General features: G+C 38.0%; 3 protein-coding genes and 1 long non-coding RNA gene across 21 annotated transcripts in view; 2 read left to right on the top strand and 2 right to left on the bottom strand.

The window, feature by feature from the left end:
• The first annotated feature begins 1,113 nt into the window (after window positions 1-1,113).
• LOC111247338 (histone acetyltransferase KAT6B-like) lies at window positions 1,114-12,840 on the top strand. 7 transcript variants are annotated; one of them, XM_086983753.1, is made up of 6 exons: window positions 1,114-1,206; window positions 3,142-3,348; window positions 4,053-4,232; window positions 5,433-5,979; window positions 6,304-6,710; window positions 7,767-12,840. In XM_086983753.1, exons 2-6 carry the CDS (start codon window positions 3,250-3,252, stop codon window positions 8,724-8,726), a joined length of 2,193 nt encoding a protein of 730 aa, XP_086839879.1. In that variant the 5' UTR covers window positions 1,114-1,206; window positions 3,142-3,249; the 3' UTR covers window positions 8,727-12,840. The 7 variants fall into 7 exon arrangements, with proteins under 7 accessions (XP_086839879.1, XP_022653871.1, XP_022653872.1 ...); XM_022798136.2 differs by having other exon boundaries at window positions 3,142-3,365; XM_022798137.2 differs by having other exon boundaries at window positions 1,159-1,315.
• A 10,716-nt stretch (window positions 12,841-23,556) lies between these two features.
• On the top strand, window positions 23,557-56,537 carry LOC111247495 (uncharacterized). 4 transcript variants are annotated; one of them, XM_086982980.1, is made up of 12 exons: window positions 23,557-23,938; window positions 29,430-30,579; window positions 38,616-38,798; window positions 43,446-43,613; window positions 45,636-45,767; window positions 46,278-46,328; window positions 47,596-47,968; window positions 48,180-48,349; window positions 49,130-49,420; window positions 49,895-50,030; window positions 51,014-51,273; window positions 51,608-56,537. In XM_086982980.1, exons 3-12 carry the CDS (start codon window positions 38,625-38,627, stop codon window positions 52,073-52,075), a joined length of 2,223 nt encoding a protein of 740 aa, XP_086839106.1. In that variant the 5' UTR covers window positions 23,557-23,938; window positions 29,430-30,579; window positions 38,616-38,624; the 3' UTR covers window positions 52,076-56,537. The 4 variants fall into 4 exon arrangements, with proteins under 4 accessions (XP_086839106.1, XP_022654197.1, XP_086839108.1 ...); XM_022798462.2 differs by lacking the exon at window positions 29,430-30,579 and having other exon boundaries at window positions 51,608-54,748; XM_086982981.1 differs by lacking the exons at window positions 23,557-23,938; window positions 29,430-30,579 and adding an exon at window positions 30,631-32,639.
• A 1,997-nt stretch (window positions 56,538-58,534) lies between these two features.
• On the bottom strand, window positions 58,535-93,551 carry LOC111247722 (uncharacterized). Of its 2 annotated transcripts, none has more exons than XR_015323310.1 (8): window positions 90,688-93,551; window positions 75,449-75,688; window positions 74,713-74,940; window positions 74,132-74,263; window positions 64,136-64,276; window positions 63,750-63,854; window positions 62,911-63,159; window positions 58,535-61,395 (listed from the first exon to the last, which is right to left on the bottom strand). It is a non-coding gene; the product is annotated as an uncharacterized LOC111247722 (long non-coding RNA). The 2 variants fall into 2 exon arrangements; XR_015323311.1 differs by having other exon boundaries at window positions 64,136-64,273.
• A 23,335-nt stretch (window positions 93,552-116,886) lies between these two features.
• Window positions 116,887-144,179, bottom strand: part of LOC111248321 (cytokine-inducible SH2-containing protein-like) — an 87,980-nt gene continuing 60,687 nt past the window's right edge. For 3 of the 8 annotated variants that reach the window (XR_015325352.1, XR_015325344.1, XR_015325356.1), the window contains one exon: window positions 139,548-142,979. The gene's annotated coding sequence lies outside the window, so the exon portion shown is untranslated. Of the gene's footprint in view, window positions 117,639-121,661; window positions 121,958-139,547; window positions 142,980-144,179 lie in introns of those variants that run through there. The other 5 variants (XR_015325354.1, XR_015325360.1, XR_015325347.1 and 2 more) reach the window with 4 other exon arrangements.

The following is a 144,179-nucleotide window of genomic DNA, read 5'->3' as shown; positions in this document are numbered from 1 at the left end:
TCATTTTTTAATGCACCCTTAATTGTATTAACTTAAATTAACAACCAAAAAAAGCCTCTTCTATTTATTATTTGATCATATTCAACAATTAGCTTTTGTAGCATTCTGTTGCAATGTATGGGTCCTAGGTAATCAAACGAACACACGCCTATTTTAACTGAACATGTCCCCTTTATAAAACTAGCATTAAGTACTTTAAGCAAGTATGGCTATACAATCCCAAAACTTGGCGCCTCTGTGAATATTACCGTATTAGATAAATAGGTTGGTTAAAAGACGTGTACCATCAGACGGCATATAATATACGGTACTAGTGAAACTGGCTTTTTTTTTAAGAAACAACGACCTTACAACCCTGAGGCCTCGAGTTCATTTGCACCTGTACTAAATAATATTATTCTTTCATATTCACTACTAAGCGCAATATCCAAAGCATTTCAACAAGCCTTCTTTTATAAGAGATAAAACTTTCTAGCTGATTTTGACCAAGTCTTTTTATATATCATTCACTAATGCGTGAGTTTCTACTTTTCAGGGTCATTTCAGCGATTTTTTTCAGTTTCCTAATTTGTTTTATTTTAGTTATTCTAATGTGGTTCATTCAAATAAATGCGGTCTTGTAAATTCATTAAAAATAAAATTATTTTTATTTTACACATATACACATTTTGCTTTCGATTAAATACTCATGGAAGCAATTAGACAGTAACTTTAATTAAAATAGCGTGTATTAAATCATACGACCTTCTTTGCTATTAAAATGGTTTAATATTGAGGATAATAGAATTATTATTTCTTTTTTCAATCTACTTTTATTAATAATTTTATTAATTATGTATCGGATAATATCCAATAAATTGTGAGATGCCTTAACTCTTCTAAACCCATCTATCTAAAGCAATAATTGCTCTGTATTTAGATTAAGTAGATTCACATATGAGTCTATCTAAAAAATGCATATTCACGATATAGTTTGAAATAATTGAACTCTTTGACTATCCATGATAAAAAATGTTACAAATTAATAGCTGTATACAGTCACGAATAATCCAATGTATTCAAATCTTGGCGGGCGGAATTTTGGCGCCAAATATTCAAAACCCCACAAGAGTGGCGCGCGCGAGATCAGTCTAACGAAGAATAGCGAATGTTGTTGTTGTGATGTGTTAAAGTTGTTATGAAAATGGCGGCGTTGTGATCAAGCAAGTAAATATCTGTTTTTGTGAACCTCAGAGTGGTTCCCTTGTCTTCTTAGACCATCTATTGGTTAATGCAGCACTAATACAATAGAATGATGAATGCAGACTAGCATTTGGTAAGCGCTAACGAGAAAATTTGTTCAGGGGTCAATGCGATGGCCTGGTCCGTGCTCTTGAGAAGAGCACTATTAAATATATTTGTTTTATACCTAAATTTACCAAATCATACATGCGAACAAATTCGATACATCAGAGAAATTATTTGGTCCCACCCTACTCAGAAGCAACAAGGGTAGTGAGCTATTCTTATCTTAATTCGAAAAATACAGAGTACTTTACTAATATTTGAGTAGTTGAACCGGCCAGATATGTTACTTTCTCTTGCGTTATTCGTTTCGACTTTGTCTTATTATTTTACTTACTTTTATGATATTTGTTTCGCATTCTTTCCTATGCTAACAAATTCGTTTGGGGTTATTTCGGGGTTCTCTATAAGTGCTACGGGTATGGAAAGTAGACAGCTGTCTCATAAAACTGACACCGTGTTCCAGGATGTAGTACAGTACATATACAGAATGTACATATATTCAATGCTGTAGATTACAGCAAATGTACGAAACGCAAATGAACTAATTTATTATATAATGTTTACTATAATATCCACAGAGTGAACGTAAAGAATCAGTTGATCTTTGCACTCAATTTTACATATGCCTGTTCATCTATGTCCACCACTGATTTGTTTTATTGAATTCTTTGAAGTCTTTGCCATGTGCGATGGTGTATCAAAGGAGTAGACTTTTTTTAGTATCCGAGTGTGAGCCAACTAAGCTGTACGTTGTGCAGTGGCACCGGGATTTATAGAAACAATTTTAGTTTGCCCTTTGATTGAAAGCTACAGATGTTCTCAACAACAGCTTTTATTTATACAGAACGCATCCTCGAAAGTTGCGCGCAGCGTCCGTTATATCGTTATTCGTTATCCCTCTATCCCAACCGTCCGCTTGTAACGAAACTTTTTCACAATTTTCAAATCAAAATGTTTCACGTAAGCTTGATCGTTCTTTAACATATCAAAAAAGCTTTCTTCTGTTTGATTTACTTAAGGAAAGTACACATTAGTGTCCGTCAAGTTTATTTCACGCAAATGAAATAAACTTGAGCAATTTATCTTTCAAGTCTCTCCATTTGTATCGCGTCCAAGCAGTGTGGCAGCAATAATCTGGACTTCTTTACGCTCTACTATATTTTACATTCGATTTATATTTAATTTTCTATCGTATAATTCTGAATACATGGCTGTAGGTCATCAGTTTTATATTTGAATGAAACGTGCTTGAGGTCATAGTAATGATAGGTTTCATTCACAATTCTGCGTTACTGTGTGATCAATGTAATAATAACTTTTCCTGTCGTCCTTTAGTTAATTTTAATCTTCTCATTTATAGCTATCTTATGTACTGGCTTGAAAACGCAGGACACGCAGTTCTGCACTAACATTCAGGTACTTTAAAAGCGTGAAAACTAGGAGATGACAACTCTTGAGTATTGGGAAAATCGTCTGCATGTCAAGAATACGTGTGTGGAGATCAATAAGATACATTTTTAAAACCCGAAACTTAAAAACTATTACAAATTTAATTTAAAACGCCTGTTCATCCTATAATTTTGCAACATTTTTTTCTATGTCTAAAACATCTGCAGAATGTGTTTGTTGCGATGTTATTTAAACTTTTTTTTATATATGTATATTTTTTTATAGCTTCTTGGCATTTTCAATTAGATACACGCGTGGTTTACATTAGTTTAATATTTACACTTATGTGTATGTTTCTATTAACTTTCATAAAAATTATTTCATTATTGTTGTTTTAGGGTCCATAGAAGCGTAATTTAGAGATATACAAGTGATTTTAGAATAACTGTCACTTTAAAACTTCAGGTTTGTGGCTACATTGAGTCGATGCAAACGCTAGTGTAAAGATGGTCACGCGGCGATCGCAGTGCCCTCTCGGACCGACGGAGGCTATTCAAACCACTCATCTATTGAATGGACATCATTACCGAAGGACCACAAGGGCATCCTTACCAAAGAAAAATATTTCATTACTTATTAATCATCCCACTCCGCAGCATCACATCCAAAATAGTATGAACAATAACAAGGTAACCTAATCTCTTTTAACAGCGTATGTTTTAATTCCATTTGAATCAAACTTTATTAAAGAACAGATATAAATCTCCAATAAATATGATTTATAAAAATCCGACATAGTGGGAAGCACTAACGGGTAGTCGAAGCTTTAAAAGCCCGTATTTGTTTAACATAATGAAGCCTTCATGATTAAAAAATCCTGTGTTCCCAATCTTCCTCAAATAAAGGTTTATTTTTGGCATTTTCAGCAGTGCCAGATCGCCTTAGGATAAAAAAATAACAGATAAAGTGAACAAAAAATAAAAATGCACAAAATAACGTTTCATTGCTGGAAAAAACGTGCAATCATAACTGATTTGAGTAATATGCAACACTCCTAAGAGTCTTATGTGGACGCTGTCTAATAATATTGGTGGTGTTTGTAAACATGTTGAATTTAAGTTACCTGAGAAAGAAGACTCCCTTGGCCCAACTTTTGGATCATTCAGTTCCCCAGATAGGAGCAACCTGCCGTAATTTAAGGCAATACGCGGTCTTGAACCCAGTTTGCCAGAGTGGTAAGCGGCCAAGTTACGACTACTCTATCTACGAGGAAGTTTGTGATCGCTAGCTGCGGGCTGTCAAAACTTAGATTGTAAATAATCATTGAAGCTTTCTAATATTTATTACGCAAAAACTGTTCTGCTTTTGCGGAGAAGGTAGGCGAAGACGTAGCAAAATTGAATCAGGCCGAGTTACACGGAAATGTCAGTGTCAAATCGATGCATGGACGAAAAAGGCGCGACCGTATCGAAAAGACTGAGAATAAAGTCAAGTATGAACAGTCGTTGCAATATCACGGAAAACATCAGCACCAACTCAAGCAAGAACGTCAAGAGGTGAGATTCAAGAAAAGTTGACCTTTGAATCTATTTTCTAATACCTTTGCACTTTTTTATCCGCTCGAAGGCAGTGTTTTAGTCTCTTTAAATAAACAAGTTTAATCCAAATAACCTAATGATAATTATTTTATTATCGAAAATTCCCGAAATAACCGCCGCACAAAACACTTTTTTTAATATAAGCTGACTTTCTCTTTGTAGGTATTACACTTGTAGAAAATCAGTTATGTTAATCATCATGTCTGTTAGCCAAAAAGTTTCCAAGAGAGACTGCATCTTATATGTTTGCCTACTGAGTATATTAAGCAGTGTTTATTAATTGCGTTTTCTCTAGAATTGTCTAGTGCTGGAAACACGTTTCGGAGGCGGCTAAGGGTTTTTTATTGTTGAGACAAAGTAGTTTTTTTAGTTGTTTGGATTTTAGGCTACAAAGTAATTCGAAAATCTACATAGGAATTATTGAAGTGCCATTATAGTTTAAGTATGTTAATTTTATTGCGGGATCATAGAAATTTACGCCTCAGGTTACAAGGCACTGCATTTCAATACCGTCTTCATTTCGGTATTTATAGATGTCAAAAAGAAACTACCGCAACAGCCGAAAATATATATACTGTGAGCAAAGAGGATTGCTCGAGTATGGCTTAGTAAGTTCAAAGATATCAGTACGGGCCTAGAGAACACACCTCGATTCTGTCGATGTTGTGAAGAAATCTAATTGCTAAACAATATGAGAACAATTTGACAATTTGAGAATGTGATATGTATCTACACGGCGAAACGTCGGTCGTAAAAAGGTGGTGCAGGTCAAACTCGTGTATCCCACAAGAGTGGAGTGTATGTTACCAAAACCAACATTCCTCTTAGCTTCAAAATCCCTGTCATTGACAGTGCTCGTGTCCCGATTTGTTGCAGCAGTCTTTATAAATTTAGGATAAACGTCGAAAATACGTTTTATGAAATGTACCAAAAATGGTCATATTTTTTCGTTCACAAAATTCTCTTTTCTGCGAAATTTTGAATTCACCGCGACAAATTTGCAAAGGGTGTTTTATTATTGTAATTTTTAGCCAGTAGACAATCCTGATTTAAAAATAAAAGCAGCTAAATAAAACTACTTGTTATAACTTAATTATAGTGTTTTTAATACAAGTAGTTTACATAAAACATTATAAATTAAATTTTTTTGAATTTTAGTCGATCGAATCGAAGGACGTTATTTTAATGTCGACAATCCCGACAGAGCCACCGCGAAAAGGACGCCCATCGCGCCACACTGATGAAGTGCAACAAGCTCCTGCTACACCAGTGACGCCTGTGAAACGCCGTGCTGTTGTTAGCGAGTCGGCTGCTGTCGGGGCCGGAAACTGTCCGGGGGCAGATACTCCCAAACGGCGAAAAACATCTGATGAGTTCCCTCTTCTGCCAGTATGTGCTATTTGTGCGCAACCCGATTCCAGACGCAGTCCGCGTCCTCCTGAGCTTGTTTTTTGCGCTGAATGTGAAACACGTTGTGCGCATCCTTTTTGCTTAGGCGCCGCCCTTAACGACGATAGTGAAAGTTCTACTGCAGGAGGAGGAAAAGGAGCTAGTAGAAGCACTCGATACCAATGGCGCTGTCCCCAGTGTCGCTTATGTGTTGTTTGCAACCAACCCGAAGGTCCACATATTTTTTATGCTTGTTCAGCGTGTTCCAATGGGGTGCATAAACAATGCATTACAGGGCAAACTTCACCAGCAAAAGGTGCGTGTCAGTTGTTAGCGACAACTTCTAAAATTATTAAGTTGTGTAATTTAAGTTCATGGCATGCATCCACTTATAAGTCTAGCCACCACTTCAGTCTTTGTCGTGTAAAGTACACCAACCTACCTTAATAAAGGTAAAACATGTTCATATCTATTGATGGGGGCAGCTTGGTATAATTGCTGAATAATATATTATAGTCTTCTTAGGTAAAGTCGATTTCCAATATCGCTCATACCAACGCTTATCAGTTAAGAAAAAAGCTGAGCTTCCATATATGAATAGCTACGAAGCTTGACATCCCTTTCCTGTACTTTTTAATAGGAATGCGGTGCGCTCGATGCATTAAGGGCTGTGAGAGTCGTGTAAAAACTCCCAGTATCAGTGTTAATGCATCGAGGCGTCGTGCGCCTGGAGGCCGAGGAGGTGAATGTGCAATGGAGTTAAAGGCCAGACGGAGGCGTGGTCGACTAAATCAAGACCGTCGCTGCTTCAATAACAACCCAACTGAGGAAGAACTGAGTCAATGTTTGCCCGATTCAGATTCAAGTAGTCGAAATTTAAACGGATCTACTGGCGTGGAATTGAGGTTAGGAGAAGAAGAAAGTCCGATGAAAAGGGCTCAACGGCAGAAGGAGCGACTTAAGGCACTACAGCTATGTCGTATGGAAAGGGGTGATGGACACGTGCCTCAGGTGGATTTGGATATGTTTCATCAGGCGCAGGCTAAGGCATGTACATGGAACAATCGTCGCATTTCGTAACTAGCGTTTGCCTTCGAGCTAACACTTTGCTCGTAGATGTTCTCAGAAAGAAAAGCCTGATTATAATCGATACCTTTTTATCCTTTCCCGTTTATAACATAAAAGTATTAAATTTTCTTTCCTATGATGCTAAAGAGGATTTTAAAGAAGAAGAGAAAACTAGGAAAGTAACTATATTGCTTACTAACAAATGTTTGCAGTGAACTAGATAATGCGAAAACCACAAACTGAAATCTGTTACATGTCTGTTCGTAGAATCTTCGGAACGGTAGAAGGCGTTCCACCAATTAATTGAAATATTTTCACCATAATAAACGTTGTCGTAAATTATCATGGCGATATTTCCTTGCAGTTAGAAAACCAATAACCATATATATATATATATATCCAAGAAAGTCTTAGGTGCTTCTTCATCATAATCATAAAGGATACTTTCCTTTCCCAAACTTCCTTTGACGAGGATATTACTTCTTCTAAAAAGGAAAACGTATCAACAAAGAAGTTTAATTACATATTCTATGAATAGGTGTAGGACCATGGATATCCAAAGTGCCTAAAAGAAGGTCTTGCGTATTCCAGCAAAATGGCACACGTGTGGTTGGTTGCTTGAGAATATGAGCATGCTCTGAAATGACTTTATATGGCCGCAGTACAACCTAGATTACAATCAGCTGAAGTACTATGTATGAAGCTCTGTCAAACAAGAGTCTAACAAGTCTCAGTGTGACAACATCAGTTCATTTACCCGTGCCGTCAAGAACAGGTTTGCAGAATCGCAAAGAAAACGTTTGAAACGACCTTCTGAGCGGTTTAGTTCTCAAATCACAGTTGTAGTCGCGGTGAATGGTCATTAAGAATGATGCTCTTAGATCATGCAAAAATTTCGCCAAAATCTATGTTCTTGCTTAGAAACAGTTTTAAAATCGGGATTTAGTATACATCCTTAAAAGAGTTTAGGTTTGATAAGTTGAGCGATATTAAAATATGATATCTGTTTGGTTGTTCGTTTCATTGTGATTTCAGGTGAAGTGTAAAAGCGTCGATGCTTCTAGAATTCAGTCGATACAATTAGGAAAGTTTCTTATTCGAACTTGGTATAACTCTCCGTATCCTCAGGAGTATCAACAGCTTGAAACGCTTTATCTTTGTGAGTTCTGTCTCAAGTATATGAGTTCTGATGTCATTTTGCGCCGACACCTTTCCAAATGCCCATGGAGACATCCACCAGGTGACGAAATCTACCGCCAAGGACGCCTATCATTTTTTGAGGTTGACGGTGAAAGTCAGAAGGCGTATTGTCAAAACCTATGCTTACTAGCTAAATTATTTCTGGATCACAAGACACTTTACTTTGATGTGGAACCTTTCTTGTTTTACTGTTTAACAATGTATGACAGCACGGGATGCCACCTAGTTGGATACTTTTCCAAAGAGAAAAACTCATTTCTTAATTACAATGTCAGTTGTATTCTCACCATTCCCGCCTACCAGCGTCAGGGATTTGGCCGCTTTCTCATCGATTTCAGCTACCTTCTCACGAGGAGTGAGGGCAAGGTCGGCTCACCTGAAAAACCACTCAGCGATCTTGGTCTTATAAGCTATCGGGCATATTGGAGATCGGTGATACTTGGTGTGCTTGAGAACTACCAAGGCTCCTGCATATCGATCAGGGAAATCTCGCAGGTTACCGCCATACAGCCATATGACATTGTGAGCACCTTGCAGCTGTTAGGCGTTATAAAGTATTGGAAGGGTCAACATGTCATTATGAAGTCGACGATTCAGCAAAAGAGTGCCTCAGCGGATGTGGAAGTCACACATGCGTCGCCAACTAAGAAAAAAATCACCGCCACCAGCCGACGTAAAAAAAACATAGCGATTACGGATTCCACAAGTACTCGCGTAGCACCTTTAAAATCAGATGAGAGCTGCTTGGTGTGGATTCCGTATGGCAAACGAGAGAAAAGACTCGACGTTGCGTGAATTCGAAGTAAACCCTTTGCAAAGAGTAAAATCATTTGACAGAGCTGTTTAGATTGGTCCGGTGAATGTAGGTAATATTCTAGAAACTAGAAAACAAGCAAAATTACAAGTCCCTCTTAGGGTGTCTCACCCATTTGATTCGTTCTCTGTCTATAGAACTTTACACTTAGCATATGTGTACGTGTGTTCATGTAAGAATCAATGAAATGCAAACAAATTATATAAATACGGAATGACTGACCTTTGAGGTTTGGTTTGTATATTAGTATTTAGTACTATTAGTTGTCAGTCATTCAAAATGGATCTACAGACAGTAATTAATTAGATTGTAGTACTGTTCAAGTTACTCTTCATGAAAACCAATTACGAAAATAACACCCAGACAAACTGTTTCAATAGTAAAGTGTTGGAGTGTTACTAGAAAACCACTTTTATATGTACTCACTTTTGGAGTTCGTAGATATGCGAAGTCTCAAATGGATAAAGGTTGATCTATGTAATTGTAGTCAGCGGTTGTATCATATTACGCGGCAGAATGTCTCTTTAGGTCACAACCAGATCATCTATGGATCTCTCAGGCCTTCTGTTTTGCAGCAGTTTTTTTGTTCTCGGTAACATGAAAAGAACGAGGTACCTAATCATAATTGTAGATACGAATTCTAGTTAGAGTACCTTATATTAAATGAGTAAAAGAAGCTCATTTATTGGTTTTTCTATGATTCTAATATAAAAGACTAAAGAACGTTTACACAATTTTCTTTTTGGAAACATTTGAGATTGGCTATGGCGAAATGAAAATCTGTCCGTTTACCATTACGTCGTACCAGGTTATATCTCATGTATTGCCAACAAGAAAAACGTTTGAAACTGAATTCCTCATGCTCAAGTATTTCACATAACCATAGTAAAAACACGAAATGCCAACGAAAACTTCTTTTATAAAAGAATTTACTTTGACATTCTAATAATATATAGATAATCCTGTTTTGAAAGTCCAAATGGGTTACGTTTCAAATTCTTCAATAAAACATTTTAATGGAACTCAGTCCAACGAAAAGTAATGTTAGCGATGCTCATTAAGATTTACGGCAAAAGTTCAATTCAATATTGTAGCGTTTGCTCTGGTTATTATTAAAATATCACAAAAGGCTATTTCTATTTCGTGGCTTATCTTGAGTTAATATCACAAATATGACAGTAATGATCAAAGAGTGTCCCTTAAATTAGTTGACTGGTATCAGTCAAGCCAGTAGAATAAGTTATAATGTATGTAAATGTGGATACTTTTATCTACAATTTAATTCTTAACCTAAACCTAATAAAAGTTGAGTTGTTTGTTCCATAAAGTTTAGCATACGGTACCTCTTCAACGCTCGTATATTATAGCTTATTAATACTACATTTCTGGTGAAGCTATGCGGTATATACTCATCTAAAGAATGCCTCCGGTGCGCTCGTTATGGTTGCAGAAGTATATTAGGGCCCATAGATGAATTGAACGAACACACATTTTCTTGCTTTTGTGGACACATTTTTATACTGTTCAAATGAAACAAAAACAGGAGTAAGAGAAGGATATTGATATAATACTAATTATAATTTTAAACTAAGTGTGCAATATCTAAAATACACGGCATAATTTTTATCGTTTAATAGTATAGTGCCCTGTATATATAAATAGAACGAAAAATGAACCACCTCAAAACAAAATAAAAAGCCTTTACAAAAGAAATTAACTATCACTACTTAAAACTAGTGGATGTGAGCAACCGTGGTGTACGCCTCGGCGACATGCAAACATGTTTCGTCCTTTTTGTATGAAAATGTAACCGTGCTAACTAAACTATACGCAGATGAGGTAAAAATGATGGAAAAAATGGATATAGGTTCATAACTTCAGTAGAGAGTATTGCTTGTAAGTAAAATAGAATTCGACAGGAATCGGCAGAGAGGCACATGTTATTACTTCAGTTGGAACTTTATTATGTTACCGTGCCAGAATTGATTGCTTTAAGGACCAACGAAAATGGATTATGATGACTAAGGAAGATCGGCATACGTATACTATACAGCCATTTCCGTATTCACACTTTTCCTATAGGTTTGGAATTGAAACACCTAGGAAGTGGAGAAATAACATTGGCCAATGTCTTCCCATAGCTTAGTCGCAAAGTTTTCGTCGAAGCAGTGCGCTAAACTAAGTGTATGAGTCGACAAGTTGCTCTAATAGTTATAATAGATGTGCGCATTGAAGTTTCGCGAGATGCTAAAAATAGGCGATTTTGACTCTTTACTTACTTTTTTATGTATCGGTTTTGCACTTGCCTATTATATTAAGCATATATCCATTCTCATGTATTTAATCATTATCTACACAGGTTTTTCTACATACAATCATCTGTATAATTTCTCTAACTGTAGGCCTACTTCTTCTGAGACCGTAAGCCTATTTTTGTATTACACACTCCTGCATTTGTATACAAAATTTCATAAAAGAAATAGTCGACATTTAAACAAATCAGAAACTACAAATATTTCGAAATGGTCTTATGACCCTGTTATTTATTTAAGCCATTCTAGGGCCGATTAAGCTAACAGCAACGACGCTTAAAGTTTTTGCTATGACACTTCATAGATGAGTAGGTATAGGGTTTTAATTGCTATCTCTGATTAACCTCGAATGTTCAAAACGTATCTTATTGAAGGGAATGGTCAGCGATGAAAAACCTCGGGACATTATTGCGACTATTGAATAATAATTCAGTGGAAAAAGAGGCCAAAAATTTGAGACTTATTTTACAAATAAGCATTTTTCGTTTACGATGACCTAAGTTTGGACAGACTTTTAAGATGGAATACACACTTTATTGAGTTCAAGGTATAGGATCCTTGGAGTCTGAAGAAAATCTTTGAAGGATAGCAAAAAAATAACAAAATCCACCATCTATTGCGTAAACATATAATGATACACACATCATCTGCTTGTGTGCGGCCGAGGGTGAGTGAATGCGTATGCTTTGTCGATTTTAAATCATACCAAACGGCGGCAATTCATAAGTTAAGCTATTAGATATTTATTTGTATCTTGGTGATATATTGATTATTTAATATAAAACAATAGAATGTATATACATGCAAATAAATATTATACGGAAAAAAAAATATATATATATACACATAATGCAATGTTTTTGTTTCATCTATGATTTATCTCATCACCTAAGAATAGGCAACCGAAGCTTATTAAAAAGCGTTGATAAATGACAAGGAAATATCAGTGTAACTCCGAAAATATTATGAATTCTGAAGCACGTGACTACGGATATATGGACAGTTCTATGTACATATGACATATACTAAAACATATACCTACGGCATATAAGTTAACTATTTTTAACATGTTGTAGATTTTTAACCTAAAATGAAAGTTCACGGCCTAGCGTTCGGAAGCTCAGAATCATAGCTTCTTAACGTTATCCCGATGGCATGAAGCAGCAACTTCGTGAAATGATCTTTTTGGCCTAAACTGAAGCGCACTTTTCAAACATTACAAAAATTGGAGTACTTACGTATATATACTAGGTTTCCCTGACGTATCATTCTCTTTGGTATTCCAACAAAAAAAAGCGTTTTGTTTTGTCAATCTGCAATGAGCAAGCCCATATTACATTGCTATAACCACAAGACTACGTTATTATAACAACTGCAATATGCAAAAAATATGCAAGTGCATTTGTTTCAATAACTTAATGTTAATTTATTTGTCCTGATATAAGGTGCCAATGTATACATCTAAATATGTAATTATTCACCATTATACAGGCCTGTAGAACATGTCTGCTTTTAATTTATTTGGTGTTGGCTAGAGTTCTTAAGAATTTTATGAGTTAACTGTAGTATTTTGAACAGAGTTAAGTTCGCACAAAGTTATGGAGTGTGCTGTTATATTGTTTTACAATTGTAGTAACGTGTACACCGAACCAAGCAACCGTCTGCATCTATGGATGTAAATAAATCGTAACAGAATTAGAAAACATAGGTTATACAATATAATTATACCAGCTGTCACTATATCGACGAGACGTTCTAATAAATTTAATCAAAAAAGGATGAAGTAGATTGTTTTTATTACGGAAAATTTATTTAATATATACACCTATTAAAGCATTTGCTAAAGAATGGTTCCGATTCGGGGCCTAAAGCGTTCTCAAATTAGCACTAAAACTTCGTTCTCTGAAATTGGAAATAACCTTTTAGTTTAGGCCTAAAGTGCGTCTACACTCACTGAAGCGTCTCCTAAACATGCCACACTTAAAAACCCAATGGACCTAAGTTTTCAGCTGACAGTAGGTAAGCAATTCGAAAAAGGCCCTAGATAACCAAAGGACGAAAAAAGTTCAGAAAGGACAAATCATTGGAAGTAAGGCCTTTTTATGGGCTCCCAGGCAGTCGCATTTTTATGCATTATAATTCCACTATAAAATGACACTTTGTTCCTCTATGACGGATTTTTTAGCTATATCTAGTTAATCCTTCTACTGTACATACTATTTTGTAACTGAAATGTCGATGAGGACTCATCCAGCGCGAAGACATTAGACAAGAGCTAATATTTTCTCGTATTCCGAAATAAATCTCTTGCGTGGGCCATGAGTTCGTGTCTGTTTTAGTTGGGAAAGAAAAGAAGCGCACTTCTAAGCAGTGAATGACGGGTAAATACAGGGCTGCCAAGACAAACATTCTAATATGTGTTCAAATCTAAAATTTCTGCTATATATAATAGTCTAATAAATATATCACAAAGAAGTTATTGGGAAATAAATTTGTTCGAATTTGTACAACGTATCTGTTAGGTTATTAGAGGCTAATACGGCGGACTTTGAAATTCAATAAGTTTTGATTTACGCGCGTTTAGCAGAAGCAATGTTGCTTAGTAAATGTGCTAGTCTAGAAATGTACGAGTAAAGATCAATTGAGTTTACTCCAAAAGTAATAAGTTCAGGAGGAAAAGTATCTCTTACTCTTAATAATGGTCATGTTTTTGTCTTTGGAAGACCACAGCGCTGTATAAATTTTTCGAGGATTGAATAAAACTAAATAAAAATAAAAATGATAGTTCAGGAGTCTTTAGACGAAGAAACATATAAAAATACGTGAATAGTGCGACTATTTCAAAAACGAAGGTTGAAATGCTGAAAACAGAGCCAGGAACTAGCGTTATTCGAAGGCTCGGGGCAACACTCATGTGACTATAATTGCAGTACCATCTAATCCACGACACTTGATATTCGGGATGAAGAAGCTCTTTCAGAGCTTATGAGTGGTCAGCTATCTAGTTATATGTCCCGATATGGTGAACTCTGTAGTAATTTAGACGAATCTAAATGAATACACGTTTGACTCAAAGGACAAGAACTAATTGTTTCAATCGAACCTTTTGTTGAAAGCAGAGCTTGGAGTCTAAGAGTTGTGACAGCAAAGACTGCAACATGTCATGGAATTATAATCCAAATACTGAAAATGCGGAAACTGAGTAAAAAAGGATTCCTCATGAAGTGAGTTGGAAATAAACGTGATGCGTTACAGGTTCAATTTGCGAAACTTTAATTAACAAAAAAAACACAGCTCAATCTCTGCCGCCAGCCGAGGAGGGATGAAGCGAGAGAATGGCATTGCCCTGAAAAAAATCAGGTTCAATGGCAATGTTGAGCAAGTTTGGACGTAAGATGATGATAAAACTTTCAATGCGCATCACAATCGTCTGCTTCTATAAGATACTTGTCAAAAATTACATAATGAATACAGCCTACTATCTCAAGTCCCTCCAAAGATCTATGGACCACTGACACGGCAATCGAAAGCACACGGTCTGCACAAAACGCTACAGCTCATTGCTGTGGCCAAATTAGTTGGATTGAGAAAAGAACATTTAACCGTAGCTTAGACCTGCTTATTTTTTCGGTGTATATCACTGTAATTGCGCAGCTTTCCATGCCATAAAAAAGGCAACTGGTGGACATCCTACTATTGATATATTTCAAGAAATCATAGATAGAGAAATCACATATGGGAACGCTAATTGTATATACATGAATGTTCAAAAACTGCTAAAACGCTCAAATAAGTGTGTAAAAAATAAATAAGGCTACCTCTAACACACTATAAGAAACATTCTAGCTTACAAACGTTCAAAAGTGATTCAGTTTCAAAATTCGCTGGATTTACTTGTAACAGTAATAATATCGTAGTACTTTTTATAAAAGGTATGAACTAATGTATTCGCTCATGGCTGAAATTTTCGGAGTTATTCTCCCAGTAGTTCACGATAAGAGCCCAATCGTAAGACTCAGTAAGGGATCCTCTCGGGAACGCTGAAAGCTTACACGCTGCTTACCGCTAAACTTCTGTGCACAAAATTACGACACTTTGCTGTAACTTTTTGCGATATCGTTTGCCGCATTACTTCTGAGGTTACTTTAAGGGGCCAGGAAACTAGCTAACAATTTGTTTCCTCCCTATTCGTCTAGATTTCAGCTAGTCTTCTACCTTTTTTCTCCAATTCTTGTATCCCAGTATCCTAGAACCTAGGCAACTACTATTGACAGAAAAAAAAAAAGATTTTATTGATGAAGGTGCATTTGTCGTTGATGAGTCAAATTTTGAAGTCAAATATTATATAGCGCAGTTTGGGTAAACCTTCTAGAAAGGCTAGCACACGTGTTGCTAAGATTTCATCAGCCAGCATAGCTCGGTCTACTATTACATTAATATAGTTTTAATGGCCATTCTAGCCACCGAGAGATCACCAAAGTGAGGATTTTGAGTGAGGTAGATCAATTCCTAATCGATGGCAATAATAATCGACGTAAGGGCTAAACCATGAAAAATGCTCTTGCAGTTGCTCTTACCGAACGCTTTAGCGTCTTTGCTTACGTAGTGGCCTGATTAATGAAATACATGATAACGTTGCAAGTCAGTACCGGTAAACACGTTTTCTGCTACATAATTTTAGCGCTGCAACAAGGTATAGTTCTATACATTTCATTGGCTTTTCGCGTTTCGATTTTAGCTTCATTCATCCTTACATCGACCCAGCTGCTTGGTCTCGATGGCATTTGCTTGATACGTTTAAGCATAGTAAATAGTTGTCACACGTGTAAACGCCATTTTTTTAAAGAAGACGCGCTTTATATCACGGTTGCGCTCGAAAGACTAGAGAATTAATATGTTCCTCGCATATACAGAATGCATGTATTCTTACTGTAGTTTGAAAAACAGCTATTTGTTTGCTTCTTTCACGAATACTTATTGACGCCTATGCAAATAAAAAATCACAATTTTTTTGCCAATGTCAAATATTTTCTTGGTCTCAATAAAATGAGACAAACACTGCAATATAGGTTTTCCTTACGCATTTGACTTTATAAATAATAATGGGCGTTATGATTAGGTGCTATAGGTTTCTGTACGGGTCTGCTGATAAGCTTCTGGCAACTAAACTCTGTTCGAATCGCTTATAGATAACCGTGGGGAGTGAGATGGGTTTAAGGCTTATTTATTCATGCAGTTTTTACAGGAATCATCATTTCACCCGGCAGGATACTATACATGCGTCTGTAGAGATAACGAAAGGAAACGATTTCTATTGGAGCGAGTTAAACTGCTGCTTGAGATTAAGACGGTGCTACAAGACGTCACCAGGTCATGCCAGCGTGACGGCCTTGTGGGGTACCTTTCCTCAATTTTATCGTCGAACTTGATGTCCCCTGGGAATCTTGTGCTTACCAGGTGCACCGATGCAATGATGAAGCCGTACTGTCAGCAAAGCCAAAGAGTATGGATCAATAACCTCTAGCCACTGTGACTCGCGGAGTCGTTTCGAAGCCAGGCATGTCAGCACTAAAGTCAGCTAGATTATGCACTAATGCAGTGCTAAACAAAGGACTCATTCCGAATATTAAGTTCCTCATGGTGCTTGCCATGAAATCTAAAAGCCTCAGAGTGTCTGATATTAGAAGAACGCAGCGGGCAAATTTTCATTTGTATTGGGTCATTGTTGGACTTAACGTAGGATTGTGTTTCAGGGTATGTACCTATAAACAGCGCACTATTTAGCTAAGACTGAAGTTGCGATCAGTTCGCGATCGACGGATAACCGGGCATTTGGAGAACTATGCAACGGCTAGTAAAGCGCTTCCATGTGGGTTTCGGGATATATACGTGAGCGACATGGCATATATCCCGAACGATTTGATGCGAAAGTTCCCGACATTTGAAGCCTAGGGGCTTGGTTTTGTATTCTCTTTGCGGAAATCTGTTCTTAGAAAGAGGATTGGTTTTAGGAGATGCTGAAGTACGCACGTGTGAACATTAACAGAGATTCGCTTGACAGCCGAAGGAAAAAGTCCGGGTTTAAGCAAGCAAAGCAAAGCTGCGGGATTGTTTGGAATAATCGTACAACCTCGTTACAGCAAATTCTAAGCGCCTGCCAACGGGCTGTCATTTCATGCCTAAAGTATAAGTACGTTTTACTGCCAGAAAATTGGCCTAGAACGTAGGCAATTTTGAATCGTGTTGAATACATACGTGGGTATCACGTCTTTCTTTCACGAGTATTTCTTTTAGCTATTACTATATATACAACGCTCCGTTTAAATCCAGATTCCCCATCAGGTTTTTTTTTTAAACAGAGGTTGAACATAAATATTAAATTTAAGATTTAAACAACTCATAATCATTTTAAAAATATTCTTTATTCATTCCGCAAATAATTTTGAATAGTAACTGTAAGTCAAAGTTAAATAAGTTTCAGAAAAAAAAGTCCAGCGTAGCAAAGCTTTGGGTTGATGGCAAGCCTAAAACTCTCAGAAATGCAAAAAATACATCGGCCAAAAGTGTGAAAATCTTAAAAAAGCTAATCGTTGGGGCCTATTTGGATGCCCGATTAGTAATTGATAGTCTCCTATTTGAAAAGATCGCTACTTTCTGAATCAAACATTTAGGCGAATTTAAAATGGCTTTCTGAGACATACCGATGAATTTTTAAGCCATTTGAACCTAAATTCTATTGAAGATGTTTTTGTTTGCATTAAGAGAATCCCTCTCGGGTTTCGGTAACTCTCCGCATAAAAATTTACTTTAATATACATATACTGTCTATAATATATACGTATATACTGTCGATTTCGGGCAAAAAACAAGAAATTTCAATCCCTTAGACACTTAGCCCAGTACGAAGAGATTTGATAATAGCTGATTGTCACTCAAATTGCAAGACCACGCTGTTTCTCGCCATGACGAGTTTGCTGTTTTGTTCTAAAAAGCACTGGCTTTCAAAAATAGCGGATAAACGCTGCATCAAGTCCCCCAGCAAAGTCTAAATTCCGATGCAGCATTCTATAGTATACAAGTATAAGCAAGATCTAGATTGAAATGGTAGCAGTGAGTCGTTGCTATATTCAATTAAAGTTACTTAGTTGTACTAAAATTTTATCTCTGAATCCATTTACCTTTACTGGACTGTTCGCCGTAGCATGGGCTTATCTGTAATTTTCCAGTACTCTGCAGCAGTATCTGCTAAAGCCAGTTCATGCTGTAGCGGAAAACAATCTGTTTAAGCAAATATCAGCTGTTATCCAATTTCTTCATAGCAAGCTAAGGGTCGATAAGAGTAAAACATTTTCTGAAATTGGAAGCGTTACTTTATGGTGAGTATATATATATATATACCAGCAGCTTCTTTTACTTTACGTTTTTGTTTAGTCTACCCAACCTGAATTTTTGAGAAAGAAACAAAAAACAAAGTTTTGGAATACTGATATTGCGTTTGTGTGATGAAGATTAATTACTGAACCAAGTATTCGGCAACCATTCTCGGCAGTATCATTTGGCAATCACCGATTTAGGACAACCTTGATTAATCACCTGGGAAATAAATCAGAGTATCGGTCGTGAAAGATATTAAAAATAGCAAAAAGTGCTCTAAGGATTGCTAAATGATTAGCAAGATAATAATGATTATTACGCAAAATGATCAGATTAGGGCAAGCTGTCACGATCAGCTTGCTCGTTTAAAAAATTGATGTACGTAACCGAAAGGAGCTAGTGCTCTCCTTGAACTTTGTATAATATACACGCCGATCATTGAAAATTCATTCTGTGTTTAATTTAATGTAGGTCGCCGACGTTACGACCAGAGAAAGCCGACGGTTGAGAGCACCTTGCTGCCTTGGCAACGAAAGATCCTTAATAGGCGAATCTGATAAGGTGAGCAGGAATCCTCAGGCGGAGGCTGGAAAAATCGCTAGATATCACCGTTAAAGAGCTCACGGCCCTCAAGAATACTGCCAATCTCGCCGCATCGACTACGCCTCATCAGCCGTCGGAGACTGTCAATAGGACCTAATAATTCACTTGTCTGAAGCTGTTTTTAGAGGATTAAAATTAAGCGTTAAAAGCTCGAACGAAAAGAGTACATACGACGGTATGGAGTTTGCTATTGCAAGGAAAATAGGGCATAAATTATACAATGCGATCGTGTCTCCGACAACTTACTGTTCCAAACTATGTCCAGGCGTAAGCGAGTTCGACAAATTGTGGAGTTGCTACGAGTCGGAAGGACTTATCCTCCGTTGTCTGAGCTTGCAAAAAAACACGAAGTTTCACCGATCGCACAGGAAGCACGGAGAAGCGTTGCCCTGAAGGTAAAGTCGGTGTGTTATGGATTCTTTAAAGAGCTCTGTTATGACCTAAATAACCAAAGGATATTCGGGATGCGAAATGAGGTCGTCCCATCTGTTTTATGAAGTCTTAATGAAAAAAATTATTTAATGTTGGCAATAAATACACATAAATCGCTTTAAAAAAGCTGTAGAGAGTGGTTAGAGGGCGCTTATTCCTACTTGCTAACGCTATTACCGAGTCAATTTGCCTTAACATATGTATGCAGCAGCAGGTTTTTGCTTCTTTAAGTTTCCGTCACTGGCAAGATTTTAGGGAAAGTGCTAACGATTGCTGTGGTTGCATCTTGTTTGAACAAAAATTGCACTAAAAGCGATTCAATCTGTAAACATTGAAAGTAGGTTTATCTCCTCGGCAATTTCGTCTGCTTTTTTTCGTCAAGTTACTTACGGTGTACATCACCGAGATCAACTTTACAGCGAGGACCTCATCCCTATAGTTGATACCCGTACCTGAAGTTGCCAAACATGAGAGAAAGCAAACACAAATACTAAATGTTTACTGATCAAGGGAGAACATTTACTTTTTCTAAGAAGACCAATTTTGTGTACACGATTATCAATCAATTTACCTTATTTTCATAATCGTGTACTTCAGTAGTTGAATACCTGATAACTATAAACTGTGTCTTGCAGTATTTTACAGGGACACTACGTATTTGTGCGTATGACATTATAGCCAATATAAGACTGGTTAGTTATATTCAAAGTTATGTATTGATTTAAGAGAACTGGAGCTGCTCGTTGGCGTAGTGATCGTTAAATGCAATTATTATCTCGAATCGTGTTGCAAAAGTTGCCTATAGCAGTATGGATATAAAAGAAACTTAATATTGTGCGAGTGCATTTTTTGCTCGAACTAAATCGGGTCAAATTATATCAGTTTAGTCCAAAAAATTCTACTTCACATGCAGATAATAAATGCGTTCCCTTAATTATACTCTTCTTGAAGAAGCCGTAGCCTATGATGCGGTGTGCAAGCGCTGCCTGTTTTATAAATTGCTTTAGGTATCAGCAGTAAACTACCATCTGCCGAACTATCGCTTAGCAACATTTACAAAGCTCTCTGCATCTAATAAAGGGGATGGAGCTACATGCTTTTGGTACGCAATCATATTACGACTTGTAAAATCAATATCACTAGCACAATAATTGGAGTAGTTACTACCGATACCGCTTTTGGCACGATTAAACATTCCAAATCAATCTATCTCTAAAGCTAAAAGTTTCGAGTTTTACATCCGATGTCACAGTCAGGCATTTCATCAGACAGCTGGTTCCCAGCACGACACAAACTGTGCCCACACTTGGATTCAAGCCCAGACTTAGCAGGCAAACATGCTATCCGTTACGCCATAACTGGGAGAAGACACCCTGTACCTGTTTTTCACCTACCGGCACAGTTGCCAATACTGCCTATCGTTGCTTGTCTTTCTAAAACTATATACGATTTTGACTACGCAGCGGGCTGCAATCACGGAAATCTCTAGGTGGACCGTGTGAATCACAGACCGCTCTGACTCTAAGCCGCAATTTTCACCTGTCGGGCACTGAATAAAAACTGCCAACATCGTCCATACCAGCTCCTTTGGGAAGAGTATTTTTCTAAATTTTTGCTTACTAAGTTATTTCATTAATCTTTCACAAGGACCAACAAATCCAAAAGTTGCCCTATCCTTGATCTAGTACTCATAAATAAAGCGAATTGACCGCGGCTTCGTTAATCAATTCGCCTTTGACTTTTTAACCTTTGAAATCGTTAACCTAAATTTTGACTTCAATCGACTGCCGCAACCCAACTAGTACAAAACTGGCTTTGATAGTATAGAGAAGACTCTAACTAGCACAAGCGGGTATCTCGTCTTCGACTCAATAGCAGAAGCAGAGGATCAGTGCCGAAAGCTTCTTAACTTTTAAAACATCTTGTCTTCCGCACGCCAGAATGATCCATATCGAGTTATATATATCGAGTTAGTTCTCTATTAATTATTTATTTTCCTCAGACTTTTCCTATGCCACTTGTTTAGACAAGTTCAGCGTACAGCATGCCTTTCGCGAGGCCTCACGAGGTCATAGCTCTGCATAACATATTCTAAGATTTCTTCCTATATGCGAATAAATAGCTCGGCATATGTAGTGGAACTGCATTTCTGGCAACCGGTGATTAACGGACGACTAACGATATGGAAAAAGCGACGATACTTCTCAACTATCTCAAATCACAATAAGTTGTTCCTGAAACAACTCATGCATAGAGGTACTGCTCACCAAGTTTATAGGCCTCAGCGTCATCGTCTTTGCTCCTAAACGAGTGTTCAAAGAACTTAACAGTCTTGATTAAAGATTGAGCCTCACTTCTGACAACCTTTTTTTTTTTAACAAGGTTGATTGTGGAAACGCTAACGAAGAGCAGATAGTATGTGACGTCTTTTATCACTAAATACGCGTATAGCTCAACCTCTTAGTCAGAGAATAGATCCCTGATTCTGTTTTCACACTGCTCTATGGCTTTGATCCTTTCTTAAAGTTATCCATCACAGGGGTCTCGTAGCGCAGCCATGAATATCTTTAAGGCCACTGCTTAGCACTCCTTAAAGCCTGCCTTCAGTCATCCGGGGGGAATTGGCCGACGTAGATACCTAGTCTTTGCTTTTATGTTTACAAAATATTTTGAGGAAGGGGAGGTATCTTCAGTTTTTTAAAACATATGGTCATTTGAAGAAAAAGACTGCCCGCTCGATTGTCGACAACTCTCATCCTTTTGCTCAAGAGTTCATATTACTATAGAAGGCATATTGATAGATCATGTTGTCTCGAACCCAGCTGTGGGGCGGGGGGGGGGGGGGCAGTATTTAATCCCATATTTGAGAAATTTCCCAAAAAGGGGTTTCCTGTAAAGCAAGTAGTTTGATTCTGTTTCGTCGCTGCATTGTTCAACGCTTTCGACTTTCGTTTTCTATTTTCCTGATGACAGATGTTCTTTATACCTCACCTTTGCGGTTACACTGTCAACTGCACCTAATATTCCAATCTTGAATAGTTTCTCTCCACAATCGGTTTACCTGTATCAGTCTGGCTATTAGAATCCGCTGCCTTTCCGAGAGATCGTTTCGTAATATCATTATGAATTCATTTATAGATACAAAAGCACAAAAATTACATCTCGAATAATTTACGTTTCGAATGCACGAAGACGAAGTCAGGTGCTTGAATTATGTGCGGTGATCATACATGTGCCAATGTCTTCACATGTGTGAACACTAGAAGACAAAAAAAAAGAAAGTTTTACTCCTTTCTTTGAGATCTTTGGCTCGGGTGCGGAGCTACCCTGAGGCGCTTGATCATGCGTAAAATTTTTGGGTGGCCTTATTCGATTGGTCAATGACTACAGTTGCATCGTCGGAAAAAAAGCACAATGACCTATTATTTTACACCAAACAGCGCTAATCTGGATGACACTGTACACAAAGAAGTGCGTCTATACTTGGATTCAAATCTAGACCACCACGTGTCGCTAAGTTTAACGAGCAAATATGTTACCTACTACGCAATTACAGAGACAAACTTTACTTAAATTAATAAAAATAATCTGCACAATGGTATGTCCATTAGTGCTGCGAAGCAATAGTACTATTGACCATTTGCCTATGGTGGGTAACACATTAGAGTTCGCCTTTTGCCATTGTATTGTAACCACTCTGTAATTTTTTGTATAGAGAAGACTATATTGTATTACATTATACGAAATAAATGTAGGTCCTAATAACTTAATAATAACAGGTGTAAATAGATCTTAATAACGCTCAAAACAAAATTATTAAAAAGGGCATCCTTTTTTTTCAATTTTTTCTTTATTGACATTGTTTTGGTTTAAAACATTAGTTGAAAATTCTTTGAGACATCTACAACTTCCGTAACTCATCGTTTTGAGCATGATTTACACCTTCTAATCAATCGTTTTTTTTGCTTGTAATTACTTGTTGTGAGCGTTTCACCTCTACTTGCAAGAATTCACATGGCGCTGTTGAATTTGGATCTCCCGCGTTCCGGCAAGTAAAACGTACGCTTTCCGTCGAATAAATGAGCAGAAACAATAAATAAACCAGTTTCGGCTTGTTGTTATGTTTTGTGGTGTTACCAATGCAGTTGTTAGCGCTGCTGTCATAAGGTCCTAAACTATTATCAACTCATTATTCGATAGCTTATAGTCCTTACCCGCGCACCCCAATAGTATATTTGTATTTGGTGCTTGCTAGCGCATACGTATATGAACTTGTCTGTGGGTGCGGAGTGTGACGTTTGCCATTGGTTTGTCGCTTGAATTCATCTGGAAGGACAGTGGTGGGCAATAAAAAAACGGACGACCAAATCGACGCGATGGCATCCTCAAATCACGAATTGATCTTGGTGGGGCCGCAGCCTCACGATACGGAGGCAAACATTCATGATCCGAACACCAACGAATCTAGCGATGTAAGTATCAGATCGCGTCTCGCCAAGGCGCGGCCGCCGTAACCCCTGACGGTCTCAAACTATTGGGCGCTTGAAGCGTATGCAATGGACAAAATTGCGGAGTACAGATACATGGCGAATCAGCGTGATTAGTTCATGGTGATGTTACGAATATCACCTGCAGAAGCGATTCAAAATGAAACCAGTACTTCCAGTGGTTTAGAGATACCAATGTACTTGCTTTGAGCTGAAATTATTGTATTTGTGTAGATGCAAATTCTAATATTTAAAAACAAGCTTTTTAAAAAATGTTTTGTATTTAGATTAAATGAATGTATCATTTGTATTAATGATAAAAATCTGATGGTTAAATCTAATTGTTTTCAGGTGTAGTCTAAGTACATAGCTATGCTGGTATTGTATGTTAAATACATTGTTCATTGTTGTTTCATATCATTAACTCGTGTGTTCATAAATATACCTTAAAATACAATATTTTTAAAGCTTTTAGAATTTTGCGTAGAACGTATGGAGTTAGGTGTGTGCCTTGTATATACACTAAATGAATGAGTAATTCACAGCTAGATGAAATATGTCTTGATTCAATTTGCCGCGTCTAATAACTGTACTTATGCTGATAGTCTGTTGTGAGAAAGCGCAGCAGGTAATATTAGAAGGTATGTGGATTTATTTCAAATCTATAAGCGCAAGCTCGATTTTTGCCTATGATATTATTATAGTTTTCTCGTCAAGCTAAGCTACCACACAAATAACTACAAAAATTATTAGAGCCGTTATATGTGAGATGTACAAATTTCTCAGAATCAGGCATGAATAAAAATTATCTATTTGTAACTGAAGATTTTAAAGAAATAATGACACGGAGGCATTTATTGGTATTTCAGAAACGCTTAAGCGACAGTCACACGCTGTACGTTTGAGGAACGCTGAAAATTTTATTTTATGTGTTATTGTATATATACATGTGCAAGGCTTAAGCCGGGACTGTTTTCGACTGGTTGCGCGCAGTTACATAAACGCGTTTATTGAAAACCAGTTCTATTGGAAGAAAGCTCGTTTCAAGAAGGATGTAAACAACGTTGCAGCCATATTAGAAAAGATACGTTGTTTTTGCAGTTTGAACGAAGATGAAGTATTATTGAATTCCTTTTATGTTCACGTGAGACGAACCTCCGCCAAAATTATAAACATCAATGGCTACTCCGGATCAACAATGCACCCCATCGCAAATGGTTTGCAACTGTCGAAAGCAAGTCCGCGTAGCACAACTAGAAATTCATGACGGGCTAGAAATGGTCTGAAGTTAAACCATGCCGTCTCAAAAAGGATTTCTGCTGATCCTTTTCTTCCGATCAGATCGTCAACGAAGAAATTCCATGTCCATTTATCTACCATGTTACTGATTTTCCCCGAAAACCTCAGGTACACGACGTGCGTCATAAAAGTTAGACAAGTACTCTCTGGGGCCAATTAGATATCGTTGGCCTCATTTCTCGCTAATTCTCTTAAAAGTGAAGCAGCAAGTTGCACTTTTTCTCTGACAAAAAAAAATGTTTATCATCGATGAAAAATCAAGCGCACAAAAAATCGTTGGCTTGCTGATGCTCCAGCGGATGTGCTTACTGTGGGTAAACCCATATTCCCGTCAAAGTTCGTACTCATGTTTTGAGTATGGTGTCCTATGAAGGAAACGTTATGCAACCATATTTTTTCCAGAAAGGCGAAACCACTGCCAAAGAAGTTCACCTGCATGTTTTACAAATTGTTGTATGACTGTGAATAACTATAATGTGTCGGGTTATCTGCTTGAGAATTTAAACATGTTTTGGAATTGGCATACATAGCAGCCGTATAGCCGTTATTTGAACCCGTTGGATTACTATATAGAGAGTATAACTGAACGAGAATCAAACAAATCTTGACAAGACAGCGTCGACTTAGTGACTTGTGCTTTCAAAAAAGCGTTCGCATAACCCAAAGGGAATATTTGAACATAAATCTATGAGCAATTCAGGCCTTGAATTAATTCTGTGATCCAAGCGAAGGGAAATTTACTTGAATAAACATGACCGTCAGAAATTATTCTTTGTACGTACAAAAGATTTTGCTAAAACTGTTTGTTTTTGTTTAGATATAATCTTCGCAATGGCTAATTAGAAAATCTCCCAATTTAAACTAATTATCCTGTATATATATACAGGAAGAACTGGCAACGAAATGCTCAATGACCACTTTACAACACTTTCGTTGAGAAAAGGATGCTGACGAACGGCGTTAACTTAACAAAAAGGTTTTCTAGAAGAGGAGAACGCGCTTGCTTAATTACAAAAGGATGCCCTATATGCATTTAGGCCCATTAGGGTAATCCAAGTGTTGTGGCAACAAGCTAATACGTATCCTCTTGGATCATAAAGAACAATATGGCTTAAAAATAGCGTAGTGCTGAAGAATATCATACATACCACTTGGAGGTATTTTTTCATTTAATATAGATTTCTGTAATATAAGTGGAATGGAAATGACCAACAGATATATTGTTTGATTACAAATCTAATAATCGGTTACTTGACATAGCTTTGATGATACCAAAGAATGTATCCCGCGTGTAGCAGGAAGCAAGGTAGTTAAACTGGATCAGAGGAAAGATTATAACTGAATACTATTTTTATACGATGGTAGTATTTGGTTGCCTTATCCGCCACAGGTCTTTGAAACAAATAATTGTGGTAAGCCATAGTTTCATTAATACTTAGTAAATACAGATTAAAAGAATGTTTTAAAACTGGTTACTTTCTCACCCTCAATCAAAGTTTTACCTCAATGTACTCGTTAAACATGGTAGCAACACTCATTTGGAATCATGAAGGAAAACGCATCTAATGCTCCTCTATCTATAGTGAAAGCAAATAGTGTTATAAGGAGCTTCTTACGAATCACAGCTTGACAAAACCTCATTTTTTTTCTCTTGTATCAAAGGGTTCCGTGAATGATATCCGAAAGATGCTGTTTTTCTTAGATTTAATATGGATAATTGCAAGCACGCCTAAAATGTCATAATTTTTATAAAAGTAACTAATAATAATTGATTGTATTATTGGCATGGTCTCGTGTCGAGAATTACTAGCAAGACAAAGCTGAAGTGCATGAGGGCAGAGCTAGCTGATAGTCGAGGATGTTTACAATGAACCCTTCATTTCTTAGGAGAATATCCGATTACCTATACTGTTTCTGCACTTATGTTAATGTGAGGTTTAGCAAGTATGTATAAGGCTTCTAAAAGCGAATAAGATGATTTTGAAATTGAATAATTCTTGAACTACGCGCCATTAGTAGATGAAATTCGGTTGACAATTATTCCAATCTCCTAAAAACGTGTGAGTGGAGATCGGCTGAATTTACTCTAAAAAAAATGAGTTCAGAGGGGAAAAGGTTTGTTGTCGTGAAAACAAGGCTGAACAATCAAGTTTTTGTTTTGCGAAGGCCACAATACTGCGGAAATTTGATATCTGAGGCTTAAAGTTATTATTTCAACGGAACTTAATAACTGAAATTTATTGTAACAGTACTTAATGCTGGTAAAAGGTTGTTATATTTCTAAATGTAATAACTTGCAAGTGGACCAAAACGCGGTGATAGACTATGATAATATTTATAATAGAAAACGAGCTAAAAGATGTTTATGGTATGCTAAATGCTTTGTGTGAAGCACGCCTTAGCTTATCATTAATATGAAACTAGACTGAGCGTGGAGCTCAAGCAAGCTCCTGCAATTAGTGTAATGATACTGGTGACAGATTAAGGTGTACCTAGCCTACTGAATTTATATAAAGAAACTATTTTAAAGTCACAGTTGTGAGCTGTGCGCGTGTACTGCGCACGTTCTTTTATATGTACGTTATACAGGCCAGATGGAGAGGGATCAAATTTAAGGTAATATTAAGCTTATTGGTAAGGTGAGAGAATAAGCAAATAGACAAAAAAAATAACATAACAAAACAAATAAGAGACGGTCTAGGATGAATGAGGAAACTTACGTGGTACGTAAACGTATATATACACCATATGGACGATAAAACAGGTAAAAATTTCGGAATATTGTGTCATTGTGTTTAAGACTATCAAATGCAGTAATAATGAAAAATCTATAGTCAGTGCTCCTCGAGATCATAATGGTCACAGATGGACCTGTATAAAGAAAAAAGCTGATAAAAATCAGAAGATATAGTTTTTAAAAAAAAAGTATGAGCGTTCTTTGCTCAAAACTAGGTGCTATATTTCGCATGATTATTCTATACGTCAGAAGCTCGACTTCGTAAGCGGAAACCATGGCAAACAATGGTATTGTTGTGCATTATTTGCAACGGGAAACAAGGAAGAGGATATGTCGCATTTAGAGATATGCGGAAATTTGATTAAACTTGACTAAAGTCAAAGCAGCAAGAACTCTCAAAACGGCGTTTCGTCAAGTGAGTGTGTCACTACGCAGCACGATGAGTTACACAATGTATTACTATTTTGGGTGCGCGATTTGGCCATATCTACATTAGTTTTCAAAAACGTCATTTAAGTTTCCATCAGTATAGTCATGCAACTGCCCATTGGCGAAAAACAGACTTGAGTCACTTTTTTTTTGGATAATTCTAAAGCACATATGAAACAGTTGATGGAGTGCTTACGGTAGGTACATTACTATTTACCGTGACAGGTATTTAAAATAAAGAAGAGAAATATTCGAATAGAACCAAATGAATAGCTTAGAGCTATGCAATGAGGTCCCGTGAAACAATTAACGAAATGGCTGATGCAGATGAGTGAATTAATATTAGCCGTTATGAATGCTTAGAATTAATAACAAAATTCCCGAAATCGGTAGAGATTTGTATATAAAAATATACAAGAAGTTCTGAGAAACTGGGTCCGAATTGCCGGTAATCAAAACAGGCACCTGCGTATTGTGTAGGGCTTTTTTTTACTCCGACAACGCCTAGTCTGCATTAAAGAGACTGCTAAACGTCGTTGTTGTTAATTCGGAATCACGCACTTGTTAATCCAGCGTCGAATAATGTTAGGTTTATTCTATGTTAATACTTGAAATCAAGCAAAGAGAGCCTGCAAGATGAACAAGGTAATAGCGAATAACTATGTAGGAAGTTACATATGTTAAAAAAAAGAGCTGCCAAATGGTCTTGAACGGAGGCTATGTGACGAGTCTAGCGATAATAGTGGTCGTGCTTATCGTGCGTTATCTCAACAGAATGCTGTTAAGTCAAGACAAGCATTAACACAATTATTGCAACGACATGCAGCAAAAATGGAAAGAATGTGAGAATAAGTAATAATCGGTAATGTTAATTTAAATCAGATAAGAAAACCATATAGTATAAACATGATACGGTCTAATAAATCCGCGGCTGGAATGCGATGGAATAATTCTATGAAAAAGAGGAGAGTGAGTGGAAGATTACTTCTTATCGACTTTCTCTCTTTCCAGGCGCGTCTGCTATTCACCAACATTAAGGTTATTCGTCTTTGCTAAGACGTGATCGACGGTTCAAAGACTGGTCTAAAAAACAACAGGGGACACATACGGGAGTTATAAAACGTTTTAGAATAAGCTGCATATAATAAAAAATCTGCACGAACAATTATTGGCTGGGGTAACATGTTTCTTGTTGAAAGTAAATCAAGTCTGTGAAAATGCCAGCCAGAACGTGTCAGTCAAATAGTCAAATAATTGCGAAGTAGGACATGCGTGGATCTAGATAAATCTTAAAATGCGAATGATCCGCAGGAAAACACAGAATACATTACCGATAGTGTATAGATACGGTTTTAAAAATAAACTGGACGGCTTTAACGATTTCACATTTATATTATTGAACGAAGTACATCGGTTGACCCATCCAGCAGCCATAATTCTTTGGCAATGATTATCTGCGCGTCTTGTGGAAATTAATATACATATGTGTAATGACATACAAAGCCAATTTTCCTGTAGAGGTTGATCCAAAATTACGTAAATCTTGGGATACGATAGGATCAAATGCGAATAATGATTTTCCCCACACAATAAAGTCAGTCATTTAACCTAGTCAATTAATCTCCGTTTATAGAATAGCACAGCAAGTTTAGTAAATCGAGCTGAATTTTCTTCATATTCATAAAATGCCAATCTTATTTCAATATAATTTCATTATTTGATCAACTTCAAGCGTGCACGGATAGTTTTAATATTTCAGAATTCTTAAAAAATTTCATTAAATATCCAGCTTAAGTAAACCTTGTTTTAATGGTGATTGAATGGTGGTGGAAATGGTAATAGTAAAGAACTTTCGAGCTAGCACTGCGCCGTGAAAAAAGGCATCTGTGTAAGGGCCTGATTAACAAGCATCGTCGATTGAAGTTCTTAAATAATAAATTGTATCTAAATTGAGGCCGCCTGAATGTTAAGCTACATGTAAATCAAAAAAGATGTTTGGAAGAGATTTCACAGAAAACCTCATCGAGACTAACAATAGCGTAAACTGGCAATTTAAAACGAGCAAAAATTTTATACTCGTGGCGATTCTTCGTCCTGCGCTGGACAAGAGGCGATGTTTGCTCGCATTAGAAACTTGAGCCTTCCACTTCCGCCACGATAAGTGAGTATAAAGTTATGATCTTTCTTCTCAAATGCTCCTTTTTTCTTTTATTTCTGTATACCACTTAAAGTGATCCCTCTTTTTTAAACCTGTTGTTCCCTCATTATGTAGTGAACGGAATTGTATTCGCGTGCGGGCTCGAAAGAGGGATGTTACTTCTTTTAAAAAAAAAACATGCACTTTCGACACCCTTCTGTGTTTAGATTTTTACCGGCTACTTGTGCCCCTGTACACCAAGGACTTTATAGCTAAGCACATCGCTTCAAGGGGTTAGGCCAAGCATGGAATCTTGGGCGTAGAGGACTTACACCAGCTCGTTTGGCTATCCGGGTCGGTGAAAACCTATAATGACAAACAGCCTAATCAGAATCGGCCGAACGGTGGATAGGCGGCTTTTCTGCCGCTAAGTCAAGTGCGGTTGAATTTTGTTTGACGGAGAAATGTCTTTTATTAGAACAAAAATCTTACGACATTCCAATGAGGCCGCAGGGACGTACATTTGAAGAATGGGTAACTATGGGATTGAGTATGCGCATTTTTTGCGGCTTCCTTCATAATGCGCAAAAAGATTCCAGAGTCCTAAGCTATAAGGTATTCCAGGGGTTCACCAAAAGCTAAGACTCTCGTGTCCCTAAGTTTAATACGTAAACACGTTCCCTCGCGCCACCGCAGGGTCGTCTCGACGTCGTTACCGGTGCGAACATACGCAACGAGGGTAGTCTTCGTCGGTCGATGGTCTGGCCACGGAGTGAAGAGACTAATCGCTAGTCATATGCAGCTAAGCAGAGATCAGACTAAGGCATAGTTAACCGTTCGATCGACCTTTCATAAACCCGAACTGGTTTTCTGTAAACGCTCTTTTGTTCGTTATTTCTTTAGTCAGCCTTTCTAGACTAAGCGCTTCATAGGCTTTATTTATTATGCTGACGGGACAGAACAACCTGTGTCAACTAAGTTGTCCGACAGGCTTACCAGGCATTGGCTTGGTTACTAGGCGGGCTTATTTCCACCTTTTTTGGAAACTGGCCCTCTCGCAGGTGGCCCTGTTTTCGGATAATTTTCAGGTAATCGGCTAGAAAGTGTTTCAATCCTTTCAGTTATATCTCGTTTAGCCCCGTTCTTTCCCTTATTATTACTTTCTTATTCCAGACTCTATTACCTGCCCTGTGCTCAAGTCAGTACTGTAGTGAATTATCCCATTCGCTTCGTCCTTGGTACCTGGCAAGCAGATTTTCAATTCTTTCTGTTCAGTTGACTTTTAATCTTGAACTACTTTCTTGCTCTTTTCCCATAGATCAACTCTTAAGTTCTTGTCTATCAAGTTCTTGTCAACTTTTACAAGCTCTTTCATTGCTCTACAATCGTTGTGTTCGGGTCTCAAAACTCAAGACTTCAAGAAATGAGTATGTTGAATGGAAGCAAGCAGTATTTTTGTCAGTGAATGTCTCTAAATGAAGTAAAAACAACTGAAACAATCCAGGACAGATGTGGGCTCCATGAGAAAGTGCATATATTCTCCTTCGTGATGCGTGAATATCTATCTTTCACGGCTTTCAAATGACGCCGCCCTGGTGCGACTCATACTACCACGTAGCTTAGCCGCTTAGCTAGATGGCTTTAAAGTCACGTATCTCAAATTATACGGGTCGCTTCGGGCCGGCGTTAGTGTCATTTGAGAATCGTGAGAGATATACAGACGCGTGTACGACCAGAATGTCGTACCTGGAAGTACTACCCAAAAGTGGCCAAAAGTTTAAAAATGGCATTTACGACTTAAAAATCGTACTCATTTAAATTTTTCGAGTTTAACTGAAATCCCTTTAAGCTACCAATGAGAAAGAATAATTGTTAAATACACGTATGTTGCGCTGTGACAAAGGTATTAATTGTTTTTCTAGCTAAATAGCTTTAAAGCCACATATCTCATATAATGTAAATCGCGTCGAGTCGACGTTGGTGTCATTTTGAAGCTGATGTGTAGTTTAGAATAGCAATAGGAGATGTGTTAAAATCGCTGGATTTCCTCTATGCAGACTTACAATACAGCGCCTCGAAAATGAGTGAGCTTCGTGGAAACATTTGCTTTATTTTGCCATTTTATTATAATGAAGACAAAAATGTTGCCCAGGGTAATAAAAAAGTGTGTGCTATTCATGGTCAAGATGTTGTCCAAAGATGGTTTTGGCTCTTTCGTTATACACATTTCAGTGTAAAAAGTGTAAAAAACGGTGCTTGTAGTGGCCAATTACTTACGAAAAAAGTTGACGAAATCATTGTGAAAGTTGAACAACACCAACACGTAAGTAGCCATGATATCTCTAATAAATTAAACAACTGCCATCAAACAGTTTTAAACCAGTTGAAGAAAGGCTACAAAAAAGCTCGATCCTTACGTGCTACACGAATCGATGCAAAAGAATTTACACGAATATACTTCCATCTGTGAAACTGAATGAAAGATGCAATGAAATCGAGCCATTTTGACCACAAACGGTTAACCTCGGGCGGTGAAAAGTGGACTACATACAGCAATGCATAAAGAAAAAATAAAAATCATGTGCTTTACAATATACGGAAAAACTAAACTGGCCTTGGAGAAGATGGTGGGGCGTATTTGTTGGGATCGGAAAGGAATTATGCATTATCAATTGCTGCCGCGTGGTAAAATTATTAATTAGAACCCCCTACTGTCAACAAGTAATAAAGATACAACAAGCCATTGAAAAAAATTGACTAAATCTAGTGAACAGGAAAGGCGTCGTTTTTCAACATAACAATTCTAGGCCATACACATTTTTAGCTACCCGACAAAAATTCAGAGAACTTGGATGGAAAATTCAGTGCATCCGTCGTATAGCCTGGATCTTTCAGCATCACCTTATCTTCTGTTTTAGTTGTCGCATCCTCCCTTAATGGCGTTAATCTAGTTTCAACTGAAAAGTGCAATAATTATTCGCCACAAATTTTTGCTCAGAAACCACGGAAATTTTGCGATGATGGGTTTGTGCACCGTGAAAATTGCAGAAGCTTATCAATTAAAACGGTGCATATTTAGTTTAGTAATACTGTTTTGAAACATAAAAAAATATTTGATTTAATGATGATATAAAAACGGTGCGTAATTTTTTGATACCCCAATATACCGTAGCTATTAAGTACATATAACAGAATGTTCTGGGTTGTTTTTGTCGCTTTAATTTACTTTTGTTCCGCAGCTTTAATTCACTGACTTATTCGTATTTGAAGTCCGGACTCAAGCTTAAAACTTTATTGTCCGAACAAGACCATGATAACAACGTCGTAAGTTGCTAAGCCAGGAACTGCTATTACTTACGTAGTAACCTAATATAAGAGTTGCTTTGGTTCAATGGTGAAGGTAACAAATGCCTTTCTGCAGCAGAAGGCGTCAATGGAGTAACTCTGGGTATCCTAATAGGGTATCTTTGGTGTTTGACAAATATAAAACTACTAAAAGTTGAAGAATTACAGTGAAAAATAAAAGGAAAAACTAATGAATCAATTAATTTCTAGATACGTGGATGTATAGACCTTTGTCAGTAGGTAGGCATGAAATATCTACGCAATCGGATCAAAAGACTCCCTGATAAATGCATATCAATGAGAAAAAATTGATTCATAAGTCATGTTTAACGTAAAACATGACGTGTGAATAGTGGATATATTCAAATTTTTAAAGTTCCCGTTTGAAAATTTCTTTCCCGCTTATTCTCATTTATTGTGTACTCCTGATATATTGTTTAAAAGCGTTATTGCATCCCTGTTATCACCTTACAATGGTGCCGTGTTGTGACTGAAATTTTGACTCAAAGGAACTTTTTAATAATTGATGTTCCTGGTAGACACAGGTGCAATTTCGACACCTTCTGTATGCATTTCATCGAGGCCAACACGTTGCCGAAACAGCCATAAACGCTGTCACTAAAAAAAATACTCAAGAGTAATTTACCATGTGGGAAAACGGTATCCAAGACTTAGAGGATGATCGTACCGTGCCATATCGTCTGAGTTTGATGATGGCCATCTGAAAGCACTTTTAAAGAAATACTGTTATTATCCACCACATTTTTTGGGTTTACACAGAAAACTTAAAGTATGGGTACCTCATAAACTCTGAGTCCAACAAACACTCACGGCTTAACACTGCTTCTCACCATCTAGCCCGATATCGAGTGCTACAAGGCCACAGCGACCAACTTTTGCACGTAATTGTCAACGGTGACGAGACGTCGGAATAGGTGGTTGCAAGAGAGAAGCCAAAGCTAAGAGTCCGACCACATCCTTACCCAAAAAGGGCTACCTTTGCGTTTAATGGGACCGTGAGAGCCTCATTTAGCTGAAATTCCTCGAGCCGGCCAGTTGATCACTACGTTCATCCAACCCAGCTGCATCGAGTTAATCAAACTATTTGAAAAAAGGCCTAACAAACAAACTGAGGTTACTATGCTCCATAAAAACGAAAAACCAAGCGCGGCAAACCCTGTCAAAACTGCCCCCCTAGACTCCGATGAGAGGTTTTGTTGCACCCTCCATATTCTTCAAAGCTTGCGCTGACTGATTTTCACGTTTTCACTTCGCTGGCAAATACAATTAGGAATCGAATATTTTACGGCAGAGGTAGCCTCACAGCCTGGCTGGGTTACGCGAACACCAAACTGAACAATTTCTACTGGAAAGGAATAAGTTAGTTGAAAGATTGGAGGAGTTCATGAACAATGACATGGGATACATAACGATCATAGCTAATATATACAATTTAGTGTTTCCATGCGGTTAAAAGGCACAGGATTTTTTTCTGACTTAATGCATACATACATTTATTTACTTGCCACGAAAATAGTAACCGTTCTTTGACGGACTTTCCTTCACAATGCCTTCCTTGTTGATAGTGAACTGTCATATGTCATTGAAAAGCTTTTTACAATTTCAGTGTTCGTAGTTTCTTTCGGATTGCAACGTTTTAAGTTTGGACTCTGAGAAAGATTACACCTTGTAACAAAAACAGTATTTTGGAAATTTCTGTTCTCCTTTTCCAAGTTGGATATGATCCGTAAACTTTGTTTCGCCCTACAGAATGTATATTTGGATAACAGAGCTTTACGTTATTTGGGCGTCATATGTCGGCCTGGGAGATGGCAAAAGTTTAGCGTTTCCGCAAGTTGCATATGCTTTACCGAGGTCAAAAGGGTGCTGAAAAATCGATATAAGGTTAGATGTAGCGGATACGACAGGGGCCTCAAAACTAGAAATATCAGCTAAGTGGCTTTCTAGGTCCGAAAATAACATCTGCAATCAAAAAACATATTCAACTCGAAATTTTGGAACGTTTTGTACTATGTCCAAAAAAGTGCAACTATTAAATAAACCACATCTTTTACCTATAAAATTACACCGTGCAGTACACTACATGCTCCTGGTTGTTTTCGCAGTTTTTTTCTTTTGTACATTGAAGAATTAACATAAGTAGATGTTGAAAATGCTGTTCTTCTAAAGTGAGATATTTATTCTTAGAACCCGAGCTCAAAATAATTCTTTATCCGAACAAAACGATTATAACACTTAGGTAAAACTCACACACGCAAACCTTTTCAACGGTGTATAACAGATGGTGGCATTAACGATTAGCAAACATTAACTATGAGAAAGGAACATGCAGTCGGCAATCCATAATGCAGTTCAAATAAATTCGATAAAATGGTTTCAGTTTTAAACACTCACTGTAGTGCAGCACGAAAACAAAGTGTAAAGCGAAGAAAGTGGCGATATTCTACTTTCCACTGGTATTCTACGTGTCGATAATGATATCAGAAAACATTTTCATTAAATGCTGATATGTTAAACTGATATAACGTGTTTCAGTGTTTACAGGCGTGATAGCTACCTGCAATCAGATTTTAACAAGTCCAGTGTATACACTTCATGCGAATATCTCGTACCATGTTCAGACTACGCATCCTATTTCACCATTTAACTGCTACCATGAATAATTAAGTGGTAGTCTTTTAGTGCGCTTAATTAATTTGAGTGTTTCCCGATAATTTTGCGTGTTCCCGTACGTGAAGTGTCGAAATGAAAAGATCTCACTGATGACTAGAAAACAGTGATTAGTAGATTGCTTTGTGAAAATAAATATATATGATGCGAAAAGGCTATCATGCCTCCCAGCATGCAGTTTCCAACGTTGTTAGAAAGCTACCAGCAAACTTTCCGTTGTCGTTTCGGAAAATTGGTATTAAGAATTCAAAAGGGTATACTACACAGCGAGAGGATTGTGATGTACAAGGTCTAAAAAGATACGTTTGTTCCAAACAATGTCTTCTAAAGCAAATTAAAAGACCGTTGACTGGCTTTGCCAAAAATTACCTTTCATCGCCGACCCAAGAACCCGGGTTCGAAAGCAGTAGACCTACCAATAAACCTAGGTTAAAAGCTCGAACGAAACGAGCCCGTTTTTATTGAGCAAATAAAGTAAAAAGTTTAATCATTAAGAACTAGGGAAAAGTCTGTTTCTTAGACGAATCGTATTTTGCAATGCTCGGAAGAAACGCCATCGTGTCTTTAAACGTGCTGGCGGACAATCTTTCAAAAACTTGGTTAAACATCCATTAAAGGTTTTGATGTCTATGATTACTGCCAAAGGCACTGGGATTATACATTTGGCACAGGAAATACTAGAACAGCAAGAATATGCTGAAATTATCAAAAGCATTATGCCGCCTCAGACACAAGCATTGTTTTCGGGCGGTAACTACGCTTTCATCAACGTTGGGCCGACTTCATACAGGACTGGTATTTCTAGGCTACTCGCTGCCAATGACATTCAGGTGCGGCCAGGGCCTGATAATTCGGCAGAACTTAATTTCTAGAAAAAGTCTGGAAAATAGTACAATATCGATTTCGGTAAGAACAGGGAATAACAAATATTACAGATCTCGGCGGAAAATCATTAATGTATGGCAACAGCATCCACTCAAAACTGAGACAGCGAAAAATAGCACCAGACGCATGCCCCGTGAGTCGCAAGAGTTATCGCTGCAAGAGGCGGTGCTACAAAATAGCGATGCATGCAACTATATATCACATGCTGTTTAACAGCTTTCGAAAATGTTTGCCCATTCATTGTCGAAATGTGGGTTACCAGTCATGTAATAGTAAGTAAAATAATGCCACCTTCATAAGTAAAAAATAGTTTGAAAATATCTCGCTATTTAGTGCTGCGCATCTTGCTCCGAAATTTGAAATTTTTTGATGGGGTTTGAATCTATTTAATTGGACACCTACGTCTACTTTTATTCATTGCTTCACTTTTTGGTAATGGTGAAGTGCTATACAGCTTAGCGTCTTTGACATTACACCGGTTGACGGCCCAGAACTTAGCTAAGCACGAAGCGCATTAAGTACAAATAAAGCAATAGTATTCTAGAATTCTATCATTGTTTAAAGTTTTGGATAAACGCATTACATTGGGTGTGAGTTTATCGGTTAGGTGAAATTAAGGAATAAGGATGATGAAAAGATAAGGACAGATATAGTATCCATATGATGTTATTGTTATCAGAAAATGGCAACAGAAAATGACGTAGGTGTTCTGGGCTTGGATTATCCAGGTCAATATATTCGAGTCCTCCAAGGCAAAGAGCCTTTCTCAGGTTTGTCCACTGTAATCTGGGGAGAAACCTCGATCAGCATTATCACGTCTGTGTATTCAGTGTGTGTTCAAAGGATAACAAAAGCCTATCAAAAATCGCCTGTCGGATGTAATTTAGGTTTTCACGGATTCAAATTGTCTGCTAGTTTCTAATTTTATGCAACTGGAGCGTTACCGTACTCTGCGAGTCTCTCAAGGCGCCCGCCTGAAAGTCCGATCCAATAAATTTAGGTGCACACCACCCCAACTGAAACGTGTTTATTGAATAGTTAAAAAAGCTAAGAGTAGACTGCGAAAAATTTGAAAAAAGGACTGCATAGTATTAGATATTTGAGATTATCAAAATGGCGGCATGTGTTGTCATTTTCAGCCAGATCCAATGGGAATTGTTTCCATGGGCATGGGTACATCGACAGGCCGCTCAACTACAAGTGCGGGACAGGGGACGCGAAGCTCTAGTCCTCCACCCACTGTTTACAAACTTCTACCACCCGTCATCGTTTCACCAAATGGAGTACTCCTCGCACCCCTTAGGGATCGATTGTCATCCAAGGTAAAGTTTTAGCTTAATTCTTATTGAATTTCAATTCGCTAGAGAACTCGCTACAATAGCTTCAATTAAATGAATATCTATTTTTTAATTCAAGAATCCACCTGCACTAGGTAAAGTTGTTCCTAGCGGGTTATCAGACGATTCTCATTACCTAGCATGTAGAGACCTTCTGTATATCACCACAGAGTTTTTCGTCAGCAAAGTCTTGCGTTGTCGTAAAGGTTTTGCCCGTTTTTCCACGTAGATGGCTTTAAAAGCCATGTATCTCAGGTAAAAGGAATCACGCTAAGTCAATTTTATTGTCATTCGAAAACTGAGATTCAGCAGTATATGCTAAAGTCATTGGTATGTTTCTATCCAGACTCATAATGCCTTGAAGATGACTGGAATTTCTGAAAAAATCGCTATATTTTTTGCAATTTTATTACTGCCCAAACCAAATGTATGCGGTTTATGGTTAAGATGCGTTATCAGAAAAAGGCTCAAGCGTAGTTCTGTAGATTTCGTCCTAGAAATTTCGATGTATGGAAGATGCTTCTCGTGGTGGTTGATCTATTTCGGAAATATATGATAAAACTGTTAGAAGAGTTCAACCAGACCAAGAGGCGAGTAGCCATGATATTGTCAAAGAACTAAACATTCACCGCCAAGCAATTTTAAACCATCGGCAGACAGCTGGTTACGAAATAAACCTTCATGTTTCGGTGCGAGGCAAAATAACGCGAAAAAACATATTCCCAGATGCAAAGTCTAGAAAAATAACGAAATCGAGCCATACTTAAAACAGTTGATCACAGATTATAATAATAGTAACTAAATCGCATACGATAATAATGTGCAAATGAAAAATATGCTTTATAGCCTGAGGCAAATGCCGGGCTGAGGCCAAAGAAGGTATGCCTTTTATGGGACTGTAGAGAAATCGAATACGATTGATCTGGAATTGTACCGCTAGTAACTAACAACATTACAACAAGCCGTGGAAAAAAATCGACTGGAATTATTGAAAAGAAAAAATGTCGTCTTCTACCATGATAACGACATACCACATATCCGTAACTGCCTGGCAAAAATAGGATAAGAAATTTCAATGTATTCGCCGTGTGGCCTAAGTCTTACACTATCAGACTATCATCGTTGTAGAATTTACAATGAAGAGATACAAGAGTTACTTGTCATAATTTTTTGCCTAGAACCCACAGGAATTATGGTCTTACCAAAACAGTGGCAGAAAGTAATCGATCAAAATACTTTTTATGGCTACTCAGTCTAATATTTGAAACGGACTGATTCCCACACTTGAGTAAGAGATGGTTCCTGGATATTTGGGGCGTAGAGTGGAACTAGACAGGGCCGGTCTTGCTCGACCAAAAAAGAAAATACAATCGACGCATTAAAATTTAGTAGTAACATTGTGGAGTATACAGAATGATATGCGACTTCCCAAAATGCATCTAATATGGAACGAACGAAGTAAGTAGCCTCAGATTTTAAAAACAGCGTACCCAAAAAAATGCGATGGAATGGCCTCAGGGTTGAATAATGTGAAGGGACTAAGTACATGACAGGCACTGCGCTGCTATGATATGATCGTAAAGTAGTAGAGACTGATACGTGGCAAGAATTCAAAGACGTGCCTATGGGCCGCTTTCCGGAGGAAGACTTTTTTGACCTCTCTAAGACTCAGAGAGAAACATTTGTGGACTTCACGTAGAGTAAGCGTGCATCGGTCAAAAAAGCAAACAAAAAAATAATTTTTTCCAGTGTTCTTCTAGAAAACATCTAACGAACGGGTAAGTCTCGTCCGTTTGCTGATCACAACAACACGGGTTTATCCATGTGTGAAATTAGTCTATGTGGTCCGGTACCACTGCCTGAGAAACTTGACACGTTAAATAATACTAATTCTAAATTAAAACGTGGTGCGGGTATCTGAGATCGGTTACTAACATCTTAACACAGTGCCTTCAAAAACTTCCTCTATGCCGTGTCACCGCCAATTAGCGTTTAAAGGTCGAGCCTCGCGTTCTTTTGGCACCGTACGCTAAACGGGGAACCTTTATAAGGACGGTACTTTCACTTTTGCGTTAACAGCACATCGAAGGCTGAGTTCTTGCTAGTCATGGCAAGTTGAAAAGTTAACTGGTTTATGCTTGTGAAAGGCACGTTTTACTACTTTGGAGCGCAGGGGATGCGTCCTACGTCTTCGTGTTTGAAGTGCAAAAATCTGTCTAAAAGTTAGAAGGCTTGCGGCACTTTCCCTAAGGAATCCTATGAAACAATGTCGCCCGCAACAGCTGGGACCGTTCATCTGACTTAGCCCGAAGTACCATTCAGGACTAGTAATCGAACAAATTGCAATAGAACCGAAACAGCAGTGCGGTACGGCAGAAACTCGAGATATGAGGGCAGTAGTGGCGGGATCTTCTTTGCGAGAGATTTGTTCGATTGTTGTCGAGATTCTCGGTTGTTGCGATTAACGACGCGGTGATTTTAGCTTTGTCTTTAATTGAGTAACGCTGACCCTATGGAACTTTTCGCTACATTCTAAATGCTCAAAAACTATTCAAAAACAGAAATGTACCCTAACTTTGTTTTTTACGAATCGTTGCTGAATAAAAACAGGTATTTTAACGAAATTTTTCACACGCGCTACCAGTGTCATTCCTGACGGTTATTTTTATTTACTATAATCGTTATTCACTGTGATTACATTTTAAATTCTGGACTTAAACAATGCACTAGTTATGGTCAAAATATGTCCTCTATGATCCCCAAATATTAGGCTGTTACAAGCAAACCGGGCAGAAATTAAAAATGAATAATTTCTGAACTAGCCGTATTAGGATGATGATTTTTAGTAGCTGTTAGGTGTACTTCTATTTATTTTTCACAAACTGGTCTCAGCGCTCTGGAGCTACTGAACAGTCATATACATGCTATTTATATTCACCTACGTGACTCCTCTATCCATAGCTTCTCGAAATAAATCGATAGTGGAATATGCTTGCCCACTAGCCACCCTTTTTAGGGAATGGAAAGTTACACAAACACACGAACTTAGATTGAGAGAATAAGCAAGTTGAAATGACTGTCAGATGCGCCTTTACTCAATCCAAGAAGTAATTGAGGCATGGCGGTGATGTCTGGCGGTTTCATCAAGTGACCAGACTGCGCACGTTTGATTGTCGTATAGACGGTCCGTAAGTTTTTTTTAAATCTGGAAGTTTTTTTGAGGGAATCCAAATAGCGGACCGCATGCATTGCTACGTTTTCGGCGAGTATATTTAATAACCGATGTCCGATGCAAGTGCTCTGGCTAGCGGTAGAACCCTGCTTAAGAAGACCGTATGTATCAAGCGGTTTTTTTTTGTTAATCAAAGCCGCGCGTGAAATTTCCTTACCGAGGATAATTCACGAAAATTCTATTTCTACTCAGTTTCAGCATTTTCAGTTTTTAGATTTTAATCCTGTACCCCGTTATCTACGAAATGTCAGTTTTGGTTTACACACTCCTTAGGCCCTAAGCATCTAAGCACTTAAGCGAAGATTCTCTTCGATTGCGAAAGTGTGCTCGTGTCTGTCGGTTCCCGACATCTGGTCACCTACTCACAAGGTTTCAACACTTCAGTCTCCGTTCTTGTGTCCACTACTCATGTACTGTGCTTGCCCTTGAAACCTTTTTCGCAACGTCTTCATCATTGTTCAATGAATTTTCACAGTCATATGACCTACGAGAAACAACGGATTATAGAGCGTTTATTTTCGACACTAAAGGATGTCTTTTTCCGAACTAATTTCTAAACTCAACCGACTTTCCACTCCAGAGAATATTTACACGCCAAAATTACGACTGCTAGCAGCGCGTAGTTGAAAAAAAGTCCACCAGATTCACTTGTAACACCATAGTAGTAATTGCGCATCAAGGTGTATCTTAGTGAAAGTCTCGCTCAGATACGCTATTTACAAAAAATTGCATTCGGGTTAGATTTTGAGCTGATAGCAGGCCAAGCGTCTCAAAAATACAAAGACCCAAAACAGCTGATAAGTAAATAAATAAAAATCGCAGGAAGTCTCAAAAGGTTAGTTTCAAAAAACCGTTAGAAAGTATCTTGACGATGATATTTGGCTTTTCAAAACGGTCGTTTATTTTTACACAAGTGTATCAAAAGTGGCTTTTTGGGCCACTTCTCCGAATTCTCGAGTCCTTTAAATCTAAAGTCTGAAAAAGCTTTTGCAGTTTGCTTCTTGAAAATATTCCTCGGATTTTTCAGAAACCGAACGAAAATTCCCAGTAACGTAAACCGTCGATTTTGGGCGAGAAAGGAGGTTCTTTCCGTCTTGGTGAACAGTTTATTGCTATTATAAATGCTAGCTGATTTTCGCTCATATTCCGAAAACGATTATTTTTCGCCGTATTTTTTTTTGTTCCAGAAAACACTGTTTTTTTTTCTAGTATAAGGGGTACCGAGTGAACGCATGTCTTCTACGACTAAAAGCCCGCCGAAGTTTGTGCTGATGTTAATTCCTTACCCTATATATATAAGGTAAGGTATATATATATATATATATATATATATATATATAAGTTTTAGTTAATTTGTACTGACTTATAGCGCTGTTCATATATATCCAATTACGTTCTAGAATCCCCACGTCCTCGAGAGACCCGACCGGTTGGGCGAGAGAGCAGAAACGAGCACGGAAAGGATAACTCGTAGAAGTCGGATCACTACTTCTGAGGAAACCAAAGAGGGCGGGAGCAGTGGGAGCAGCAGTGAAGACAAGCAGCTTCTCCCAGAGCCACTGACGCGAGTAAGGCAGCTCGTCCGTACTTGAATCTTTTTTATAGTATATAGTATTTTGCTAAATGAGGATTTACTATATCAGAGATCGGCTTGATGGAAACCAACCCTTGAGCAAATCGTTCGTTGGGATTAACACGCTAGGTACACTTAGTTTAGATTAAAGGTTCGTTGGTCTTGCGCAGAAATTTGCTTACATTTTAAACCTTTCCGCTTGTCAGGGTACAAATATCGTATATAGATACTCGTGTTATCTAGAAGGAATCGGCACGAGAGGTTTACTGAAAATCGCGTTTTTTGCTCCTAGATAAGCTAACCTGTTCTTGTCCGTGCAGCAGACACCCAAGATCCTTCTTCAAATAATCCACCTCAAACCAGTCTACTTTCTCGTAGTTAGTTACAATACAGTCTTTAAAGGCGGATGGCACAGGATATAAACTTATATGCAAAATGATTAGGGTGCAACTTAGTTATGTTGGTTAACGACGCTTGCACTCCAAAGCACGGCCAAGACCTGAGATGTCAGATTGCTAGAAAGCTGCCTGGTAGGACAGAGATGTGTCCTATAGAGAAAAAAACGCCGTCAATATGCCGATAATGCCGGAACTACAAAGGCCGTGCTTTTTAAGGCGCCGGTGCATTTGTTTTGGGTATCATAAACTCTTTAAGAAAGGAGAAAATAATGTTCCCTCCAGGCTTCCAAAGGAGTATGTCCGGGTGCAATTATCCTCTAATACCGATGAAGTTAACATAATCTATAAAAAGGAAAAGAAAGATTTAAGGTTTACAATCTAGCTAAATGGTAGTAAATGTTTATATCGATTCGGAGGGAAAGCTCGTATAGGCACTTATTTATATAAAACCTATTTAGCATTTTTATTCGAGGTCGACCGACAGCCGGAACAACTGTTCTGAACTCTATGTTGGATTTGTCTAATTGACTGATCCATACCGAAGTTTGCTGTGAGTAGCTAATGTTTGCGATATTGAACCCGACAGGGGAATGTCTCATAGAAAACTACCTTCTTTTAACTTTAAAGCTCAGCTACTTTGCATACACCGAGTTTGTTAAGACTTTGTTAAGAAATAGTTTCTATGCGTGTAAAATACTTTTGACTCAGGGGCACCGTCTTGACATTCTAGTGGAAAACACTTCCTTTAGTGACTGTGGGATAAGTAGCACCCGTAATCTTCGCGTTATTGTAATAGCTGACATAATGTTTTATGATAAAAGTTAATTTATTGTTGCATTAGCAGTGGAGATCCAGTAGATTAACAGTTATGTTTATGACAAACAATTTATGCAGCTAAAGTTCTTCTCAAAAGTTATTTTTCGATGCATAGCCTCTGAAGTCAATTTCGAAAGGGAAAATGTAATAATTAAGCTACAGGAGTTGAATACGTGGATATCAGATTGATATACACATGACACGTTGTGGACTCAACCAGGCAGAAGTGTCTATGCCGCATGGGGTGCATTTGTATTCACAAACGTTACGTTTTGTCTATCATCTTATTCCGGCAGTTTTAAACTGTTATGCTTGTCTTGGCGGTTTCTCAATTTTTTGTCTTTCAATGTGATTAAGTACCTTTGCTTTAGAGGCATAACTGAGAACACAAGTGTTTAATATATTCTACTAATACCAAATATTTAAATTAATTCTATGCACTGCTCAGTATGCATTATGAACAAAAAATATCAATCGCCATAGTTATACAAATACAGACCATATAAAAAGAGGTAATAAATAAGTAGGTTATGGAGGAAGAAAGGGTACGGGTAGACGACTTTATGTTGATATATGAATTGTTACAATGTACCTTCTAAGGCACATTTGTCATCATCTATACGTCTGTAAATAATGAATGTTATAGTCCTAACATTTTAGAATAGCTGCCACGTTCAAATAATTCTTATATGCATACTTTTTGCAAATGCAAAATCTATTGATTTATTTACCATATACTTCTGCTTCAGATGTAAACCTACTTTTTCTCTTTAATAAATAACAGTTTTTCTTTTTATTTTCAGAGAAAAAGAGGACGGCCTCCAAAGCCGAAGGTGCCGAAAGTAGTTTCAGTGGTTGTCCCCGACGATGGGGAATGTTCTTCATCGAGCGTTCACGATACATCCGGGGATAAAAACGACCATGACCAGCAAGAGGTAATTATTGTAGACTAATTATAGAAGTTACTTGCCTTGCTTTCTACTAAGATCATCATCGTTAATAATGTTTACTAATGCTTAAATTCTGTTAATTGTGTATTTTTAATAATAGCATCCAAAATGGTAAGATCTCAAGTCGACACAGAAAAACTATTTCGCCACATATATATTGCAGTGTTTGTAGTGTGTGATGATGATATATTTTACCTATTTATTTTAAATATATTTTAAGCTTCAAAAATTACTAAGTAAAAATTGGTTAAGAAGTGCTAGCTCTTAGATATTCGGGGCAAAATATTGCATACAATCGAAACACTGAAAGTTTTTTATCTAAAGTTTTTAGGTTCGATTTTAATAATGTATGTGACTTGCGGTTTATATGATGAGTTTAAAAAACTAAAGATATATGTCATATAGCGTGCATTGACAACAAAGAAGTTACTGTCTGAGGAACGGTTCGTAAAAATGACAATTATTATGAGATTATTACTGTCTCTGTACTTGCAGGATCCTTGTTCGTCTGGACCTTCATCACCCGCATCTCCCTCGCCTTCTAAAGTAAATATCATACTGGCAAGCAAAGTCTGTTAGAGATCTTATAACGATACGTTTATCCGAAGCCGAGATTTTTTTCTTTTGAAAAATAAGTTCGAATGTGAGAAATGTTTAATCGGGTGTCATGTTTGTCTAATGACAAAGTCATTTCTCAAAATTCGTTGCTGTATAAAGCTAATGCATTCAGCTTTTCAAAAAGAGAGTTAAGTTTATGTTAGAGATAGATCCATTAAAATTTTACACACATGGTATTATAGCACATTAAATTGGGAACTTAAATCGTTAGTTTACGTAATATACAATAAATTAAAGTTATAGTCCACATAGTCATTATGTGATTACGTGTCGTAATGCCTTGCGTCCAATGAATATATGCTAATTTTAACAGATTTGGTTAATATGACGTTTATCCGAAATCGAAAAAAAAATTTTTTGTTAGGAAGTCACGTACAATTTTCTATAGACAATGGTAGGACTCGGCAGATTAATTTAGTAGGCACGTAGCTGCTGAAGCTACGTGTGCTTAAAGTATCTATGGCTGGTTGCATTAGTACTTTAATGCTTACGTAGGGCTGTGTAACTGTCAAAGCGCTTGTACTTACCCATAGGATATTTTGAGATTGGTTTATAATTATTACTATTTTTGTTACCATATTTTTTAAAAATATTTTATATAAGGGTTTCAGTCGTTTTTAAAATGTTCGCCACACTGACAAGTTTACATGGTGCGTAGGCGTTATTTAAGTGCATCAGTTAGACATCTACTAGCAATTCTGCAATCCGTTTCAAATTTATCTTACAGATCTTAGTATAATAAGACCTTTTGTCTGGAAACGATGTTCATACCTTTATACAATGCTTCCACTTTTATGTCCACACAATACTTGTACAGAACGCACAAATCTGAAGTAATTTCAGAGCTTTGGGCATGGTCTGTAGAATACTTCAGAACTGCACAGAGCCTTGTTAACGAAAGCATTCCAAAACGTAAGGCCGATATCTTGAAATATACACATTGTTGAGGAGGCGTCTTGCCCAATCTTAGCTGATGCTCGGTTACTTGTATACAGATATTTTGTAAATCCATGCTGGTTAAAATTAAGTAGTTTGTGCATAACAAAGACTTTGGTAGGTTCTCTCATTATGATATTCCCCATGGCCATATAAAAAAGAGAAGTGATTCCCATAATAAGGATTTTCTGATGTAGGGAAAATCATTTATTTTAACCTTTTCTAATTGCGATGTCTGTTTCTCATGCATTTATTATAGAATCAAGTGTGTAAGAAGAACTGTCTTCGTAACTGCTCGAAAGGAGATTTGGCTGGATTTCGAGACGTTTTAAGTATGCTAGATAAGGAAACCTTGCGGAAAATACAAATGGACCTCATTTTAACTGGTGTTAGAGCTAGACCAGTGCAAAGGCGCTCCATTAAGGCGAGAACTAGTGAAACGGTGGCCCGTAGAGGTTCCCTTGTGTATTCGCTTGTGATCGATCATAAAACGGTTGATATGTGCAAGAAATGTTTTATGGATATGACCGGTATCAGCGCAGGAGTGTTAAGGAAGTGTCTTTCACACCTGCTTGAGCACCAAGTAACTGGAGATATATCAGAGTTGCATAAGATAGGACAATCCAATCGCGGTAAGTTTTGCAAAGTAAGACTCATACAGATCAATTATGATACTGAGTGCTATGCGGTTATTAAATGAATATATCATGTCTACGTAGAGGAACCGTGAATGCTATTTACAAGTGTAGCTGTGTATATCTGATTCAAACAGATGTTCATCAGACACCAAAAATATTATTAAACTCGATTGATTAAGGTGGATAATCCTCTTTTCCTCTTTAGGCAAGCATGCTCCAGCGCACAAGTTAAAAATTGACGTAATGGAACAGATTACTCGCCATATAGAAACTTTTCCCCGTGATAAGAGCTACTATCCTACACCTGAAGGAGCTAAGGGCCGTGAATTCATCACAAACGATACGTCAATTTCACAGATGTGCACTCTATACAATGTACGTTATCTTTAACGAGAAATATGATAGCCTTAGCTTCATATATATATATGTATATATAAAGAGTGAATAACTTCTAAAACAATCTCTTTACTACCTAACCTCAGTTCACCCAACATGTAATCATATTACTATCTAGACAGAATGATTTTGCCCCTTTATCTCTTCGTGATGATAAATATACGTAGAACAGTTTACATAATACTTTATAGGGAAGTTTTTATATTTTTCAACATTATCTCATCAGATATGCCGTATCCACCAAAGGTTTTTTATCCGGCCAATCCTACACGCAGAAGTCTCAGTTAGGACCATCCCGGAGACGGGACAAATAATATATATTGAATCATAATCGCTGTAAGGCACGGATAAAATACCTATACTGACGCCCTAGCTATGAAGTTTTTAGAAGCTTGCCATGGTTATCCTGACAAAATTTATTGCTTGGCAAATTAAAAACTTAGTATAAAAAGTGAACTTTAAGATGCTTAGTGTAGCAAAATTCATCGTGGCTCCCAACGAGGTTCAGGAAATAGCATTACAGATTTTAAATATGTACAGTGCTAGTTAAACCCTTTGTCTTATGGGTCAAATTTTGATAATAATTATGAGTAAGTAATAGTAATTATGTTTTGGATATATAGTGTAGTGAAATTCGATCAATATCCTAGGGTGTCTAGTCTAAAAATTAATCTAAACGTATTGTTGCCTGTTGTGTATTAACTGGGAAGCTTAAAGGACAAAAAGAAGAATAATCGTATTTCTTCTGCTCATTTACAGGAAAGTGTTGTCGAGGAATCGCATAAGGTATCTTACGCAACTTACCGTCGGGTATTGGTTGAGAAATTCAATATAGGCTTCAAATCTACTTCATCGATGCACCTTTGCGCGTTGTGCCAGAAGCTCGATGCACGTTTGAAGGACATGGACAATCCTGATCGTGAAACGGTACAACTTACGAAAGATCTGCATCAAGCTGAGGCAAAGAATAGACAGAATAACAAAGAAGCTGATAAACAGTTTGCTATGCAGGATCATACGACAAAAGTACTTGCAGTAGATCTTCAGAAGGTTAGTAGCTAGGAGGCCAGTCACATGCAAACCCATATGAATGTACTCTATCCAACTCAGCGTGTTTATTGTACGTCTGTAAACGTCTATGTATATAATTAACAGACCTAGAGTACATTGGGTATTGATTATGCGTACTCGTTTTTGTCTGTTCGTGCAAATATGACGAAAAGGAGCTGTACTGTTCTTTATCGTATGTTACATGGAAATATCCTCTGCAAATAATGTATGTGTACGGGTATAGTCAGCTATTGCCCGCAGTGGAAAACTTCTTTCTGATTTTAAATGAATCCGAAAAACTTAGAAATAAGATAGTATGCAGGGCTATTGTAAAAAAAATACCCAAAACGGGCACAGTATAATATTATAACGAAATTTGCTAAAGAATCCGATTTAATTTTCCAAATTCAAATCCTCGTCCAAAGATTACTGCATGAATATATCATTAACCTTGGCTTTACTCTATGCGATTAGACGCTGCCAGCACCAATGCTTCGCTCGAATGAAGCTATTTACCGACGTCATCTGGCCGTGTACAGCTACACAGTTTGCGACGTCGCCAGTGGCCAAATGGCTTGCTATCTTTGGGACGAGAGCATTGCTGGTCGAGGTTCGTGCGCTTTTTACGATTATCTCTCACAGTCCTACAGCAGCAGCATGGCTCGTTGCATTTCATATATATGATATATACGGCTACTAGAGTGTTAGAGTAAAGTCTACCGTTGGTAAATATTTTCCCTCACCAATCACACGTGTAATATAATGTTTATCGATAGCGGAGTTTGAACCAGCGTTTTCTCATAGTCCTTTTATCCTTGGAGATATGTGTCTTTTATCTCGATTTTAATATTTTTTTTTAATGATTAAATTGGTTATTTTAGTGGTTTAGCCTAGCACTGTTTCTATATTACATATATTTCTTGAAGGTTTTGAAAAATCTCTACTTCCCTAACATAATTGCCTTTGTGGCAAAACAATATTTTGCCTATCTTTATAATGGAAGTTCAACGGAACATCCAGTAGCTAGAACTGTATTCACTAATAAAACTGCTTTTTCAGTTAGTGAAATATATGTATTAATTTTTTGTCTAACTATGTTTAGAGTTTAAAATTACAATATTTTGACGTCAAGTGTTATAGAAATAACATCTCAGTTAAGCCTTGAAGCGGTAGATTCCGGGGAAACAAATAAGTATACGTTGATCTTAAATGTCCTGTCGCATCAATGACTCATGATTTCTCAGTCTATTTCTAGCTTTATTTATTTAAGGATGCATATGAGAGAGTTTTTCTAACAATAAAATGGCAAGCATTTTTCCATGGAAGCATGCAATGCGATTGAGAATGGTCCACTTTAATTAGAATTATATATACAGCCGAACAACGATCAATCAAACTGATGCAGTTTCTTCGTTTGAATTTAATCGACAGAAAATGTCCTAGACATAGTATTACAAGATGTATATAACCTCGCGCTATTCTGGAAGTTAAAGATTTCTTATGTATTAATATAATCTATAGTAAGAACATTACGATTAATATATTAACTGAAATAAACATTCACAGAATGATTGACGAGAGCCTTCATTATAGGTAAGATGGAAATTTCATCATGCCTCAAGAATTTCATTGACTACACAATGGCACAAAGCCCGGACACACGCACAGTTATAGTCTGGTCGGACAACTGGCTTTGTCCTAACAAAAATCTGGCTCTGTCAGCGATGCTTATGCAGCTTTCGGCTCGCTATAACATTAAAATTATACAGAAGTTTCTCGTAGCCGGACATACTCAGAATGAGTGCGATGCTTTCCATAGCAGAATCGAAGTGCAAAGGAAAAAAGAAACCGAGGTTTGTTTTTCTGTGCCCTAGTGTATAAGCATACTGCATTTTATTTTTTTATGAATTTTTTTATTAACGAGTGTTTTTTTTTTTTTTTTTATATAATTTAACATTGCCGTCCTAATCAACTAAAAAAACTCGAAATTGACTTTGATATTACAAAGCATATTTAACATTTCTTGCCCTAAATTCTGCCATTATTGACGAATTAATCCATGCATCATATGTACTTCTGTAGTTGTACTCATATATAATATATTCTAAGCGAAGAAATTTACTTCTGACGACCAAATTCGCTTGCTCTTCATTAGAATAACAACATTTATTTTCTAACTCATTGCAGATTCTGCTTCCTGCAGATTGGTGCAGCGTGCTGCATAGAGCGGATAGTAAGGTTGCTGTTGTTCAAATGATGCCCTATTCGTTTTTCGATTTTAGTGTCCTTATCGATGGTCTTGAGGCCCCGTTAGAGAAAAAACCCGCAGGACTTGAAGGGGTCGCTTGGGCGAAGGCCGTATCGTTAACTTATACCGGATGCCGCGTTGATATTCTAACACATAAATATGAAACTGTGACAGTAAACTTCGAGCGTAGCAAAGAACGACTGTTAACAACATATCCACCTGTCCTTGGACGCCGTATATCTGTGTCTCCGGCTAAAAAGACAGATTGTGTTTATCTTATGAGAGAAAAGCCGGAAATGTGCAAACAATTTTATGAAGGGCTCGAAACCGCTGATATCGATGATGTGGTCGATCCTGCCTCAGAAGAGCGCGTTTTTGGAGAGAAGATCGATGAAAATAAGGTGTAATCTATTGCCAAAAGTGTTACGTAGCAATTCCAAAGCTGTCAAGTTCCTTTCATTGATAGCAATATATATTGTCGGTATATCAGCTAAGCTATGTAGTACTTGAAACCATTATGGGAGGCATATGCTCAAGATGTAGGTGAAGCTGTCAGAGTTGTCACCATTTGCATTCCTCGTCAAGTTCATCCATCAATTGCATAAGGTATACACCAACTACGCTTCTTCATGATTAAAAAAGACGCTATTTGTTATACGAGGCTTGAAAAAATGTATAAAGCGGGAGCAGAGACACGAATCAACGTAAGTGTGACTAGATAAAGGCATATGTAAAAATGATATTCATGATATATCATACTGATGAGAAATAGCTAAAAATCATTATCTAGCGAAATCTCTAGGAATAACAGCCAGAGTTTCTGTTAACTAAAAAGGATAGATTAATAACAGAATCCTTATGCGCTTCCTTTTTATGGTTCGCGCGAAAGTAAAATGTCTAAAAGCCAGGCAGAGTACAGATGTGTAATATTCCGTATTTTAACAGGTTTTTAGTGATTATTCTAATCATTTAAATAAGTGCAGATTCTGAACTGGCCCAGTGTGACGAAGTATCAAAAGTGCTGAATAATCTTTGTGTGATCATACAAAAACTCTGTCATATGTTCACTGTGAAAAAAGTTCCAAGTCCGTAAAGCCCGCATTGCCTTGGGAAAGGACCAAACATGACATTCATTTGTTTTACAAAAACTATCTCTTTACCTACTGTTATTACTGGGTAGCTTCAAGAAGTATTCTGCATGAGTATACTCTGGTTTAAAATACTCGTTGTTAAAGCTAAAAATGTGAAAGGAGAAAGGGAGAGATATTGAATCGCAAAAAATTAAACTCTAACATGTAAGCATTATGTCGTGCATGATGTTTGCCATTTGCTTGTGTACCTATTATTGATTATCTAACGTCACAACTTTAGCAAGTCTAGGTTCATTTAAGGTAGAGCCCAGTGGACAGACAGAATATGCACAAATATTTATTTAGCATATGCAACTATTACTTTGTTTCCTTTGGTGTCCGTAAAAGCTTACTTATCCCCGCAATATTATCAGCTATTTTATATAAGAAGTGAACTTTATTCTCTTAAAAATAATATTGGTTCAATCCAATCAAATTCCTATTTCCTTGTAGAGAAATTGTTTTCAAGGTGACGCTTAACAACGGCAGCTATCACATCCTAGTCTTTGACTTATGCCATGTTTATACGCGCACTGAGTGAGTATAAATGTGAAAACGGACGATTTATAGTGATCGCTTTTGAAAAGTATCGAAAAGAAGGAAAAACAATTCTGAAAATAATATGTAACATAGCAATTTTTAAAATTAATTTCTTTAGAACACATGATAGGCTTATTAAGACTAGAGGGTATAAATCAAGGAATTTCTTAAAGCATTCTAGGTAATTAGACGCGCAGAGGCTGAATTAAAAATCGCCGCTCGACTGAAAAAAGGAGATTATTGTTTACTAGCAGGAAGCTGATTCGTAAACACCAATAGTTTGTCCTAAACAAGTGACGACGTAAAAGATCATCCTAAAAATGACATGAATGAATCTAGAAAGATACACTTTAGATAACTGTTTGTGAAACTAGTAACGGGTATATGAAATAATATGGAACCCCGTGATGTGTGACTGTTGTGGAAATGGAACAGATTATTTTTTATCTACAAATGAGAGTGTAGAGTCATAGTTGTCACAGTACGCATAACTGTTGATAACATTTTATATGGTGCTACAATCACACGGCAAATTAAACTATTGGATGAAACGAAAACGTGTCTAGGATGAATCTTTGCATTGCGTTACAAAGGGTGATGTTCAATGAGAAGGTTGATGCCTCAATGCGTTTTTTGAGTTTTGATTTCAGGGATAGATAAAAAGCAATCAGCTTTTCTGTTTCGTTCTAGTCGTCGTTGGCATGGTATGACTCGTGATTCGTTTATTTTTAGTTACTCGTTTTTAGAACAGATTGACACGAATAAAAATTGACACAACTATTATTTCAAAGAAGTCATAAAATTAGAACTGAAAAGAAATAGGGAATTGAGAAGCGAACAGTGTTTTACTTAAATAGCTTCTGTGATTGATGCAATTCGTTGACTGCATATTAAGAATGCAGTTCATTTATTTATTTTACTAGCAATCAACTCCATATGTTTTCATAATGGTAAAACTAAAACATATATTACCCATACAAATATTTATATTATTATTTGTGACGTAAGTCTTTAAACAATAGCACACGATAACCTGACGTTATATATATACTTTTGTTCGAATTTTATCATCAGTATCACTATAAAAACTTCGTGGCTAATGACTCTAAAAACGCATTATTATAGAAACAAATTGTATAGAGAAGGAAAAAGTTTAAAGAAAAATATAAAAATTAATGGAAAAACATTCTGGTGTTTATTAAAAGGATATTAGAATGAGAAGCGGAACGTTTTGTACATAACGTAGTGTTTTACGATATATTAATATAATCCAAGTAATTACATTTTATAACAATTGTGAACATAAACGCGAGGTTTTACCATCGGTAAATTAATATGTGTATTATATTCTATATGCTATTGCTAAGTTGTAACATTATTGAGTAAATCCGTTGTTTTCTATGGCTTGAACTGAGCCTATTTTTATCTTCTGCTTTATTCGTATGCTTCCTCCTTTGTTACGACTCATTAGAGACGGTCCTTTCAAAAGGCATTCCGGCACGCATTTCAAGTAGTGTTGCCACTTTTATGCTTTACGGAATATTTAGTCCAATATGGTACATCTCTCAACGGTCACTTACATACAATAAAAATGTGCGCGCGTTAATTTTCCGATATTAGGTACTTCAAACTTGATTACTTTGAACATTATTTTATTATAGTTACGTTATTTAACCTATACACTTATATGCTATGGAAATCAATCGTTCTCTTCAAGTTAATTCAATTCCGTCAAATATGGTAAGGGTAAAAAAAAAACTTATAAAAAGTCGTTCCGAATGAATGGAACAGGTCCATTATAAGGAGTCTCATGTCTGATTAAAAACCTTAGGCAAACGCTTATGATAATAAGAAGCAAAAGCAGATCGTGGAGCTCGAATTTTTCGTTTAGAGTCACATTTACCACTTAGTTAGATAATATGATTGATACTTCGTTTTTCTATTAAGCGTACACTGAAAATTCAGTTCAATCCAGTTTCGCGATCTAGTTTAGCGCTCTAGAGTATTATTTTCTTTTTAACTAAATAATAACTTTTAATGGTTTTAAGATAATAAGCCACATCGTTTTGCGGAGGCCACAAGATTATTATTATTTTTTTTAATTTTGTCGTAAACTCAGTATTGCTTTGCTGACTTGAAAACATTTGTTAAGTACACCAGAATGCATTTACGGTACGTTATACGAAAATACGGTCCACGTGGAAGTTGCACATGCGGCATTTTATTAATTGGATTACAAAAACCCTTGTAAAAAGCTTTATTTTTCATGAAAAAGCATCCTACGAGCTAGTTCTATCAGATCGCTTTAAAACGTAGCCCTCCTCTTTTCGTAGGTGTAGATGTGCCTAAGGAGTTGCCGCTGTCCTAAATACCATGCGTTTTAGGATATTGGCTGTTTTTTTGTCGTCTAATTATCTCCTTTTGCAACCGGACAATCGTTCGCATAACCCGTCTTGTGCATTGCTGAAATACTACTATAATATATAGAATATAGTCAAAATAAGTTTTGAGTATATATTTTGTTTTAAGGTTACTCACTGAAATTGCCATGCGATGCGATATTGTTATGTCCAGTAGTGATTTACGAGGTCGCATCTCGCCGCTGATCATTGTGTTAGCCTGTAGTAAAAATGTGGACTGTCATAGCTTAACATTTTCGGCGCCTCTTAGGGGACTTACTAGACTCCCTGTTATTAGAACACTAAAAAGTGACTGAATTATATTTTACTGCAGTAACGACAAAATTTGCTTTATATATTGTATGGGATCCGCTGAGCATATATGCAGCAGAGGTTCTGTAATTTTACAAATGAATTGTTATTTCTACCTCCAATTATCTCGTGGTATAATTAAATAAGTAATTCTAATATGATCATACACCTTAATCTGTAGTAATTGCTAAATTTGACTCCCAAGTTTTGGCTTGGTGAACGTTTTCTATATGCGTAAGTAAACGCCCTTATTTCTATTTTAGCATTCATAATCGTTTTTGACCTCTTGCTGGTTTTACCTTCGACACGACTTAAGAATTCAAAGCGCGGTTGAAAAACTTTTTCAGAGAAACCCGCGATTTTTTGGCGAGGTGGCATATATCACTTGATGGAAAGATGGAAGAAAATCATGAATAATGACGAAAAATACATAACATATTACTTCTTGTGACAAAAATAAAAAAGTGGTGTTTTCTATTCACTAACAAGGCGTTAATATTTTATGTTCAATTTAGTTCGTAACATTTGGCGAATGTAATTATTTAAGTTTCAGGAAATTATACAGTATATAAAGAATGCGTTGTACTTCTGTCAAAAACGAATTCTATTTCTCAGAAGTTAAATAGAGCTAATTCCTATCGCCAAAAATCTCAAATTTTAGATTGTTTTCCTTTAATAAAGAATTATCATTCTCAAACCGTCCAAAAAATATTAACCTAGCTAGAATATATCTCGCAAATGGCTTTCAATGCAACCCAAATCCTGAGAAGCGTAACTTATCTATGATGTGTATTTATGGATAAGTTTTCGTTTGAACTCCGAGTGATACTATGGAGATGATTACGCAAAAAGTGCACAGCATCTCCAAACGCGTAAAAGGCTTTTTCCTGACCTTAAATTAGAGGACCCAGAAAGTGATGAGAAAACCTTAATGTGCGCGTATGCGCAGCAATCGCTGAGTCATGCGTGGAAATAAAGCTTATAACTAAGACAGCTAAGATATCATCTATAAATCGTATAATTATCATGTCAGAGTGCCTAAAATGTTGTTTTATGATAAAAATAAAAAGCTGCATTTTTTATATAGAATAAAAACATGGCCCACAAACTAAATTGGGTAAACTGAGATCCGTAATAAAGAAGCATATGAATCTCATTCGTGATCATTGTGGTATGCATGTGTGGTGTCCGCCACACACTCTATATATGTCATACTATGAAAACTCTACAGAAAAAGTGATTTTTGTAAAGAACTGCTACTTTTTGACTTTCTGCAAGATCCTGAATAATCCGTACTGTTTATTTTACACTTTTATATACGTAAAAATGGAGTATCGTAATTTAATATAAAATTGCGATTCAAAGTCGGCTTTTTTTTAATGGAAACCCGCGTTGGCAGCATTAAGTTGATTAGAACGAAAATTCAGCTTTGGCAGTAACTTTAAGACGAATCTACTGTAGCAGCAATAATATTCCAGGTTGTGGTGCGATAGCTAGAAAATAGCGATCCGTTGAACTAAGGCAGCGTGAGTTATGACCTCAGAGTTACCAAAAATATTAGGATCTGTTGTATGGAATCTAAAATATTTATGCAACAAGGTTTGCTAGTGCTCATTTGCCTTTTCGATCAGTTTATCGATTCAGTTTGACAAATTACATCGTGTAACGATCTGCATGCAACGTTTAGCACACAGTTGATTGTAGGGGATATTTGCTGAGTTTCACGTTGTCATTGTTCGGCGGATTCAAGTAGTTCTTCCCGTGCCGAGGATGAAAGACGTTGTAAACAGTCCACCATGCGCACAATTTTAAAGAAAGATGGTGGTAAAGTTTAAATTAAACGCGTAAACCGACGTATAAAACGCTCTGTTTAAAACGTTCTGAAGCTGCAACCGACCTAGTAATGAATTCTAATTTCAGTAAACATATTGGCGTTGTCTTCATTCTCATTCGATTTTTTTTGAGACGTTCAAAAAAACAAAATTTTAACTAAACTTAGAGTGTTTTAATACTTTTACGTTGAACCACCACCAGGGTAAGACTTATATGCGCCAAGTGTCTGGCTCAATCCCGACAATTAAGGTACTACCCAGTAATTCTCAATTGTTATATTTCACTTTAAAGCTATCCCGGATCTTCATTTACTAGTAACGTTAGCGGGTGGTCGAAGAGGGTAGTAGATGCCGCTAAATCAGCAAGACAGGATCATTCTTGTGAGGTTTTCCACCTTTCTAAACGAGCTAGTTCGCAGGCGGAGTTGTAACCTTTACTCTTCCTGTGAACCCATCAATTCAGTCGCGTCTTCCACGTCTTTTTTCTTAATTACCCCGCTTTTTTTTTCAAGTCTTATTTTATCTCCTTAGAATTCCTGCTACCTTAACCTAATGGATGTAGCAAAGTTTTTTGTCCAGTGAGGTTTTTGCGCATTTGGCAATCTTGCCCACTTTGTGTCATTTTTTATTGATTATAAGTAAGATAGCTTCACTTCACGATAAAAGCCATTTGAATATCATTTTTATTCATCCAGAAAGCAAGCTTGTGTCAATTGGAGTGCCGCTCGTACGAGTTTTTAGGTTCTACGCTTTACGGTGTTTTACGCTTAAAGTGACTATTAGGCCATCTGCGTATGCGATGAGCTTTACGGCGATCGGGAGATTCTCCAGTTGCATTACTCCGTCATACGCCAAATTCTACAACGAAAGACTAAGGATCAATTTCTGTCGGGCGCCTATCATCACCTAGAAATGGAAAGATATTGTGAGATAGATGCTGATTTAGTTTGCTCAATATCGATTTTCACGGAAAGCTATTAAACGCATTTATCACGTCTAAAAAGATGACTAAAAATAGCTTTTTTGAGCGACCCTTGGCGTTCTCTATAGTCTCTCCCTATTTATTATTTTTGTAGCTTCTGTCTGAATAGACTTGCGTTTTCATTAATAGATCCGCGTATCCATTTTGATTGACCTATAGGACACCGTTCTCATTTAAGCGCTATCGAAGCCTGCTTTTAATTATTACTTTAAAGCTTTTCGTCAAACCACTTAGCAAGCGGATAAGGCAATGCAAGATTTCCTTGCAAAAATAACGGTAATCTATCGTTCCTAGTTGGAGCAACAATATTATGTCAAAGAAAAAAGTTTCTACACTTTTTTCAACTGCAGAAAGCAGGAGGAGCACTACATCTTTTATTCTTATGACATTATCAGCTACGTTTTGTTTATGATTTTCTCCCATCTTTTCACAAAGTAACATATGCGGTCCCATCTAAAGATAGTGGATTTTGTCTAGAACAAGTTTACCATCTACATTTTAAGCTGTTGGAAACGCAAGCTTTTTTACAACGTTATAAACATATCCAACCGTTACTAAATAGTTGTACTGATTAGGTAAGCCCTTCTCGAGCTTACGGTGTATGTGTGAAGGCTTGTGCATGAAATTTTTCTACCACCGGGGAAAAGCTGGACTAATGATAGCTGCAGTGAACTGTAAGTTCAAATTTATACTTCTGAATTTGCCTCTAAACGCAATTGTTTTTCATCGACCTACTTATATGTAGTCCTTAGCAGTTGGTGATATGAAACTTATGCCTAATTTATATATGTAAGTATTGTATCAAAGTACGTATGAAAGTCACAAAGAACCTGCCAATGCACATAAAACACGCTATATGCTGATACTGGTTATGCTGTAACGCTTACGCAAAAGGAATAATGTATGCTAGTGGGATAATGCTTCAACCGGATCATTATTGTTATCACGCGCTGAATAGGCACGGACCAGACGGCGATAGCATGATCTTCGCCAGCGGCGTATGGGAGAATAACAGCGGCAGCAGCTAATGAGATCCAGAGATGATTGACCTCGTACCTGGCGTAATTAAAATCATATGCTAAAATTATGTTCACTGCTTGCTGTGGAACCTTAAGCTCCGCCAAGTCGCAGCGCCGAAATAAACCAATTTTTTTTTTAAACTGAAAGAAGCTTTAAAACGTCTTTACATGATATTCAGTCGAGCCTCTCTAAGTGACTTCTAACGTGCCAGCATGTTTGAGCTATACGTCGACGAGCATTTATAGTTTATTTATTGGGGTCAAGAATGTTGGCTGCTACAAGTTAAGAGATGTCTATGTATATAATCCAATGGATTCGTGCTATAATAATAAATTAGTGAGATTTTTGTCGTTTGTTTAGTGGCTTTCATGTCGTCTGAGCCATCGGTTTCTAATTGAGTATCAGGTGGAGTTATTAAAGGGTACTAGGTAGGTTAAAGTATTAGGTACGTCTCGTCCCTTTTACAAGCCTTCCGTGATTGCGGTCTGCTGTGAAAGGAATCGAGTTCAGGCTTTAAAGGTTTGAATAAAAATGTTTGTTAGCTTAAACTTCTCAATTTTTTTGTTGGAGCTAAAGGTTAACAAAACAAACTCCAGAAATTTCGAGAGACCATTCAAAATTGATATGTTAAATCCAAAAAAAAGCCAAAACCTTTTGACTTTATGAACTCATCTCGCTTCAGTGAATTTTTTAAAGAAATATAACTTTCTTAAATCAATTTCTGTAAGACTCTCGCGTATGATTCTATGATTACTAATGTTAAATGGGCTCAGAGAGTGCAGTTTTCTGACTTGACAAGTCTACGGAGTCAAATATGACTGACAATACCGACGATATAACGTCAACGAAAGCGAGTATTTCGAGATTATATATCTTGACCTCGGACTAGATTTAATCCGTGATAGACCCAAAAGACCCATAAATAATTTATTATTTAGCTTTGCTCTAATCTTCTTATAGATCGTGCTGTTGACCAAACACTATCGATTACTAAGTGCCCGGCTTACCCTTAGATGGTAATTGACTATTTCCTTCACCGTCTCTTTCATTGATGTTTTTCGTTCTTCTTTTAACTAACAGAGCCGGAAACTCTACGTCTCCATATAATAATACAATACAAATCGACTCCTCCAAAATACACTGCAAAACCATGTGAACTCCCTGATATGGCACGAAATGGTGAGGAACATATTGTCAGTTCCACGAAGCAAAGCGATGTCGATTTTGAACGAATTACCGAACTAGCACACGATGCTCAGTTGGCAATTGCCTGTGACTGTCAAGAACGACCAACCGCCTGAACCCCGAAAATCTGCCCTTGGCTGTTGCCCCCTTGAAGGTAAGGATTGATGGGTCGAAAAGTCTTCTCCCTTTTGTCGTTCCCTTTTGCCCCATGCTGTTCGAGTCGGCTCCAAAAACTTCGTTGGACCACCCTCGTTGGAACAAAATGGGCGGTAACGGTGTGGCTTCAATTCGTCCCTTTGCCTTTTTCATGGGTAGCTCTGGGCCCCACTGAAAATCACAACAAAATAAATTAAGGGCCCTTAGTTCTATAGCTCGGTATCAATGTCATTGAACCCAGATATGGAAGTTGTAAAACACTAACAAAAAATAGGCTACTTTCTCCTGGATTGAAACAATGCCTAGCAGCGAAGCTTTATTGTGGTGATGTCAGGCATTCATTTGGCACTTTATTAATCTCAAATGATCCAAAACGGCAGTCCGTTAAAAAAATAATGTAATTAAATTTTATTAAAGATATTATTACTACATTTTAAATACACTGCAGTTTACGACAGCCTTAACGAACCGATATGCTTGTGACTGGACCAACAACAACCGATAATCGACTTTCAGTTACGATATCTTTATATTGATTTCAAATAAACGAAGATAGATCATTGATGACTGGTAGAAGGCAAGACCTGACGCTATATACAATAGACAAAATCCTTAACATTTGGTCTGCATAGTTGCCTCAAGTTTGGTGCCATTTGAACTGCACTGTTTATCAAAAATTACAATTGATACCCTACTTGGCACAGATAAATAATGTTTGCTCATACTTTCGTTTAGTACCAAAGCTACGAAGTGGAAAAAAAGTTAACTGTATTATTTTCACTTTTCCGAAACCATGTTTTCCAAAACGATAAAGGATAATGTTGATTGCTTAATTAGAAGCGAAAATATTAGGTTATACTACACGCGAAAGAAAGGGAATTAGTGAAATCAATAAATAAACCTGTGCGGCGATGAATATTGGGTATGCCTTCTTCTAGTACATAGGACATCACTTGAGTATTGAAATGAACGAGCATTGGTTTGTTTTTCTAGTGCAAAAAAAATTATTTTTTTTATATTGCGTTATACCTGCTACAATTGGAAAAAGAAGCTAATTTTTTCAGTTTTGAGTTATTCAAAGGGCTTTTTGATTCACCTCATAGACGAAATGAATGAAATGGAAATACTGTAAGGGCAGACGTAGTTTGTATTAGAATTGAGATATAGCCTATACAGTTGAGAAATACAAAGGAAGTAGTGAAAACCACGATGAACTTAGACCGAATATCGTCACTGCGTCCTTGAAATAATCAACTAAGGCTAACAGTTCAGCTGTAATCCGCACTACACGTTAATTTAAATGTATACAATATATAATAATGGGTAACAAGAATTCAGGCATGACAACTGCGGGCAGGCCTCGATGACACGGTGGGCGACTCGTTCTCGTCTGCAAGTGCCACCAATGATTAATACTTTTTTATTCGCAGTAAGCATAAATTGAAGTGACGAAAAGGTCTGCATCGTCAGAAAGAGCTGTACACTAGGTAAAAGAATATCTTCATTAAATTGTCTTTTTTAACACCAATTGAGTACTAGTATTGCTTTTAGAAGCTACAGTGGCTATGTTTAAATAATTATTTTTCTGCGTGCAACGTCAGTGGGAGAATAAAAATAGAGAAAACCTTATCTAAGTTCTGTAGATAGCAACGTTTGACAAAATTTGTATCAGACTTATCTGTTTACCTGGATCTATACAAAAATAATGAGACCATTCCTAGAAAGTATCCGAGAGTTATTAAGACAAGTGTTCCATCACTCCTACAAGATTTGGATGTTGGAGACGTAGATGTTTGCTAGCGAGGATCAGAGGCGTGACGAGCGATCCATGGGCTTTATCAGGTTAGCACAGGTAGACGTGTTTAAAAGTGTATCAGCGCCGCCGTCTCCCCGATGTGTTGTTCAGCAATGAAATTCGACAATTTCGTTGGCAACCTGCTGGAGAAGAAACACAAATGGCTCGACAAATCGCTATTTCACTATTAATTATCCCCAGGTCTACATCAAAACAAATCGAGTTTGAGATGCTTATTCTATTTATTATTGCTGAATCATATGCACATCAGCGTGTCATCTCCATGCCACTCTGCTGAATCTCAGAGTATGAAAAGTGTTTGTTATTCAGTGATCCCTCTAAATTACGATAAATGTACTTAGCAAAATATAACTAATTTGTAGTCTAAAATTTGAAATAGGTTTACGTTTTCTACTTCATGTGAACATATGTACATAACAAAGCTGAGAACAGAAAGGTGCAATAGTTCACTCTTGGCCAAGAACTCTAAAATCGTGTCTATATTCAACTTGAAACTTGAGCCCGTTTGAATAAATGCGTCATCGATACAAGTGAATTCACTATTAGATAATCTCCGTAAAGATAGTTACTTGAACCAAGAGTGTGCGCTACGCATGTTTTTTATTGTCATAGAAGAAATGAACTGGATTGTATGATTCGTAATCTTTTTCTGCGAGAAAACTGATATGATTAAGATCGACGATTTTAATCAATATAGAAGGGTAATTACTTCGTTAGCTTTCTGTTTCTTCTCTAGGCCCGGCCGTGTTTCATAGAGGATTTCAGTACGACTGAGATGACAATTCGGCCCGAGAATGACAACGATTGCGCGTACCTTCATATTTTTCAAGATCAAATTGAGACATATAAGATTGGATAAATTATTCTTGGTTAATCCTCGCTTGATAAAGTTATGAGTTCCTACTTTCAAATCTCATTTAACGTTGCTAACAGTTGTATGGTGCGAGCTCCATAAACTCGAAGAACCTTTATTTATGAGAACTCGTTCAAGGTAACCGCTTGCAATTTAAACATTTTAAACGGCACCTCCTTCAGAAGCTTATAGTGATGACTGTTAATTTAAGCTAAATCTACTAGTTTGCTAAAGCCACTTACTTGGAGAATTCATATTAGAACTTCAGCCGGCTTTCTTTTCAACTGAGTGCGACATTTAGAAGGAACTCATGGATCTTATATTCTCTCGGGCAGCTACTCCCGCAAAACTCAGGGTCAGGTGGTTGCGACCAACGATGCCTACTACACAGAACAAATGTTATTAAAATAAAAAAAAAGTATTCAGCGTGCAATTTTATTCGAGACTTCGATATAATAGATAATGAGCGTTCGGAATCGTTAAGAACGGACCAGAATGCTCTCGGTGTTACAAAGCATTCTCAAGCTCCCTGATAGCTGCAAGTAGGTCATCTACCAACGCCTAGACAGCAAAACTGAACTTGTGAATTTCGTTGTTCAACGAAATTCTGCGATCCCGCGCAGACTGCCGCGGGTCTACAAAGGTGTCATTGTGACCTGCGCGGCGAAGATAGTTGTTTTCTTTTTAACAGTAAATTTGAATCATAGTGCTACATCTTATGTACCAAAGGCTCTGGTATACGGTATGCGGACCTCCACGGCGTTTAAGAAAGAGTCTCTTTATACACTGTAAAATGCACGGCGGTAATCCAATTAGACTAGTTATTATTATGCTTTACATGTCTCCCTGTTAACGTTGATGAATGTACAGTTGGCCTTTGCTTCGCTTTCAATACCGCGGAATAGCTGGGGTGGATCTACTGCTGCTTAAATCATTCTTTTTCAGCCTGCATGTATATTTTTCCTGGCCACCGCTAAATAAGTATGATCCACGGGAGTCAGCCCAATGCCTCCGTGGCCTTTACGCAACCAGGTGAGATTTGCCCGAAGAAGCATAGGCGAAGCGATTTGTTGGTGTTTACCGCTTCCAGATTTGATGATTACCACTTCGTGAGCACTACCGACAATAGGTTTGTTACTATCAGGTACACGATCTCCCAGATTCATTGTCAGGTTCACCGCTAAATTTTTTTAGCACTTTTAATTCCTATCCTTTATTGAGAGTCTTAAGAAGCCTTCAATATTTTCCTCATAATTTTTAATAATTTTGCCAACGCTGAGATTGGAACCAGTATATGTTTATTAGTAAAACTATCATAATAACATGCTCAAAGTGATACGCACTAATCACTCAGACCACGCCTAAATCTTTACATACGCTTAGCAGAGTTCAAATCGCTTCACATATTCTATGTTGTATCAGAGAGAAAAAGAGCAGTATATATAATTAGACATAAGATACTTCTTAATTTACAGTCTTGCTGAAGTTTGCGCCTTTGCAAATGTGAAAGAAGCCCATTCCAGACTATTGCGGCGGATATCTTCGGGACGTGCTACACGTAAACCTAATTTCAACGGGGAGTTACAGGATTGTGTTTCGCACCACTGATATTGCAAACAAGATTTTTATTTAAATAACATACTTGCTAATAAAGCTTCATATAGCACACTGCCGATGAACTATTCTAACACATGACAAGTATTCACTGATTCCAACTGTCAAAATAAATCTAATAGTATTCTAAGGATACACAATATAACCTTATGTCGCCGTCGTTTACACAAGTAAAGAAAATCTGACCTGAAGATTTTACGTTTCGTTTTGATCTCATTAGTGTCAAGCGCAATCACTGCTATTGAAAGGGACGGTATGAAACGGTCATTTATAGTGGGAATATTATTTTGAAATGAGCTAGATATTTAAAAGAATACCGAAGTACCATGCAAGTGAAACACTGGAAGCCTCTGGAAAGTTTCATATCCCTTTGTATGATGAGAGCTGGTTCCAGCTGCTGTTACTAATATTGGCTAGCTGTTCCCAGATAAGCGAGAATCTTTATCTTGGTCATGCTGCACTCAGTTATAATTTTATATCCTTCGACAGTCTCGTGTGAAATTCGGAAGTGTTGCTGACGACAGGTTGAATTGAATGGTAAGAACCGAATTACATCATATCAACCGTTCTGGGATAAAGCCAATTTCATCATATGCGTGGTTGATTAGTAGGTTGGGATATAAGTAAATCTGGGTGTTGACGGACGCAGCACTTAACTTATTTTTAGTAATAAATTAATAGCTCAACTTATTTCTCTTTAACCAATTTATTTCTTTTCCTCTGAAGTATTCAGGGCTGGTGTTGAAAATTTGTCTAGCCAGATTTATAGACCATTTTTACTGTCAAGTGTGCGGTTACTTATTATTTACAATGGTGGGTAAAAATAATGATCCGCTAGAGCGAAATTATGGTGAGTGCAAAAGAACAGCATACTCAAGTTCTTACAGGGCTATCTTCACACCCTATGCCATGTGAAGCTTTGTATTGTTGATAAAAGAGATGGTGTTGCCTCGTTTATTGGGTGTTTTTCAAAGCATAGCGTCGTTCCCTTGATGCAACCGAGCTGTATACAAATCCTTGTTTACTGTCCTGTTATTCCCAAACATTTCCCAGTGTATAGAACTCTTTTAGTCCTAGAAAACGAAAATCACCGTGTTCTTAGGGATGAATATCTGATTTAACTCTGAAAGTAGGCGTCTCTTCTGAAGTTGCCTATTCATTTCTCTGCTTTATAATGAAGGCACTATTTATCATCACCATCTACAAGTGCGCATATAAGCCTGTCACTGTCTCTGCGTGTTGTTTAGTGCCACGGGATTTGTTGACAGCCAATGTGAATACACGATACACTCAAACTTCTCATTTTTAGGCAAATCTTATCGACTTGAAGTGTTTGTCTACAGTACGTGCCGAAAAGGCACGCTTTTTCATTTGGAATCTCCGTATTTATAGCCTGGGCTCGACATGCTTTGATGAATTCCATTCACTGCACAATGGAATTACAACGGATTTACATGCGAGAGAGAGAAAAAGTAGTTTCGAATAGAATATATGAAGAAGTAAAGAAACAGTGGATGAGTAAATGGGAACGGAGCACTAAAAACAAACCGAAAGTACTTGTGTACCAACCTAACACATATCATGCAGTACTCAAGTCATTTTCCAGTAAAAACTGTGAGCACAGTTTAGTAGGACCGTTTATCCAAATGATATCAAATAGTTTAGTTAACATTAAAAAATGCACTCTAAAAGGCAAAAAATACAAGACTCGTACTGCGATTAATCGAGGTCCTTTTATATCAAATTACTCAATTTTGTTCATGTATTATGAAGTAACCTCTGCGCCTTTCAAAAACTCTAGGCAAAAAACTTCTCGAACTAAAAGCATGACCCATTTTTAAAACTTCCAAGTTGTAGTAGTAAAAAAATTTCGCCGCAGGTGGTTTAGGGGCACTCTCTACCCTTTCCATTCAAAACACTTAGCTTCACGGGTACCTTCCTAGTTTAGCTGCAAATATAACGGCGAGCACATTAGCACGAAGTATCCTAAAGTTTTGATGGAAATGTAACACGTATAACTTAAACGTTTTTGTCAATAGCCACGGGCTGGCACTTCAACTAATCAAACTCTATTCACGATTCGACACACACTTAAAATTCATTTGTCGCTTATCAAAGAAAAGACACAAGTGTAATGTACGCGCATATTATGTTCATTAACATGCAATACTGACAGCTGGTCCCCTAATACTAGTAATCAATCTAGAGCTTTTAGTATGCTATCGTTATAGATGGAGAACCCTAAGCCACAATTCATTGGTGTTTTCACTGGAGGATTCGTCGCGCATCATTGAGTAGATTGTTCTGAGGTACTTTTCTGTTATTTGCGTTTTGTTTGAATTTATATTTTGTCAGTCTTTATTACGCCTAGTAACAGACTGAGGCTGAGACACCTTTGCAGTTGTTTTTTATACAAAAAGAGTCGAAGAAGTGTTTTTGTGAAGAGATGCTAAAAATTATTTACAGAGTATGCTTCTACAGTCGTAACTAATCTTTTCGGGTAAATCATTTTTACTGGATATGAAAATATCCAAAAACTTGTTTTTGGTTAGCACTGCTAGTTATTCGTTTTGTGCGAACAAGTGATCTATTTTTAGGTATGGCGTAACAGTATCTACCTAGGGGTTCTCCAATAAACCTATGAAACGGTATGGCAACCATATAAGCAGCTGTTAATCTTAATAATAATAATAATATCTTTATTATTATTACTGCCTTCCTTATTTGCTTTTTTCTTTTATTCCTTATTTTGCTAATAGCTAAAATTTGCCGGGGGCTAAATTTGGTAAGTAGGGCGGGTAGTTCAGCAATTCAGGTTTCAATTCGTTTACAATTCCGTCATCTAAACACATGTCTTAAAAAGCAATACATAGCCTTGATAAAACTGAACTTTAGTATCGATAAGAGGTTTTGATTTATTCTCAGGAGCCAACTCAGATGGCACAAATTTTGCCTAATAATTGACTATTCTAGATAGTAAATAAAGATATGCTTACTCTACAATATGCGTTACATTATTCATCGATTTTCAGCTTTCAGCTTTTGACACAGTTCGACACAATATTTTTCGGAGTTAGCTGAAGTTTCTAATAATTGACAAATCAATAGCCAATGCCGATACAGGCACGTTTGAACTTGTACACGTGGAAAGGAGGTACATTTACTATCCCTACTTTTTACCGATGTTATGAAGTATATATCTATGGGTAAATAATTATTTATTTAGAAGTTATCCTACTTTAAATATGGTCAAAAGTCATCGTTGATGAACAGGAACAGAAAAGATAATCGGGTCGCTTAGATAAAAAAAATTCACTTTTATAGCTTAATAACCCGCTTTTGAGCAATGCTATCAGTTAAAAAGTATGCATCACATAAGCCACACATGTCCCAAATTCTTTCAACAGGCTTTTGATTTTGGTCAAGGATGACAAAAAAATGTCAAAAAAGCTGCCTTTTTGACATCCTTATAACCAGCCGATCTTTGGGTCCCGATGAAAGCAAAATTTTATAAACAATTGGAAGCAAATAAAAAAAACTCTGCAGTGGGGCTTAATACTTGACTATAAGCAAATGAAGGTTTAGAGAAATGCACCGATAAGCAAGAAGCACCCTTTTGCACTAATTTAACACTGTGGGATTGAAATTATATTTACTCTCACTAAACGTAGGTGCATATTAATGAAAAAGATAATTGAAAAAAGAAGCTTTCTTTGTATATTAACCGAATATATTATGTCTATGTATATGACTAACTACCCTCCTTCGTGACCAACTGTATACACGCACCTAGAACTAACGCAACTCTGATGTCCCAGCCTGCCATTGATAAAATTATCGTGCATGGGCCCGAAGAGGTCGAATGCCTGGCGCTTTTGTTGATGCCGACCTTTACGGATCATCCCAGAATAACGAAGCTGTGTGGAAACTGCTTCCAGAAACCCACTTAATTAGATACGAGGAAGAATTGATGGACCCATCTTTTCTCGTCATCGCTGTGTATTTTTACATGGATTTGGTCAATGTATGAAACACTTAGTTGTAGTTACTGAGGCCAACAGTACTACAACAGCAGTGTTTCTTGATGTATTGATGTATTGATAGCGACCTTGTTCGCTTACAAGTTGTAATAATTCATCTCATTAAAAGAATGCGAAACAAGACATAGTACCGTGGCTTTAAACCGATTTATTAGTGTGACATCATGGGATTTTTTTTCTAGCAATTCCTGGAATACCTGGTATAGGAGAATCTACCTCCCTGTAGTGGCTACCTAATTACTAATTTCTACTATCCTAGACTGCCTTCACCTGTGCAGTGTTACCATCAGAGGATTTTCATCAACACACCAGCAGGATTTATTTACTACAGGACGCCGTCCGATGACAACGATCACTGCTTTTGCTGGACCGGCTGAAGACTACGGCTTCACAGCTCCATTTCTTGTTATGTCCTGGCCATCACTACAACGTCAACTGACGACCTGCAGACAATCCACGCCATTGCATATTCCGCCTTCTCCATCGTATGATAACGGGGAGCAGCCCTTCTGCTTCCCATTCTTTTTCGACGACTTTGTCTTTGACAGTGTTCATTTTCTTCCTTCACATTCCCGTATGTACCCGCGAGGATGTAGGTTGCCCCAACTAGCAGCGTGGTCGAAGTGGCAACACCGGCCATGTTGGTGGGTGGCAAACATCGAAACCCACAATGGCTTCTCTGAAGTCCGTGTCGCTCAGGGGAGCCGAGTGAAGCGACTTAGCCTGTTGTCGACGAACTGTACCGGAGATGGCCACTGTGGCCAGTGTGGCACTATGATGATGATCAAATTCTCGGTAAACAAAAGCGTTGTCTTCATCCCCTTCATATCCGACTCTCCCAGCTCACTACTGGGCTTTTACGAGCTTCATGCCCGAAACCATCCTAACGGCACTACCACCACTACCGTCACGGCCGCCGCCCTGCCATCTCAATTGCTCAGTGGTAGCTGTCATAGAACAACTGGCTGCCGCGCATTGTATAGCGGTGCGTCACTGACTCTATCCGCCAACGTTCACACAGTGAACAGTGTCCAGATTCTTCGAAAGAAGCTCGCAAGCTGCGTGAGACCACACAGCTAAAGAACAGCACATGCATCTGGGTCTCCCTCCACTTTTGTAGGTCCTCCTCTTCAGCTTGTCTGCGCTGTTCAGCCATCTTCTCCGGAGCATTTCACCAATGCCTGAACTGGTGCCATCATCCCATGTTTCCGCAGATGCAGTGTTTCGGTGGATACAGGCGGCGGGGAATAGTGCTGTGCCAATTTGCAAGATCGAATGCTGCTTCCAAAGAAGCAAGCTGCTGCTGTCACTCTCAGTCTGTCTGAGTGCAAATCAGGTCTAAGAGAACGATTTCATTCAGGCGACGACAGTTCTACACTATCCGATAGTCTTACCGTCCTTTTTGTATCTCTCAGAATATCAGGCTTTGTGGCACCCATTGCCATGTTGATGACTTCACAGCGCAAAAGAATCTACCCCATACCATTATAGCTCTAAGAACGCGTTGTACGAGTTCACCTTCAAAGAAGTCACGTGACTACCGATCCTATAGACATGTCGAACTTGCTTGCCTGCTGCGCTGTGAATGAGGGAATGACAATAAAGGCGAGATGATCTCAGGTGCTTATGTCAATGATCGACTTGGTGTCCAAACCCGCAGGTAGATTCATTGGTTCGAATAGCAATTTTATCTTCAGTGATTTGTTCGATAGCGTTAATGATAAATTCATCTAACCTATCGATTCACGGTTTGAGTTATCTATGGTATCTGCGATAGTGTTATTAGATTGGATCGATCAAGAGCTTTCTGACTAAGATTATGCTCATTGACTCTACTCACGTGCTTGCCGGGTATTAAAGGAAAAAATTATACCAATGTACATATAGATTGCGCCTTACTGATCGTTTCCAGGAAATTTGCGCTATGTGTGTTCAGTGTTCAGCACGACGAAGTACATGATAAGCAAAATGTTCATGTTTGTGAAGCAAAGGCATAATTTGCATCAATAACAGTATTACGGTTTTGCCAATTCACACTAAATCCCAACAAACATGTTAACAAGAGTCTTGTTTTCGTGAGAAAGAAGTACGGCGACATGTCATCACCTGTAGTGACCAATGGCACTGGAGGCCACCTGGAAAAAATTTTGTTTAGCGCTATACGAACAGGAACATCACTACGTTAGCAACTGGGATGATTATTCGATTATTGTTGTGGCAATAAAGACTTCTTTCTTGCCACGAACGTTGCATCGAAGTTGAATAAACCAAATGTTTCGTGCTGAAGAAAAAACCGCCAAGCTTTATTTGTCATAACCTAAAAAGTGTCACTGAAGCATTTGCGAACTATGCGCCGTAAATGCCAAATTGAGATGCTTATTGTCAAAATATGGGATAATGAGTGAGTTTGCTGTCGCCGTATTCTGATAAATATATCTTAGAATTCGGGGTTAGAAAAACTGCCGCATTTTCTCCATAGCAGCACCACATATCAGTGTATTACATCGCCTCTTAATAGCAGCTAAATATGAAAGTGCTGCCTAATCTAGGAGAAGAATTTGAAAACCTTTGAACGCATTTTTTTACTCAAATGACCGTACTACACCTTGATCATGTTAGAAAAATCGGTTAGGCCACACTATATTTCTGTTTGTCATCTATTTATTTCTGTGTGAGCAAGTTGTCAAACTTATTTTTTTTAAGTACAGCACCAAGGGCTTCCCCCCATTAGAAGTTTTGATTGGGGTCTTAGTAAACTTATCTGAGGTGTATGCAACGAATCCTTGAAAGGGCATGGCAACAATACAAGCGGCTATTCACCTTAGTAATAATAATCCACACGTTCTTATTTTTGCAGCTATTAACTTTCAGGAATTATTTTTACAAGCGCCTAGATTTGAACTAATATGGTGCACATTTGTACATTAGTAGTCACAATCGCAACAGACTCAGACAGATGCCCACTGGCAACCCAAGTCAGGTTTGCCCAGGACCAACAAGACCGACAGCCGGTAGCTCTACATAGTTGGCCGAACACTTCAAAGAAACCTACGTAAACCAGATAGCCTATTATCGCCCAAACGTATAACGATCTCTAAAAGCATTTTTCATAGCTGATTCTTAGTTGCCCCTCATACGATAAGCTTTAACAACGTTATGTGGTACTGCTTGAAAGATATGTCATGCTAAAGGGCTCTGACCTACTAGGACCAATCAGAAGAAATTAAAATTGTATCCATCGCCGCTTCCCTTCAGCTCCATGCTACCGTGAACCTACTATTATAATTTAGCGCTTGCACTTGTAGACTTTAAGCAAACCTACGCATTAGACAAGATTTTATTTAAAGCTGTACAATCAATTGAGCGTGATGCTTTTTGTCATTATTCTCTTTAACTTTTCACCGAGTTTGAATGGCCCGTGAGCCAACGTTGTCTGCAGGTAAAACGCTTTTGACCCCAATAGTGAATTTTCTGCACGTAAAGACAGAAACACCTTTATGCTGTTATGTAGCCCCTTGAAAACAGTTCGTACTTGTGAGAAAAGTAGTTGTTGTGGCACGGGTGCTGGAATAGGCAGCGTGCTGGACCTACAGCCACACTGCATTATTATTGGCCGTTACAAATATATCGGCGTTGAGAAGATTTAGTGCTTGAGAAAGTCCGTGTGATATTTGATGGCGTCTACAGATATGCAAAAAGTACGCCTACAGCATAGAAATGCGACCTGTGTTGAATCAAAATATACCTCTCTGTAGTCTAAGACTTTTCAATTGTATCCTCATTACTCTAAGAAAGACTTAGATATTGTTGTACGATGCCTACTTGTTTAGCCGGCATGTTTGCAATTTTCAAACCTTTTTGAACCCAAATATATTTATTTTATCTTATACAGTCTAAACGGCACTAATTATCTATTGTATACATAGACTTACTACTTAAATCATACTGATACAGGTAATGTGCGCGTTTGACATGCCTAGATGTCTACAATATTACTTAAAGTATTATTGTTTCGATTTCATTATTATTGTTTATACCATTACAATATATTGTCCCCACTCTATAAAATACTAAAGTATTTTTCATTTCCATATGGTTCATTCACTGATACTAGACTGTTTCACCTATTGTATTTCATATCTATCTAGAACTACCTGTGATACAAATATGATGAATCGAGTATGCCGGCGTTTACCTAACAAGCATATTTTACTTTTATAAACTTGGTGCGACATTCTGTTGACGTATAGGTGATACGATTCAGCATGTCCTCAGCTCAGTTTATGACCTTATTCTTATATTAAAAGATTAAACAAGCCCCATATAGGTTTTTCTGTTTATGGTTTCAAATTCCTTTTTCGTAAACTATGACACATTTGTAACGCGACATTGTATTAAGCGTCAAGCGACAGGTCGCTTTAAGTACGTCTGTGGCAAACCGGTTGCCGCAAGCTTCGCGCAAATGATTTAAGCCCTAAAATTAAATTTACATTTGTTGCGTATCATATATGATTACATAATATGTATTCGAAAACAACGTGTAAGATCGTTATTAGCTAAGAAGATTGTAGGATAGTATCTTACTTGATTGACTTGAGATATTTTAGAAATATGAATGAATCTAGAGTTCCTGGCTCGCTTTTCTTTGGGTTGGAGCTTGCGTTGAAGTACTGAACTCATGTGGTTGTTTTAAATTGACTCAGAGAGCTCCTGCGCCTGTAAGAGCAAGCTTAAATGTCCGTCAATATTACGTTGATGATTTCAGTCTAATGAAGTATAATTTGTTAGAAAATACCTAAACTATATACCGCTGCGTACCTATCGTTACAATAATATGTGAGTATATTGCCATAGACGCCAACACAATTTTTACGATTTTCTGAGGATTAGAAATCCATAAAGCTTTTTTCAGAGCCAGATGTTCTACTCCAAAAAGCTCTACGTTGTCGACAGGAAATAATACATCTACTAAGTCTTAGTTATATTCCCTCTTTATTTATATTATTTATCATTTACAAACCAAGGTTCCTCAGAAATTTCATTCTTACTCCTATTTCAATATAAAAAAAATGACACCAAATTTTTTGCAAGCCGTTTGTTAAGCGAGACTGAGCCAACACAGTTCTTTTCATTACTCAAAATACGTAACTTTTTTTTCTACTTACATTAAAGCGTCGTAGGGCTGTTTCATTTGCAGTTTTTTCCGATTTAGCGAACCGTTCGCTAGGCGGCGACATCAGCGCCAAGCCACATTCGCGCACTATCACAGCTCCAGAATGAGCTGCTGTTATACGATAAACACTCTGCCTGCTATATTGCACCAGGGCGTGGAACTCCATGTAGAACGCGAGCAAGCCAAGCGAACAATTTCAATGAACAACATCGCACTGTAACTGTACAGTGGATTTTGTGAGAAGTCGTTGAGCTGTGAATTTATTAGGATGCATTCATCTAACTAATATAGAAGAAGTGTAACCTGTGTCAGGTTTCGAGAGTCTATGAGCTATTATGCTGTCGGTTTTAGTGCTCCATATGTCTAGGTTATCTCTGTTTGATTATTGTAATTAGTAACTTGTCTTAGGTCCTCTTTGCTAACTTTTTGGGCATTTGGTACTTTCTTGTGACTCCCATATTCTCTTTATCATCTAAGCTTTCTCGCCAGTTACTATTTACATTCATCTCTACATAGATTGCTCTAAAGTATCTTTAATAATATTACTTACATTTAAAAAAGCGATGAGTTTAAACTGACAACCTAATTGCTAGCAAGCTAGTATGGTTTACAAATCTTAAAAATTCCCGTTGTTCTCTTTTGCTACCGCAAGTTTTACATTAACTTTCGAATACATGAGTACATCTTAGTCAAACTAGTGTCATTCACTTGCTACAATTTTCACTCACCTTTCAAACCACTATGTAAACCGCAAAGAAAAAAAGCTTTGCCCGTGAACACAATCCATTTATCGACCCACTTGGCTTTGTTGGAGTACATCGACCAAAACGAGAGATAATCTGACGAAGTTAGGTCCGGGCTGCCAATTCCTCATTGAAAATCCGTTAGCACTCGCTCCGTCACCCAAGTACTATGCAGTGTAGCTTTGTCCCATCAATCGTCGCTCTTTGCCAGTCCAAGGCATTTTTCTGTAAATTTCGTCGTTTAGAGAGATGATTTAATTTGAACTCATAGTATAACATGCCTTCTCATTTCATCATATGCAGAGGTGCAGCTTTTGATCATGAACATTTGTTTGCGGCGTCGAGATAGAGAGTTCTATTCTGGTTTACGTTCAATTAGTGTCGTCAATGATCAGTTTGTCATCGGTCTGTGACGACTTCGTGTAGAAATTACTTTTTTTTTTCTGTCGCGCAAGTAACAAAAAGTATGTTGTCAAACGGTTTTTTGTCCCTTTTTTGAGTCCATGGCCTCACCTTCCTCTGTCCTGGTTATTCCTCAGTGCATACAGACAATTGACAGCAGTCGCTTTAGCTACGCGGCGAGCTCTCGCGTCGACTACGCCATCTTTCGTTTAGAGAGTGCCTGCAGCTCATTTTCGGTCGTTTTTTTTTGTGATCGTCCAGAACATGGTTTGAGCAAGTTGAAATCTCCAATATTAAAGCGATTCAACCAAGGCTGACAAGTGATACCGCCTACTGTAAATCCACCCTTGACCTCGCAAACAATCCTGCCTGTCTCGATAGCATTTTTTCCAGCTCGAAAATTGCGAAGAAGACAATTTCGAATAGGCATCTTTTCAAGTTACATGATTGGACGCACCAAATCAGCACTTCTAATGGCAACAACTTAAGGGGACAGAACGTACGCCTTATAGTGGAAACAATTTGCCTGTGAAATTCGAGTTGGAGATGATCACTCGATTTGACGCTAGCGCCAATTGTCGTTTCGACGGAAACTTTCTCATCAACCTAATATATATAATGATGACCAATGCTAATAAATAAAAATTTGCACACGATTCTAGAACAAGAGCCCTCGACACTATCCGGTATATTGTTTGCCATCGGTCAGCGGCCTAATCCTATATATATACCATGCTACCATGCTTGGACGCTTATATATGAGAATGATGCTTTGAGGAACAACGCTAAGGCATGGACACTGATGACAACGAAGTGGGCATATATGTGCTGTCTATTCTCCTGATGCTCTTTCCCTCAAAAAAAAAGTTATTGTGCTTTCATTTTAGAACTTTGATCGTTTCAGATCCTTTTAGAATGTGACGCAAGCGTTGCCCCATAGGCATTTTACTGAGTAGCTGCATCCAAATAAACTAGGTACACACTTGTAACACCTTTTTCCTACTATCTGCTGTGTACCAAATTCTGGACGTTTAACAAAGTTCTAAGACGTATGCGAAGAATCATATAGACATAAATACCCAACTCTGTATGCGTGATCATATTTTGTAAGTTGCTTTTGAATTTTTTATAGTGCCTACAGGTTAACTGAGTTTTCACTCTCGGTATCTTTGCTTCCTGTCTTACGATTCCCTCTGAAACATTAACAACTGTGACCTGACTTTAAGCCCAATCAGCCTTTAGTAGGGAGATAATATTGCCGCATTTTCCACGGTAGCCAGAAGCACCACTTCAAGGATACGGTTCTTCGTAAAAAATGGGCACTGATTCATCGTTTCTGTACACTCAAACACATAACCGTACTCAACTCCTTTAAGACCATTAGGCTTTGCCATTTTATTTATTAAGGATCCGTAGCATGACTCCAACATATGGCAAGTGTAATGATGATATATTTACGAATATTTTATTTGCTAATAAGATGAGCCTGCACTTACTGTTCTCACCATTTTCTATATTTTATATATATATATTTTTGCTATAGAGAGTGACGCTATCACTTTTCAAACCACGGTCGAGACACTGGACGTAGGTCACTTTAAAATTTTAGTGCTCACTTAGGGCAGAGATTTCCGCGCAGTATATTAAATAAAAGAAATAGAAGCTTGCACTCGAGCTGCTCCTAGCCATATTTTCTGACATGTTAATGTCCTTTGTGTGTTTCTCATCCGGCTAAATAAGTGGACTCAAGGGGAGCACGTCCGCTTCTAGACTCGCTTATATTTACTAGAACTTTCATATTTCGGCCCGTATCCCCAAGTGAAGGTAAACGTAACATATGTTTTTAATCTGATTATACAAGATACTACTGGATATGTTGATATTTGCCAAGCTTCAAAAAATCTCAGCTGAGGATTCGTATTTAGCGTAGAATCCGACTCCAGAGTAGCAACTGACTACGGCGCAGATATACCATTTTGGGAAGTTTTATCTATCTCTTTATAAATATAGGTATACGGGTTGGTCAAATTTAATTTGAAGTAGATGATTAAATCTCTGATTTTTCCATTAACCTAATACATCAAACTGGGGAGAAAATGCCGTTTGTGAAATTGCTAATTTTCTTGATTGTTGTTCCAATTCAGATTATATTCATAAAGTATTATCTCAGCAGGGTTAACCAGGTATCTTTAATGAGGTCTATAAACGAAGTCAAACCTACTAGCAGGATGCTATTACGGGAAGTTTAACTTCATGTCGCACATCACCGAGGACGTACTTACTATCTTAATTTATCACGACATAACTTACAGTAAAAAAGGTGCTGCGAGAATGTTAATGCGTAAACCCGTAGTCAACTGTTGGGAACAGCTCAGATTGACAAACAAAGCAGATCAGGCCTGTACAACTACGTAGTTCAGACACAAACTATCTAACACTTTTTTTTTATTTGTAGACCGATTAGTTCGCAGCATATCATCTACGAAAAAATAAGGGCGGCGTAGCTTAAGTGACTAATGGGTATCTATTTGAGTGCGTTGCCACAGTAGTCGTAAATCACAGACATGCTGCCATGTAAGTTCAAGTTGCAACGTTAGCGAACATTATTAGCAGATATTCCTTTTCTATAAATTGCATTGATAAATTTGCAATAATTGCTGCCTACCGTATTACTAAAGGTTAGATTTTTGCCGCTAAAACTAGCTAGACTATGTGTGTTTCTTTTTTACTATACGCTGTATTGAAGACAGAATAATGTTTATTACACATAACTTTTTCTTTTTAAATCTTACGTTTTGTTCAACTGGTATTAAGAGAGTTGAAACTGTTTCTTTAACTAATGAAGATATTTAGCTATACTAAAGACAACAACTTCCATATTTCTGAAATTAAGGAATAAAGGAAAAATAAGGGTTCATAGGCAATGAGTATTATTGTTAAGATCCATATTTGCTTGTGTGATTGCGATGCCATTTCGTAGCTTGTTGGAAGAACCCCAGATAATTTTAGCAAGACCTATTCCCATTAACCTTCTAATGGGCAAAGATATTAATCTTATATTTAAAAAAGGCCACTCCAAGCACTTATTCAAATAACAAATATACCCTAAAGTGTTAAAAAAAGACGCAAAAAGGCAACGGTTGGCTACACGCGTCGTTTTTCTGCCCTTCAGTATATTGATAAGAATATTTCATACTTCCAGATAACATTGCCTCGCACAACGCGCGACAGATTCTAAAAGTGGTTTCATTCGAGCGAGGAACCCGGAACCGATTTAGGGATTTTAATACTCGTATTGCTTACACCATGCAGAGACCTTCTGAAACTTTGTTGTGAACCGTAACTGTTGGTTTCCTCGGTAGATTTCTAATATTCTATGGGAATTCTGGAAATTTGGTCATCAATATCTTTGAAACAGACGCGCCTGAGAGCAAAAGCAAGTTTCAATCAGCTGATGGTATAAACATTCGATTATCGCAATTATACTACGTAGCTGAACCCTTATTGCACCGTTTCAGACTGTATCAAATATCTCGATAGGACCTATTTGACATTGAAGCTCGAAGAAGATGTCGTACGCTCAAGTTAAGAGATAATTATGGCAAGGGTTTACACATCATATCAAGGCACTTTGACTGATGCAGTCACTGCCCTTATCAACGATTTTGGCAAGAAACTAGCGAAGAGAAGTAGCGGAACAGAGCTTTTATAGGACGTACCAACAAGAGAATTTAAGGATATTTATATTTCAAAATAAATTCAGCTTTTTTGCTTTAATACCAAACTTTGGTTTCACCATAAATTAGACCTGCGAGAACTTTGTATGGATCAATAATCTGATATATGCTTTTTTTCGGTTTGTTGTCAACATATCTGCGTTCTTTAGCGAAATTTCTAACCATGGTTTGGTATAATAGTGGTTCAATCCCGGTGATACAACGTCTAAGCTGCTGCTTTAGGCCAACATGGTTGTGGGGTTGTTGACATAAGGGTTTGGCTTCAGCAAATTCTAAACAACGAAGTTCAAAGGCATTATATAGTACGGTACAAGAAACCAATTCTCGTCACCCAAACGGAAGACTACACGACAAGTAAGTGTTTCGAGCGATAAGGTCAACGTGTCACGTGACGTGTGGCAAATGGAAACGTTCTGTTAGAAGCAGATGTCTCCGGGATCCACATTCGTTCGCTTTCATTTAAAGCACAAAGAATTAGGTTATAATGCTCCTATACCACTTCCCACTAACTGTTGGTGCATTCCCAGCAACGTCTTCCAAGAAGAATGATTCAATTATATCTGTAACCCAAAATCCGCACCACACAATGACACGCTTGAAATGCATTCTTCTGTCTTATGAAAATTTTCGTTATTCCAGATGCTTTGGCTTACTACTTATAAAGCCATCAACATCAAAATGGATTTTATTACCGAACTTTATTGGATTTTTTTTTATTAGAAAGCCTACCCCTCACTTACTGTTGTTCCCGCTTTAATGTTCAATGGAGCAATTGATAAATTTTCCGTGAGAATATTCTGCATACTGCTTCTTAATGTGTTTTATATCCCGACAGGATACCGAATGTATGTTCTCGGACTCGTGGCCACAGTCTTGCGAACGACTGCAATATTTGTTGTTGATCTGCCCAGAGAAGCGAGCATCGATGGGTTGACAATAATAGTCGATCCAATCATCACGAGTTGTTCAATTTTTCTTTTCACAATTGGCATACTTGAAATATGTCGTCCACCAGAAATTGGACGAAATTGGCAAATTCTAGCAGTCAAGCTGCCACTATTTAAAAAAAACTTTTGAGAATAAGAATGTGTTGGGATAAATAATAATCTATTTTTAATAACGCCCGATTTTCTGGCCCTCATCCAAATACAAAATACAAATTCTCCGCTCTTGTTGGAACAGTTTGTAGTGCTTGTGCCTATTTGCCATTATGCTATAAAGTTACCTGAATACCGTGCAAAATATTTTAAAGAAATAACAGGGCCGGGATTTTGAAGGAACAACATGCAGGGTCCCATTTCTCATATCAAGTATAGAATAAGCAACCCATGCAACTGCTTCTCTGCAGCCTTCGTCTAGCCTACAAAAAGTAGGATGACCACTCATTATAACTTGGCTGAACTTTCTGCTTCCTTTTTAACGGCGTACGTATGAGTCAACCTTCGTTACTTGTTTGTAATACTCCTGAAATGTCCTGCCGACGGAATTAAAAAACCGAGGAACCTAATAAAATGCACTCTGCATCCAGATTTGGACTCTGCATTTGGTCCTGAGTGGGTTTTATACTGCTTATAACGTGTCAACTAAACACACTTCCAGCTCCGGACTTGATGTTAGGTAATTGTTTTTGTAAATATATACGTTTAGCATGTAAACTTGTTGAGTAATAACCAATGACCATTGATTATGTGCCCCCGTGTATGCGATGAGTGCACATACTCAGCATTTAGTTCGCCTTCATGTCTGCTGCTTGCACTTTGGCGTATGTTAGTGCCATTCCGTATTCAGCACTGCTCTTTACGTTCATCGGCCACAGGTTTTTCACACACAATGCGGACAAGCCCTGGTATTAATGCTAACGTTTTAAAACACAGACTGGCTTTCCCCAACAGAATCGTTAAGGATTTTCACAGTACTAGTTTCGTATGCGGCCACTGTTGGAAGTCGCGTGCTTCGCTTCCGCGTTTACGGCTTTTACTGGCAGAAATTCAGTTTTACCTATGGTGGATTTCCAAAACCCAAATAAGGGTGTACCTGTGGTAACTTAGAAAAAGTTGTGACAGTGAGCATACATAATGAGATTTATCTTAGTAACCGCTCGTACATATATAGTAAATAATAAATATAAAAAAACAAAAATATAAGCTTCTACATTTAGTCTACGTTCAATTCGATCCTCCTGACTTGGGGCACGTGTAAATGTTTTTAGTCTGTTAAAGTGGCAAAGTATACTGGTATATAATAAGTGTATATCTTGTATATATGAAAAGCAAGGACAAAGTGACTGTAAAAGCTATTATTACAGGCGGATAAATTACTTGTTATAAGTTACCCAGTTAGAATTATTATTGACGTACAGTTAATCATTGACGCGCACAGCCGCCTTCGTATTTCCGGCCAAAGCTGTATCCTTAAATCCTCAGCGAAAAGATTTCATTTTCAACCAGAAAATAAGCAACTACGGAAATAATCAAGCAATCCTACACAATAAATGAAATAGATTTCCGAAAGGCCATATGTCCATAAGAAGTTCACCAACGATAAGCTAATTAGCATAAGATCGTCTTCTAACAATGATACCCTGATGACATCTTTTATTAGGGTTTTTAAAACTCAGCAGCAGAAAGCGTTATGAACTATGCTACTAAATGCAACAGCTTTAAATGAAACGATATATACCCAGGCTTTGTCAAATAAATGAAAAGTTTTTCAAACACAAGCGACATTATGTGCATTTATTTCTGACTCATACCGAATGCTGAGTTTTCAAACCTTTACTGCGTTGTTTTTTTTCTAGGCAATTAGAGAATATCAACTTCTACGTACAAAATGCGGTTATCCACAGTTTGGTTGCCCATATGAAGTTGCATGTTGCTATTTTGCAGTAAGCGCCTTCATTACTCGGATACACGATTTGGGAGCAAATTATATCATCTTTTTCTTACCTCTATATGTATTGTTTTTCATAGAACCGAAATTGCAGTCACTAGTTTTTAGTGAGAACTATCCTCTTCATTAATTCATAAAACGAGTTAATAAACCGACAGACATTCATGGGTAGATTAAAATTCCACGTCATACATAATGCATAACGGAGACTAACTCAGATTTGAATAATTGCACTACAAGTTACGTTACAGATCTTAGTTATTTGGATCTAATGAAGTTTCACTTTACATTCTAGTTATAATAATTTTACAGGCATATACTTAGTTTATAGATACAGGACGGTACATTACGCTGGTTTCATTGCAGCAGTGGCGATGGCCCTAGAGTTACAATTATAAAAACCTAGGCTCGACCCCCGCCGAAACTCAGAAATTGATCAAATGGTTCAATTTTGCGACTTTAGCTCATTGCAAATTTATGTTTTACGAGCGTTAACATGATTGGATTCCCTCCTTGTCCTATATTAGAAATTGATGGTCATAATACTACAATGATACTACTTTGCGAGCATATTGGTGGTGAAAAGTTTCAAACTCTACAAAGAAATTAAAATTATCGTATCTCATGCTACATGGGCATATAATGTTCTTTTCATTATCTTTTCTGAGTGGACAAATAGGATTCAAAATTTAGGCAAATTCTTTTCTGCTGTTTGTCTGACTATTGAACACCAGATAGCTTGCAAAGTTCGTCAAATTTCGTTTTATTTCTTTATAGTTTGCTTTAATTGTCCGAAATCGGCATCCTCTCAGATAAGTTTATCACTAAAAAACCTAACTTCAACTCATTGAAGACTCTGTATTGCATTGTTATCAAGTAAGTCGAAGTTCTCAAGTCTGAGCAAAATTAAAAAACAAATACAAAGAAGGCTTTAGCATCGGGTTGATGCAACGACTCGATTGGATTGCTAATTCGTGCGCACTAAGCGCACACACGCGATTTATACTAGTAGAGGAAATTTTTTTAAAGTAAAAGTTCAGAAAATTAAAGTTAATTTCCGAGTTTGGCATGATCTGCTTGAAATCTCTCCAGATTTACCTCCCTCGGAAAAGTACATATTGAATTTACAAGTAATTAACCACTATATTAGACTTCATTCCTGTGTTGCACCTTAGAATTCGATATGAGTTAGAAAACAGCTCCTTGTAAAGTCTTGTTATTACATTAGTATGTACTTCAAAGCACTGGTATAATATATAAGGGCTATCGTTATTAGCACAATAGTCACTTTCATTGGAGGAAATGGAAATCAAAAACACCTAAAAAAGGTCCAGTATCAATACCCGTATGATTACTGCATAGGATGTAATTAATTATGCAAAGTTAATGCAATGGCCAACTTTATTTTTTAAAACTCATTTAGTAACTGTTAGTGTGTTTGGTTGGTGCACAAGTACTTCTAGACTAAAAAACCTGCGCAAGGCGGTGAGTATTGGTGGCACTTGAGGCATCGTATCCTTGAGCTGTCAGAACCTCATAGTTCGCTGATTCGCTCTTTGACATTCCTGATCGGATTCGAGTCGGGCGAATTTTGAGACTACGGCAAAGCCCTAATACTACCAGCGGTAAGTACTTCAGAGACATTTTGTCATATGACATGTGACTTACCACGCATGAACACATAGTCCCCATACAAGAAGCATTTCCATAGTAGGGCGGCATGTTCACCTGAATGACCTCACCGGGGGGGGGGGATGAAAGTCACGGCGCATACCATTATTTTGCTGAAATGTTGGACCTGCGAAATTATATACGACTCCTGGTATATTTTGACGAAACATTTATGATCATGGTGAGCACTACTACCCGAAATCTGAAAAACGGATCCCTTTCCAACCTTCAACTATCGAACTTAGCCGATTTTTTGCTTGATTTACGGCAGTTAAAACCGCAAATTTGTATACAATGTCGGGGTATTCTTATTAGTACAGTGATGCCACGCTCTGCCGCTTTCTGCGGTAGTTGGGAATCCATTATGAATTTAATTGAGTATGACCATCTCTCCACGTTACATTGTGTATCGTTTTCGATTTTTGTTTTTTTATTCTTTTTGATTACAGAAGCACCCTATCTTCCACACTCTGAGCTACTTTGTTGATTACATACTTCGATATTCCAACCCAGTTAGCAGTTTCTTTTCGCTATAGCTTTTTTGTATGAGTCTGACTATAAAAGTCCCTTGCTCTTTTGTGGAATATTTTCTTAGCTTTATTACGAGTTCAGGTATAGTCACAAAACCATCAGCATCACTCCAATTCACATTAGAGCTCACAACAATGCATTGTAACTGTAACTCCTTGCCATCGCATAGATGAAAGCAATGACAATTAGCTATACTACATCAGAATTATCTGTCTGTTCTTGAGCGGAAGTAAACGAAATCAGACGGCGGCTGAATTGTGTGTAATGGTTTAACTGTCCATATAAGTTGTAAGAATCGGCCATTGTATCACACATCTCAGCAAGTACCTTTCCTCTCACAGTAGTTGAAGATCCTTCTTGTCTAGCGACAATGCCATCACATTTGCTATCAATCAGAGAGAAATATCATTCACATAAAAACAAGCCGCGTGTAGATTTTAGTTTGTTACGCTATCATCAATAAAATTCGATAATACGTGAAATTTTTGGGTGGCTTCATCTGATTAGCACGTTAATTATAGAAAAGCAAGTACAAGACAAGCCTCTACGTAGAATGTGCAGAACGCATATTTTTGCATTGTTTTTTTAATAGCATAAAAAAACTTCGCCATAATATAGAAACCATTGTCCAGATCGGCTTGTTACGAAGATTACCAAAATGCTCCATTACTATGCATTGCAGTAGATACCTTTGCTAATGATAATATGTTGCTCGATTTCTCTTCCGTATTGTGTGCATTGACATACCCATTTCAGCCACCCTGTGTTCGTTAATGAGATTCCTTTGAACTGAAGCTGTCAGAATAATACCCCAACAAATACCATGGGATAGGACCACTCGTTACTATTCTCATATAAAGCTCAAACGTTGTCGTCTGTTAATTTGATAGACCGAATCCACGGATGACCAAAACATCATTATCGACCTGCTTGAAAGCAATTGACTAAATTAAATGTGATCTGACGCCGATACCACGAGAAATTCGCTGGCGTTGCCATGATATAAGTTACTTGAACGCTTTATAAATATTATCATCAACACGTAATATCATCGAGCTATACACTCTTTGATTTTCACCTCTCACAGTTTATCCTGCATTCGTCTTACCTAAATATCGTTCTTTATTTTTTTAGCATATTCAGTTATTTACTGTATATGAACAAATCCTCTTGTTTCGATTAGGAGTCTAACCGAAGTAAACCCTGCTGACTTATCTGGGACTTCTCCAACAAGCCTATGAAACAGCATAGTAACCACACCAGCAAGTATTAATACTCATAATATTACCTAATTTTCCTTAATTCCTTATTTTCCTAATTATTAATAAACGATAGTCCTTTTGTTGGCTAATGTTGAAATTCTAACGAATGTGAAAGCATGCCTGTAAGTTCTCATCTTTCATAATTAAAAAAAAAACTAGTGACAACATCGGCAAAAACAGAAGCCAAAACTATAGCCAGATAAAACTTAGAAGTTGAAAGTCTCAGATTTAACAATAGAGGAGGAAAACTCTCGGTCATTAACGTAGTCCAGACCACTATTTCTGGGAATTGGCTATAAGCGCCGTCTGATTCAATGTTGCACCTAATTAATATACACATAGATACAATATATAATATATACATAGGAATAATACATATACAGTAGTATTGTGTATATCGTGGCTTACTGCGAAGCTGAATTAAAAATAAAATCCCAATTTTTCTTGTAATCTGGACATGTGCGATTAATTTGTGTTGTGTCAGTCATATTGTTGAAGGCATGGTGATTTGGAAGCTCATATCATAACAACAGCCATCAGTGGAAATACTTGATGTCATAGTTGCTACTTCTTGCAGTCATCGATAGGGAGGGAATAAACTGATTTATACAGCTCATTAAATGACTCAGATAATGAAAATTGGCACTGGGTCAAGCAATTGGGAGAGAAGGTGGTTATAAGGGGAGTCTACGGCGTCATCGGTTCAAATCTTCCGATATGGGCATATGCATACACATGTGTGTCAATAAAGCAGGGTTACAATAATTATAAGAATTATTGCCGGAAATCAACGTTGAATGATAGTTCTAGAACATCTTTCATGATAATATTAGCTAGGAAAGAAAGCTCTTGTGTCTTTATTTTCTTTCCCATTTCCGTTAACTTAATGTTCACTCCTGGTATACCGTTCAAGACCTTTTTTTCTGCTCTATCAGCGTGTTGAAACGATATTATGTTATAGGTGCAATTTCAACTTGAAAGAACTTTTCAGAAACTGATGTTCCCAATAAAAAAAGTGTATTTTCAACACCTTCGGTTTCATGCATTTCGTCGAGCCCAAAACGCAAAGTACCGAAATAGCTCGGGATATTTGCTTTGTATGGGGTAACCAGACTACGGCTAAATAACTAAAATGATTTGCTAAGTTTGAAACCGGAGTTCCAAACCTAGCGGATGCCCTTCATTTTGAACCATTTTTTTTTATGATGACCATCGAAAAGCACTCTTAAAGGACGGCGGCCACAACATAATTCGGGAATCGACTGAGAAGATGGGTTCCAGCCATTCGTCCATCATTAACTATACCAAGTTTCTCGAGGGTACACAGAAACTTGGAGCCTGGATACTCCATGAACTCCCTAAATCCAACAAGGAATTACGACTTAAAGCTGCATCTTAACATTTCGTCCAATATCGGGTGTGTTTTGAATATGATTTATTTCGTAAATCTGTCATTGGTAATGGGAAATGATGTCTGCACTTCAGCATAAGCCAGAAATCGGAATGAGTGGTTCCAGCAGTGAAGCTGAGGCTTAGGGTCCAAACAAATCTGTATCCAAAAAAAGGTGATGCGTTGCGTTTGGTGAGACTGCGAAGGATTTATTGATTGGGAACTGCCTCCCAGGAATCAGACAGTTGATCGAAATACTTTTTTGTCTAATCGCATCGAGTCAACCAAGCTATTTAAGAAAAAAGACCTGACAAACGAGGTCGAGTCGTCGTGTTCTATGACTATGCGAGGCCGCTTACAGCAAACGTTGCTAAATCTGCCCTCCTGAACATTAAACGAACATTAAACACACTTCGTATACTCTAGACATTATGTCGACATATTCTCACTTCTTCTGCTTACTGACCAGTTACCTTCGTGGCTTCACCTTCGACACGGATCAAAAACCCAACACGGAGTCGGAAGACTTTAAAGAAGAAAAATCTTGAAGCGTTATATCAGTCAGGTATGAAGACAGACGAACGGCGTGAACAGCGGATAGAAGATACAAAACATGATGATCACTTACTGTCACAAAAATAAGAAATGTGGTGTTTTCTATTCACTAAAAAGAGCGCGGGGACTTTTTCAGGTAATAATAATACAACTATTCCTGTTGCGGCGTTAGCAGTACATAGATTAGATAACGAATTGAACACTGTATTGAATATAAACGTAGGTCACACGCGTTGAGCAAATCGGCGATTAGTGAAAAATGAGCCACGATATAATAAACCCGATGCTGCTCAACTGCCGTTGCGAACTCTAATTAAAAACATGGAAATTGTTGGCAATTTACACCGTCGTGATGCAAGTAATCTACAGTTTCATTTTCCACAATTGAACTTGTTAATTGCATAAGCACCGCTTCTGTTTGTTGCTTTTACCGACCGCCTGTCGCTGTGGGGTAACCAGTTCAATGCTGCCTTGAAACAGGGAACGACTGACAACGCTACAGTTGAAAGTCAACTTCATCGCCCTGTAGGGGTATTACAAAGAATTGACTAACAATTGTTTGGAATACCTCTAGAGGCCCTCTCTTGCCCGTAAGTGTGCCAAAACTTTATAAAGCGCACTGGTAGTAGCGCATATGACGCTATTATTCCACGCTATGATTTTGGTAGTTGGTAGCACATTATCGGTGTAGGGATCATAACAATCGCAGTCAGTTTTGTTCCCGTGTAATTCTACCAAAACGCGGCCACAGCAATCTAGCAATATTAGATTTCGTCACTTTAGGCCCGTTATCGATAAGCACCCTAAATATACGCACAACACGGCCTTGGTTTAATACCATTTGTTAAATCTTTTCCAATTGCTTGAAAGCTCTTGGAGATCCGTCTTGCTGAATCAGCACGGTGTCTCTAGTAGCTAGCGACACTTGGTTCCCTAACTGGCGCTCGTGAGCCGTGTAAAGCACTAACAAGAATTTTTCCTTTCATTGTTTCTTAAACCTACCTAGTATAGCTTGGCGCCATAACTGAACAAGGCTATCCTGACCTCCACCACCATTGATAGAGTGACCAGATGGCAGCGTTACGGACTCGTCGAGCAAGGAACATGGATGGTTACAAGGTCTTTGGGTTGTTTGCTTTATCTGGTAATAGGATGAGAGGCCGCTGATTTATAGTAACAGCGACCTCATGAAGCGAAGTAGTCAGAGCCATAAGCGAGAGTCTACGCATCTCCCGCAGGCACGTGTTCGCCGTACCAATGAGCTCGCGAAATCCCCTACCACGCGCTTCGTGGGCATTAATATATTAAATGACTTTTAGTTGTCCGAAATGTGGACCTTTTCACTTCGGAACGCCTTCCAAAGGTCCACCAGACATCTTAAGGTTTTGTTGAAAAGAAATGCGGTGTCCGAAACAAATTTAGCTGTAACTTCGTACAACGACGAAGATCTGCGATGGCCGCTATATATGAATTCACCATCAAGTCTTCGATTACTTCGAGAGGTATAGCCAACACTGCGGAACACCTAAACAGAGCCATCTTGACCATTTTGACTCTATCCATGATAGGTACCTCCAACGGCCCGAAATAGTCGATTTCCGATATTTGAAACGACTGGAACGGCATCTGCGTGCGCTTTACTGGAAACAGAGCTTCCCGGCCTTAATATTTGTCATTGAGCTCAAGAACTTATGCAGCTGTGGATCAACAACTTGACTAACGTTTGCACTTATACGATTCAACGTCTATATCCCAACTTGTTAAGTACCGCGTCCATCTTCATACGCCGGCGGCGGTTCAGCAATGTGTAGCTTAGTGAGTGTTTTATCCCACAGCAATATAAAGTGCTATATCTCAGGGCGCTTCATCAGCAAACTGTAATCTACCCCCAACTCGAACCGAGTTAACAAAGGGATCGAAAGCAGCTACCCCCGGTCTCATCGACCCATGGCCACATTTGGGACTCGCGGCCACTACCCCTAAGCAACGTGTTTGCACCTCTACAAGCAGCCACTCTTTTGCTAAACTAATCTACCTGCTGTCAGTGCTCTTATCGTCGACTCTTGTTAGAGGACTTTTGTTTGAACTGCACTACCATCCACTGGGTTTAAACAGCAACGCGAACCAAATGCTCAGCGACGAGAAGTTAGTTCGGGTGGGCCTTTTCCGCACGTCACAAGCAGTTTCGCTTTGGGTAACGAGTTGAACGTTACGGTACCATCCTTGAACGTTGTATAAGCGTCATATGACTGTGATAAAAGTTCGGGGCTTTTCTACTGTAAGCGCGTATCGTTGAGCTTGCTAATTATAACACCTGGTGATGGTAAGTCAAATTCGTTTCACTGGGGGACTGAAACCATGCGCCGGTATCGAATGCTCCAGTATTTTGCGCACCGATCTCTCAGGTTGGCCCAAGATGACCGGTATAGCCCCAAGCTCCAAACAAATTCTTATCTTTCATAATAAATATACCACGAGCGTAACTGCTACCAGATCCTTTTTGGGAATTGTCAATCTCTTGAGTTACTTCAGTGATGACAAATCAGCCTTGGCCGCCACCAGCAACACTCTAGCTGACCGTCGACACCTACAAACTCAAAACAAACGGCAGAAACGTAAGCTTTACTGCTTACAACACAAAAGGCGCCTGACTTGCTTTGCCTGCTCGCCAACCAAAGGTTCCGGCACCTCAGTGCCTTGAACTCCTCTGGTTAACGCTTAGGCAGTTCTGGTGCCAACGTCGTGTCCAACATAATTAAAATGAAATTTGTCCTCTAAAGTACTTACTTCAAGACCATCACGAACGTATGTGCGTCGTAGAGCGTTGCGCATACACCCATAAGTTTCCACATCGTCGAAGATGCACTAACAACGATCCATTACATGTTATGCGGGTGAACAATTAAGACATCTCGTTTTGGTTTGCCATTCTGACCACCATTCCTGCGTTCGGACTAGTACGTCGGTTCTTTCTGAGAATATTCCCATTAGCCGGCAGAGTTTAGAACAAATATTTAGAAACTTCCTTATCGATATCGCAGATTCTTGTAGAATCGCCTCCACCTCTTGTCATTAACCGGACAGCATCCGTTGCTGTATTGGCTCTATCAGAAGATCATCTATGTATAAATCTATACGGATCTTAGGGCCGGCTTTTGGGGTAACTACCTTTATATATTTTAGCATGCTCCCAAATAACTGTGATGACTATCCATCACGCAGAACGAAATGGACGTCATTTGTTAGGCTATCTTCTACGTCAATAAATTCCTTTTTATCAACAAACCATAGAAAGCACATATAATTTTGCTGCTATGGATGCACTTGAATCCCCAGGTGCGCTTTGCTAATATTCCCGGCCTACACAACATCGTACCTCTGAAATTTGGTCAGAGAGAACAGACAAGGAACAACACAGAAAGAAATAACAGACAAGAAAGCAAGCTTATGGAATGCAGTCATTTAGCGATATCTTCCTTTAGCTGCAAAAGATGCATTAAACACGGGTTTTACACAATCCGACACTTTACGTGGCTAATGACTATGACTGATGACTAATATGGCACAAAATCTTTCAGGATTTCATTCAGCAGTACTTTCTCCGCAAAGCCTTTTGTTATTTCTTTTAAATATTCGTGCTTCAGCCCCCCATCGCCTGCCATACGCCTTGCTTTCAGCTGTCAAGATGCTATTGCGATATTAAGCTTCAAGGATGTTACGGATTATTTCAAGTTGAGTTGCACTTGATAGCGTCCGTGATCCAACAGCACGATGCTGACCTTAACCCGGTCAGTCACAGCAATGAAATCATCAACTGCTTGATCGAGGTTGTACGCCCACTGACTCTACAACAAAGAACGGCTCCGAGTCAGAGGCTGTCACTGTGATCACTAAGCCACCATGTCTAGTTCGTTCAGCAGCACCGACCTATGCAGCCAAAGCGCGAACCTACCGTCAGCGTGCTATCCGCCAATTCGCTTCGGCAACCGTCCAACACACGAAGCGAATCCGCTGCGTTCAATAACAGTTTGGCCTCCATCAACTCGCGCGGCCAAATCGAATGAAGCTAGCTAGTACGTAGCTCACTCGATGGCGTAGGGGGAAAGCTCGTGGCTATCGTGTAAATCACTGATGTCAGTACTATGATCTCATGCCCTTACCTTAGACCCAATCGCGGTTAATCGGCGCTGCTTTGACGACTCGTGTCCAAACACACGCGGACAAAGCGATTCGAAACCAAAAAAGTGCAGCTGAAGTGTTAGTGAGAAGGGCAGAAATAAAATTTTTCTGTGAGCCATTATCGAGTAGAAATGTAGTTACACTTCATATGCGAGTACCACGTCGGACCTCAACGAGCCAGTAGGCAGCAATCCCCTATCACGACCACCCACCAGGACAGTTGTAGTGCTTACCGCATGCGTACATAGTATCTTATAAATCCTAGCAGTTTTCGCACGTTACGCTTTCTGCACATTTTTAGAATAGTGACCCTCTCGCAAGCAACGCAGATACAACTTTTTTGGCTAACCGTTCGCCTTCGTTCTTCGGCAGAAGGAGCAGGCGTGCATCTCGACGATGCACGTTTACAAATGCACACTCACCAGCATTCTTAGCCTAGCCACCGCTGCCCGCATAACCATTCTGTACAATAGCACCGGTCTTTGCACTATTCCGACTTAATCCGTTTTGGCTGTAACTGGCCTTGCGACCGCTTACAGCGTCACCTAGTAGGTTTTTGAAAGTCATGTACACCAATAACGATGCTTTCTGCGGGTCCTTGGCTTTCTGCTGGGTGTGACTTTGTCGCTGGGCACCCCTCAAACTAAGTATTAAATTGATCGATGCCGATAAAGAAGTCTCAATATCGAGAGACCGCGTCTTCGTCGAAGCAGCTCTCGTAGTCATAAAAGCACAAACCTTCTTTTTCAAACTAGTCACTGAGACATGCGCTGCTCTCCTTGAGTCCGTCATCGTCGCCATTCTGTTCCAGATAAGCAGTGTTACAACGCAGTTCTCATGCCGTTAAGTCCGGCGCTATTATGTGGCGACCTGCTGATTGAAAACACGAGAATCGCTGCAGCTTGCACCGTTACCAAATGAATGACTTGCAGTTCATATTGCCGCAATTAAATATGCTAATTGCACAGTGACACATCTTTATGCTGACCTCAGCACCGCTTCTCTCTGTTGCTTTTGCTGACCACCTGATGCTGTGGGCCAACTATTTCGATGTTGCCTTAATCGTGGGCGGGGAACGTGTGAGAAAGCTGCGCTCGGAAGCCAAGTCCACCATCCTCTAGGAACACTCTGGGCAACATCTTAACATTTTAACTTGAAGGGGAGAGACTTTCCAACCGCAAGTGCTCCTAGATAGTTCAGAAAATCCTTCCCTTCGATTCGTGATCTTATAGACCGTGCTTCATCAATCGCATATGGGTTATAATATATTTATTCAGCGCTAAGATCACCGGCGTAACATCGAGCGCACAATTCAAAGATGCCTAGCGAATTTTTAGTGGCAAACATTGGTTAGTTTATCATAGGCGTAATGGTGAACATTCCATAGCTGCGACACTAACTCGATGAGTTTGTTACAAACAACTTCAAGTATTTTAATCGTTGTTTTTTCGACAGTTGATCTGTTTTAATTTATTATCGTATATTCTCGCGGTTTTACTGTTATACTTATTATATTGTTTACTATTATTATTATTATATGAAAGCTGTTAAAAACTATCACATGTGCATAAATCTTATATTTAATTAACTTATTAGCTTACCTATATATATATATATATATATATATAGTTAAGCTTAACTGTTGACCCTAATTCCTGAAATGCAGTTTCCTATGTCATTCAACTTATTTTGAAAACTGACGTAAAAAGCTAAAAGAGTAGAAACAAAACGCAGATTTCTGCAATGTGGATTGCTAATTGATAATATTTTTATGCAAGAATTTCGACTTTATGGATAGTATTCCGAGCCTTTGAGAACAAGATTCACACTCGATTACGTCATTTGGACGGAAGGCCTATAATCAGGCTTGATAGGGGTGCTTTTGATGAACCTTGTAATTCTGTTGTGGCCAGGCGTCTTCCCTAAGTTGTGTTATATATACAAATTTTCGGTATACCAAAAATAGTATATATATATATATATAAAGATGGTATAAAAAATAAATGATATACAAACTTCTGAAAATCTACGTAGAGTTCATCGACACGTAAGATATAAATATATATTAAATTGTCGTGAGATGAAAAAAAACTTCAGTTCTATAAAAAACTGAATTTTTTTATTTTCTAGAACCGAAATTTTATGTAAAACTGGGAGAAACCGTAAACTGTCGAGTTTAAATCTTTAGTGGATTAAGTTAGAATTCTTTACCGGATTCGGTCATCAGCTGACACACCACTATTTTCTTCGATTGTTTGAGTTACTAATATCTTTTTCTTTTTACACAGCTTGTGCAGACTTTACTGAATCCTGGCTTGAAGTTCGAGCCAGCGACCGTTGATGCACCCATCCGAATCGTCACGAGAGAATCGACCCTAGCAAATTGCATTAGTAAATTACGTTTTTAGGAAATCTAGTTAAACATTCAAATGGCTTCCAGGCTTCAAGTAGCGGTCATCCTATACTTTACTTTTAGAACCTACGAGATGCATGAAAATATGTTGGCTTTTAGTCAAAAGTTGGTAACTGGATATAACATCAGTCAGAAAACAGCTTAGTGACAAGACAACCTTATTTTCTTCGTAAATAATGTTTGCACTGGTCGTTTGTATCATCCCTAAAGTAGTTTATAACTAATAATATAAATTTAACAATATTCGGAGCTAGTTAGTTGCATTGTAATAACGAGAACTGCGATTATAAAAATTAATGTTAGAATGTACTGTGTTTCGTAATGACTGTGTAAAGATATCGAAATAGGTATGTCTTTCTGTACCATTCATTTAAAATGAGGCTAAAGTTTGAATATAGTTTCTTCATAGCGGAATTTAGGATTCTAGCTTTATAAGTAATACAGATCTCCATAGAACTTCTTGAATATAAGAGAATTTGCTCCAATCGCTAATGTTCAAAATTTGGTTTACTCTTCATGCTTAAGGCTGAAATCCGTTGTGGACAGGACCATTTGTTGAATAGGTTAACATGAAGCCTCTTCTCTTGAGTGTGGCACCATTGTGTGTACTTTACCCTTGAGTTACATTCTCAGCAATAAGAAGTCCATATTTAATGGAAAACTCGCTTTAATTCATTCAAGCAAGCATCTCTGGACAATACATCTTGTCAATATAAACTATTCTAGAACGAAGTGTTACTGTATTGCTTCCGCGAACTTCTGTTTACCGCTGGATCCCATTTTTCATCCAAGGCCGTTAAACGTTCAGGACACTTTGGTCCTGACTTGCCTTTGAGAAAGCTTGTGACGTCTGTAGTTAACATCCCTTCAGCGGTGTCTATGGCGAAAATCGTACGATTGACGTCATAGATCGTTCGTCGAACGTGCGGGGAAGAGAGGCATGCGTTGAATGAAAACACAGCTTCGGAGGGTAAGCACAGCCCTAAAGCTGTGCCACTGAACGTGCTGTCACGAGCCGCTGCTTTTACAAATATCAGAAAGGACAAAGACATGCTTGGCTCTAAGGCCTGACAGGACAATCTTTGTTTCCAATAAGGCATGATTATGATCGGTCACACTTTAACGGGGAAGTTTAATTATGTCTCACATTGATTGTAGCAAACATCTATTTTCAACTCTGTATTATCAGGAGTACTGCCCACAGAACCATTTCTGCTTATGTGGTTTATACAAAAACTTGGGTGACAGTTTTGGCTAATGGATTCGTAGAATGTTCACTCAGAAAGGTCAAATGACGCAGAGATGCATAAATTCATCCAGTTATTGGGGGGCGTACGCCTTAATTTGACCTTCACATAAGGTAAAAGCTGCAGATTTTCGTGACCCCTGCGGAGCCCTGCAGAGCCTAGCTGAAGGGGACAGTGAGTCATAACATCGAAGTCGCAATCAGTGCTAGATAGCTAATAATTACTGCATTGCAAGCGCCAAACTTACATGCCATGCCCGTGGCCGGGTCCGACTATACATTATCTAAATACATATCTTTACGTGTTTTGCCTTCTACTTTTGTCTCTAAAATAAACATAAGGCTCTTTGCATGCGTCTCCTCATAATAAAACTGAAACCCTTCAATACAGATAGAGAACTTCGACTAATATACGATTGTCGCGGAAGAACGTAATAATGGTGTATAACTGGTTATATCCTGGATGTAGAGAAACTGTCTTCTCTAGTACTAATATGTAATACTTTGCAACCTTAAATTATCTAAAATCGAAAAAAGAGAGATTTAGAAGGCATCAGGCATATAATACCACAAGGTGCACCTAAATTTTTTTGTTGCTCCCTTTTTACTTTATCCTTTAAAAAAGAGGTAAACCTTCCCTAATTTTGATAGACATGGCGCAGCAGGTTATCCGCAAAAGAATTATCAGAGATATGTGTATCTTATATTATTATATATCTTATAGGATGACAAAATATTGGTTAAAGTTTGACTATATATCAACTGATAGTTTTGTTAAGGTTTGATTTCCTAAGTTATACCAGCTTGTGTAAGTATGCACAATATTGTACTTAGGTTATTGTATGACAAAATATATGTGCCAGATAAAATGCTTGTATTCATTGATCACCACGAGTATTCACATGTTCAAAACGAACTAACGCATAGTTTTACATTATTTATTCACAACTTGACGAGTTGTGGATGTCAGATTTCGCTAGTTTAACCACCCATAACGTGGTTTATACAACCGTCCAAATTTTCCAGGATTTCATGTCTGAACCCATTGCAAAATTTTCAAGCCTTATTTAATTTATTTTTAAGTTAAGCCGATTGCAAGCGATATTGAATAAGCAAACATTTAAACACTCAGCCTTTTTGAATAAATTTCCTCGGTACAAGTTGAATCGCTAGGTATTATGAAGTTGTATCAAATCAGTCGTTTTCCCTGAGAGCAAGCAAAACTTTGTGTAGAGAAAGCAAACACTTCTTTTGCAAGGACTCTATTTTTGAATGAATAATTTATGTAACAAGCTTTAGAAAAGTGCTTATAGTACAATAGTGACACAAAAAAAGGCGCAGTCCATTCTTTGATGTTGTACTGCACGAGCCAACGGAGTCTACAATCCAGACTTCGAAAGAATCAATGTAGTTGGTGAAGAACTGACATCTCCAGAACAAAGCAATAAAAGGCTGTTTTCCATGGTACAAGGCTATATATACCAGGTAATTCCAACTCCGATAGCTTCCACCTCACAAATGCCTTAGTTACTCCAGTGGGTGCTTTATTCTCTTCAAAGGCACTGATTTGTACACATTAGATGGCCATCGTACAGGGCTTAGATATATTAACACTCTCAGCAGGGTTATCATAATGCTCAAACAGTCTTACTGCCAAGCAGATTAAAGCACTAAAGTGAAACGTAGAGATCGTAGCAACATTCTATCACTTTGACACTATCCCGAACGCCGGCTTACATGTCATGGCTCAGGTTTATCACCCCAACCGTGATGAAATATTGTTTACTGATCTACATATTATGTTTCCAGTTAGTTTGCTTTTATGATAAATGAAATCCTTTTCAGCTTAAACATTAGCAGCCAACATCATTTCTCCTCCCTGACTCTCTTTTATAGAACATGCCCTGTTCTTTACGAAGTCGTAGTGCTCGTTCCAATACAGTATATATAGTCCATTGTAATACGCATGGTCTAGCACAAGGCATCAAAGAATGTGCCAGCTGGAGTCTCAGAAACAATACACAAACTCAATATTTTTGATGATATCTCAAAGTCACACGTGACATCTGTCAGTTGCTGACGTGGTAATTTCTATTGGATAATTGCCTCTCATTAACCATAGACAAGCAACTTTGGCATTAATGCTTCATACAATTGATTACATCTGATCGTGTCAGTCCGCCCAAAGATAACATAAATAAAACCGAAAACATATTCTTGTATTATATGGGCAGAATGTCGTCTGCTCCAGGGTATTACAAGGCGACATATTTAACGGTATGGTCGATCGCTGAAGTACTTATCAATGCTTTGCAAGCCGCTTAGTCTGTTTAAATACACAAACATAAACTTTTACGAGCAGGGTAGACTTAACAAAGACCTTATATTTAAAATGTCCAGTTACAACATTCGACATATAGGCCCACTTAAGCCTACCTCGGATTTATTGCAACTAATAGTCAAGTCCTTCTGGAAGGACAAGTTGTTGCGTAGATAAATATTTCTCGGGATATTCAGACTCCAAACGCAGCTGTTTTTGCAGTCTCAAACTAAGCACATATAATGCCTTTTTGAAGTAAATTGGGTATATCCTATCCGACCTTATCGAAATCTTTAGGAAAAAAACTAAACGCATCTGTATAAGGTAGAAGAGCCTGCCCTACGCAAAAGATTACTGACACACTAAAAATACTAACTAATAAGCAATTTTTTTGGAAGCACATTTACAGCACAGCGGTACACTGACCGACTTTTTGCATTAAATATAATTAAGATTTCGCCACAAGGACAGTTACAAAAGACCCAACTGGAAAAAGAGCGCGGTGGCCAGGGTGACCCCTTTACTTTTGCCTTTACGGCCACAACAATTCACCAACATACATCTGAACCGCATTCACCAGCGTTTTCATTTATACTAAAGTGAGCATATGGTCGGGAAAGGGCATTGTGTTGCACGTAGTAATTAATCAAGAAAGCTTTTACATATTCCGAGTCCATGGAACCATTACCCTTCACGCATAGCGATGTCCGCAATTTAATTTCGCGCAATAGCTATGGGAGCGATGGCACATTTGGTGTGAGGAATGCTAGTTCTAAACTAAAAAAAATGATTCGTAAGACCTGTTTATGCAACTTGCAAAGTGTGGAAATATTTTCTGCTCGAATTATGATAATATTAGAGGCAAATTAATTTGGTATTGCCCCATAAACATCTCTAGTGTAATCGCTTTAGAAATTGCTTTTGAACATTTTCAATCATTAACTTCTGTTTTGTTAAACGTAGTTCGCAAAGATGCGAACAGTACGAAAATTCTGGCAAAACAATGGCTTCATGCAATCAAATGTACACGTCACTATCCTTTACAGCACAACGCCGGAAAATTCTATTTGTAAATATCGTGCAGGCTTTAAGATGCAAAGGTGACATATGTGTTGATACCTTTAAGCCGTGGTCCCGAATGGTAGGTACCCGAATGACATAATAAATCATCAAGTCGGCATTAAAAATCAACATTTCCATTTTTCAACAGCACGTATCTTGTGTGGAAAATGATATGCCATTTTGTACACACTCTGTCAACTGCGATTGGAAGGGTATAGTTCGCGGACATGAGGTGGAAAGGACCGTCAACTTTCAAATAATCTATATATGCTAGACAATTCATTTCAGGTGAAAGAATAACTATTGTTTGCCGAAAAGTAGCAGCACACCGTAGCTGTATATTAGAAGAAGCGGCTTATTTTAGTTCAGCTGCTCAACTCATCAAGTGAACACCGAATCCAGTACCAGCCTTGCACATTTCCGCCAAACCGAATAAGCGTCTTTTGCAAAGTAGTGCCGGAATGTACAGCTTTCATTCTCTCAGATTCACGTCTGACATACATTTACTGGTAAAAAAAGAAATTTATTGACTGCTTCTGAAAGGCAGTGCTTTCCTCAGGAGCCAAAGTTCAGTATTTTCTATAAAGTGCCTTTTATAAAAGCCTTTACAGAGAATGCAGTGAAATACTCGAATAAACTTTACTTCACTGTTTCAGTTTTTGTCCTCAAGCCCTTGTGCTTCCAAACTTTTTTAAGGCGGCAAACGTACTTCTTCATAATTCTAGCTATAGAAGCCCGGCGAAACCCAATGTGTGCTTCACGATATTTATTTTGATCTTTGACTAATCAAGTATACTTACGACAATAGAAACTGTTTGGTCAACTTCAACGAGGACAAGCGTTAACACCCGGAATGTGTTCGATTCTATCTATACTAAGCTCCTTTGCTTCATACGCTAGGTTCAATCGGGTGAACGTGGTACAGCGCACTCACGGTGTCCTCCAGCTTTCATTAATGTGATCTTAATAACCTCAAAGTGCTTTGGCTATGCAGATAGCTTTACTCTCTCTTTAGCACGTACTGAGTTTTGATTGCGCGTAAATTGCCTTGGCTTCTACTAAAGCAGAATGACTAATTAGCAAATAAAATTCTGCACTGGCCTGCATGATTCTAGGCGAGACCAACAAGGCGGTTATGGATATTACATGTAGAAAAGGTTTTCTTTCATTAACACCATTTTGTATAAGCCCACTCTGGCGAACGTTCCATTTTTCGTTTATAACTAGGAAATTTTGAAATCACTGTACCTACCGATATCGCACTTCGTCCTTTTCAAGTTAGAGCTTTGCCGCGAAGCGATATTATTATCAAGTTGCAGTGCTCCAGGAAAACGCAACTTGGTTGATTTTGCCAATGCGGTCCTCTCGGCAGCATGTTTAAGGTTCACAAGGCGCACAAATTACTTTCATTTTGTTTTGCAATAGACACCGTGTGCGTGAGCGGATAAAAGCTCGCGCATTACCACCAACGGCTATTTCCTGACTATTCCTTACCAACCATTCTACACAACGACAGACACGCATCTTTAAACTCTGCTTTTGTGCCATACATCTCCCAAAATTTATGGTTAAATTTACCTTTAATATTTGTGTTGGATTTGACAACAGTGCACCCGCCACGATTAGACCCTAATCCTGCCATAGTCAACTCCGAAGGAAGCTGCCGGTCCACAACGCATCTGAAGGTTTAAGAAACCAATTGACGGGCTGGCGCATCTGGACAGACTTTACTGAACGGTCCGTCGTGGGGTCTAAATATAGAACTATTATTAAGCCTAAGGGGCACTTACCCCTCAGTGTTTTGAAGGTTTCATAGGTCAAAAAGTGACCACCCGTTGATCATGATCCTCTTGGGGGGCTCAGAAAACTTACCGTAATGCTTCGAAATCACGACAGTTCTGAGCTACGGCTCAAGTAAAAATTGGGATATTTAGAGCAGTTTTTTGGAGATACTTTTACAATTGTTCACATCATGTTCAGCTATTTAATTTAATATCAGACGTTTTCCAACAAACATTAAACTGTACATTGCTTATTATTGGTATATAATCTTTCTGGTTATTGTTATCATTATTAATTCCTCATAATTAATTGAAATCGTTCGTAATAATAATATAAGAAGAAACAACAGTCATGAACAAGTAAAGACGGAGTCACCAGATGGATAAAAGGCAGAATGAGGCATCATTAATTTATTACAACCTTATCCACTCGACAAGAAAGCAGTAGTACTTCAATAGCTTAACCACACAACACAACATGGAGCACGCTGTAATAGTACTTGTCGATCCCGTTTTTGTTTTCTGCCCGAGGCTGAAAAGAAGCTTTACCTCCTCGAAGGCATTATACCCATAGTCTTTCCTACTAACCAGCCGAATTTATCGAGCGCACTTCCTGTGTGTGTCTCAGGGAACAGCTGACTGGCAATCGAAATCATCCCGCCAGCCGTCTTGTTAGCTATCGTTTCATCACCAGACAATGGACGGTGGAGCGATAGAGTAAGCAGTGAAGTATAATCGTGTTCGTTGGGGTGAAAGCAGTCATTGTCATTAGCTGCAAGTCTGCGAATAGGACTCGTGCAAGCGCCAGTGGGGCATCGTTTCTATAGGCAGCCAAGTTAACACTAGGGCTAGCCATATATGTAGCGCAAGCGGGAGGTGGGGTTACGAGTAGGAGAGCAGCGTGTATGCATTTAGCTATACAGATGGCAGTAGCAGTTCTTGGATTTCGGAGTCGTCAGTACTAAGATAGCGAAGCGAGCGAATTGAGCATTGTTCTTGGTTACTGGAATTGCAATTGGGACTACCGATGCGAATGAGTAAGGGGACTAGCTGGGAATTGAGAAAAGAAGGAAGAGCTGTAGGCAGAAGTCGAAGAGTTCTTCCATGGCGAGCCAGTGGGAATATGCGGACACGGGTTTAAATGGGACACACGATGAGACGACTGGAGGAGACCGGCTTCCGTGAAATATGATTCATGGTAGACAGACTACATAGCTTAACTAACAAGCGCATTAGTGAAGCTGTTTGGTTGATCAGTCCTTTTTTCTTTTTCTTTTCGTAAAAAAAGCGTAAATAGCCACTACTGCGCGCCCATATCGACTAACTAATGAAAGAAAATAACAAAGATATTTTTTCCGAAGGTGTTTAAAGATAAAAACTTAACTCATCAATATGTCCGTTTCTATACTTGGACATCCAGTACAATAAAACTCAAAGGAAGTTGAAAAGAATAGGATAACAGAAAACTGCAACTAAAAATGATGGGGCTGATTTGACTAAAAATAGCTCATTGGATACAACGAGGTAATATGTATAGGAGTTAAGTACAGGTACAGAGAGTTGTTAGAGCTAAAAAGCCCCTCAAAAAGCAATATCAATCATTGATTAACTTAAAATATAACTTGATCTGATATACCAATTCGACTTATACGATGATGGCGGCCCAAACCCAAAACGACGTATTGCAAAGATCTGCTTGCTTATTGTCTGGGAATAATCGTGTGCTTAAGCTTAGGAAGCATGTCTTTCGTGAAGCGGGCATTAATTGTGTGAAATATAGCAATACATTTTAACTTACATTGGGGCAAAAGTGTCTAGTGTTTGATCAAAAAAGTAACTTACAAACCGCAGGATTAATTGGATTTCTGCATCTTTATCCTTTCCGCAGTATTAGGCTGTTCCCGAGATAGCGCAACAGTAACGTCCTACGTGAGTGTTACATCCCAGCGTAATAGCTTACTTAGTAAGTAACATGTTTGCCTGCAAATTTAAGGGACACATGGTGGTCTTAGTTCGAATGCGGGCATGGGCAGGCCTTGCTTCGTACTGAGACCCAGCCGTTTGATAAAACGCCTAATGACGCTGCCAGACGTAAAACTCGAAAGTTTACCTAAATATTACAGGGTTCAATCCAAATCGCGCGCGTTATTAATCACTATCGTGTAAGCCATAAATAATTTTGGCAAGCAAGGAAGTAGTCTACGTAGGCACCCGGCTTTCAAACCAATACTTTTGCTGTGGGCGATACTATAGCAACAAGCTCATTTAGAGTGCGAAGCTAAGAAGTAGTTGCCAAACATATTAATTGTGTATTTTATTAAAGTCCCTTCGTTGCTGAAATTTCGTTTATAGCTAAAGGAAATTCACGGTGTAAACTTCGTGCAACAGATGTAAGTAGGGAGGTACATTTATCGACGAACCGTTTTTAGCTCGCGCTGTTAGGTCCAGAACGCGAAAAAAACTGAGCATCACAGTGCGCCGGACCAAGGAAAAAAGAGTGCAACGAAGTATAATATTACATTAACCAAAGAGGAGATGGTTAGACTGCAGCTAACAGATGGCTAGTTCTGGTGATATCTATGGCCAGTAGTAACAGATTATCAGGCTATTGCCGTGAAAAGTCTGTCTATTAGCACTTTCAGTGTCGAGGTATACTAAAGGACGTCAAAGATAGCAGCTCACTTCCAATACTATAGTTCTACATAAAAATAGAAAAAAGGCATAAAGTTAATCTTGATTTTCCGTCATGGGTCTCTGTCCTTAAAATTCTCATATTTTCGTGTACGGGCTGGATCATAATTATCAAAAAGTGTAAGCTGCGGGATGGAGAATACTTTTACGAAAATTGTAGTCCTCATAAATTCAGTAAATGAGAATCAAATTGCAGGATACAAAAATAAAACAGCGAGTCATTCCGGTATTATACGTTTCAGGTATGTTAATGTACAAATCTATTCCTTGTGATTGATTCCAGTGGTAATAATTTAACATCGCTCTCCTCATACAAGAGAAAACGTCAATCAAGAATGTTTTTAATTGTTTCAGAAAGTTTCTTAGGTCACGACGACCTAAGAAACTTTCTGAAACCTAGTGAAACCTAGTCTGACCTAGTGAAGACGAACGCGTTTTAAAAAAGGACAGCCAGGTTGTAGCAGGAAAAGTTGGAAGTCGTTAAGACTAGATATAGACCACAATTCATAACTGAGTTGAAGTGCTTAACTGACCTTCAAACTTGTTTTTTAACACTGAGGCCTGGACAAGTGTAAAACGCTTGTCAAGGCCTCAGTATTTGAAGTGTTTGCTGTCGTCATCTATAGTACTTCTGATTTATTAGGGAGCTTTGTAAATTCGTTAGATAAGAACTCCTTTGAAATTGAGTAGCAATAAGATGTAGTTTTAAGTGAAGTTTATCCTCAAATCTGTAAGCTGATCTCAGTAGCCTTCTCAGTAGACCTTGATAGCCTTCGCCTGCAGAACACTGATGGCGCAGAATACTACGACTATTCTCTACGTAATGCTCGGACCGAGTCATCAGGTCAAGAAACAACAAGATGCCACGAAGGTGATTTAATCATGTCGTTGATATGAGTGATAAGCGGTCTCCTTTAGAGCATTAACAGGTTTCATGATGCGCGATGGCGTTATCGTCGGAGGTCGTAGAGTAGATACTTTACGTCGAAATATACGGAGGAAAACCTTACGCGCTTTCTCCAATCTAAGTAGTCAATCAGTATTCACCCGCATCGAGTATTACATTTCGTTTTGCGTACAGTATACGTAATAGCATAAAAAAGTCCCGTTTTCTTAGATCGCGATTAAGTTCGGTTTTGGTGGTTACCCGTTAATTGCTTATAGAATGTTATTTCTGTCTGTTTGATTTATGCGTAATGACACATATGGACTAGCTACAGAGTAGTTGTTATATAGCCGAATCTAGCCTCAATAAAATCTTTAACAAAATATTTATCTAAACCCGAACCTTCTCTAATGTACCAAGGCGCATGTATGTGAAAACATCTACACGTGAGTGGATGAATACGGATCAAAGGCATAAATAGCAACATGTTGTGAGTATTAACACCGAAAAAGTAGTAAAGCAGCATCAAAAAAGAAAGTATTATTTTCTGCGCTATTTGTAATAGACCTGAAGAACTGTTAGTAACCAAGAGCATTAGTATTACATACCATCAACAGGCACTGTATGGTTGCTTGTTTGTCATATTCGCGTCATGCATCATAGTATATTACATACCTGTCATGTAAAGAGTGAAATTTTGTGTTAGAGAACCCGAAGAAAATGGAAAAAAAATTAGTTTAAGCAATCATAGTGTTAAACGCCGCTACTAAATAAACAACTACCAATAGCAATGGCAACCTAATTGTGATTTTTACATACCACCCTAAAATTATTTGCTACCTTTGCATGCCGATTATGATGGTCTCACATTCCGACATTAATTGCCTGGTGCTCACGGATCAAAGAGAACCTATTGAAGTGCATCGGACATCGTCTTACCATCGTTTGGAACTTCTATCCTTCTTCGACGGCAACCATTCCGTTCATTGTGTCATGCTCACTCGTCCTGTTTTTTTGTTCGCCAGCGACCGTCCCAAAATGACAGCCTATAGTTGTTGAGTTTCCTGTGGTAAATAGATGGGAGCTGAGTAAAACCGATAAATGCGGACATCAAGAACAGTATTTCTGCGTGATTTTCCTTTTTAGCCGAAGCTTCCGCTGCTACTATGAAAATGAATCAAGCAGTTGTACCAACTACAGGCTGTAACAACTAAGCTATACAGTAGCAGTTTCCGAGCAGCGCAGGACGACGCCTCTCTTCCTAGGCGGAGCAGAGCACGGGATGAAGAGGACGCCAAATTCGAATTTCCAAGACTTGCGCCTTTGTTGTGAGCATAACCAAGAATTGAGGAGCGTCGCGGGTGAAATACCACGAATTTTAGGCTGCTCCAGTAGCATCGTCGACATCAGCAGCAAAAACGGCCGTAGCAGGAGTTCTATATCAACATCTTATAAAGGAGGCACAAGAAACGCTAAAAATTATGCTCCTACAATAGAATAGTCTTGGAGGAGGGAGTCTCTCAGCAACTTAGGGGTTTTTTTTCATTCTCCCGTTCACTGCCCATATGCGTACAGGAGGACGAGCATATGACAATACGAGAGACACAACGAAAAGCTAGACAACTTACCCAACTACTTCTATGCAGCTTTGCTACTTTTCCTTCAGAGCATCCCTACCGCGTTGCGCTCGTTGAGCTCCTGTTGGTAGTATGCGGGGTAGCGAACAACTACTGCTACTCTTTTATACTACATCCCGGAGCTTGGTTTTTGTCAATGCGGTATGCCCAATTGTGCTACTGTAACAGCTTGTCCAAGTTTCTCACACTACCATTCTGACAAATATTAATGTGGCATCAAGCACATTTGAAGAAGAAATAACGGATGATGGATGTATAATGGGATAGAGGTACATGCAATTTGCTTTTGCCGACCACGACGAGGAAGTTCTAATCTCCTTTTCACATAAACTACAAACACTAAAGGTATGAGATAAGGGAAGAAGCTAACTTAGAATAAGACCAAAATTACATACGAGGGATACCAAAAATTAAATCGAAGCACGTGCCTGCACCATTCTCGGTTGTTTGTTGCTGGACCACATGGTTTTTTTCTATATTCGCAGATGTTTCACGTTGCTCTACTGGTAAATTATAATGTAAAAATGTGTAGTGAAGAAGTAGGAGGATAATAAGCCCAATAAGGTCGCCTAACACACAAAATATAGTTAGGCAAGTAAGGCAAGCAAGATAAAAATAAAAGCCTAGTTTAACAAATAATTGCTTAATATTCGCTATAAGGTTAGCTACCCAAGGCAAAAGTATCTTGCCACGATTTGATGCTCTGAAAATAAACAAATTTTACTGGCCTCTTACAAATGCAATGGATTATCGGCATAAAGATGTTTCTATCGGTGCATGAAAAGGAAACGGATATCTATACGTCCCTTGTTTTTCATTTGTGAGCAGACAGAGTAAAGCTCATAAAAGTAAAAAGGCTTTGACAGTAGATAGAGCTACACAAACACAAAAGAAATGGACAGGCTCAGGTTTGGCATTGGCTGCCAGAAGCGAACACTTTGCAGCCACTCCCTCTACGCTTATAAGCCAATGGACGTCGGTTTATTCATAGAATTAAATACAGTATAAATATATACATATATACACATATTTGATCGATTGCAATTCAGTGGTGTCTAATCGGCTGGATACTTTCATTCCGTGGTCAGTACCTTCTAGAATCTTTTCATATCGCTTTGTTCAGACCTCTTTGTGATCTCTTCAGATTTTTTTGTTAGCGAGGTGGAACTCTATTTCTTTCTCAAGCAATGGACTAATTATACAACTTTCGGTGTCTGACGTGGCGCCTTCAACAGGCGCACAACCAGACCCTCCGCTGCTTCGAAGCGCAACTTGTCATCGACACTGTACTCGTTGTGGCTACGGATGTGCTCTGCTCGATACGGTCGACCTTCTTCCTGCAGCAAATTCACAAATCCATTCTCGATAGACTAGCAAGAGACGTAATTTCCTGGCTCTCATACGCAAGCCAACATATGTCGCAGCCATGTAGGTACTTAAGTATATTAGTTCGTATCTACCTGTCCGGAAAATGGCATACCGAAATCAACCAACGTATGGTTTCGGTTAAGTCTGTGTGACGCCAACGACATATTGAGACTACCAAATCTCGGCTGAGTTTAGCACGACTGATCGTCATTTCTTTAGACCGGTCCGGAATAATGTGACTTCGTTGAGAGAAACCTTTAATCTTCTATCCATACTGCAACACCTGTATTACAGCCGCCCATCGAAAATTGGCCAGTTTATGCGCTCTGACGCAGAGAGAATGGTATATTCGACGGCGGCCATAAGGGTTAGCGAAGCCTCACTACGGCCTTCGAGCTTAACAATGCTGGCATACCAAGACTTCGAGGTTTGATTTCTTTTTCTTAAAAACCGCTATATCTACGAACAACTTAAATGAATTCGCTGTACTTTATTAAATTTAGCCGCTATGATAAAGTTCACATAAGTAGTGAATTCTGCAGTTCAGAAATACATTGAATTCGGTCTTGACCCCCCAGCTTTTCTAGCAGTGATCATCTAGGAGATACAAACAGTTCGAAAGTATTCCTGTAATGGCGAAAGAACCGCTTTGGCGATTCGGCTTCCATTGGAAGAAAATGGCCGTAGAGTTCTTCTTCGAAGCCGTTCCATGTAGTTGTACCCTACGAATGCGAGCTGAATCACATTCTGAAAGTCACTCGCAAGCAGTTGTGCCTTTGGTATAATCTGATCGGCCGTCATCCTCGACCAACCTTTTCCGCGGGACTTCGTCGAACACCAATTCCGGCGATGCTGCCCAATCATCCAGGCACTCGACGAATCGGCTCACCAACATATCCATATCGCCAGCCATTCAGCCCCTGCTACCAAAATGAAGTGAGCTGGGCTAGCTTTACCATTGGGTGGCAGGAGTGAGCACTCCGCAGCCACTCGCTCTATGCACACAGTCGTAGTCGTATTATATATAGCAGGGCAGATGCAAGCCAATAGAAATAATAAAGGACTGATATGTTCTTCGAACTTCCTATCGATACATTTTAATGAGCACTTGTTTTCACAGGCGGTTTGCCGACAAAAACAAGTGCTTGGTGACAAAACAAAAAAAGGCTGTTTGGTTCTCGTGATGTCGAAGTTCAAAGAGGTCCAAAGATTCGATCCGAAATTCTCTGACTAGAATATTTATTAGAAAAGAGATACAAGACGAGAAAGTGATTACTCCCATTTGTGTTGCTCTAACAGGGTTTGCCTCAGATGCGCCGTTACAAGAAAACAAATTTAGCGATGTTGCATGTGCGCAAAAAGAAGTGCATAACAAAACAATATCTTGAGTCAAATGGCCACATGGGCTTTAGTAACAGAACGTATGACTTGTTTAAATAAACTAATTTACTTTACACATTAGCTAATTTATTTGTGTATTTTATGTCGTTCAGCTCTTGAAGCCAACTGAACTCGCTAATCGAAGGCCAAGACAATATTTATTCTTAGCTTCTTTTCTTTTTTTCTGTTAACATCCGATTTGGCTTCCTGAAAAGGCATAGTGCCCAGGCTTACCAGGGCAGGAATTCGAATAAATTTATTCGAACACATCCAAAACGTTTTTCGGGATAGCGCCAAGCTACTGTGGATGACGATATTGCTAAGATAAAGCCAATTAATCAAACGATTGAGTTGGCCTAAAGCAACACTCGTAGTCCACATCTCTCAGCGATAAGCCTTTCCAAGGCAAGAGTCATTACTTGCAGGTAGGCATTTTTCTTTAGCGTGAAACGTCATTCTTTTTAGCATAACTCAATTCGACTTCGAACGACAGTTTAAATCGTATGTGGATAATTTAGGACTCCAGGTGAATACTCGCACAATAAACGCAATGAAAGTCATGAAGTCGTCTCGCAAAAGCAAATATACTAAGAGTGAGAAACGAAGTACTTACCTTACAATACAGTTTACGTGGTTTGGAATGATATTCTTATGCAATGAGCATTCTCTCTATATACCTCAAAGAATAAGAAAAGTAATAGTAGCAGCAACTTGAAAGGATGCAAAAAATTTACAAACCTTTACTGAAGATAGTGTTAAGAGTCTAATATCTTAGTTTAGTCTCCACTGCACCGCTTGGTGTATATATATATATATATATATATATAGATATTAAAGAGATTACTCCTATATGAAGCACACTCGAATAAACCGAGCCGGCTCGATCGTGCGGAACAAACCTACGTAACCTGCGCATCCCCAGTTTTGTAAAAATTGACTCGTGATAGCCCGCTGTTCGTGGAGGGTACCCGATAACGAGTGACCTAATCAAAGACGTTGACTAACATCAATCAATTATGGATTGCGGGCATTGAATTGCCGTCGACCTATACCCTTCCGTTTTTATGCAAATCGAACTTGGAAAGAAGCCGGCCATTCCAATCAGTACAACATAAACCTATATGCTATTTATAGCTTTACTTTTATATAGGTGAAGGGACAAACTATCGCAAGTTGAAAGACAACTGTTGATGTTTGCGATGTGGAAAATACGTATTATGGATGTTAATAATTACAAACCTATTATATCTACTTTGATGTCAATGATTTCTATATCATGTGACCCTAGCACAAAAAGAGATTCGAAATTCTAAGAGAGAATCCCGAGAATGAACTCGAACTTTTTCGAATGAAGTGTGGTTCACTAATGAAAATAGGGCTCAGAAACTTTTCCATTACCTTTCAGTGTCATTTGCACCTTGTCATCTCCCCATAGAAAAATCCAGTGCCAGTTGAACTCATGTCATGGTAGTTCATCTTGCACCAGTGTTGCTTAGGTTTTTCAGCAACACGTGATCTTTGATTGGCAGCTTGAATTTGGCTTGTTAACAGGATGAGACGAAACTGAAATGAGAATGAATGAGGTGGATCTAGAGCACTCGCCTTCTATTTTGTTTGTTTTCTCCTGTAATAGCTCGAGCGTTCATGTTGCCTTTTGTGTTTTGGCTTTCGTCTGTCGCCGCCGCCGATAAAGAGCAAACGAAAGAAAAAGAGTTTTTCTTTTGAACTGCTTCGATTAGCACCAGACGTGTAAGCTAATGTATAAACAAAAAGAAGGACGAAGGGGGAGGAAGTTGGATGCAACGAAAAACCTATCTATGAGAACAGTTAAGCTGTAGAGCGAGCCAAGTGGGACAATAGGACAAGACTAAGAGAGTATTTTTCCATCATGAGATGAACTAAGCTTCCTGGGCTGCCATTGCACTGTCGCCGCTTCAGTTCATATTATTCACGTCAGTTGAGAGTGAGTAACTCGCTTACTTATCAATCTTATCAGTTTGTGTGTATGCATAGTATTAGATCTAGGCTTGATTAGAATCGTCTTGTTCACTTGGCGCCCAGGTTTATTGATGTTTGTCGACACAGGCAAACAAATAAAGATCAAGCGCAGTCTCAACGTATAAAATTATTGCCAGGAAGCATCCTCAAGAGCGCCCATGTGCCTTGTTAGTCCAGATGTTGAAGATGAGCTAGCGCCTCAACCCGCTTTAGGAAACTTCGCGCAGATGTAAAGATGTTGATTAGACAGACTCGCTAGAGTGGAATTTATATGTAAGTGGCCTATGAGGAAATACGATAGAATAGGCTGAGAGCGAACAGGCTAGCGAATAGAGATCGGAAAGGGCGTAAAAGCACAGACGCATTACTCACTATATGTACAGATAGGTCATATAGGTGGGCACGCTGTCTATGAAGCCTACGAAGGGTATAGCAATGGAATAGAGAACACAAAAGCTGAAGGTTAGTGTTCAAGTGTCTACCTGAATAAACTAGAAGAGGATCGACAGCGTGCAAGCGCAAGTATGCACCCAGTACGAAGATTACATGCCGTTCAAAGAGTAGGTATCTACATAAAAACTACCTATCTTTGAGCAAAAGAAGTGAGCCGAACCGCGTTGGGTTTTCATAGGCTTGACTGCGCAAATCACGAAGTGGATAAGAATCGAAAGACACATGCCAGCTCTCACCGACGAATTAAATGTAGATCTCAGTAACAGAAAATCCTGACTAACTGGCTGACAAGAACGATAATTGGCTTGCAAACCTTTCGACTTTTTTTGATATATGGTGTGAAAGGTATTTCGTCCGGGTACTGTGGGTGTGTTACATATCACTAGAAAAGCCCATCTATAGTGTGCTTTGAAAACTTAAAGTACGCGTCAGATTAGCTAGTGGTATCGCTTTAGCATACATTTTTGCAGTTTTTTTCATTATGAAAAGCGTGCGTTTGCTTGTGCAATGCGTGATTATTTCTTGCCTTTTCTAAAATGCCTTATCGTCTTTTCTACGTCGTCGTCTTAAACGCACATCTTTTTGTGAGTCCTGTGAGATGCGCGTCAAGTATGTGTAGAACCATATAATAGTCCACTATGCAATCGGGCATGCCATACCTTGTGGTCTAGATTAATTTCTGTTATTTCTACAGCCTTAATGTCGCCTACACTATCTAAGGTACTTCACGAGGCGCTTCAGGGGCCTAGCACTCGTTATCGTGCCGCCGAGAGGTCGCCACGTCATCTAAAGTTATCTCCGCTCGTTTCTCGGTCAGGAAATCCAACGACACCGTCCTGGCCAAAACCAGCCTTGTCTACATTAGTCGGTTCTGTGTGCTTTAGCTAATAGTCAGATTCGCACATACGTCCTGTATATATCTTATCTTACGAAAGATGCAAACAATAGTAGGTTATTAACTCAGAAGTCGAAAATTCTCAATGAGGGCTATCAGACCTTTGTTTTGGCACAGCATGGCGAGTAGGATCTTAATTCGGCTAAATCTGTTATCAACAATATAAGGACGAATACAACTATGTGCTATATAACTAATAGGTCAAACTGTGACATTTATAGAGGATGACACATCGATTCCAGGTAAAGTACACCTTCTACGGTATCTCATACACCGATATATATATATATATATACGTACACGTATATATTATCCTAATTTGGTGACATTTTGTCGCACGTTTTACAACATGCAATGTATATACATTAGTGATGAGTCATTCAATCTGATGCAACAATGCACCGTGCATAATAACGCAGCTCGCTTCTTTCACTACTCTCGGTGCTTCCTGCAATAAAACTTTGGTGCGAAAGTACGGATCATGATAGTAGTTGTAAATCTGCCAGAGCTTAAGCTCCAGTTCTTACGAACTGGGCTTCTAGCCCACATAATTTGGTTGCTACTACTATGAATAACGATATATATATATATATATCGTTATTCATAGTAGTAGCATCGCGTGCATGCTATGCGCCCATATAAAAGACTGGCAACCGTGCTGCTTGTATGTATGTAATTCAGGGTCATTTTCGTTTCTTACTGTCTGTCTTTCCCATCTCTTTTATAACCATATGGAACTAACCTGGGAGTATGTAAGTCCGTGATCACCCTAACTCTAGTCGAGTCTCATCGGAAATATGCATGGCAAATTGTTTTACAACATATCCGTAGAGAAGTTTGATCAGACAACATTAACTGTACGAATGATATTGAACATCCGCATTCTTCCAAATTGAGAAATTCAGTAATAAAGATTGCGGGACAGGGTAAGCACTCCCGTAAGCATGTCGTTAGTAGTAAAATTTTACTATTTTTCCTATCTCAGGGCACTCTTTAAACCTTTTTACATCACTGGATCATATACATATGCATGTATACATATGTTGTATCATAGTATCAGTTCCTTTTGCTTGCGCCACTGCCAGTGGCCTGAAATACATTTTACTAATGTAAAATGATTACTAAAACGAAGCTATTGAAATAAAATATCGTGCGTATATAAGTGTACAGGCGCATGTATGCGCGTATCGCCGCACGTGTGTGAAGTCATGAAGCAACATTGTTGCTGCATAGACACACACATAGATATAAACGTATTCATTACACGAGTACTGGTTACTGAACGCGTATGCGTTTTCGTTGAAGACGTATAGGTAACAAATGTTTACAACCTTTCTGTTTTCTTTTCTGCCTGTGGAAAGCGGTGAAGATTGTCGCAGTATCTTCCATCGTCCTGGCGACTCTCAATCTGAATGGCACCAGCTTCCCAGAATGCCCTTCCCTTTAGTGACATTATGGTGGCAGAACCGCTAGGATCAGTAAGTCGCCGGTCGCCTTTGGGGGGACGTTGTCATCCCCGAACAAGCGCTCTATTTCTTTGCCAAATGCTCAGTTTCTAGTCGCGTTGTTATCATGAAATCTCACCCAAAGAGATGCATTCTGTCTGTGGAGATTCTGTTTGCCAAAAAGTCCCGGATGTGCCTTTGCTGGTGCTGCACTCAGAAACTAGAATAATGTTGCAATTGTTTGGTTAATTTTAAATGTTATTTTACAAATTATAGTAAGTTATCAACATAAGCATATTTCTATGCTTCTCGGTGACCATAAAGACTAGAATAAATAGCTGACATCAGCTGCCGGTGGCCCTGCATATATAAATGAAAGCACACTGTCTTAACCACTATGAAAAAATTGGATGAAGCACTTTCTAATCAATTCCTGCGATTTACCAGACTCTGCCATAGTATTATCTATCCTTATGCGCCGTTTTTGTCGCTCCAGTTGTAAAATGCTCCATGTGTATAAAAATCTAGTTTGAAACTATTTTTATATTTGAGAATAAACTGATTTATAAATATGTATAGATATAGGCAAATATATTGTATGCTTTCAGCGCTTGAGATGCAAATGTAACCGATATACTGACTTAACATATATTGTTTTAATTCGCAACAAAAAAGGCCACAGCGGCCGATGACAACACACTACTCTAAAACAGACTCACTTTAGTTTGAAAAAATTATTTAGGAATAAATGAAAAGTGTGTAAATAATTATTAGCATGGACACGTTTCATAGGTATTTCGGCACGCTCAGTTCTGACGGCAAAGAAAGATATCGTTACCGAAAATTTCCGAAATACTTCGTTAAGAAACACGAATTGAACTTAATTAAATCACAGGAATATGTATTGGATCAGAGATGAGGAGAATGAACAATAAATCGCCACTTGCGCGAGAGCCGGATTTAAAAATATCAGTTCGATATGCTCGAATGTCTCTTCTACTAAAAACAAATTGCTAGCGACTAAAAGTTATTCTCTTTTCGGAAATAAATCTAGGATGTCGTCCAGGTGATGCCTACTATAACTCCTATTTTGAGATTAAGGATGCAACCTCTCAATTTCATAATATAAATATGCTAAGAATGCGTAATACTACTGTAAGACTAGCAATGCGACGACCCTGAACAGTACACAATATTATTAGATCGCTTGAAAAAGTAACGGCTCTCTTTCTTTATTACTTCACTTTTTTAATTTGTTCATTTTCATGTTACACACCATTAGAAAGCCTTAAGGGTTTTCTTCTTTTGCGAGTTACCATCGCCATCATTTTGTCCTGTCTGAAATATTCATTTTGGATATCTTCTGCAATATTTTGGCACCGTTGAAAAGCTAGTTTTAAAGAGTCACCCCTTCCTCATCAGCTTTTCCCAAACTTTTTCCTGATTTCTCTTATTTGAAGAAGACAAAATTTTGCAGTAGTATATACTAACGCTTGGCCATAATGCGTAGACGTTGCAATATGATCGTAAAGGGCTCAGGTTAACGAATAAATCCGAACCTGGTAGATCAGGATATAGCATACTATGGATAGACAGAATATTTTTTGTGTTTAATATGGAACAGATTCATTGTGGGAATTGACGGCAGTCCATAAGTTTTAGTTGTTATTAATTTCTGTAAGAAAATTATTCCATAAAAACCCCGCTAATATCACTACCAACCTACCTTTAGGTTTCTGCCTTAGCCTGCGTCAGTTTGTTGTCCAGATGCTCTAATGCAAAAGAATATCCTGATATTTCTTAAGTTACTCCTACGGTATCTTTAATCTTTTTGGAATCATTATCAAGAATCATTTAGAACCTAATGAAGTACTAGGCCCTGAACAATTTTGAATAATAACAATATTATGACAGTATTATTTAAACTCAAGTGCTTTCTGCACCGCCACATGACCCTATCCATAATTATGTAAAGCTGTCATACCTGATTTACATCATGTGTGTCATGTCGAGTTGTCAAGCATGTACTGACTCACCTGACAACCTGATAAAGGTGAGTAAGTATTTTGGCCGTTAGTATTTTTTATTTTCGCTTATAATTCCAGTCGACTTCACGCAACGAAGAAAACAGTACGCAGCGTAAATTATGTAAAGCTTAAATTTGCAAAGAATATTAAACGGATTGCGAAATTTGTCACACAGTGTTTCTCAAAAATATTTTACATGGTCCACCTATTCGAAAGAAGGTTTCGCCTGGCTGATCAAGCAGAAACGAATTGCTTACGATGAAAAGTAAATTTCTCAAATAGGTACTCAATGCACATTACAATTCTATTAGCGCTTTCCTAATCGGTGCACACTAACCAATAAGCGCTGTCATCGAAGACAAACACTAAAATTCCAAATGACTAAGTGTCAATTCCGATATTCACCTATTAAATCACAATAACTTCATCCACCGACGTACATACAAAGAAATGTCACGTTAACATATACCTTGTTATGCTATCTATAGTCTATTTTTTTGCTCAGTGTAGTCCACAACTCAAATCGCAACCGAAAGGTAAGATGCTAACAAAAATCTTTAAAAGCTACACTATAGCAGTGTGACAACACGAAATTAAATAAACTTAAAATTGGCAAGTTCACGTTAGGCAACTTCCCTTCCAACAGTCTGCTTAACAGTTCAGCCACTAACAGAACGAAAACTTTTGAGAAATTAAATAAGATCCACTCTGAGGTCTTGCAACGAAAGACGGAAGGTTTTTATTACCAAAGACTTCTAAACAATCGGAATAGAAATAGTTTATAAACTGTAGAGTCAAGCGCAAGGAATGACGCGTACATGTTATAAGTATAGTTTAGAGCATTCATAGGAGCGTAAGCCATTGTATAGCCCACTGAAAATTATACACATCTATACGTTTTGAGTTTTACGTGCGGTATTACCGTTAGGCATTCCATAAGACGGCTGGCTCTTAGCACGAAACGAATTCAATCTAGGCCCGAATTTGGACAGAGGCCACAACGTGTCCCTAAGATAAGCACGCAAATACGTTTCACACTTGTCGTTTACATATATATAACAAATAAGATTGAAGCACACAGCTATTATAAAAACGTCCAGTATGTGTTAAAAATAGGTTGGGATACTGTACCTAAAATCTACAAAAAATCGTCGTTTATGCATAACTAGTTTAAAAAATTACGGACATTTTAATGGACGAATATGTACTCAGAAAAGTAGAATATGGCACATATATTGACACGGACTTAGCATGTCTGGATTTATTTTATGTCAGTTGATGCGCAACTACCAGTCGAAAATATACAGTTGGATTAATCAAACAATAGAAAATACATACGACAATAGTACATCGAATTTGATAATATTCGTTGCTAAACATATTCATAAATACTAGTTAAAAAAAAAATGCAGCAATAAATTTCCAGCACCCTATGGAATTTTAATTTTTTGCGGTTTTACAAATTTACAAAGTTGATCATCATCATTAGTTGCTACGGGAATGCTGCATTGTGTATTTCTCATGAGCCTGACCTCAGTCTGAGACTCGCGGATCTACTTTATGGGACATCCATTTTTTACTTAGTACTCCAATCAGAAATCGTGGTTCATTTAGAGCGTTTTTACTTAAACGTAACCTACAAGGGAACAGAGCTTGACAATATATGATATTTATACCTTATATGCGATATGAACCACTCAAATAGTTTTAATGAAGCAAATGCGTATTTCTATTTTTGGATGCTCTCCGGTATTTGCGGCCGCTACAGTGTGGCCGTACTAACCTGTACGCTCATGAGGCAGCATCAGCAGTTTTTAGTAGCTATACATACATGTATAATATAAATTAATACAGAACCTAAACATCGACTAGATATAAGAACACAAACTAAATTTACAACAACAACAACATCCTTTTTCTTCCTGTTTCGTTCCCCTGTCACTAGGTGTGCCGGTATCTGTAACAAAAAATCACAGCCAATTTCAAAAAGGCATGTCCGTTATATCAAGAAAACCTTTTTTTTTGTTGCACCGTGAAGTCACCGTAGCTTGTTTTTATGTAAAGGCAGACATAACGCAACATTACTAATAATGCTGATAATCATCACTGCGGCGATGCCTCGTGTCTGATTATTATCAAATAGAAGAGAAGATGCAAATATTGTTAGGTACTAATAAACTGCTATATATATGGACATAATTATTTAATTTATTGTTGAAATCGAAATAAATATTAAGCCTTTAAATGCGTTTTTACCTTTTACAGGACCTATATCCTCATTAACGAAGCAATAGGAAATCAATTTTTTCTCCGTCCAAAGCATATAATATCCTTGCATAAGTTATTAAGATTTCTTAAATATTTAGTGTTAGGCCCTCATCTATTTATTGAGCATGTCATAGTTTTCGGTTTTCTTGTACATACTTCCACACTAGGAATGCTTGAATTGACTCTACATAAAAAGTAGCTAATATTTTAGGTATGATTAATGACTTCGAAGGAAACAGGGGTGTAAAATGCATATTCTGTTTAAATTAGTGTGTTTTAAAGCCGAATGGACCTCATTTGAAGGTCCCTTGTTATTATGCTTTAAATTCATTTGTTCTTTCATTTTTAAGGAGCTCTGGAAAGGGCTGTTTAGCTTGCTTTAGTGTTTTCTCTGTGATATTTTTTTGTTGAATCAGCTGACTCTGTTGCTGTTGGAACGAAGTTGTCAAGCATTGGGTGTTCGACTTCTATCCTTTCAATTCCAGGTCGTATATATGTAAATTACTGCGGCTATGTATTTTTAAAGTTATGGGTAAATGAGTTTTTACTATATGCGTAAATTTTATCGTAAAACGTTACGAAAGAAAATATTTTTAGTTTCATTGCTCTTTTTGAGGAAGCCTTTACATTTTGGAATTATTAGATGCGACTGAGGGCAACGTATTCTTGATCGCGACTTAATACTAGATCTTCGAAAAAGATGAAGGCGTCTTTCATTGTCTGTTTATGCTTTGTGAATTGTCAAAGCATGGTTGTACTGGAAGCGTCGCCGTAACGGAACTTCATTCTTCTCTGAAGGATTAAGAGTAATCCTCAAAAATAAGACGATGTGGTCTCTGAATATACCTTGATAATTTTTGCGGTAATAAAATGACTGTATAGATCATGAACGATCATCTTTGTGCTGTTGTAGAGTCTAGGAGAGTTTAGGTTTTTTGTTAGAACTTTCTTTGAGTTGTATCTTACGAGACGGCAGTCCAGATACGTTAAGGCTGTCAGAGAACTCTGTAGGGAAACGTGTCGTATAAGCAACTTCTATTTCTTGATTGAACAGATCATATTCTTTAAGATTTCCTATGAATCGTTTAATGCTAGTGAAGGCTCCATTCCAGAAGATTTAAAAAATCCAGAGAATTTTTGAATGATGTTGGTAGTTAGGTGAGGTCTATATATTGTGCAATAGACTCCTGCTTTTACATAAGGTTTTTCAGGCAGTGTAACTGTATTAGTGGCATTTTTTGGTTTGTTCTTAAACAATAACTGCTAGAAGGCACCGGAAACCTAAGCACACGGTTAAAATTCCTCCAAAGGTTTATATGTATTGCATATATCACACAGCGTCCAATTAATGGTTTCGAAGGCTTTTTGTTCAGTCATAGAATACCATAAATGCCACCTTTCAAAGTAGATATGCAATTTTAGAATGGTTAGGTGCATCCTCTTTGACGTGAATGGGAATATCGAATTGGAAGGTCGCAGTTTTTTTTTCAAGTTATCAAGGTTGTTGCGACTCCTGATGATATTACTGGAATGGCCTCTTTTCCACACCTCTTCACTGTTGTCAAGATCAGATCGGTAACGAACTTTTTACCTGCCCCTCCTGGAACGCTAGTGAAAATCGTTTAGCCGTTGTTTTTGTTTAAACGATCGCGAAAATCTTTGCAGATTTTTTTCTGCGTAATACGGCTAGTTATTAAGCCATAATTTTGATGTATATAGGAACTGATAGTTTTTTTTTTAATAGAGTTTAAATACAATTTTTCAGGTTACGCGCACTAAGCAGTTTTCACACTAATCATGTATCAGCGCGGACGATGCTAATTGCCGCCTTATAAACGCTGGTGCAGCGTCATTTTCAAACATGAGTAATAAAAAAGAGGTTGCTGCCGACAATTAACTAAATGAAAATTATGCTACATGAAAAAGCAGACCTTTTCTTTGGATGCGAAAGTATTTGGTCGATCGGTTTTATCTTCTGGTTAAGCCGCTCACAGAAGAATCAGCTCAATTCAACCATTTTGAGGGGTCATTTCGGATCCAACAAACTAACACAGACCATTACTAGTATAGTAGGGAATATGGGTAGGCTTGCTAAACGAGCAATGCGGTCGGACGTTCTTTTTGTATTGCGTTATTTTGTTTACCCACTGCTATTGCAAATAGCCTTTGATCACCAAAATTTATTCTAAACATTTATAAGTTTCAAATATTGTAATACTTCATAATTTTGCGTACGTGCCGGCATCACAAATTCTATTTATTGATTTCAGGATTACCACGTTAGTTCAACTGGCGTACTTTCATATAGAGAGACAACCAACTTCTTTTTACAAGAGTTCGTTCTGCTACGTCAAGAATGGTGCTTTGCCAGTAATAAATTTCATATGTCCTTATTCAGTGTCTTTTATCCTTTTTTACTCGCCTTACCACGGTTTATTTTTTAGCTGTACAAAATTATTCCAAGAAAGGCAAACCAAAGCGGAATATGTATTTGCTCACGCTAGCCGTCGACACCAACAAAACTTATCTGCTATGATTGCGATTACCTGGGTTTTGGAGGTATTATCTCGCCGTTCGTATGACGTCATCGATCGCAGTATTCTTAGAGGGTGGCTCTAAAAAGGTCCGATTTGATATCCATTCGGTATAAAGCTATGCCAATGCCGCGTCACTATCGTCTAACTAACCCCGATACCGATTTTAATATATTATATGCCTAAGGTAAAATGATATTCACCCACATAAAGCGCCTCGCAATATCTAAGCTCGAATAGTTTTGAGAGTCCAACACGAAAGATTGAGATTTTGTCATAGATGGATAAGCTTCAGTGTGTAACGCTCGCGAAGTATATATCAATCCAGATATTGCTGAATGCGGAAATTCCTGATGGGGATTTCAGATATATTTATATATATTTCTGGTTTCACTACCTGCATATGGCATAATATATGGCACAATGGAGATTTATTACAGCTAATTTTTTGGAATTATGTTACATCGTCAAGGTGTGCTTTTGTGACATAAGAATGCAGGTCTTCAACACGCTATAAATACAAAATTTACTTGAATGTTATTTAAGTGGTATGTTTAAAATAAAACCAGTACATTAATTGCATCGCTTATATGTATGCGCACTATGGTGTAATAATAACGAAAGTAATCATAATTGTGTACTACTATTATTGTTATTAAAGTAATAGGGTTGTTTATGCTATGCAGATCTGCCTGCGTCAGTTAATATTATTTTCGCAAAATTGTAACTCGGAAAAATGATTCGAGGCTGCTTCTTGTCCTACCGCTTGCAGATCTATAAATGATTTTCTCCTGCATTTTTGGGCTTTGGTCAGTTATTATTTGAATTTATCCTGCGGCACTGTTGCTGTGGAAACAACGGGACTAACGGGCCAGCTGTCCCTCGATAAAGAGCGCTGTTGTATTGACTGCCATTTCGCGTCACCTAGCAATTCACGCCTTTCCGGGAAGCTCGACTTCGTCGTGCGATGGAGCCACCATCGCTGCTATGGGTTGATTTTGGCATACTCTTCTGCTCTGTGGCGCTCTCCATATTTAGTTTTCCACGAATCGCATGCCCTCAATTCCGGCCTTTTCGCTATCTCCCTTTATTCCCCCCTGTCCAGGCCAACTTCCCTACCCCGTTAACATCTCCCGTCCCCTTGATGCGCTTTGATGCGTAGCTAGCCCTGCCCTTACCATTTCTGGTTGAAGTGGCCCTTGCGTAGACGACCTGCCAGGCCGGCTGGGACTGTTCGTGGAAGCGGCAGGTTGCTGTTGTGGTCCGCCGAGCTATATCCAGGCCCAGCTATTTTGGGCTAAGGAGTATAGCACGTATACAAATTTAGCTAACTCGCGACCTCGTGCACCACAAATGCAACAGGTGGTGCACACTTACCACGTGTTTTTGCAGCACCAGAAAAAGCTAGCGGCACTGGAAATGGTGCACTTGGTACGGAGCGGAACCATGTATCATATGCATTTACTACCGCGCTCTGAAATTTGTCAGGAAGCGGAGTGAAAGTTATTAGGATTGGGTCAATCCTGGTACAATCCATATTCTTATTAGAAAAACTGCAAGTCATACTTTGTGCTTACCCAAGAATATACGCAATCGAGAAAATGAATTTCCTGCTCTTAGGCGAAAAATTGTCGTAGTTGGGTGAGGGCTTCCTTCTGGGTGAAAACCAAATGGGCTTTGGAACTATATTAGAGTCAAAACCAAAATAAATTTCTGCAGCATGCAAAGATACCAGCATCCAAAAACCAACTAGAGACATAACAAACAGGGAACGTAATTTACTAACGTGACTGATAGTTTTATTCTGACAATTAACATTTATGGCTACAAAAGGGTTCCGTATTCTAAACTCCTTAACCAGCTAGATTAGAAGTATTTTTAACTGCAGCAGCGATTCACATTAAATGGCCTGAAGGCAACTGGCAATACTGAACAACCTTTGTTATTTATATGCGCCTAATCGACTTTGTGTAGGATACAAGCTTTACAAGGTTTTGATGAGTTTGCAGACAGAGAGGGTCTCACAATGAAGAAACATCGATATCAGATAAAGCCTAGATGCCTTTTCCGACTCTATCCAAGTAACTCTACTGGTCCAAGCCAAGGGGCGATGAACGTGTAATCAGTCTAATAGGACAGCCCGAGCTATGCTTCTTTGTTAGTGCTTTGCGTTGTTTAAACCACTGTGAACCAGAGTTGCGGCTAAATTTCAGCCGAATAAAAACTGCATTTTTCGTGCTTGAAAGCTCGCTCTTCAGTACACGTACATTTACTCGCATATTAGACGTTTCAATAAGACGTATCCACTAGTGTCATTTAGCTGAGTTTATAGCAAGAATGTATTTTACCGGTTCGAGATAGCATATTTAATCTCCAATAGAACGGAGGCCCTGTACATTCTCATTATTAAGGGCAATTTTTGATAAAAATCTTCTAAATAGGTGAGACCACGACGTCTCATAGAATACCGTGCCCGCTTCTAAAGTTAACGCTATTAGACTTTGTTTTGCGGTAATATTCTAAGGATAAAATCTACATCAGGAAACCAACGAAGCCAGAGAATTTGAATGTTGTAATTAGCGAAAGATGCGCCAGAACACTAAATGAAATGTTTGTTGAACCTAGTAAACCAATAACCCACCGCTACCAGCAAAGGACTGACCAGAATAATGACCATTCGTAAGACGTCTGTGGCAAGAGAAGAAATTATGCATTTTATATTGATTATTCTACAATTTAAATATGAATTATATGTAAAGAAATATTAAAGTATTAATTATTTAAGCTCCGTATGCATTTCTGGGGATACATTACATGCTATATATGTTAATAATTGTTCAATAGTAGCTTTAAGTGAAGCGACATTGATGCATATAGACTCATATTAAATACGGAATTTATATACACTTGCTTAGTTTAACATGTATTAAGTATTTTTGAAATAGACAATATAAAAGCATTTTTGAAATAGATTACACAAATGAAATACAAAGCACAGAGCGCTACAGTCGTGGTGTCTGCGCCAGACTACTTAAAAAAGCCTCGGACGTGAGCCCATATGGTGTCGGCTATACATACCCCCGTACCGGACACAGGTGCAGCTTTCACTTGACTTATGGTTCGATTCATTAGGACATATATCTTGGTAAAAATCATATACTGCGTAATTAACTACCAAATGTTCTTTCTATGCTGTTCCTTTTAGGTTCCGTTCTCCATGGCACCAGTGGCAAAGAATTTTGGCTTTATAAATCATTAACAAATAGCGGGTCCAGCGCTGCGTTGGCAAAAGCAGGCTTTACCCGGCCCAGCCTACATAAGTGAGCTGTGCTGAGGTTCTCCCAGATGACTTTGGAGACATATGAGGCCACTGGTACAAGCTTGATATCGATGGGGCATATTACTCTGTTCAGGGTATTCTGTACCGAAGCGCTCACCACTAATATTTTTCTGCCACGCTCTGACATATATATCACTGTAGCAAGTTCTGAGCCAAGATAGAGTCAGCGCTAGAAAACAAAAATGCTTTACGTATTCTAAAGGCGAGGAGTGCAACCGTATTTAACTTGTTGCTAGTGCCCTGCTTCTCGGACCTATGGCTCTTGTCTTGTCCAGGTTGATTTTTGGGCATCCGTTATGTACTGTTGGAGGCGTCCCAGTGTCTGCTGAATCCAAAAATAACTTGTCCTGTAAATTGCGAGATCGTCGGTGCACAATAAAATATTCGCTATCACGGACCCACGCTTTCCGATTATGCTTCTCGGGAGATCGTTTAGGAAGACTGAAAAAAGTAAAAGGCTGGGGTTGTAGCCTTAAATCACTCCTATCGGCTAATGGAACGGGTCCAGTTCCGGCACGCCATTTTGTATCGTAATGGGATTTTCCTGCAGAATCAAAGCGATAAGCTGAGTGAGCTTATTTGAGTTATCTGCTTCGGTGAGTTTGAACGAAATCTGGTCCCTCGCTGCTTCGTGGAATTCCGCTTTGACATCGTCAAATACAGTATAGATAAATGTTTAGTGCACTTGCTGCTTGTAACGGATCTTAGCAAGCAAGATTTGGTTAGGTTATTTCTCCTCTACGGAATCCGTGTTTTTCATCCGGGATCATGCCTCAAGCTTCTAAAAAAGTGGGGAGACGAGTAAAGTGTGCGGCTAAGAGTACTTTGTAGCAGCAGTTTTTTGCGATTTTTGACGAACTCGATTCTTAAAAATTGCTTTTTTTGAAGGCAACGGTAAGAACTATCTTTTGCCTGGTGTTCTACCATCATGCATTGTACAGGGCAACCAATATGGAGCTAACATTATTGCCTCCATGAAGTACCTGATCCGGGCCGGTTTCCTTGTTTGTTAGTTTGTTGGTTGTGAACTTGAGCCACTGGACCGCTGCTGGTACCTCACCGACTGTAACGTCAATGGCTTTTGAAGCGCTCATATAGTTTGTCTGTTTGTTCTGGACTGCACTATACCACAACGGCCCTCTCGGCGCGGTGTCTGTGGAAGGGTACATCTGCTGGAAGTTGACAATATCTGATCCTATGGGGCAGAAAGAAGATTTAGCTAGTCATAACCACCTATAAATTTATTGCTCCACCTCGAACAAAAGGGCAGCTTCGTGCGTATCAAAGAGCCTTCTTCATTCAATTCGGTATACTGGTTTGCTTCATCTTCATAAAGTAATAAAAAGGAAACGCATTTCTGGATAGATTACTGCTAGCTGATAGCCATACACCTGGGCCTGGAAAGCAGTCCTGCATATAGCGTTGAACCATAAACTTGTACGATGGCATTTGACTTCACCAGCTTCTTAAAGTATCTCGAAGTCTTCCTGTTTTCAACGACCTTGCCAAAGTCATACGCTTTGCGCTGCTGTGTGGATCTTTGTCGGTTAGACGCGCGCAGTTACGGGTAGGTAACTTCTAAATATATAATGGGTTTTTTGCTTCAAAGTACGCGACTTGGAAGGCAGGAAGGTTGGTTGCGAGCATCTCGATAATGCGAATCCCCATGGCACCAATGAATCTCGGCTCCTCTTTATTTTACGATTTACCAGCCAGGGGTCGCGGAGGTGTCAATCCAAGTCTCGTTGGAGTTTCTTTTGGCTGATCTAATCTTGAATTGAGGTCATTTGTTACGATTGAGGGTCAATGGTTTAACGCAAAAGCAAGGTTTGACCAAATCCTGTCCAGCGATCAACAGTACTAATAAAGAGGTTTACGAATCAATGCTCAATGAATCACCAAACACAACGTAAGTTCAACATATCAAGATTTATGTCTGAGACAATGACTGATCCCAAGGGTTCAAAAACGCCAAATAGTTAAAATGGTGCGAAAAGGGTTGAACGATCGAAGAGACTGAGGACTGAAATTCAAGTGAACAACCTAATTAACATTAAACTTTTTTTTTTTAAATCAGTCGCTGAAATTTGCAAAACAATGTTCGGTATTATACAGATGAGTTTCTGTACCATTTTAATTAGATCAAGCTCTTTTCCTTTCCTTCTCTACCTCATAGAAATCGTATTTGGATTTTTTGAAGTAGCATAAGCAAGAGACATATAACGACACAATTCGTCAGTTTTGGAGCTTGGCAAGCTTATTATATCAGTACAAGTTTATTCGATGCGAGAACATTGGACAGCTGATTTCTTTTCGTATTCCGAGCATGACTCTCTTGTCTCTGCTATTGTAAATTCGCAGTTTTATTTTAGACTAATCTGTTTTTTTTCTACTAGTACTAAGAGTAATATAAAATAAGCGTATACTTGCAAAACAAAACAGCTGAACATCCTGAACGTTATATATATATATATGTATGTGTGTGTGTCTAGGGGAACCCATTACAGCGTTTGCTTAAACCTCCGCTGAGACATGCCCCCTGTATGTAAGGTACAAACTGAAAACTAAGCATTTCTTTCAACTTGAGACTTTGAGCCCCCTAAGCGGTGCACAAGCCCAAAAGACTTCTAGTGTCTTTTATGATGTTGGAATCCGCGCCTACGGATTGAAACCCACACTTTTCGGTAAAATAAACCAGAGCGAGTTCGGTGTATATTGGATCGTCTGGATCCGCTTGCTACTATATACGTGAAATTCGCAGGCATTGCGTGCCTAATAAGATTAGCTCGTGCCACTTTGAACAACTAATGCTTACGTGCAGTCAACTTACACAAAATAAGACAACTAGGTTTTTGCGTAGTATAGTAACCATATACGTAAGACAGGTGCTTTCTACAAGAGAAGCAAACGAATCGAGCGTTGAGGATGTTATGTTATGCTTGCGATTCAAATAGTGTAGATGTAAGTTAGTTACATTTCGCGAAATAGTTAGTTCGACATAAGTTGGAAAGCAAGGTTAGTTGAAAACAATTCTCACTTAGAAAATTACAGAACTATAGAACAGGTAGGAACGGCTATTCATCGATGTAATGCTTTTTTAAGATTTTAAGGTTTTTTTGGCATACAAATAGTGTCTTTCCAAAAAGATACTGGATTTTTATCAGGATGGTTTATTTCACCGATAATCTAGCTCCAACCTTGGTTCGCCGAACTGTTACTTATTTTTTTTTTTCTGCTGACTCACCTGAGTTTAAATCCTAAAATCGAGATTCAATGAAAATTTAAGAAAATTATCATATAATTCTACCTTACTAGTAGTTCAAAGATAGCTCAAGATAAGCTATTAAAGTTGCTCTTCGATGGTTATTTTAGAACTTTACTAGAATACTTTGCTGTATTACTATTTGATTAGCTACATCATATTTCTTGTATACGTTTATCTGCTTGCGCGCAAAACTATTCGAGTAAATTTTTCTAAGCAGTAATGGTCTTCAATAAACCTATACGGTTTACCAATTATAACTTAATGGTATTTTATATAATGAAAAGCCTTTACAGTAACCGAAGCAGTATTGACCAGATGACCTATGTATGTTCCTCTATGGACGTTCATTCTCTCATTCCACTAGTTCTACTCGTGGCGGCGTAGCCTGTTATGGTACCTTGCTACTTATGGAGCCGAATGCGATATTAGGTATTTGCAGAATTAGCCCACAGTATTATCGACATGTGACTATAAATAGCTTCTCAAGAGAAGATTGGTTCCCTCACCACTGAAGCTTTCACCAAACAAACTCTGTTATAAATGTACATACAAGGTATACGAGGTGCGTCGAAATTTAGAGGCAATAGAACCCGATAAATAAAATAATTTAGCTTGGTAAGACTATAAGACTCCAAGGTCTCGTTAAACCAGTACATGCAGACATTTAAGCTGACTGGATAGAAATTACTCTAAAAATTTTGAATAATTTATATTTTATGAACACCACATTTTACATTAATTGGGCAAGCTTTATGTGTTCGGGGTTCCAGTTTGTATAACAATAAGTTTCAGTAATTGAAGGTACTGATTTAGTTAGATATTCAGAAAACTTTCAGTGAGAGTTCCATAGACGTGGTTTCTTTACTGCGCAATTGGTAGGCTCGTTCTTCCAAATCAATCTGTTGTTAGCAACCATCGGGTCTAACATACTCTATCTAAGCAATCATAATTAGTTAGGATATGGTAGTTTATATGCAATAAATTAACCATTGTGTGGAATAATAGCGCCGTCGTCTGGATTTCTACGTCTCTCAGGGAGAAAGCTCAGGTCGGTCGCTACACCCCCTTCATCACTACATATAATATAATACTACACTAAATATGTTATAAAATAGAAAAAGTTTAGCAAGATAAACTAGCATGTTTGAAACTAAAATACCGTATTGAAAATAGCTTTGTGTTCTTTGTTGTTATTCTTTCAAAACCAATTGCTTTACATTTAATTATGTTCTTGTCTTTAAATAAACTTTAGAATATAGTTAGATAATGTTAAGGATTCAACTAAATTTAACTCTATGCAAAACATAATAATCTCTTCTAAATCTGTAAAAAAGTATAGTAAATAAACAAACGATAAAATTAATAGGTCTCAGACAGTAAATTTAATTCAGGAATTTTATTCACACTAAGATTCAGAATGCGGATTGTCCGGTAAAAATACAAACTCCAATAAAAAGCACATTACATTTTAATAAGCAGAAAAATATGGAGCACTCTAGTATTCCCTCATTAAATGATAAAAGCTTTTTCTGAATAGACTGACAAACAGGCTTCATCTTCGTTGATTTCTACAACTGTAAGCCTATTTTAATTCATGCTCGACATACGAAGTTTTATTTTAACAAGTATTAACTTCCTAGGTATGCCATTCAAGCTAAATCCCAAATAGTGAAGCTTTCAAGAAAAAGAATTTCTAATATAAGTTTTATTTTCTTGTGTAGAGATGATTTTATAAATTATGATTCTTCGAGAGTTTTCATGGGCCTAAATACTGAATAACTGTAGTAAAAGATAAATTCCAGAAAATTATTTAAAATGCAGATATTTTTTGTTGAAATATAAGACGAATCTCATTTATAGGTTTTAACTTAAGTAAAATTCTTTAGAATTTGGAAAAATTCGACACTTTTTCCGACCTCTAGACGCTTTATTTACACATTAATCCCCGTCAATCATTTTGACTGAATGCGTGTTTCTACAAAAACTATATTCATATATATATAATACTTTCTTGTGAAAGAACTTCTAATACAAAATCATAAGATTAACATGCGTTTCTTAGGTCAAATTTATAAAGCTAACTATTTTATTTTCTATAACTAGCTACATATGGGTATATCTATGGTCCACGTCGAATCGACCAATAATGGTGGTTATTCATTTTTCGTGAGATGAAAAGAAGTGCGATTCTTTAGAGCACTTACACTACATATTTATTGTCTCAACCATCTTTTTATTTGATAAGCGCTCCTAAATTCAGGATATATAGAAAGCTTCTAATTCAATTTTGTGGCTTCTCATAAACTCGTCGTTACATGACGATAAACAGATGAGATGAAATAGAAATTTTCATCTTGCTTAACGAGACGCACGAATTGAGGTTTATAACTATTTAATTTCATGGAAAGTCTGATCTTTTATATATCTACGAAAGGAGATTAACAGCCAGCTTCCATGCTATCCAAGATTTAGAAAAACGGATTACTTCAGCTTTAACTTTTTTTGGTGAAACAGTTGTCTACGTTTTTTGAAATTCTGCTCGTAGTTTTAACCCGGTTGGTTAAAGAAATTCCGTGAACTCTTTAGTAGATTACTAGGTTTCTCAACTTTTCCATGCCTGATCATCCCCAGAAAACTGACTTAATAATTGAATAATAAATGAAAAATAATTGAATGGCTAAAAGATGAACAAACTAGAAAAAAATTATATTACGTTCTACCCTCTTACCGACGATAGTTGATGGTTCAGACTTATTCCTATCACCCTATGCTATCGTATTGTAGCCTTAAAGCAAAAAGGGATACGCTACATCTTGGAAAATTGTTATTCCTTAGCACGCGCAGCTCAAACCAAAAATAAGAAAACTCTCATGATTGACTCCTTTGATCTGCTTTGATTCGCGACAATACAAGTATCAGACCTGTAAACGTTTTCATAAGTCAACTTATTACAAGTCGGCCATATGTTAAACGGCGGAGCACGGCGCTTGACATAATTGTGTATGAAAAATGTCCGACAGATCTATTCTTTACAAATCTGAACTAATTTGGCAGAAACTTTATTATGGGTCACATTATGAAGGAAATTAATGTGCATTTGAAGTGGCATTGCTTCGATATCAAACGACACGTTGATGTACATCTATTGGAATCCCGAAGCATTAAAATGATTTTTAGTTTAGCTCAACATTATATTAAATTTCATGAACTGCAGACTAGACAATTAACTAGCGCGATTTAAAAGCTCTCAGAGAAATAAATCGAAAAAGCTCAAGCTGTAAGACAACTACTAGCTATGGACAAATTTCAGCAAACCGTAGATAACCTCGAAGTCTCACGTTTGTCATGCCTTGAGGTATCTGAAAATTTTCTGTAGCAACGAGGGCAAAAATTGTGAGCAGAAGTTTAGAAAATATGAAGCATGTTTGTATCAACAAACGGGTTTTCGACTTCTGGCTGAATCTGAAAGTTTGTGTACATATAAAGCTCATTGGCAGCTGTGAAGCCTTCCCGTGCTAGTTAAAGAATCAGTAGCGAGTTAGTATTTTGAAATGCGTTCCTCTGGTTTTTTATTTAGGCATAGGAAGAGTTACTAAAAGTGGCCGCAGTGAAAGATCTACAGCGAATACGCCTCATATGTATGTGTACAGATATTTGCTCTAACATCAATATATTTATCCTCTATCGAAAATAACCAACTTTATATAAACAAGTGTTGGAGTAATTTCTATTTCACTAATCAAATGGAATTGGTTTCAGGCCCACTTTCCGTAAAGAAAAAGTGCAAACCCTTCGAAAAAGACTGATGTTGACAGCTGTTATTAGTGACACCTGCTTTGAGATCTCGACAAAACTTTTTTTTTATAGAAAGGGTTCTGAGTCATATTTTAAATAGATAGTTTTTGCACAAAAAAGTATCTGCACTTTTCTTTCAAAACTCGACATGCTTCGACTTTTCGGGAACTTTTTAGTAATGCCAATAGTTGAGCATGATGAGCATTGCTATATTGAGACTTAAACTATTTTCCTCTCAGGTAGTTATCGATATTTTAATAAAATAACAATGTGCAGGAATAATACCTAATGATGACACAAAGCCTCCAACAGTAAGCCTGCATTTTTGTTATCATCATTCTCGCGGTATGGGGTTGAGTGTTGTCCTACTTCGTGCTTGATTCAAAGTTGAATTCAAAAACTTCTCTTTCGATTGTGGCGAACCAGAAATGATAAAGGAATGAACTCATTTGCACCACACCGTCAAACAGACACCATTATCTCCTGCAGCTATACATTTGCTTTAGGGTCCAGTTCAATTAATTTTACTAATTATTCACCCACCGAGATGATCATCTGCATTAATATAGAAAATTAATTCTTCATTTGTCAAGTTCCAGTTCGATTCAAGAATTGGTCACTGTTGTAACGCGAGAGTAAAAAGAAGCAAGCGTATCCACGTCTTTGGGTTTGATTTCCGCTTAAATCATGCAAACTCCATTTATCAATGTTTGCCCGAAGTGAACAAATATGTTATTTTATATATATTTTATTTTTTAATTCGAAATTTTGCTAGATTTTTTGACACCATCGGCTCACGTTCTGTTAATTGTATACCTTTCACTGGATACAGAATTTATATTACAAGCTACCTCTACCGCCGACGATGGGCAGGTAAGAAGTTTACCTGCAGATCACAAATGTATTGACAAGCGCTTACTTGAGGTGAAGAAACGAAAATCCAAACGCGAGAGCGTAACCAGAAGCCCAATAAAATGTAGGCGTCAATGACACAGGAAATATGAAGTTGAGCACAAACAATGATGGGCATGACCTAAAACATTAGGTCGGTAGATTCCTGACGACGACGGGAGCTAAAAGTTGTACTAATGTGTCAACAATCCAGGAGAGACACACTTGTAAAGAATACTTTGCTACGAAATTAAGCGTGCACTTCATCAAGAATCGGCCGAAGATAAACTCCTTTTTGTCATTGTGGCTATACTTTCAATATAAAACTCATATTTGTACGCTACCCAAATTCCTGATTTTTCATGACTTATCGCAACCCGTGACATTAATAGAAAATAATTATCACAGTCCTCAATTTTATGCAACACCACAGTAGTACAAAAGCACTTATTATCTCTTCTTAAATCTGCATTAATCCTGTGCACCGAACATTTCTTTATGTGCATAGACGGGGCTATATATTCCTCTCCATAAATGCAAACTTCAGAGAATCTATGCGTTATTGTCAATTCGTTGGTATGCGTTCATTTTTACATTACTCAGGTTATTCCAGCGGTAAGCTCCATTTGTGATATACTTCTTCATTCTTCCGTTATTAAGAACACACAAATTTATGTGACATAATAATAATTTTCCGAGATAAATCAGTTCCAAAAAAATTTTTGCGCTTTGACATTAGCTACGAAGAGCTGTTTTCCAGTAGCACACACACAAACAAAGCATAAACCTATGCTCTGCGCTTGTATTTATAGATTAGTGTGAATACGAAGATGTCAAAGCGTACCGTGGGTGCATAGGGAGCCCTCTGTATCATTCATTTGAGAAAATGGATTTCACTGAAACAAAAACTGAGGTGATTTAAATCGATAGTGAAATCCTTTCCTGTATCGTTAAAAACCTTTTCGAACTGTGAAACCTTTAAGAAAGCCTTACCAGAACAGAAAATGAATTCTTCCCCTCGTACACAAAAGCGAATATCATTACATAAAACGGGCGAGACACTAGTGATTTCATAGCAAACAAAATTAATTTTCATAGGATCTCGAAAAGTCTGGCGACTCTTCCAAGGCTCTTTTAAGTATTATATTTTTTTTGTATTTATATATGGTAAACCTAAACCCTAAAGAAAAACCCAAACGATACTCCTAATTCCATTTTGGTGGAAGAGCTAATCGGGTTTTAGGTTCAGACCATAACTTGAATTGACCTGGCAAAAAATCCATCCACTTTTACAACTTTTATTTGACCATACAAGCCAGATTTGCCACTGCATATATTCGTTCAGAAGTATCATTCAGACATGGGATGTCGTAAACGGCCAAAGCTTATTAACCATAGCGAAAAAAATCACAGTTCTTTCTTTCTGTGTTCACTGTGTGACCCAGCTTGACCGTCTGGCCAACAATCAACGATTCTCTCATAGTGATTTGTTTTCTTCCTGCGGAATACATGGATAAATATGAGTCTCATATTATATATTTTTGTACATACAAAGTTTTATGTATGTATTTATGATTCTTCCTTTGCCAGAACTATTGAAATGTAGGTGTTATATTATTATACCCTGATATGTATCGAAAAACTAAAATTTCACGGAAATACAGCTATCCTGGAACTGTGATAATCGTGTATGATCATGATATGCTTCTCATACTTGTCTCTCCACCTGCATTTTACACACTTGATAACGTACTCTGCAGCCAGATTCTTTTCTCAAAATGTCGCTTTGGCTAGCCAATACTCCCACTTGATCGAGTCCTTCTCGCACTCTACGACAATAAATGCATCTTGTAAATAATTTACTTCTTTGACGTGATATACGTCCAGTGGATGGTTAGACTCGTGTAAACCCGCATTCTGGGATGCGCTTGTCTCCAAGCGAGGCCATGTTGTCCAAACTTACCCGAATGTAAACTGATATACAGCGGTACTCAACGAATTGCTTCAAATTAGCTTTAAGCTTTTTATTAGGCGATGGATGTTTGACCTTCGAAGGTCGCTCATATTCTGAATCTTCATAAGTTTCCACAATCATTTCTTTTTCCCTTGATGCTAGATACGTATCCGTAGCGGCCATTGTCTCTAAGAACTTCATGCTGGATCTCCAGATCTATTTAATTTGTATTCATTGTATTTAAGGCTTCTTCATGATTGATCCGATTTTCGATAATAGAGTCGTTGACCAAGCTGCCCGAGGAGAAAAGAAATGTTTGTGTCTTAAACGTTGCTTTTTGGTTTTAACTTTACTACCTTATTATCCGGTAACTGTCTTTTACAGACGTATTTAATCAAAATGTCCGCTATTTTACCTTAGCAGGAGCATTTGTTACATAATGCATCGTCTTTATACCACATTTCCTTTCTGAATCAATGTCGCGTAGCTTGCGATTCTCTGATCACGGACCTTTTTGTTTAGTCTGGTTTCTTCGAGACACGAATAACCTTGAAAGGTAGAAAAATCGTTAGGATCCTGGCGATCACCGAGAATTAAAGATTTTTTTTCTTTTAATATGTTTAAACAGTTTAGTATGAAAAACCTGAATAACAGCAACTGCATTTATCAAGTTAGATCAAAAGCTGACTCTTACTTTAAATTTCAACCCAAAATTAAGTTCTCTTGAATAAAAATTTAGTCGAATTTCGATTGGTGCAACAGTTATTGAAATACTCCTAACAGAATTTTTTAGTTGGCCAAATGAAGTAGTTTTTAGTGAAACTATTAGTACAAATGATAAAAGTGGCGTTTCATTATAATGATGAATTTACTCACTAAATATACTTTGCGGTATTTACACTTTGTAATGCTCCATTGTTTTCCAGATCTAGCCTCCAGCAACTACTATGATGTATTTGAAAGCTGTAAAATAAACATCCGTTAAAAATTAAGCAGTAATTATTACATTCTTCACATTCCCAGTGTAAGAATGTTGACTTTTAGTTCATGAGTATTCATGCTTACAAAATCGTTGGATGAGTTTGTTGAATCTTATTCCGAGGAAAAATATCAAACAGGTTGTCAATAACTCTGTTTTATTACACCTTTGATAATTCTTAAGAAAATCGTTGCCTTTTATGCATGAGATTACAACACAAATTTAGCTAGATGATAAGTAAAACGGGAGAAAAGTATACTTACTTAAAACTAATAACGGGGTAGACCAGCTTAGCAGTGGAACAACTGAACATTATTTATTTGGCACTAAACAATAAAGGACTAGTATTTATTTTAACCAACTTTATCACCTTTGAGTATAATGTTCAAGAACAGAATAAGTTAATGTAGGTATAGGGGAAAATATTTTACGAACACACTGGCATGCTTTAACACTATGGGAGCAAGTTGAATGTTTGGACCGAGAGACATTATGCTGTCTATGCTAATGCCGTTGAAAAACTTATTTGTTGACTTCTGCGAAGTTTGGGAGGTATATACTAGGCGTTACATTATATATGTCTACCAAGCATAGTTGATTCACAGGAATGCATGAATAATTGTTAGGGCAAGGCACTTGGAATTAACGGGTGGGACGAGAAATTTCTAGTTTAGATTTTTCACTGTTTACTTCACGTTTATAATTAGAAACCTTACAAGATTTTTATTACTAATGCTTAAAGATTTTTGCTTTTGATATTAACGTTTACAATAGGCGATAGCCCTTGTATTCCACCAAAGAGTCCCATTAGGATTTTCTTGTCCTGCGCATGGTGATCACAGCTTTTATCGCTGACAGAATTCATTAGAACAAAACAAACTTACATATTCTAGAATTCAACGAAAGTCAATGACCTCCTACAATTATATGCTTTTCTCAAATGCAAAGCTGTGGAAATGCTCAAATTGGAGGTTGGAAGCGGTGAAGCTATGTATGCCTAAAAATACTTCATGTAACTGTCATGAACAACCATTCGATATCTTGTCCAAAGATTTCTGTGCCTTACGGCCTAAAAAGGAAGTTCCACCGATCTATAAACTGTCAAGACAATGTCAAATAAAAAGATTCATGTAATTACATAGATCATTATTCATATGTAATCTACTAAGGATAAAGTTATATTGCTTATATTGACAAGGAAGCTAACAGGATCAGAGGAAATTCCCGCTTTTCTCGGAAGTGGTGTGACCTTAGCTAGAAAAAATGATATTTCGGAACTACTTAACACCAAGTTTTTGTAGGAGGCATGCATTTACGGGGAAGTCTCGACATTGTCGAGCTGTTTCCCCATACGGTCTATATAATAGTGGCCAAATCTCTGACGGCAGTTACAGATTTGGAACCGTACATCTGACCAAAATGGAAGCAATGAAGTTTAGAAAGGGAGCAGCCACCGACACTTTATGCTTCGCTCAGTACCCCTTGCCTATGTGAACCAGTTTCCGTACTTGGAGATGCTCTTCTCCGTGAATGGCAAAAGATTCACCGAAAGAAGGCAACGTCGGCCATATAAGCGATCGCCTGTCCTCGTAACTGCTTTTAACTTGTTGGATATCAAAATGGCTCTGATTGAAACCAATAGAACATGCGTCATTTGGGAAGAAAACTTCAAACGATTAATCACATCAAAGTTTTCTGCTTCAAACAAGCACTGGGACTACACTTAATAACCCGAAATCGCCTCGCGTATCTTTTGGCCGACTCGCCATTGCTGTCGAAAGACCTGTGTTGCTGTTTTAAATTTCTAGTAAGAGAAACCTTCAAAACGAATTTTAAGAACTGAGAACGAAAATTCGCAGATGTTGGTAGGAATTTGTTCGCTTCGGGTGTGATGAGGAACAACGAGTGCAAAGGGCCAAACCGCCCTAAAAATTTTGAAATTATTTTTATAAATTCAAGAAAATCTTATAATAGACTAATTGATATGGCACAATCTATTTTAAGTGATTCAATATACCCTCCCTGATATTGGAATATTGTGTTGTCGACCTGCATCTATAAAGTTTTTGGCTGCTATTAGCAGAAGGTGAATAAATAAAATTTCATTGTTCTTGTGTGGGCCGAAGTGAGGAACTCGCTGTCCGCCATTAATCTGATTAAAAAAATTCTCAGCTAGGAACATCCGAAAAAGTGTTCATCAAACTACTATATTCGGTTCAGCCCCCAGGAGGTCCGACGTTATTACATTACTTCAGAGTCCCTAAAAAGTGAGGAAAATAAAGTGGCTCTGTTTATTCTTCCATTTTCTCGAGAACTGCCTTCTTAAGCTAGTCCGCGCCTATTTTCCGTTCCTGACCACGTAACGTGCGCGCGAAATACGTAAAGCCTCGCATACCGCAACTTCAGATCTCGGATCAGAGATCTAATCCATTCCTTCGTCTGTACTCTTCTCTTGATAATCGCGCTTGCCACCTTTAAAACGAAGCTGTCCATGCCGTTGTGATATCTGAATCATGATCAAGGTATGGTTTGGCTCTTTCGTCAGCCAAAGAGACCCGTAGTAGCACCTCTGCAGGAACTAAGAATTTCTTTTTAAAAACGATATTGTGAGATAACTCTTATCGCGACCGCTCTTTCTGGAGCCACCAGGATCCTTCGATTTCTGTTGCTAGCACAGGCCATGTTTGTCCAACTTAGAGACGCGTAGAATACGACCGACTTAGCCACTCTAGCTAAAAGGCGTCTTTAGTCTTCCATTACCCTGTTCATCCTTTACGTGAGTCTCGCTAGACATGCAACGGATCTCATAGCTTGGCTTATGGCGTATTCGACGAGAAAACTGTGCCCGTTAAGCCTTTTTCGAAGATAATCTCTAGGTATTTGGCCTTCCTTTTTACCTCAATATTACACTCGTGCATCTGGTGCATGTTTACTCCCTACCTAATAAATATATTCGCTCTTCTCCGAAGACTCCTCAAAAAGTATTCCGTACCCAGATCTTTGTTATGATTAGCTACATTCGCCCTATCCTATAAGACTATGAATGCAAGATCTTTAGCATAAGTAACGCAAATTGACCAGCTTTAGCTTATCTAAGGCGTCATTGTAGGCTAACTTATAGGAGCTACTACTGAGGCGTAGAACAAATTCTTGAGATATTTCGGCATAAAGATTCCTTTTGCCACCTTCAGTGTCAGCTACTCTCTTCTTAAGATATAGGGATATCAGCTTCTGCATGTAACTACATGTCCCCTTCCTTTCCAGCACCCTTGTTTCTACTTCCCAATTCGTCGTGTTAAATGCGTTTCTAACGTTCAATAAGATGAGAAGCATGAAGTTTCTTATTTGCAAAGACTTGGCTTTCTCCTAGAGCGTTCTGTCCAAAAGTAACTAACCGCCATCAGGGTGCTTCTACCTTTACTGGAATGCCAAACTTGATATATCAAAAACTGTCTACAATAGGGCAATGGGAATCCAGATTGGGAATGGCACATCTGTGTGTTGGTTTACATCTGTGTGAAAAGTTAAGGGAGACTGTCAACAACAATGTCCTTCAAAGCTAAGTTACCCTCATTTAGGCTTGTGTAACTATCGCTATTAACCATGATCTTGGTATAAAGAATTATCAGTGGTTAATGATAGTATAAGACCGAAGTTACCCAAATGTTTTATACTTTTGGCGATATTATTTAATCTCATACATGGTTGAAATAAATTGAAAAAAAAAAGGCCGACATAACCCCAAAGTGGCCATGCGATACAATTAGGTACCTTGACTTTACTGACGGCAATCTTTTAGTCTGTTTTAAAAAAGGATTTTTGGGACGAACGTAACTATGCTAGAAAAACTAACTAGTTATTTTATTCTTTATTAGTTTAACTTACGTTCAATAATAAGCAAAAAAAAACTTCGTGAATTTCATCCTTCAAGACTGAATCTGCAGAAAATCAAACAATCCAAATCACACAAAATTTCGGACGGAAAATTTTGTACGTGTAACTACAATTTGACAGCTTAACGGAATATATCCGAAAAAAACTTTCCAGTAAGAAAGACGGGCTGACTCCCAACCTCTACATATTACTAACTTATCAAGAACCAGTGATTAGAATCGGGTGAGTAAATCGTATTGGGTAATAGTTTTACTTCGAAATGATATTGGAAGTATTTGACAATAATTTCTGTGATTGTCACATATAAATGACCAATTATACATATTAATACAAATAACCAATATACAATAACTGCATCGACTTTTATACTTGCGGTGATACTAGTCTATGTTCGCTTACAAGTTGAATGCCGGCGGTCCTTCCGTGTCTATGAACTACTATTTCCTGCAATCTGGACTGTCAAAGGAAGTTAAAGGACAGACATTGTCGTTGCGAACTCTTGTACCCCGTTGACAGTTTTATGCCTTATCTTTCAAAGTATATATCCTGTATGTGGATTTTTCCAGCTGTTGTATCTGTTAGTTGGCTTTAGCAACAAGCGCTTTAAAGGAGAATCGGCACACAACATATTTATACACGCAATTTCTTTTTCTGAATTGCTTTTTAGATGCGGCCTAATTTCTTTCTTTTTCTTCTTTCTATCCTAGAGGAGTTGATATAATTTTGTCTATCCCCTACTGACCGGGAGCACCACCTTTGGAATCTGGGGTGCACCCTTGAGTATAATGAATCTACTATAGGAGTATAACAAGCTGTAAAAAGCTGTATAACAAAACAATAGACGCCCTTCCCTATTGTAAACACCACATTATATATGTATATATGACGGTCTGAAGTAGTACATAATCCTTACAGAAGAGTGTAAGTTGATATGAACACAAACTCGTTATCAACAGTTCTTATATTTTATTAGACTTATACGCAGCGTTTCTAAGTCTACTCGATTGAAGCTCCCTTTGAATTGGCACTTGAAATAGAGCAAATATACATAATTGTCGATATGTCTTACTTATACGTGATCACAAGACTCATTGCTCTGAAAGGCACTGCGTTTACCATTCTGTTACGGCAAGCACAATGACTATTAACAATGCACTGTTACGGACTGCATTTCCACGTAACCTGGACAAAAAAAAGTACCAAAAAAGCGATCAGGCTGAAGTACCTCAATCAGTTTTTCTACACATACACAAAATGTTTGTCATTGAATATTTTGTATTCGTTACCTTCTCTAAAAAACCGCCGATGAATAAGTACGTTGACACTACACAGAAACGCTCATAACACAAAAAAAGTGACATATTTTCGACAAGCATACGTGATGATTACACACTGTACTGAGATTAGGCAGTGAATCTTAAAACTCGTGACCGTATTTAAAGTGCAACACCGTATAACATAATATAAACATGTCCTGGAGATATCGCCGTGCTGTACAAAAGAACTCGTCTTTCTGTTCTGAAAACTAACAGACGGTAACGTTCATAGTGAATCCTTGTTATAAAAATCCTCGACATTACCTAGAAGTAGAGTGTTCGAAAATATGGCTAACAATATACACCATGCATAAGCGCTTTATCTTTCATTTAGCCTACAGAAAAACCTACTACCTCGGAACAACGCTATGATTGTACGCACCCGCGAGATGCGAATATCGAATATTATACGACACATGGGGCAGACCAAAGAAAGCGGTCAGCTAAGTCTTTTGTCGAATTCAAGAGCACGTTTTCTTCCTGGAAATGGGAAACGGAAGATGGTGCCTATCTTCTCTTTGCGAAACGATGCCTCTTCGCCTCACAGCCCACCCTGAGTACACACATCATTGCAATTGACTAAAAAAAAATTGGTTTCATACCTTTAATAGAACTGTGTGCATAAACAAAGTTTACCCCAAACAGAAATATTTTGCGCGTCGCACATCTATCATAGTAATTATTTTTCACCGAACCTAAGGATAGGCACGTATTCACTGATATAATGCGCTTCATTAGTCTTTGCGTCAGCTGTATCGAATAAAATGTGCTCTCATATATTAGTTGCTATAGAGATTCTGTGTCAACTCCTCGCGATGTATTGCGAAGTCAACAGGTTGATATTTCTAATTACAAGGAAAATATTGTTGTTATACTCAAAAGATAAACGTTACATTATTTACAAGGAACCTGACAGGTATGATTTTAGAGCAAGCAAAAAGTAATGCTATTACTACCAGCGTCATGATACTAGGAAAATCACATTTTCTAATTTTTAATTGTTTGGTTCGTTGGAAAACCGTAGAGTGCGCGAATATGTCGCCGTGATAGCGTAGCGTTTGTTTGGTCATGCTAGGGACACGTTGTGGTATAGGTTCGAACCCAGGCATAGGCACACTTCATTTTGTGCTTGGAGCCAGCCGTTTTATTTCTGGTGTCGCCGACAGGTGCCATAAAACTAAAAACATAGAAAGTAGATTATTTTGAGTTTTATGAAAAAAAAAATAAACCGGCCTTAAACGGACGCGGGTTATACCGACGAAAAAGAAACACCACTTTACATATAATACCAGAATAAGTATAAGCCAGAGAAATTGATTCAAATGAAGCTCTTGTTCTTTGCTAATAGGAATTATGGCATAAAATTAACAATGCAGGAACAAGACTAGTCAGCCACACAACAAGAGACATTGCATTGTGGTAAAGTGAATAATAACGAAATAGTACTAAGAAGTAAATGGTATTATAAAGCGCACATATCCACGGGATGTAGTAAAACATACGAAATATAGTAAAAAAATAGAATATGCTAATAGAAAGTAAAATGTGCATATATATATATATATACAGATACTACGAGAGGTGAGAGAAGTAAACTACAGGTCATATACAAACAAAATGCCACATAGACATATTATAATCAATGGTTATTAAAACGCGATGGTACTTTATCTTTTTCCACCATATAAGATCTAACACATAGGGCTGCCGGATTAAACGAAAATTTTCATACTTCACTTGAATGATTTTGCATTGATTATTCCGGAACACGGATTGTTTGCAGTCGATAATAACAATGATTATAATAAATGGCCAATAACCGAATTTCAGCTACTTTAGAGTATATAGCAACATGGACACTCAACTGTGATCGTTACCACAGGACGCCTAGCATTTCGAGCAAATCGTATATGGCGCATTAATGACATTCGAAATGCTATTTCTAAGTAACAGTCGTTTTAGGTCAACCACTATACTATAAATCAGCACTACTGAAGAGACTGAGCCTGCTCTCGTCATTGGCTAAGCAATGCAAATGTGTATATTTGTTGCATGGCTGATGCAATGACTTTTGGCTCTTGAACAGTCCATTTCTTAATAATTTCGATTCTACGAGGGCGTAACCGAACGAGGCTCTCACAGATCTCAACAAACGAATACCAAGTTACTTGTGATTATAAAATTAATGCTGATTTAAAGGGTTACTTTTCACAGATTGCGCTTTGGAAAATTAGAATAGATATTTTAGTTATTTCGATTCTTTGCGGCGGGCGGGGCATGACTGAGCGAAATCCGTCGAGTCTTGATAAGCAAATGTCAAGTCACTTTTCGCATCTTCGTTATAGATCGGCTAGCGGCTCGGACGTTGATACCCTAATTGCGCCCAACTTACCAGCTGCTTATTGTTTATATTCTGATCGAAGCGCTTGGTCATTAATGTTAGCGATCCTGCGTTCATGCAACATTCGTGTCTGCCACGTACAACTGCGCCCTTTGTAGTTTGTTGCCTGGGTGATTTCGCGCATTTGACGGAACGCCTTTCGGCTGGCCGCCTCTTTAGCGGCTGCGCATTGTTAGTTCAATCTTACAACGGTCCTGGTGCTCTTGTGCAAAGTCGATCATCATAGTGTATTCCCAACACCTTCCCTTCGTACAGCCTTTACAATACGTAGTAACTTCGTATGGTATATATGGCCACTTCCTACTCGTACGTCGCACGTCTAGTATTTCCCGTCTTTTAAGCTTTTTTTCGTCGACAATGGTCCTTTACAGCCGAACCCTCTCGTCTCTTGGTTCAACACCGACGATTAGATAAACCACAACCTTACGCCGTTACAGGTAGTGCCGGTCACTTCGGGGGCCTGCCTCTTGCAACGACCTGGCCCCCAATGGTCTGCGTCCTAAGGCGATCTGATCGGTGGTTGATGTTTCTCGGGCATGTCTCCAGCTCTTACGGCTTGGGTGAATCAAAAGTCATCGTGCAATTTGAGAAAATCTTTCAACACTTGGAGAATTTTTATTTCACTTCTGTTGAGATAGAAGGAGATGCGAAAACGATGATTCTGAAAAAAATATAACAGATTTAACTGAGCCCGCTAAAAGAATTTATATACCCTTGTAACAGCGCTTAATTGCCCTATAACTTCATCTGTGAATTTAGAATTGGTTTAAATTTTGGCGTCACAAATCGGTTTGGTAAAAGAGAAAAGGCAGCTATTCATTATATTTGCAGGGTTGTTTTCCGACATCAGAAAGCACATATGCTTTTGCCAGATAATAGAAAGCGCAGGAGCATCCGGATCGCTTTTTAGACATCCAGCAAGCAGCGACTACATCATCCGCGCGGACATTTGTGCTTCTGATAATTTGAACTGTCATCAACTAATGAACTAGGTGTGCGCGACCGATTATCTTCCGAAGTTAAATTATAATAACCCTTTGTTTGCAAAGGTGAAGAGGAGTATTGAAGAGTGAAGAACCTATAATAACATAACTCAGATCATAATTTAAGCACAAAAGCGCCCTTCAAAAGATAGCTTAAGCAGGATATCATTCCAAGAGGTACGTGCTCTGCGTTTAGTGGATTACAGGAGAGCGCTCCCTCACGAAGTTCTCTCAAATAACCAAATTATTACCCTCGTAAATTGAGAGTTCGATCATTTAATACAATGCACCCAAGAAAAACTAGGTTAGGAAGAATGTTTTTTCATGACGACTTCTTGCTTCACACATCCTAAGTGGCCCGCTAAAAACTGTAGGAGCATAAACTGGATGTTTTGGCTTACTTAGATTATGGTATCAATTTTTTGCCTTCCGATTATAATTTTTTTTAAATCTTTGCAGAACATATTTAACGGATGAATGTAGTACCTTTAAAAGGTGTGAAAAAATTACATTCATTTAATAGTTTAGCGCAAATATACTAAGTTATACGACTAAGTTGCTTGAAAGATAAGCGAGTGCCTCTTGTCACTGATTGCCCGGACATGGTGTGCGCTAAAGAATGAATCAGTGGCCCTCGAGTTAGAGGGGCGAATATTAAATTTAAAAACGAAACCTGTGGCATCGGTTACGATAGCTGCCCGTAAAATGCAAGGTGATCTCCGACAGACTCCAGGCCACTAAGCCACCATAAAAGCAGCGTCAGTAGTTAACGAAAGCATTATACATCCCCTTGGCCCTTCGATGAAAAGAAAGAAAAATACACTAACAGCACCAGTGGGTCAATTGCGGTGTTTTTATAGGCTAGTTACTATGAATGC

The sequence above is a fragment of the Varroa destructor genome, unplaced genomic scaffold, assembly GCF_002443255.2.
Source record: "Varroa destructor unplaced genomic scaffold, Vdes_3.0 BEIS01000003.1, whole genome shotgun sequence".
Lineage (NCBI taxonomy): Eukaryota > Metazoa > Arthropoda > Arachnida > Mesostigmata > Varroidae > Varroa > Varroa destructor.
The sequence above is the reverse complement of the archived record's forward strand: the minus strand, read 5'-3'. Positions and strand labels throughout refer to the sequence as shown.

Bases quoted from the DNA above. Each gene is read 5' to 3' on its own strand.
- LOC111247495 (XM_022798462.2), top strand. From the start codon at position 23,843: ATGGCATCCTCAAATCACGAATTGATCTTGGTGGGGCCGCAGCCTCAC. The intron at 23,939-38,615 runs GTAAGTATCAGA...TGTCATTTTCAG, and splicing joins ACACCAACGAATCTAGCGAT to CCAGATCCAATGGGAATTGT. The intron at 51,274-51,607 runs GTTTGTTTTTCT...AACTCATTGCAG, and splicing joins AAAGGAAAAAAGAAACCGAG to ATTCTGCTTCCTGCAGATTG.
- LOC111247338 (XM_022798136.2), top strand. From the start codon at position 3,183: ATGGTCACGCGGCGATCGCAGTGCCCTCTCGGACCGACGGAGGCTATT. The intron at 4,233-5,432 runs GTGAGATTCAAG...TTTGAATTTTAG, and splicing joins TCAAGCAAGAACGTCAAGAG to TCGATCGAATCGAAGGACGT. The intron at 6,711-7,766 runs GCATGTACATGG...TTGTGATTTCAG, and splicing joins TTCATCAGGCGCAGGCTAAG to GTGAAGTGTAAAAGCGTCGA.